This window comes from Protopterus annectens, chromosome 2.part0 (genome assembly GCF_019279795.1).
Source record: "Protopterus annectens isolate FY-2018-M chromosome 2.part0, PAN1.0, whole genome shotgun sequence".
NCBI lineage: Eukaryota > Metazoa > Chordata > Ceratodontiformes > Protopteridae > Protopterus > Protopterus annectens.
The window spans coordinates 1915578436-1915722614 of NC_056728.1; positions in this window are offsets into that span (position 1 = coordinate 1915578436).

Sequence of the window (144179 nt, forward strand, 5' to 3'; positions counted from 1 at the left end):
TACAACCTTGGTAGACCCTGAACACACAGGTATATTGTACATTTGGGTGGGGATGCAGACATACAGAGAGCATTATGTCTTATTGTGTGAATGTTATGTTGCTGGACTTTAATGGTTGCTGTGTACCTGTTAGTATAGCAAGGCAGGTAGTCTGTCTGCATAGCTCCCAAATGTGGACCTATCCAGATGGTAGCCAGACGTTAAGCTGTTATTCTCTGTCTGTGCAATGCACAGGTCTTTCCAGCACTGGTACAATGGCATTGTTACAGTCGTTTGCTACCAGTACATGGCTGCATCCTTCGGTATTTCAGTGTTGCACTCCTACATAAGGGTATGCTTGTGGAACTCTTTCCAAAGCTATTTGCAGAGTGTGTAACAGCAGAAAAGCTGATATGCCTGTGTGTTTCTGCCTCTGCCAGGCCTCTCAAACACTCAGGTACATATTTGAACAGACTCAGGGAAAAGTAGGTAAGAGTGAGGTACACCTTTAAAATATTAGAGACATTAAGTTGAGACTTTGAGAGAACCAGAGCATATGGATTAATACACCTTTTCTGAAGTACAAACAAGTCTAACTCTTACTTATTGTCATTATTCATTAAGTGTATTTCTCCACCTTTCTGCCTAACATCAGTACATTTCAGAGGGATTCAGAGGGACACAGCTAAAACTTGTCTCAAAATTAGTGACATGCCTGAAAATTAGTCACAGTTGGGAAGTATGGCCTCTGCCCTATTCAGATATGCTAGTGTCTGTCCTGCCATGATACTGTGTGGGGGTTGTAAAGTGCTGCTGTAACATTATTTCCTGCTAGAATGGCTGGTTCTCTTTTCACAGTCATGTAATGCAATTCCACAAGAACTGCTGGTAAAGATCCACAGAACAAGATTTGTGTTATGGCATTCCTATTTTTCCTTTACATTCCTCATTCTGATACATGATATATTTATTTCAGCACCAATTTGTTGTATGTCTACCATGGCTTAGTGGTACTTCATGCAGTCTAGTGTGTACAAGGTCTGGGGTTCGAGTCTGACAGAGGTGTTTTATTTTGCTGCTGAGCAGAACAGGGGCCCTGACATACAGGGTGACTAAGGCACTTTTAAGCAGTTGTAAGCAGGTTGGCATGGGTTTGCATGATGCTTAGCTAAGCGCACACAGGCGCACACTGGCACAAACCTGCTAACTACTGCTTAAAAGTGCTTACTCCCGCTAACCCCCGTGCTCATTTCTTTGAAAGAAAAGAAAATGGGGAGATAGGAAAGTGGTGAAAAAGGGGCACAAAGAGGGAAAGACAGTAGGGAAAACAGCTCAGGATGTGCAGGATAGGTGTAGGGAAGGCCCATAGCTGCCCATTTCTTTAACAGCAACAGCTGTGCATATGCAATCAATTTGGAGGGGAATTTTAAACCTTCTACCCCTGTGAGAGGGGTGAGGACAACCAAGTATGTTGTACTGCAAATTAAATATCAGTTTATGTGTCCAGCGGACATGTGTGCAAAATGGGCAGCTATGTATGGGGCGTATTTTTTTTTTTTGAGCAGATTGCCCTTGTTTTTCTTTTTTTTCAGGTGAGAGTGGAATGTAGGGTAGGGGAAGTAGGTATATTTGGGGAGGTAGCTTATGGAGGTAAACAGACAAGACAAACAAGATGCATCCAGGGGTGGAATATGACACATGTGGTGGGTGAACACCATTGACGGGGAAGGATGTTTGGAAATCGCAAGCCCATGAGCCCACAGATGGCAACAGTGGAACTGAGATCCCCACCCATGGGCAGTCACCAATGCACCTTCACAGCCCAGAGGATGGCTGTGCTGAGGGCTGCGTAGGAGGGGCAGGCTCACCCGTGAGTTTTGCCACTCATGCCTCAAGCTGGCATAGAGGATCAGTGACAGAATGCTCGATCTCCCTATGCACCACAGCCCGGACCGTTCGGAGGGTGATAGAGGGCCCGCCTCTGCCCACACTTGCACCGGAGGGATGAGCCCCATCCCCTGCAGTGCTTCCACCTGAAGGTGGCACATGGCCAATGGAGGAGGAGGTCTCAGGCTGGGCACAGGACCTGCTGGTGCCAGGTGCCATCGCCAGCTGGGGTGGGACAGGTGGGTCCGCTGGGACCGGCCTTCCCATACATTCTATGTTTGTGAGAATTTAATGGAAATATGGGTTAGTAACAGTCAACAGCATTCCCAATTAGTTATAACAGCATGCAGAAGTATTCCCATTAACCCAACACACCAGAGTTCCAACAGTTGAACAGCAAGCATGACGCATGCATATATGGAACAACAGTGGACATTACAACAGCATACAGGTTTAATTGATGGCAACAGGCCACCAATATTGTGGTATTTGAACAGAGCACATGCATCAAAATAAATGCAGATATTTATAAACCAATAGGACATATGTCCCAACAAATGTTTTGAGATTAGACATACCCATTGAGGTGTGGAACTGCATTTTTATGCACATACAGTAGGGTGGAAAATGATAGCTTCATTAACAACTTATATATCCTTCTAGTTTACACAACATTCCTATTAACTGCAGTTATATGTCCCCTACATGTATTATTACACTACCCAATTGTCCTTAAATCGTGAAATGGGTTTTGCTAGATCTTTATATTCATGGGCTGTATCTGACATGCAAACTGTCCGGGATGCAGATGTTACTGCTACATATTTTGTGAGTTGCTCAGACACACTACTGCTGAGATGGTACACTGACAGCTCTAATTTCCTATACTTATCTAGATATGTTTAGGTGGAATTATCAGTTATATGTTAATAGCTGCCTACATTTCTGGCAGCACAATGACATTTCTGGGGAACACGATACCAAACTACTCATGTGCCAGATTAACCTGTATATGCTGGGCATGAACCAACAGTTGAGGACTGTAACTATATTTAAAAGCTACTGGCACTCCCTTCATCCACTTTATATGGGCCTACCCAACTGTGTGTTAACAGTGCTTAATACAACAGTACTATTTATATAATGCAAGCATACAACAACATATCAAAGAAAATGACACAGACACACTCCAGGAATTATACCTTTATTAAACACTTAAAACACTTTTCTAGAGGCTCTCTCATTTATTTTATATAACAGTACACACAGAATAATTATTAGAGACTTATTATACCTTTACTTATTGTGTTCAAACACTTTTTTCAGGCTTTCTCATTTATTTTACATAACAGTACAAGCAGAATAATTACTAACCAGTGTGGTGGCACAGCCTTAGCAGCCTATCTGCATAGGCTTGCTGATTCACAGTATGGACACCTGCAGCTGTGAAGTAGATGAAGTGATATTGAGACATACCTCTCCATAGTATACACTAGAATAGCAATTCTTACATACTTAATTCCATGGCTACTTACTCAGTAGTGGGGCATTTGCCATCTCACGGGCCTCCTGGATCCACTGGTCCAGTTGATCTGCCTTGTGTCTCTTCAGGTCTGCATGGTGTTGTCTGACCTGCTCACCAGTCCGGGGGACACCTGTGGCACTGGTGAGTTCATAAGCTAGACTGTCCCAGGCTTCAGCTTTGTATTGGTTGCCCTGGTACTGGCCCCGCAGGAGTCTATCCTCATGATTATGGACAAGGAGCTAAACCATTACTTTTGACTCCTCAATGCCCCAACGTTGCGCTCAAAAACGAGAACCCTCTCCAGCACCGGCCATTTATGCCTGCAGATGGGAGCTACAACCAGTTATGGCAAGTATTCCCCCCTATGGAGCTTAAATATGCATCATTTCCCGCACGTATTTGTGATTGGCCAGTTTTGAAAGAACACAGCTGAGGGTACACCTGCTTATCAATGGGTAAACTTCCATTGATATGTATGTGTGTGCTGAAAGTGCATACTTATGAAAAGCTGTCATGGCTTAGTGGTTCAGTACTGTGATTATGGTGCACAGTATCCCGGGTTCGAGGCCAGTCATTGCTTTTTATTTCACTACTGGCCAGACTGGCAAGGAGGTGTGGCTATGTTTTACCAACTTTGCTCTACGTTGCCCGATGTTGCTCTACGTTGCTCTACATTGCCCGATGTTGCTCGATGTTGCGCTACATTGCCCGATGTTGCTTGACGTTGCTCTATGTTGCTCTACGTTGCCCAACATTGCCCGACGTGCTGGTTAGCGCGGTGCGCAGCTACGCGCAAAATGTTCTGTTTGCGCTAGTTGGCGCGACACGCAGCTCTGCGCAAAGCTATTGCACTAGTTAAAGCAGTGCTATGCTATGAGCAATTGTACTGAAATGTGCTTAATACTGGTAAACTTTGCTTAGTGCTTCACATTGCTTAGGATACATTACTTATGCATTCATCAGTATGCAGAACCATTTCACTTTCTTATATATATATATATATATATATATATATATATATATATATATATATATATATATATATAAAATATGTTCACTACTACACAGGCCATTTCAATGCTTTTTACTATAATTTCAATGGTAAATCTCAGGGAATCTTTTCATATACAGATTTCCCAACAGAAAATAAAAAGGGGAGTGGTGGGACTCGAAACGGGAATGCCTCCTCTTTGTGCAAAGGTTCTACCACTACACTATTGCTGTTTTGCTTAATTTGCATATAGGTTTCTTATTATCCTCTTCGATGTCTTGAAACACGCGTAAACACGTGCAAATACGGGCAGCTATATCAGGAATAAAAAAAATATTAAATGTTTTACATTTTATAAATTGTACTGGGATTTATAATGTGTGGGAGTGTGGTGTTGGGTATGTACACATTTGAACGGACTCGCTCATGTCAGTTGACATTTCCCAGTTGACAGACTTGCAGGGGCGTGGATTTTTTGACTGCTCGGCAGTCCGACACGCCCCCTGCACTCGTGCATGCTCCATGTTAGCCTTTGAGTTGAGACAGTTTGCCCTCATTAATATGCATGGCATGCTGCCATCTAACTCTTACACTGGCATTTCCGTGTAAGACTACTCTAGTCTTGCACAGAGGATTCGTGAATCCTGGAGTACATCTTTGCTGTATATTTATTGAAAAAACTACAGATTTTATTCCGCTTTTCACACAGTGCAGATTCTCTCTCTCTCTCTCTCTCTCTCTCTCTCTCTCTCACTTATTTTTTTTATTTATAGAGTAGTTTATTTACTGCCTCATGATGACTTCTATCTACTATATTCTTCATTGCTTCTATTAGTCTTACAGAAGAGAAATAGGGTATCTAGATGTTTTTTTTTTTTTTTTGCTTTACATAGCAGAAAACTTTACAGTGCCTGTGACATTTGATTGCTTTGCTCCAAAAGTGACAATCAGTTTTACAGGTCATATAGCAATTTGCTTCACAAATAAGACGCATGATACTGACATTTGTTTACTCTCCATACACTGAAAAAGCTGAAGAGTTCCAGAATCTTATCTTATGGTCCCTTAAAGCTAACTATACTTCCTTTTAAGACACAGTTCTGCATTAGTTTATAAAATATATCCAAAGAGCCAGCATACTTCAGAGTTTGCTGCATCTGACAAAAATATTCACATTGGCCATTGCAATACGTGTCTTAATGAAGACATAACTGTATGTCACAGTAATAAGACACATACTGTAGATCCTCAGTTTGAAACTGCACATTTTTATATGTAGCAAGAAATAATATCCATAAGACCATCCACTGTCAACTTATTATTTATGCTTTATTTATATTTTATTTTAATGGTGCTGGAGGGGGTAGACCTTGATCATCTTCCATTGTGTTGACAAAATATATCACCCACTTTTCATCAGAATTAAATAACAGCAAGTAAAATTCTTAACAGTTATGATCAGGCCCATCACCAAAACACACCAGTATTTTTGAACTGGGCAGTATTTCAGCCATGCAAGAAAACCATAGCTAATTCAGATGAGGATTAACACTTTTCATGGATTTTGTATACGGATACTTATTGCAGTCACTTCTCCAGGAAATGTACAGAGGGAACTGCCGATGTATTATAATTTTCACTTATAATATTACACCATTCCCTGTTACCCTACTACATTAATAAACCGTTTGACTTTCCCAATGAATTTAGTTAGGTGTAAAGGAATAAAATTATATTCAGTTTCTTTGAAAATCTTCAAGAAGCTGCAGCTACTCACCACCACTTCTCATTTTTCATTTCATACTTTATTCAAAGTAAATCTCTTTGTTCAGAAACATTACATACCCTTAGATACTGTCCTTTGAAAATGCTTAAACATGCTTAGTCAAACTTCAAAAACATCTACAGTAGATGTTAATTTGGCATAAAGCCCAAGAAAACATAAGAAAAGATAGACTTTTTACACAGGCTGATCACGCCACTGTGAAACCTGTTAGTCTCACCCTGTTTCTGTTCATAAGCTATGACAACGAATCCATACTCTTTGACAGCTATTTTGTCAAAACATGGAGATTAAAAAAATAAATAAATAAAAACTGATACTAACACTATTGCCAAGCAATGTGTAAATAAAATCTTTACTATTTATTTGTTCCTACCTTCTATGCTTGCACAAGGCAAACCATCATAACATAACTATTCCCACAAATCCATTAATACCACAGTTTCAAGTAAAGAGATACAGCTTGGGCATAACATGTATTACCACAGAAAAGCACTGCATTGTATTCTGTTTCAGAATGTCACAGTTCCAGGCCAGAATGAAAATGACTACAGTGCCAAATAACAATTATCCAGATTTTTAAATACCGAGTGTTACTAGTCTGTTGTTTATGCCTGAAGGAGAGTGGTTCTTAAACATTCTGAATTACAGAGCTACATAAGTATATTTTCTGGGCTTTTAACTGTTCAGTGCTTCTTATCAGCACTGCACTGGGTGTATTTATTTGGTTATCAGTACTGCATTGTTTTTTATTTATTTGTGTAACAGTTCTGCACTAGTTTACTGCACTGTTTTTATTTATTTGTTTGACTGAATTATTTACTTTTCTGTGTCTCCATTTATATATTTGCTGACCTCTGGTTGAATTTTTGTTTTCTCCCACCCAACTGCTGTTGTGTTCTTATAGTTTGTGGCTTTTGCTGTTGCCTGCCTCTACTGTAAATTTGATAAGGGACACTCCCCCAGTCCCATCTCATTGGCTCATTCTAACTAATACAGAGATCATTTGGGAAGGTTATACCCCTTCGTTCCTTAACCTTGAATTATCTTCTGTTCCTCATCTCTCCCTTTCCACTTTACTAACAAAAAAAACTTTATTAAGCTTCTTTTACTGTATTTGTGTTTCCTCCTCCAGCTCCATTACATCATCTTGCTTTTCCTGCTACTTGCTGCGGTTTGTTCTCTAAAGTGTCCAATTGCATCTGTTCTGTTGCATTTGTTATTGCATGTTTATAGCCTGTTTAAATTATAAGTGTTTTAGTCTTAGTTTTGGTTTAAGCACTTTGGCTTTAGGCTTACCGCTTAGGGTACCCCTGGCCTTCTCTCTCAGATTCTGAAAAATATGGATGGACAATTACTTATAGTTTCTCCTGCCAGTCTGGTTGATATGGCCATCCTGAGGCAGTGTAGCACCTGCCTTATGTACACAGACAACCACCTACCACTACCACCTAGGAACACAATTTGTGACAGATGCAATTACATTAAGAACCTAGAGTCCATGCTCTTTCCCTCAAAAGCCCATATATCTGGCACTGAGAAGGCTGTCAACACAATCACTACACCTCAAACACTACCCATATCTACACAACACACACCCACATATGTAGAGGTTCTCAACAAAAAACATACCCAAATAAAGGAGACCTCTGAGATAAAAACTTCCGAGGCAAAAAAACAGGAGATCTCCACAGCGCTCCACACCACATAGTTCACACACTTGTGTCTCACAGCCACTGAGGCTTAATCATAAACACAACATATTAGTCATAGGAGACTCCATTGTGAGACACATAGATGTGCCTCTCACCAGGCTGGATAAGGAGAAAGTCAGGTTTACTTGTCTGTCATGGGCTGGAATCCGCCATATCACACACACAGTCAAGTGTCTCAAAAACAGGTACTGTTATGACTCTGTCATAGTCCATGTTGGTGTGAATGACCTACCTCCCTTGACTATTTGAAGAGAGACATGATTCAACTCACTGAATATGTGTCCCAGGCAGGCATGTCCCTAACCTTAAGCAGCATTCTACCATCACCCAGAATGATTCCTCAATATGAACAGAAAATGATTGACTTTATCAATTGGCTTAGTTTCTGGTATCATTCCAGGGGGATCCAGTACTTGACAGCCTGGGAAGATATGATCAACAGACCACGATGCTTTGCCAGAGATGGCCTGCATCTGTCTCACTTGGGCTTCAGGCTTCTGGCAAAGGTACTTGCCTCCCCCAGAGTGCCTTTTTTAGAAAAAGTGATGAGGTTAAAACTACCAACATATTAATTTCAATAAAACCCAAATTAAAGGTCATGCTGCTGAACACTAGGAGTCTAAACATGAAACTGCACTCATTGCAAGCATTCTTAACCCTGGAAAATGCTGACACCTGTGCAGTCACAGAAACCTGGTTCAAAGCTGGCGAGAGCACCCCAGCCATACCTGGTTACTCATCCTATCATACATTCAGACCCCAGACTGTGGGTAGTAAAGCCGAAGTAGGTGGAGTTTCAATATACATTAAAGACATACACACCTCCAGGCTGGTCAAACAGTTTGACACACAGGAGAAACTCCAGATGCAATTACCCATTGACAAGGCCCTATACAAATCATAGCTAGCTGCCAGCCACCAAATCTGACTCAAGATGCCAAAACTGCCTATCTAGACCTCTTCGAATCTATCAAGATTCAACCCTTTACTGTGATCCTGGGTCACTTTAACTACCCAAAAGACTGGAAGAACTACTCATGCCAGAACACAAGTGCCCAGAGATTCCTCAATTTTGTCAGTGCAAATGCTTTGGAAGAACTAGTCAATACCCCCACAAGAGGTGATAATATCTTGGACTTGGTATTAACCAATATGAGTAACCACTAATGTATCCCTACAGTATCATCCTCCCTTGTAAGATCCGACCATAAAGCTGTCATGTTTGAAATCACCATCTCCACTGAGCCCCCTCTAACTAGGGTCAAACAAAAAAACTTCTCCAAAGCTGAGTACAGCCTCCTGAGGGATGGTATAAACAGCTTCACAGCCCCCTCCCCCTCTCTAGGAACAAGCACCACTATCCAAAACTATACCAAATTACTATGCAAACATTTATATAGATGCATGGAATCAGGAATACCTGACAGGATTAAATCATCCTCTGCAAGGAAGAGTACTCCTGTCTGGTGGACATCTGCAATAAATAAACTCTATAACAATAGAAAAAAAAATTGTTGTCCAGGACCAAGAAGGAGCAGGTGCCCAATTGGAAGCAATCTCTCCTTAGCCTAAACAAGAAAATAAGAGCACTAGTGAAATTCCCCAAAGCAAACTTTGAGTCTAAATTGGCCACATCCTCTAGAGGCAATCATAAGGCCTTCTTCACATATATCCATACCGTCAAAGGTAGCACCCAGATCTGTTCAGAACTGGTGGCCAAGGAGACCACATATACAAATGCTGTAGATATAGCAAACTTGCTGGCTGACAGATTCAGTGAATATTTCACCCCTCTGTCCCCCCATCAGTAAGGACATTCCCAGTACCTGCTCCTTCCTCTTATATCTAGGGATCAGGTCATCACTGCTCTCTCAAAGGCAAAATATACAGCCTCCATGGGTCCCGATCACATTCCAGGCTGCATCCTGCATGAACTCAGGCAGGAACTTGCAGCACCATTAGGCACCCTATTCAACTAAAGCCTGAATGCTGACTTTGTTCTAGCTGCATGGAGGACAGCCACTGTCATCCCTTTACACAAAGGTGGAGCATCCACCAATCCAGGAAATTATAGACTATCAGCCTAACTAACCTAATCTGCAAGGCCACAGAATGGATTTTCATGGACATCATTAACAAGGACATTGGCAACCTCCAAACCCTTGATCCTACACAGTTTGGCTTTCTCAAGGGGAGGTCATGTATGTTAAATTTGATTGACTTTTTTAGGTTTATAGGTTCATAGGTGTGTACTAGGCTAATGGCCCTGGAGCCTTTACAAGCCTAGCCCATAGAAGTGCCCTAGCATTGTGCCACCCGATGTTAGTTCCCAGTGCCTCTATCAAGTAGAGTCACTGGAGGGATTCCTGGGGTGAACTTTCTATTACCCATCCACTCATCAAGATTTCTGTTGAAGAGGGACAGCGAGGTGCTCTGCTTGACATGTATGGGCAGTCTATTCCAGAGCATGGGCAGTCTCTGGGTGAGGAACCTGTCCCTCCAGCAAGTTCTGTTTATTGTGGTAATGAGGTTGAGGTCTTAGGAGTGTGTGGTGCAGAGTGACTGGGATTTCTTTAGATGTAGCATTTTTAACAGAGCTGGGTCAGACATGGATTTGTAAGTCAAACAGAGATTGCCTGTAAGTAGGCAATATGATTCAGAGAATATCTGGAGTCTTGTGAGTCTGTCCATGAAGGACATGTGTTTAATCCCTAGGATCCTCTTCGTGAGGTACTTTTGTGGCCTTTCCAGCTGTTGCAGGTGTCTAGTGAGGTACATGCCAAATGGGGCATTATACTCAATGACTGGTCTAATGAGGGAAGAATAGAGAGAGATGATGACTTCTTTCTTCCTGGATGCAAAATCCTTGTTAATGAGATGTGCCACATAGAAGGACTTTCTGACCACAGTGGCAATGCAGTGGTTGAAGGAGAGGTTGCTGTCAACCTGCATCCCCAGATCTCTTATAACACCTTCAGTGTTCAGTGGGCTCCCATCAATGTGGTAATTAGTGGGAACTGAGTTTTTACCAAATGGGATGATGACGCATATTTTGGCGTTAAGCTTAAGTCCATGGTTTCGACACCAGTCACTGGTCTCAGTGAGGCCTTTCTGTAGGGTGTCTGCATCACTTGGGGAATTAATAATAGCTCCTAGCTTGCAGTTGTCTGCGAACTTAGTCAGAGTCCCTTTGTGTTAGCCTGGACTTCTGGGAAGTAGATGCCAAACAGGAGAGGACGCAAGACCGATTCCTGTGGGACTCCACTCATGACTGGTTGGTAGTCTGACTTAGAGTCCATTACTTTAACACTGTGTATTCTATCTGTGAGCCAATTTGCAACCCATCTAGTGATATAGGGGTTGATGCCTAGCTTGTTGAATTTATCAATAATTCCTGAGTAAGGAATGGTATCAAAGGCCTTGGCCAGATCGAGATAGGCTGTATGCACTGCCTTACCTTCATCCACAACCCTGGTGACTGACTCATGGAAGTCAACCAGGCTGAGCAGGCATGATCTCGCTTTCACAAAGCCAAATTGCATGGGTTCTAGAGTTTGGAGATTTCCTATAGCTTGATTAATCAGGTCCATAATGATGCGCACCATAGCTTTACATATTAGACTCATCAGGCTAATGGGGTGATAATTCCCAGGGTCTGTAATCATTCCCCCTTTATGGAGAGGGATGAATGTAGCAGTGAGCCATTCAGTGGACAAAGCCTGAGGTGAGGCTGGGACTGAACAGGGCACACAGATGTGGTGCCAGTTCACTTTGTAGTTTATGTAGAACACAGCCAGGGATATTATTGGGTCCCATGGAAGCTGTATTCTTGGCCTTGGACAATGCAGCTTTAACCTGTGCTGCAGTGATGCTGGGTGTCTGGCATTCCTGTGGTATTGTGATTGGTCCATTGGGGGGGGGGGTAAAGTTGGCACTGAATCTGTTGGCCAGTATGTTGGCAATATTTGTCAGCAAAGTATAAGAGGTACCATTCTGCAGTAACTCAGAGCAAATCTGGGTATTGCTGTGGAGGTTCTTGATATAAATATAGAAGGGTTTGTGATTGTTTTTAGTGTCTGCTGCAATTCTGCCTTCATAGCTGACTTTAGAGGATTTGATGAGGGATCTCAACTTTTTGTTGAGGCTAATAAGGGAGTTTTTTCAGTCTTTGGACTTCACCTTTTTCTGCAACAGTTTCTTCCTTCTGTTGTAGAGTTTATTAATGGCAGGGGACCACCAGATTGGCTTTCTTTTTTTGGAGGAGAGCGTCTTGATTCTATTGGGTATGGCTAGTTCCATGCATTAATCTATATGTTCGTACAGTCCATTGGTGTATGATTCGGTGGTCATGCAGCTATTTTCCATTGGCATGGGTGCTGTGAAGTTAGTTACCTCTGTTTTTAGGAGTCCAAAGTCAGCTTTGGAGAAGTTTTTCAAGGTGGTTACCTTTGCAGAGGGGAAGGGGGGGGGTGAGATGTGGAATTTCCATAGCGATTAGTTTATGGTCGGATCTTACCAGGGAGGGACTGACTATTGGTGTAGAGCAACAGTCACCTATGTTAGTAATAACCAGGTCAAGGATGTTGCTTCCTCTAGTGGAGGTCAGAATGAGCTTGTCCAGGATATTGGAACTGATGTATTCCAGGAAGTATTGAGCCAGTGTATTGGTGCTTGAGTGGTTTTCCCAGTTGATGGAAGGGTAGTTGAAGTCTCCTAGTATGAAAGTGTTGGGTTGGACCTTGATAGATTCTAGGGTGCTTAAATGGAGTGAGAGTTTAGGGACATGGTTGGGGACCTATAGCAGGCTCTGACCTGGATCGCCGTCTTACTCAATGTTAGTTGTACCTGAAGTATCTCAGATGCATTATGCTAGACTACTAGTTTGGAGTTGTGCATATCCTTTATGAATATGGAGACACCACTGCCTTTGGAGCTTCAGTCCATGTATTGGGGCTGGAAGGAGTGGAATGAGTTATAGCCTGGTAGTGCAGGGGTGCTTTCTGCCGCTTTAAACCAGGTCTGTGCTACAGCACAAATGTTGATGCTCTCCATTTTGAGGAGTGCTTTGAGTGAGTGCATCTTGAGATTTAGACTTCTAGTGTTGAGCAGCATAACCCTCAGATTGCATTTATTTATAGCAATAAATTTAAGCATAAAACTTAATGCATTTCATCCACCAGGCTTGAATGATAACTGCAATATTTCCTGTTTATTAAAACTCAAGAGTTACCTAAGATAGCCACAATATTCATTGCGGTTTCCTTTCTTATTACACAATATACATCACTGGTCACAACTAGGACTTGTTATTCACTCACCCTTCCTCTTGACTTGCACTTCAGACCCCTTTAATAATGGGTAGATACTACCCCAGTATATACATACTACATATCTGGTACTCCCTTCAGCAAGTACAGCTCTGGGCTTTATAACTGCTACTTTAGATGGGACAATTTCACAGTTCCAACTTGGCACGGTAGATCACTTTATGCTCTAGCATAGCCCACACTTTCTACTTGCCAGGACTGCCTGCCACATACTGGCTGCACATACACCCCCAATATAACACCTAGTAGACCCTCTCTAGACTTCAGAGACGGAGCTCCACTCCGTAGTAGCACATCACCCTATTTTTACAAGTTCCAGTAGGGGATCCGTCTTTTTTTGGTGGGTTCACACATTTTTATACTTTTATATCTTTTTTCAGGGCTGTGCTTACTTGAAGCTTCTTACACAAGGAACACATCATAATTTGCCTTTATAAGGCTGCCTAATATAAACACTAGTGTTCAATCTAACATACGGGTGACAAGTGGATCACTCCACCAGAAGTCAGAGACTACCAGACTAGTATACTGACCTCTGGGGAGAGAGCATAGCTATGTTGTTATACACAAAAAACAAATACAATTTACATACTTGTGACTTTTTTAAGTATGCCCTTTCAGGCTAACGACACAGTGTAGAATAAGCTAAAAAGCACAGACTAGCTCCCTTTAGGAGGATTGGAATTACTATTGTACTTCTGGACTTGCCATCTTCACTAGTACGTTCTTAGTACTGTGCTTGCTTTGAAAGCACAATGGTACTTTTTATTTCGAAAAAACAGAAGATGTACATAAATATTGCCCGCACTGGTGAGCATTTTAAATGTTATTTTGCAAACCATAGCATGGAATCAACTTTCTGACTGTGTCTAAATGGGAGCAATCATCAGTGCTATTCATAATTAAATGTTACTATACCTTTTAGATAATCAAAGCGCTCTACAACTTGGCGCTTTTTTTATGTTTAAAAGTAAACTGCTCACTGTTTTAGAATGTACTCTGAGGAAGCTACAACAGAGGGTGTAGCGAAAACGTTTCTTGTTTTTTAATAAAAGTTGCGTTAAGAAGACAACAAACATCGTAAAGTGGATTTGTACTTTCCGACCATCCTGTTTTATTTTGTATTACTATTTATTTATAGCTGTTATGGTGGTAATTTGGTCTTTGGAACACCGCCTAAAAAGGCACTATAGGGGTGGCAAGAGCCTTAGCCAGTAGCCGGAAACCCAGAGGTGACAGATGCAGGGCATCTCTGGCGAAGCATCGAGGTTTGTCAATCATGTCATCCCAAGCAGACAGATACTGGATCCTCTTAGAATGACACCAGAAACTTAGCCAATTGTTGAAGTCAATCATTTTTTGTTTGTCCTGTGGTATCATTCTGGGTGACAGAAGGATACTGCTCAGGGCTAGTGTCATACCTGCCTGGGCCACATAATTCGAGAGCTCTACCATGCCTCTTTTCATGTAGCCCAGAGAGGTGCATCTCAGGTCATTCACATCCACATGGACAATGACAGAGTCATACTTGTACTTGTGGAGTGACCTGAGTGTGTGTATTATGTGACGGATTCTAGCACCTGATAGACAACTGACTTTAACCTTCTCCTTATTCAACCTAGTGAGTGAGACATCTGTGTGCCTCACTACTGAGTCACCTATGATTAGTGTATTGGACAAGGTGTTTAGCTATAGGAGCTTAGGTTGAGGGGCACACTGTGGAGGTAAGCTATGTGTCCTGTGGTTTGTGCTGTGTTGTGGTGGTCAGGTGTGTTTCTGTCTTGGAGGTCTCGCTGTTTGGGTAAATTTCAGTTGAGAGCCTCCGTGAAGGTGGCTGTGTGGTTTGTGTTTTTATGTGAGGGCTGTGATAGTGGCTGTTCTGGAGGGCTATGTGTTCCATGTGGTGTGGTGCAGGTGTTGACCTTCTCCTCTTGACCAGCTAGCCCGGTCTTGGCTGGAGAGTGCATAGCTTCCAATAAGGTGATATAAGTGCATCTCACAAGTCTGAGAGTTGGGAGGTAAGAGGAGAGGGTTGTCTGTGCACATGAGGCAGTTGCTACACTGCCTCAGAATGCCCAAGTTCACCAAGTTAATAGGACAAAGCACAGGGAACTGCCCTTTAATCATGCCAGGAGGGGGTGGTCATAACTATTAAGTACTAGAGCTATTTCCATGAAGAACATCTTGTTTTGAGACAGTCACCAAAGCAATGGATGAGGGGAAGACAGTGCACACCACCTACCTTGACCTGGCCAAAGCCTTTGACACTATTCCCCACTCAGGCATAATAGATAAACTCTCTCAACTAGGCATCAATCCATATGTTACCAGATGAGTAGCTAACTGGCTCACTGATAGAACACACCTAGTCAAAATAGAGGAAGCCACCTCAAGCAATAGACCCATATCGAGTGGTGTACCCCAGGGTTCAGTCTTGGGAGCTATGTTATTTGAGATATACTTTTCTGAGGTGCAGGCCAAAACCAGTGGGCTATGGCTGATCAGGTTTGCAGATGACTGCAAGCTAGGCACTGTCATAAATTCCACTAGTGACATGGACATCCTCCAAGAGGGTCTCACTCAAAGAAATGACTGGTGTCAGAAACATGGCCTCAAGCTGAATACAAAAAAATGCATCATCATCCCCTTTGGGGAGAGTGACTTCCCCACAAATTATCACATTAATAACAACATCATAAGCACGTAGTCATTCATGAGGGATTTGGGCACCCAGATTGATAGTAACCTGACTTTTACCACCACGTTGCTTCCATTGTTCAGAAAGCTTTCTACATGGCCCACCTCATAAGTAAGGGCATCTTATCCAGGGACAAAGAGGTCATAACATCCCTGTATTCTTTCCTTATAAGGCCCATTATTGAGTACAATGCCCTATTTGGCATGTACTTCGCAAAGCACATGCAACAGCTGGAGAGACTACAGAGGTTTCTCACCAGGAGAATTCAGGGCCTCAAAAATCTACCATACACAGATAGGCTAAAAGCCCTATCCCTCTACTCTGTTTCATATAGACTTCTCAGAGGTGACCTCTGTCTGGCATACAAGGTGATCTCGGACCCCACCTTGATGGGACTGCTGCATATCCGCAAGTCAATCTCCACTCGAGTAACCCATACATGTGGCCTCAACCTGGTCTGTGACATCAATAGGACTTGTTGGCAAGACAGATTTGTGTCCCAGAGACTCCCCCATCTGTGGAATAGACTCCCTCTCCACATCAAGCAGAGTACTTCTTTACACCTTTTTAAGCACAACCTGGATAACTGGATGGGAAATAGAAAATACATCCCTGGGATTCCAAACATGTCCCTACTGGACAGGGTCATTGGATACTAATTTGTCTATACATGGGCTAAACTCTTGGGTAGACTTATAAGGCCTCAGGACCAATAGCCTAGTAACTTCCTATGATCTTATGATCCTATGATCCTATAATAAACTATATTACAAAATGTTACAGCTCCACTCAAAACCTTGCATCCTTCAGTCACAAAAATAAATGTAAATTACTTACCTTGCATATAGAATTGGTGAACAGGTGCATTTAGGTACTATGTTTATATTAGTACTATTTCAACAATCATTTTGGGGAAAAAAAGATTGCAACATGACCCCACAGAATGACTTTAAGCTACTATACATTTTTTGATAATAAACTCATACCGAATACCAAAAAATAAAACACTGAAATGTTTCTGGGAAGAATTACAAGACTGGCTAACTCTATTCTATTAGCCATGCTAGATATGGAAGGCGATTTGTTCCATGTAGCTTTGCAGTAAAAATGCCCTGGTCTTCTTCTGGCCTAAGCACTTTGTTCTAACCACATATTGGCATGCAGAGTCAAAAGGTTCTAGTACAACTTGTTTAGGTTATTTATCATTGTTGACAGGATTAGGCCTACTTGGATAGTGGCATCTCTTCCGGGTCCTCCAGCACCAAAAGTGAGTGTGCTACCTCTTGCATCATTGACACTTTATTTGATTTAGCCTTTGTTGACCAGGTTAGTCCCAATATGACAGTGGTCTCCTTTCAAGGGCCACCCAGGGTGGTATTTCTACAGCTGGGGACATTTTTCTAGCGCATCAAGGAATTTCCCCTTCTCCTTTCAATAGGTGCTATGCAATCTTTTACATCTACCTGAGCTACTACCAACTCAAGTAGAAGTGACCATGGTTTAGAGGATGATTTAAAATAGCATACAGGATTACTAAGTATGGAAGTTAGTGCAGAGGATTAAGGCTATGAGCTGCTAATGAGCTACTTGTGGTAATAGGTTTGATTCTATTAGTGTCCACTTGCCTACTGTGAGTCTTTGAGCAAATCACTTAGCCAGACAGTGCTTTGAAAAAACTGGAATTTTGGCCTAGTCCCCTTAATGGTCTCCTGGTCTGCATGCATAGTAACTTCCTATGAACCTATAAAAGTACAGCTCAGTATTTCAGTATAACATTTACTATAACACTGTATCTATATGCTGCTAAACTAAATTATTTGTCTGATAAAAGACATAGCAGAATATTAGAGTCCAGTCATAAAATTGCTATACTGCCAAATTTTGCTTTGTGAAAAAAAAATTAACACGCATGCACACATATATACACACACATTTATATATACAGTCACATGGTTACTATTAACTAACAATTTCTAAAATGTATAAAATATGTAATGTAAAATTATGTACAATACTTCACTATAAATAAATATCAGTAAAAAACAAAAACAAATACCCATAGAAAACTACAATAATAAAAAAAAAGCTTCAGGCTCAGAAACAATAATGGATATTCCATGGTTGGAAAGCATTCTATCCAAAACTAAAATATTAGTCAGATACCTTAAATAAAGCATGTATGCCAAGCGCATATTCCACACATTACTGTCTTATTTTTTAATTGATTTGATGGAACAGTTGACTCATTTTCCAATAGAGCTTTAAGACTGGTTCCCCTTTTTCTACATGAATGCAAATGGAAACATTCATATTGTCACTGACAACTTCTCGTTTTCTACAATTACCTTTTGATTGTTGATTATGCCATTATTATTACAAACATTTACACAATAAGACAGACAAATAATTTTCATCCCATTTAGATGTGCCAGCTTATTCTCTAAATAAATGCTAGAGAATTCACATTGATGATATGTCAGTAGACTGGAGTTGTTTGGGACTAACAACGACATATATTTACAAGTATAATATTGAGCAATAACTGTTTTGTAATGTCCTCATACAATCATTTCTCCTTTGCTAAATCAGTGTTGAATTCACTTTTTTGTAGTGGAAAAGATTGAAAACAACCTACTGCATGGTGACATTAACTCCACTCTTCAAAAAAAGGAACAAGATTGGCAAATCATGATAAAAGCATACTGCCCCCAGACTTAATGGTGTTATATGTTCCATCTAAAGCTACTTCTACTAATTATGCCAAACTACAGCATATTGTATTAGAAAATCACACAGGCTGTTAAGGATTCGATTACTTCATGGTAGTAACTGTTTTCACACATGGTTTAAGTTGGACAAGAAAATGCTTGCAAGATTTAAGTGAATTTAAATTCTTTTCACTTCAATAACTGTTTTATTTCATTATTATGTTGTTGTTATATTATGTTTCTATAATTTTAGGCAGTTATTGTAAACATGGTATAGCTGTCTTCATGATTTGACAAAGCCATTTGATGAATCTTCTACAACACAATATATTATGCAAACTGAAAGTGTAATCTTTAAACATTACTTACAGATGTAGGTATTTTACATTTGTCTATAAGCCCTTCATCTTGAAATGGAATTTGAAATACCTTATTAATAGTAGTAAATATGTACTAAAGCAAGTATTCCAATGCCCGTAATGGTACTAAGCAATCTGACTCCACAAGTGTCCCCAAACATCTTAATTATACCTCATTACGACAAACTTTCCACATTTTGATTTTTTAAAAAGTCCTTGTTCTTCACAGTTCCACATTGAGAGGTTCTGTCACATATTTAATTTTACGTTTTTTTAACTGCTATCCATGGCAAATATTACTGAATCATAATTCATCAAAAGAACATTTTATAAGTATAAAGTAACACATTTTAACCATCTTTTAAGCTTCCTAGTTGAAGTTGTTAGCTGTTAATAAATGTTCCACATTTTGCCCATTTGTTCTACATTATGAGAGACAGTTTTCCTCATTTTGGAAATGGAAGGTTAAGAGCTATGGGCTTCCCTATTCCCTGCTTCTAGTATATGTTTGACTCTATAGCAAGATAATCATCAGTGAGTTTAATTATTCAGATTAAGATACACCACAGTACGAATTAACTGTTATTGATGTCTTATTAAATTAGTGGATGCTAATTCCCCTCTACACACACTCTTCCTTAACTCCAATCACAGTAAGCTATTTGAACCACTATTCAATTCATTTATTCAAATTAAGATATAACAGCAGTGCCAATTAACTATTGATGATGTCTTAAAGATTGTTATTCCCTAATTCCTACACATATCCCTCCTTAACTGCAAATGCAATCAACTGTTTTAAATTCAAATTGAACAAGCCAATCACCTTCATTACTACCAATCAACAAGATCTGAAATATCTTTACCTAATTATTCAAGCAATCAACTGTTTTAAATTCAAATTGAACAAGCCAATCACCTTCATTACTACCAATCAACAAGATCTGAAATATCTTTACCTAATTATTCAAGCACATTGTTACAGTATAAATAAAGCTGTTAGCCTGCATAAAGACCTAGACCTGAGTAAGCCCATCTCTTTGTGTGAAAGTGCTTATTTGGGATTGCAAATTTAAACATTTCTGTTCTATGATTTCTGAGTATATAATACTAAAGATTTTACATGGATTTAACAAAAAGGAGCCATCAAGTTGTATTGGATAAAAAGATAACAAAAGTCGCAAATGCTCAATATTGCTCAATATTAGATTTCTATAATAAATGTCATTCTCTAAAGAAAGAAAGGTGTAAAATTGAAATTTTATATATGCATATATACATGGATCTACTTCTGTTCAACAAAAACATGTTTCTTCGAAGAACAGAAGTATGGACCCATTTCAGCAAAAGTGCACTTTCGCGAATTACACTCTAGCGAATACCGGTTCATTGAACTGGCAAGAAAAGAAAACAAAACACTGCACCATCAAATCACAGTACAGTGGGAATAAGGAAATATAGCCTTCTCCCACTGTAGTGTGATTTCGGAGTATATATAAATACCGGAGGTGTGTCTAGCAAAGTAAAACACATTTTTTCCGGGGGGGGGCTTGCCTCCCTGCACCCCCCATGTGGGAGGCTGCACCCCTCCACACCCCCGCAACTTATATATACTAACTCTGAGGTCACACTTCAGTGGGGAAAAGGATATATTTCCTCATCCCTACTGTACCATGATTCAGTTTACTGATATTCGCAAAAGTGCACTTTCGGTTAAGTGCACTTTTAATGAAATGGGTTCATACTACTGTTCTTCAGAGAAATGTGTTTTCATTGAACAATAGTAGACCCATACACACACACACACACATATATATATATATATATATATATATATATATATATATATATATATATATATATATCGTGTGTGTGTGTGTGTGTGTGTGTGTGTGTGTGTGTGTGTGTGTGTGTGTGTGTGTGTGTGTGTTTATGTATAAGTATTGCAAAATGTCATTCTTAAAGTCTCTTATCAATTTCTCTGGATAAGCCCCCATTAAAAATAATTTTTGTAAAATATTATAGTCTAACTAGACATGCATGAGAAACATCAGGCCTTATAACATTCACTGGATAGTCCATTATTTCCCTATAATAACAGCTTGTTGGGCACTATTGCTGACTTAAAATATGAGCTAACCTTTAAAAATTTCATTGAAATTATGTCTACGGGGCCTTTAACCATATATTCAATTTTGTCATGCCTTGGAGTTGCTAACAATTTTGCTTTCTTTTATTTATTTTTTTAAATGTTTTGTGCATTTTTTTCTTCACCACACGTAAAACTGAGATCCAGAAATTAGATGGCCAGACCAGTCTCAATAACATAACAATGGTACAGTTTAAGAGATATGCAGCTTATCACTGGAAATTACAAATGGGTCTATATTAGAACATCGAAGTTTCACAACTTCAAATGTTCTAATATTGACCCCTATTCAGCGAACACTGAAAATAGTGAAGCTGCGGAACACCGAATTTCTTCCTAGGGAAGGAATTCGGTTGGCCATTCCTGTGGCTTTGCTATGTTCAGCACTGTTGTGGAAAGTTACGGGTCAGGATCAGGTAAGTGTGCGATTGTGTGGACGCGAGGGTTAGGGTGCGGGGTAGGTGAGTTAGGGTTAGGGTGCGGGTCAGGTAAGTGTGCGATTGTGTGGACGTGAGGGTTAGGGTGGGGTAGGTGAGTTAGGGTTAGGGTGCGGGTGAGTTGAGCGTGCATTAGTGATGGACCTTAGAGCTAGGGTTTGGGTTAAGGTAAGTGGATAGCTAATGGAGTGTGTACAGTTTAGTATAGGGTTAGATGTAGGATTTTAGGTGTGTGTGTGTGTGGATTGCTGTTTGTTTGGTGTGTTTGTATTGTGTGTATGTGTGTCGGAACAGTGAATTTTTTCCCTTGGAAAAAATTCACTGTTCAGCATGTTCAATGTTGTCAGCGTTCACTGAATAGGGGTCGATATTAGAACATTCGACGTTTTAAAAAGTTGATGTTCTAATACAGACCCACTACAAATCTGCATTTTGATATTTCTATTAATAACATTATGAATGTCTATTATACTTAATTATTTATTATATCAAAATGTTTATGTTATTCAGTTTTGAGTAACCAGACAAAAAAAAAAAAGACTGCAGAGAGACCAGGCTCAACTCCAGGTAATCCAAAATAAACTTTATTAAAAAACATATACACTAAACTAAATCACCATGTTTTTGTTTCACAGACTTCATCAGATGTACCACACTAAACAACTGTGGGGTTTATACACTCCATATCCAATAACCCATCATGTTAATTGACAATTATAAACAACTAAACGTCAATGAATAGTCATAGCAACACAGAATAAATAAATAACTATATCAACAATAAATAGAAAACTAAAAAATATATATTCATCATATACATTATGTTAACAGGTTGTTATGAAAGACTGATATGGTACTAGTCAATTAATCAATTATTTAATATATATTTTTTATTACTGATATGATTATTTACTTATGCAGTTCTGTTATTGTTTTTGGTAAAGATAATAAGCATTACAACTGATCTCATGTTATACATTAGGACATTGAATTTGAACCTTATGTTGCAAAATCATGATTCGCTTAATTAGATACCAACTCTTTCACATGAAGGAAAATCTCATTTAATAATGCCCTTCCTCCATCCATATTATTTTTTGAACATTATTGTGAGAGTGATATCAGAAAGTTGAGTGGTAAAAAAATGTTTTTTTTCTGAATGAATCAAAATTGAGAAGACAGTTACTTTATAATATGACCAGAGAGTGAGTTAGTTTTATAAAACATGATAAAAGGAGCGGGATGGTGCTTATGGATCTTGTAGAATATTCTAGCAAAATCTCATCAGTGTTATTGAATGCTAACACTTAGGAAAACTAAGGAGCACTGCATATTCCAAAACTGCTTTTTGTCAAAATATAATCCATTTATACCAGGAATATTTGTTATTCCAATTCCAATTCATAAGAATGCCAGAAATCTACCTTAATATCCATCTGTAGCTCCTTCAGGATCCAAAACTCCTTTAGCCATTTTTCTTGATAAAACGTTAAAATCAATCGATGATGTTCTTGAACCTATTTTATGAGATTCACATTGGTCAGACCAGTGTAGATACAACTGAATTGCCGCTTTCCCTCTTAGTGATCTGACTCCTTCTTGACACGCTAACAGCTAGCAAAAGCTTTTAGCATTTCATGTGCTCACATCTGGCTTTACAGATATTTGAATAAAAGGCAGGTTCCTAAGAGAAAGTACATATTGTGGAAGGATGCAGCATTATACACTGAGCAAATAGAGCAGTCAAGTGATTCATAGACAACTGCAAAGTACAATTAAAGTGTCACTGTCTCAGCATTTACGCAGACTGGTCTAGAATTATTCAAAATATAGAGATTATTACAAGTATCACAGTGCATTTACAGCAGTAAATGTACAATTCAGAGAATTTTTTTCACAGCCCAGAACTGATAAAAGCAGTGCATTGCACAATCACACAGTCAGCTTTACGGTGCTGGTATATAACAGCTGGCCTCAGCATGCACAGTGCACTGCAGTTGCAGATGTTTTGGCCAATGTGTTAATGCTGCATAGACTGTAAATACAGGCTGTCCAGACTCAATTCCAGACTAGAATGAGTGAAGAGTTGAGTTGACTGGTCCATGTCACTAAACCATGCTTGCTTTCTAGATATGTCCATAGGAATTCTAATGATACCCTTGTTGCATAATTGTGTTACATTAATTTTGTTATTTCTTATACTCCTTTGTGCTGCCCACAGTAAATGTACTATCAGATTGAATCACTGTGATACCTCTAATAATATGACTGAAGACCTTGCTGGTTGTGTTTTCCTTAATAATCCTGCACCACTGCTGAGCAGTACCTCTTGCAGTAGTCCAGTTGTCTGCACAATTCCACTGAGGTCTACCTAGTAAGTCCACTGAGTTGTGGGCAGTTATAGCTGGCCAATCCCACTGATTCAACAATCTATTCATAACGAAGGTATCATCTACATTGCTACTTGTGCTGCAGATAGTATATGCAAATGTAATAACACATATTAACAAATGTTAACAAGACTTTCTGTTAAAGAGCATTCAACCAGACACATTTAAAGAAAACTAAAACAGTATATAAAATGAATGCAATATAACAGATACACTGGCAATCCAGTTGTAAAATACATACAATACAACAGATTCACTAATAATGCAGTTTTACATAAAATTTAGTGCTATGAACAGCTTGATTGAAATAAAAAGCTGTTTGGCAGCTGTAAACAGTAAATCCTCAAGCTATAGAGCTTGTATGACTTATCCATTGTTACATCTACTGTGGATATATGAATCATATATAGATGCATGTTGGACAAATGGTTATGTATAATATGAGCTCCAAATAGAGTACAATGCACAACACAAACACTTGCCCATGGCAAAACTTAAGGAGAAGAACTCTTTCCTTCATCACCAGCCATACTGCACCTTGCTGTAGAGATGCTACATTCCATGAATTATAGATGAGTAAGAGTAAGCATGCTTACTGATAATTTTGGCTCAAATGCCCGCATAAACAATGAACTAGAGTTATACCATGTGTGCATAGGATCTCTGTAATTAGTGAAATAATTTCTCTTTGTTTCTTTGTTTGTTTACTGGGACAGTACACTGATCACAATGAAGCAGCTTCACATACAACCTAGATGCATAGCATTACAGCTGAACTGATGGCCAGCAACAATGCAAGGGTAAAGGAGGAGTACTATAGTTCAATAAATCCAAAGAAATGACAAGTATTAGTATGTATGTTATTTACAATAATGTCTTAAAAGTATGTGCATGAGAAGGGAAACGTAGGAGAAAGGAAAGGGGAAGGGATATAACTGAGTGGTTAGCTGATACGGCCCATCTGAAATCAGCTGCAGTACTGAGTATGATTGAGAAGGTGTTATTTCAGATGACGTCAACATCTTATTTGTGATGGTTTGAAGGAGAGAAGTGACTTTTAGATACGGCAACAAAACTGTAGACACCATATTCTAGTAAAAATAAGAGAATGCCTTTACCTTTGACAGCCCTTAATGGTGCTGTTAGTCAGAAAAGATTTTCCTGGCCCAGAAGAGAAAATAGTTAACTTTGTTTTGGGATTTTCTATATGTAGATGGAGCTAAAATATTTGGACTATTCAAATCCCAAGATATATGAAGGATGTAGTTGTTCTTATTTTGGAGTTGCTTAAGTCTTTAATGTAGAGGTACCTTGGGGAATAGGATATTGTTTTTGCTTTGGATGGTTTAAAATTAATTTTCGGTGGATTAGGCACTGGTGAAGGGAGTCTAAGTCAGTTTGAAATTGGAATTGAATGTGAGCATGAGAGTTGAAATGGCTATACTTGTAGATGACCATGTTATCTGTATATAATATCAGTGGTAGATATGGGAGGTCACAGGAGAATGTGTTAATAAATTTAGGAAAGAGCAGGAGGACAAAGAAAGAGCCCTGTGGCAGATCTTAGTGCAGTGGAGTTTCTTTAGAAGTGAGTATGTCTTTTTTTTTACTCTAAAGTGCTTGTTTATATGGAAATATCCATCCAAGCTGAAGTATATTGTACTTCTTCCATTTTTTTTGTCAGTTTTGTTGAGGTGTAAGGTGTGATTGATGAGGTCAAATGCCATAGTGAGGCGTATAATGATTGCTCCAGTAAGGATAGCTTTGTCTTTGTTTTGAAAGAGGTTAATAGATTAAGCCAAGTGTGATTTACAGAAGTTTTAATGCTATATTGCATCTTATGCATGTGCAGGTCATAGAATTAATATCAAGTAAACAGTGGTATGTTGACGTATTCGCCTACACCATTACTAGCACACATAATAAGTGGACACTGACCATACTATTTAGGTTTTAAAACTAGAGAAAATTAGATAAAATGAACATGCAAAGAACCATAATGTCTATTAAAAATTATACCTATTGTACAGTATCATACAGAGTAAATACATATTAGGTCATATAACATAAATCAGAAGAAAACTATATTCATTTAGTCACCATGTTTGTAAAGTACAATAGGCAGAGTCACGTTAGGCAATTGTTTATAGCAAGAATTTAGCAACATCAATAGAAAACGTGACTTGAATCTTATTTCATACAATAGCCAAATTAAAAATGAAAGAAAGGCAAAGTAAATAATATGAATAAAAATAATAAAACATAAATATTGCAATAGAAAATTACCTGTTCTAGTGATATAGCTGAATTCAATTTGTTCTTGCTATCAGCTTGATTCACATCTTATCAGTAACAGCAAATGATTTACTGATATACAATTTCAAAAAGTGGGTGAAATTATGAGTAATGGTATGTAAATGGAATACAGTGAGTCTGAAAAGATAAAATACTAAGGATAACATACACAAAAAAGAAATACAACTTTACATCCATATAACTAGAGGCAGAATCAGGTCCGGAATAAGTTGTGGAAGAGAGTGTAAACCTAGATCCTGAGTGGCAAAGGACTATACATTTTGTTTACTCTCATTTTATTTTTAGCAGGTAGACAGACAGGATGACATAATCCCTTTTTAGTGCCAGCTCGTTACAACAGAATCAGCCACAAGATGCATAGAGTAATATGTAAAAGAAAAGGAGAGAGAAAGGCATCACAGTGACCATCTAGATGATGTTGATATAGTGATATGTTGAAAACAATTGTCATCAATTCATTGAAGTGCTTAAAATGCCCATAGTGATTGTCATATTTTTGTAGGTTCTTTTTGCTGAGCACTGAAGAGTGACACTTTTGGCAAATTCTAAGATTAGTAAATGATGGTGATGTCTCCAGTTCTAGCAAACTGAAATTCCATATCTCAAACAGACAAATCAAAGTAGTTAACAAGAGTCCAAGCACAAAATTGAAACAAAACCTAGTTCAGGATTCACATAGGCTGAATACTTTGTTAAAATAATGGCACATCACTAATTATCACATCATAGTTAGCTACAGAATAACCTCAATGTCCCCTAACTGAGCACAATAGCTACCGTAAAACATTAGCTGAAAACTACATTAACCACAATACGTTTCTACTGGGGGATGTCAACTATCCATCAATAAACTGGTTAATCTACACTACGCATGCCCAGTGCTTCCCTGACATTATAAATGCTAACTGTCTTTTGCAAGTAGTTAACCATCCTACTAGGGGCCTGTATATCCTTAATATAGTCTTTATATATATATATATATATATATATATATATATATATATATATATATATATATATATATATATCCATTTCTTGCACATCCCCATATGTATCATCCTGATTTGTTAAATCAGACCATAAACAAGTGAACTTTTCCTTTAAAAATGGTGGTATATCCCCTCTAAATTCCTATTGTTTGCAGACTTTTCAAGAATTATTTCATTACTTGATGACTTAAATTCCACTGTATTCATGTTCTAATAGATCCCATTGCTAAAGCCATGCCTTTGACTTTTATTCTCACTCATGTTGTTGTATTACTTATTATATTTATTTATTCCAGTTTGGTGACCGGGGATGTCCACTGGGCTCAGGAGCCCATTTTCAGTGAAGGCCCGGGGATTAAAGCTCCACAATACAAAGTTACATCACATAATGAATTACAAAGAAAAAATATTTGCATTACAGTCAGTAGGTAGTATTACAACAAACAGCAGGTAGAATTGCAGTCGAATAGGTATCATTCACTAAAGCAATTAAGATATTAAAGAAATTATCCAGGAGGATGAGGGGCATAGAGCAAAAGGCTGGATGTAGATATTAGTTACATTTACAATCTAGGTCTATGAGAAAAATTAGAGAGGTATGAAAGTTGGCCGGGAGAGAAGGAAGAGGGGAGCTTGGGAGGTATGGGATGAAGAGTGCAGTTACATTTTCGGTGAAGAAATAGGTATGAATGAAGTTGTGTTTTGAAGGTGTGTAGGTTGTCACAGGTCCTCAATGTAGAGGGCAGGGCATTCCATTTTTTTAGCTAGGGAAAAGGAGAGTAGAAGCTGACCAGCTGGGCACTTGGGTTTGTGGACAGAAATAAGGTTTTGGTGAGTAGATCTAAGGAGTCTGAGGGGGGTATATGGTTAAAGAATATTAGATAGTGTGTGGCAATTGGTGAGTTGAAATAATAATTTGTGGGCTGAGACAATTTGGAGGAAGTCTAGTTGATTGGGGAGTTCAAGCCAATTTTAAGTTTGTAAGGAGGTGCAGTGATGAGAGAATGGAATTTGCCTTGGTGGCAAATATGGAGATTTTATTGTAGCATACTTCAAGTTTGGAGGTAAGGGTGGAAGATAGATTAGTAAGCAGAGGAGCGCCATATAGAAGAGATGGGAGGATATATGTGGTGGCCAAGGTATGTCTAGTAGAGGGAGAGAGGAAGTGATTATTTCTGTAAAGTAGGCCGAGTTTTATGTGGGTTTTCTTGATGTTAAGTTGGATGTGGGTATTGAATTTTAAGTGTTCATCGATGGTGACCCCCAGAAGTTTGGCGGAGGGAACGACGTCAATCATGGAGTTGTTAAGGCTGGTAATTTGAAATGAGTTTTTATCAGTGGGAGTGGATTTAGAGGGAGAGAATAGAAGAACCTTAGTTTTGTTAGCGTTAAGTGAGAGATGGTTTTGGTGCATCCATTTTTCAGTGGTTGAGAAGGCAGTTTGAGTTAGAGACTGGAGTTCTGTTAGGTTGGAGGCATAGCAGATCAAAGTTGAATCATCTGCGTACTGCACAACATTGGTATTAGGAATGGCTTTATGGAAATCATTAATGAAGATGTTAAATAGCAGAGGGCCAAGTATGGAACCTTGGGGAACTCCTGTGGGGGTGGGAAGGAAAGTGGAGGAGGCTTGGCCCCATTTCACAGCTTGGGACCTGTCTGAAAGATAGCTGGAGAACCAGGAAGGAGTATTTGGGGAGATGTTGAGGTTAGATAGATGGTTTAGTAGATGGGTGTGGGAGATGGTATCAAAAGCTTTAGATAAATCTAATAGAGCAGACGGAACTAAGTTACCAGAATCTTGAGCTGAATTGACAGAGTGTAAAAAGGAGAGAAGGGCTGTGTTGGTATTGTGTCCAGGGAGGAAGCCATGTTGGGTAGGAGAGAGCAGCTGGTGTTCGGTCAGGAATGGCATGAGCTGTAAGTGTATGCATTTTTAAGAAGTTTAGAGATGGGTGAGAGGATAGCTATAGGACAGAAGCTGGAGAAGCTACAGTTTTTGCCACCCTTGTAGAGTGGAAGAATAAAAGCAGAACGCCATAGTTTGGGTACATAGGGCTCGAGTAGTGATCTATTTATCAGATGCTGATAGGGAGAGCAATACTGTTAGAGGCAATTTTTAAGAAGGAGGAGGGGATGTTGTCAGGGACATTGGTACAAGGTTTTAGTTTGGAGAGAAGTTTTTTTTATTAGGTAGGTGGATATAGGTTTAAGTTCAAAAGTAGTGGGTGTGGGAGGAGAGGAGGAGGAAGCTTGGGCAGAGGGGAGTAGGGGGATGTTGTTGGGGAAGGTTTTGGTTAGCTCAGCAATAGAAGAAGTGAAGAAGGTGTTGAATAATTTGGCAATTTCTTGGTCAAATTTGCTAGTATCAGGACAAGGGCTGTTTATTGTACCAGGCTTGAGAAGGGAGTTAATAGAGTTCCAGAATTGTTTGGGTTTTTTTGCATGATTTATTTGTAAATGGTTATAGTAGGATTTTTATCTATAATGACTTATTTTTTGGCTAGGTTTTGCAGTTGTTTGTATTTAAGTAAGAATACAGGCTGTTTATGATGGAGATAGCTTTTCCATGATTTGTCTCTTTGTTGCATAATTTTCTTGGTTTCTTTTGTAAGCCAAGGGGCAGTCTTGGCTTTAACTCTTTTAGTTTGTATTGGAGCTAGGGAGTTTAGGACAGTAAGGAATGTAGAGTTGAAGAAGTCAACAGCTTTGTCTAGAGGTAGGGTTTTTAGTGGGTTCCAGTTAGTGAGCTTAAAGGAGTCAGAGAAGGTAGAGGGATTAAAGTTAGTTAGATTACGAGTGTGTAAGAGTTGGTGGGAGTATGAGGAAGAGGGTGTAGCTCTATGGGAGAAGGCAGGGAGGTGGTCTACTAATGGGTCGGGAGTGACACCAAATGTTGTGGTTCTGTTAGAGTGATACACCAGGATCCAGTCTAGGATGGAGCCTGGATGGTTGGTTTTGTTGGGCCAGGTAATAGAGTTAATGAGTTGTGTAAAGCTGAAGAGATTTATTGATATGGTGGGATTAGGGTCAATGATTTTTTGCCAGTCAATATTTACATCTCCCATTACGTAGGTTTTATGGTTAATATTTGAGGAGGTCCAAGAGAGGATGTCTTCCAAGGTATTGGTGTTGTTACCAGGAGGAATGTAAATGGAGATGATGCAAATACTTTTATGGTCATTTAATTTTAGAATGCCAGTTACTAGTTCAGCATTATTAAAAGAAGGGATAGGATTTGGGAAGGGAGTGATGGATAAGTGATTGGTAGTGCTACACCATCACCACCTCTTTTTTTTAGGCGGTCAGATTGGAGAGATTGAAATCTGGGGGGAAGGAATTCTGAGTCGGTTATGTGTGGTTTTAACCAGGTTTCAGAGATGGCTACTATGTCAGGTGAATTATTGTTGAGCCAGGCATGAAAGAGGGTCATTTTATTAGCTAAGCTTTGGGCGTTGATGGTGAGGAATTTGAGGTGTTTACTGATTGGTTTATTGTTGGAGCTAAGGTTTTTTGTTTGAGAAATGTTTGGTCCAGGGTTGGGAAGAATGCTGCCTGCTAAGCAGAGGTAAGAGAGAAGATGAATAAGTCTGTGAGGATTGTCTTTGGTTGGGAATGGATGGTAGGGGGTGGGTTTAGGTTTGCAGAATTTAGTGGGGATTTAGAAGAGTTTTAATGTTAATAGAAAGGTGGGATGAAAGGGAGTTAAAGTGGCAGAGATGTTGTGGAAGTGACTTGAAGGGTAGGGGTGTGGAGGTAGAAGTGGTGGGTGTAGGTGGAGGTTGGTATAAGATGTGGCATGGTACAGAGGAAGTAGAATGAGGAGTAGGAGTAATGCAGGGGAAAGGATTGTAGTAGGAAAAGAGAGCATCGTAGATGTAGTTTGATATGAAGTAAAATGACATGTAGTGTAGAAAGAGTTAGGTTAAGGCTGGTGGGTGGGGAGGAGGAGTGCTGAATAAGGTGCGGTTGGTGGAGGGGGAGGTAGTTTTAGGGGAATGGGAGGAGCAATGTTGTGAGGGGATTGGGTGATGTAAGAGGGAGGAAGTATGGGATGGCAATAAATGTAGGAGCACTGGGGGCGGGTGGTAATTGGGGGCAGGGTAGGGGAGCAGAGTGAGCCCGCAGGGCAAATTGAGCAGGTAGAGCAACAGGGCAGAAGAGTCCAGCTGAAAAAGTATCAGGCACTGCAGGTTAGAGCTGAGGTAAGTAGGTAAAAGTACAGTAAGACTGGGTGGAAATAAATAGAGTTTGAGCAACACAGGGGAAAAGAAAAATATAAGGTAGGGAAAGTAGAGTAAAGTTAGCGGAGGGTTGGCTTTAGAAGTATTTAGAGCTAAAGTTGGATTAAAAAGATTAATAGAATAATAGCAGACAAGAGGTGGAATGGTGCTGCTACTTAGTGGAGAAAAGAGAAATGGCAGGCAGAGAAGGATAGGGAGTAAAATAGAGCAAATGGGCAAGTCTTCAGGTAAAGAAAATAAGAGGATAAGTCTCCAATGGGATACAATAAATGGGATAGGAGACTGGAGATCAACAATTACCAGTGAGAGGGGAATTTTTGCGGTAGGCTGCTGAGTCACACACACTGAGGGACAGGCTAACAAATAAGGATGTTTAGAAAATTGAGTTTGGTGTAAGGCTACATACATTTACTGAGAAAAATAGGTAAGGGATTCAACACTGAGGTTCTTTTCAGGTAAGCCCAGACTAGTGAGCAGGAAAAAGTCCAGGTAAGGCAACTGAGCTTTTGCAGGATGTAGTCTGTATATTCAGGAGGTAGAGAGGGACCTTCAGGAGTGAAGTACTGTAAAGAGAGAGAGGGGAAAAACAAACAAAATGTAAGTATTAGGGAGAAGAGAGGAAGAGGAGGAATGTATGTAATAGATAGTATAGAAGTTTGTGTAGATATGGAGGGATATATGAAAGAAGGTGAGGACAGATCTAGATGAAGGGTATATTTGAGGGGGAGTTAGAATTGAAGGTAAACATAGAGAAAACAGCTGTTGAAGGAGAATGCAAGAGAAAGGCAGAGAGAGAATGTAGCATAGAAAGTCTTATTTTTTACCACTACCATCTAGTACAATCAAAAGTCAAATACAGTTATACAATTCACATATTTTGCAAAGGGAGTAGAGAAATGCAGTAATACAATATCAATTACAGGCAAACTGATACATTTGAAACAAGTTATAAATGCCTTGTACCTCTACAAATATTTAAAAGGATGGCTAGGCAATTTCATATACGTGAGGTGTATTAATACTGTCAAAGCAAAGATATACCATAATCTGAGAGTATGAGCAAACATTAATTTAGGCAGACAAAGAGAGAAAAATCCCTAGCAACCTGTCAGACTTGTAGAATAAAAAAGGCTAGGCAGTTATATAATTTACAGCTGTTCAATAAGTGGCTAGGCAATATATAACTATTAGCTAAAATAAAGAGACTAGGCACTGTATAATTATTACCCAAGTAATAAAATACTAGCTGTTAGTTAAAATAAAATGATAAGGCTCCATAAAAAATGCCTCTAGTGGAGAAATGTATCAAGAACTGCAGGAGAAAGACATCAGTAGCGTTCTATGTTTCAATGTAACTAGAGCTGCGTTAAATGGGAGCATTAGCTATGAAAGCGTTACTCAGAGCGCCTGAGGGGGCGATTCTTGATAAAAGAGAATCAAAAAAGCAGGCTTTGGAGTAGTTACATACGACGCCATATGGGATGGCATTCTAAGTTAAAATGAATAAATGACATCAGGCCATTTTGGATGGCGTTCTAAGTTAAAAGTACTAAAAGAATATCAACAGGCAATTAAAGGTGTTCCAAAATGTGCTTGGGGAGCCGTTCTTGGCGTCAGAAGGAAAAGAGATAATAAAGTGCACTTTGGTGGAAGGCATTCCAATTTCAGAAATATAAATCAACAAGCTTAGAAGTTAGTTACTGTGAAGCCTTAGAAGGCGGTCACAGTAGAATGAGGAATAAATGTAGGCTGCAGTATGTGCTATGGAAAGCTCCTTTAGGAAGACTATACCTAAAAGGCGGAAATTGGAGTCTGTGGCAAAATAAAATAAGAAGCTCCTGCAGCACTCGCAGAGCTCGCTGACCCCTTAGGCACTGATATGTAAGAAGAATGGTCGCTGATTAGATAGTTATCTTAGGCACTAACACAAATGAAAATACAGTCGCTACTAAGCACAGAGGGGTGGGTAATGATCCCAGAACTGCTACAATGTAAACGTAAGCCAAGGGGAGTTAAAAACAGTGCCCATTTATCCCAGTTGAGCTGATACTAACACATAAAAGTATTTAAACAAGCAATTGGCAAACTAGCAGTTAAAACCCTTTTCTAAAAACATCAGAGCATTAGTTCAAATAAACGCATTTAAACAAGCAATTGGCCGACTGTTTTCTAAAAAACATCAGAGCATTTGTTCAAATAAACGCATTTAAACAAGCATTAGGCAGATTGGCAGTTAAATTCATCTCTACAAACATCAGAGCAGTAAAATTAATAGTTTCTTTCTACAAAAACATACCAGGGGTGAGCGAAGCAGCACTGTCATGTAACCAGCCCAGTAGGGGAGAGCGAGGTGGTGTATCCTAACCAGGAGATTCAAAAAATGGCACCAAAGAGTTAGTGGCATCTAGAAGTAAACTCTGGGGAGGTGGTAAGTAGAGTGGGGGGATAAAAGAGGTAGAAAGAGTGTGCTGGGAGTTTGCTAGGGAAGAGAGGTGGGAGGGAAGGATTGAGGAGGAGTAGAGCAACAGGGCAGAACAGTCCAGTTGAAAAAGTATCAGCCACTGCAGGTTAGAGCTGAGGTAAGTAGGTTCATAGGTTCATAGGTTCATAGGTTTATACTAGGCTATCTGCCCTAAGGCATTTATAAGCCTAGCCAAGAGTTTTTGTGGCTTACGCCACCCCTTATGTTAAAAAATCCTGTGCCCATTAGTTTGTTGTGCCTCTGTCCAGCAGTGACACAGAGATGATTCCCAGGGTAAACCTACGATCTCCCATCCACCGGTCAAGATTTCTCTTGAACAGAGCCAGCGAGGTGCTCTGCCTCACCTGGACCGGGATTTTATTCCACAACATAGGGAATCTCTGTGTGACAAATCTATCCCTCCAGCATGTCCTATTTATATCCGTGCTAAGGTTTAAGTCGCTTGCTCTAGTGGATCTGGTAGATTTGGATTTTTTGAGGTGGAGCATGTCCATTAAATCCGGGTTGGACATGGCCTTGTATGTCAGGCACAGGTCACCTCTGAGCAGACGGTATACGACTGAATAGAGCTGGAGTTTCTTCAGTCTGGCAGCATATGACAGATTTTGGAGTCCCTTTATCCTTTTGGTGAGGAACTTTTGGGGTCTCTCCAATTGCTGCAGGTGTCAGGTGAGATACATCCCGAATGGGGCATTGTACTCGATCATTGGTCTGATAAGTGAAGAGTACAGGGGAACAATGACCTCACTTGATCTGGATGTGAATCCCTTCATGATCATGTGGGCAATGTAGAAGGTTTTTCTAACCACTTTAGCAATGTGACTGTCAAAAGAAAGGCCACTGTCAAGCTGGGTCCCCAGGTCCGTGATAACCTCTTCTGTGCTTAGTGAATTGCCACCTATATGGTAGCTTGGGGTTACCTTGTTTTTCCCGAAGGGTATGACTATACATTTTTTGGCATTTAACTTCAGGCCATGGCTCTGGCACCAGCTATCAGTTTCCGTGAGACCCCTCTGAAGGATATCTGTGTCTGATGTACTTTCCACTATGGCTCCCAGTTTGCAGTCATCTGCAAACTTTGTCAGTCATAGTCCTCCTATGTTAGCCTGTACTTCTGAGAAGTAGATGCCGAACAACAGGGGGCCAAGGACTGAGCCCTGTGGGACACCACTTGTGACCAACTTGGAGTCTGACATGGCGCCAGCTACTCTAACCCTGTGGGTTCTGTCCTTTAGCCAGTTTGCAACCCATCTTGTGACATATGGGTTTACATTTAAGCTGGTAAGTTTCTCTATAATACTCGAGTGGGGTATTGTGTCGAAAGCTTTTGCAAGGTCAAGGTAGGCTGTATGGACTGCCTTTCCCTCATCAATGGCCTTGGTGACTGTTTCGAAGAAGTCGACCAAGTTCAAAAGGCATGATCTGCCCTTGACAAAGCCAAACTGGGTCGGGTCCAATGTCTGCAAGTCCCCTATGTCTTTGTTTATGAGTTCCATTATGATCCTCTCCATAGCTTTGCAGACCAGGCTTGTTAAGCTTATGGGGCGGTAATTACCAGGGTCTGTAGAGGCACCGCCTTTGTGGAGTGGGACCACAGTTGCTGTACGCCACTCCTTGGGCACGTATCCTGTGGTAAGGCTAAGATTAAACAGCTGCCTTGTAATGCGGGTTTAGTTCCTCATTGAGTTCTGTAGCACACAGCCGGGGACACCATCCGGTCCCATTGATGCTGTGTGTTTAGCTTTAGAGAGCAGCTTCCACCTGCGCATTGGAGGTGTCGGGGAGGCTGCACTCGCTGGGATAGTTATCTCTCCTTTTGGGGGAGAGGGGTGAAGTTTGCACTGAACCTGTCTGCCAGTATGTTGGCAATGTCTGTGGGTTCAGTGATTTTTGTATCATTTTGGACTAATTCTGAGCATATCTGGGAGTTTCCACCCAGGTTCCTAACATAGCTGAAAAAGGCCTTATGATTGTCCTTTGAATCCATGGCAATTTTTCTCTCAAAGTTGGCCTTGGATGATTTTATGAGTGCTCGTATTTTTTTACTAATAATGATCAAAGGTGTCTTCTCTTTTATGGATTTTGCTCTATCATGTAACAGCTTTCTCCTCTTATTGTAAAGTTTGTTTATGGCTGGGGTCCACCAGACTGGACGTTTGCCCTTGGTGGAAAGAGTCTTGGTTTTATTAGGGATTGCCTGATCCATGCAGTCCTGGAGGTGTTCGTAGAAGGCATTTGTAAGGGCATCTGCAGCTTGGGTTGTGGTTTCCACTGGCTTGGGGGCCTTGAAGGATACACCAGTCTTGAGTAGTGTGAAGTTTGCTTTAGAGAAGTTCTTCACTGTGGTCTTTTTTGTTTGGGGTGGGGGCGGGATGTGGATATCCAGTGAGATTAGTTTATGATCTGATCTCACCAATGAGGATATACTTCCGGTGTGGAGCATTTTGTCCCCATGTTTGTGATGATGAGATCTAGTATATTTTCTCCTCTTGTGGGAACGGTGACTAGTTGTTCCATGGCATTTGAATTTATGAACTCCAGGAACCTTTGGGCTAGAAAGTTTGGGCTTGAGTAACGTTCCCAGTCTATATTCGGGTAGTTGAAGTCACCCAATATAATGGTGTTTGGAGATACTTTTATACCCTCCAGTGTCTTCAGGAAGGCTGTGTGGGGTTCCTGAGTTTGAGAGGGTGGCCTGTAGCATGCTACAAATTGTAGAGCAGTTTTGCCTGAGGTTAATTGCACCTGGATGGTTTCTGATGCTTCGTGCGTTGCCACCAACCTGGAGGTGTGGGTATTCTTGATGAATATGGATACACCCCCTCCTTTTGTGGTGTGGTCCGGGTTTTGGGGCCGGAACGCATGATAAGAGGTAAAACCTGATAGTGCCGGGGTGCTCTCAGGAGCCTTGAACCAGGTTTCAGTCACAGCACAGACATCGATGTTCTCCATACTGAGAAGGGCCTCGAGTGCATGCATTTTGAGATTTAGACTTCTGGCATTGAGCAGCATTACCCTTAGTTTCTTCCCATTTTTGTTTTCTAGGGTGGTAGGTTTAGAATTTGAGCCTTGCCTAAAAAAGGCACTATGTGGGTGGCAAGAGCCTTAGCCAATATCCGGAATCCCAGGTAAAAGTACAGTAAGACTGGGTGGAAATAAATAGAGTTTGAGCAACACAGGGGAAAAGAAAAATATAAGGTAGGGAAAGTAGAGTAAAGTTAGGGGAGGGTTGGCCTTAGAGGTATTTATAGGTAAAGTTGGATTAAAAAGATTAATAGAATAATAGCAGGCAAGAGGTGGAATCGTGCTGCCACCTAGTGGAGAAAGGAGAAATGGCAGGCAGAGAAGGATAGGAAGTAAAATAGAGCAAATGGGCAAGTCTCCAGTTAAAGAAAGATAGAAGTAAAAAAAAAAATAAGAGGATAAGTCTCCAATGGGATACAATAAATGGGATAGGAGGCTGGAGGTCAGCAAGTACTAGTGAGAGGGGAGTTTTTGCGGTATGCGGTAGGCTGCTGAGTCACACACACTGAAGGAAAGGCTAACAAATAAGGATGTTTAGAAAATTGAGTTTGGTGTAAGGCTACATACATTTACTGAGAAAAATAGGTAAGGGATTCAACACTGAGGTTCTTTTCATGTAAGCCCAGACTAGTGAGCAGGAAAAAGTCCAGGTAAGCCAACTGAGCTTTTGCAGGATGTAGTCTGTATATTCAGGAGGTAGAGAGGGACCTTCAGGAGTGGAGTACTGCAATCTTACTGTGCACCACTCCAGTGGCTGGAACATCCACCGCAGCAGACTCCTTCCCCTGTCGGGCACACTTCCTTCAAGCCACTGACTGACGCAAACTCTCTGCCTCCCTATCTGCACCACAGTATCTACTGGTCATCATGAATGTCATACTTGTAGTAGCAAGTTCATGCCTAAATGTATTGATAAGGGAATCACTATTTAAACCATATAAGAAAAACTAAGAAAAAAACAAAAGGTGGAATACCCAGATAATGATATAACAAGAGAAAGAATATGATTAATGCTTATAAGAGGTTTCATTCTATCTACCTTAACAGCACACTTAAGCAAGCTAGTACAGAGTGTAAGGGAACCTTTATGAGACTCAAACATGAGTATGAACTTAGAATAGCTAATAAAACCAATGATAATTTGAAATCTTTCTTTAGCTATTTCAGGAAGTTGAGAATTCACAAAACAATGTTCAAAGATAGAACACAGTAATAAAGCACACTCTGACCAAAAGGCTACAGCTAATGTCATAGTTACCAAGTTTAGTCCAAATACTGCTCTACCCACAGATTCCACAATACCAGCCAGCCCCTTTAATTAGAATATAACAAGTTATCTCAGCCATCTTAAAAGCTAAGACCATCTCATCCACAGGCTATGATTATATAGAGGTTGCCTGATTATCAGTGCCAAATACAGCCTATCTGAATCTTTACTTAACCTCTTTACTATAAACCTCTCCACTGGTTATATACCTGAAGCCTAGAAAGCAACCATTGTAATGTTGTTACACAAGGGTGTCCCAACCATGAACCCTGGTAACTATAGACTCATTAGTCATGATAGCCTTATATGTAAAGATATGTGAACAAATGCAGCATATTATCTCAGACATCATTAACATGGACATTGGATATCTTTTAACCCTGGGCCATCAACATTCTGATTTTTGAAAAGAAGGTCCTATCTCTTTAACCTCGTTAATTTTTTGAAAAAGTAACTTAGACAATGATAGTGTTTATACACTCCATAAAACATATTTGAATCTGGCCAAGGCTTTTGACATTATTTCCCTCTCAGGTATTATTGACAGAAATCCATATCTAAATATAAATCTCTATGTGGCCAGGTGGATAGCTAACTTGCTGCCTGATAAAACCTATGGAGTTAGAGTAGCAGGTGCCAGTTCTGAAGGCAAAAAAAAAAAGGTTACCAGTGAGGTATGACATAGTTCGGTCTTGTGCCCTCTCCTATTTGATATCTATTTCTTTCACCTTCATGCCAACACTCCTGACTTATGGTTATTTAAGTTTGCACAATTGCTCCAACATGTGTTAGCCCATGTTAACCATTCATGAAACTCAATTGTTTCAAATTAAATGTAAGAAAATGTAGCATAGGTTATTTTAGTAAGTAAAGCATTCTCATGTACCATATCCGTGATGCATCCCTCCAATCAGACACTGTTATAAGGAATATAGGCACTCTTGTTGATAATTCATTATTAATTGACCACCATGTCTCTGCAGTACTGTGGAAATCCTTCTATCTGGCTCATCTAATTCTCAAAGGCATCTCCTCTAGCTCCAAATAATACCTAATTCCCCTTTTCTCACGTCTCATTGGATCAATTATTGATTATAATGCACCTTTTGGCATGCTTTTGTTTAAACATGTCACTCAAGTTGAGAGACCTCAGAGATTCATACGATAAAAGGACCACTCAGTAGCCTCAAAAATCCTAGCTATCAGGACAAATAGACAGCCCCCCTCTCTGTCCTCAGTCTCTTATGGACTTCTACATTGAGATTTATGTCTACCCTTTGGAGCCTGAATGATTAATCCCTCTTTGGCTTCCTATTCCTTCACAAAAGAAATGGTACCTGGAGTACCTGGTTAAAAGGCTTAACTTCCATCACCAGATAAATAAGACACATTGGCGTGATAGATCCATGTCTCTGCAATATCTCTCACCACTGCAAAAATGTCCACTACATGCCAAGCAGAGTAACAACCCTGACACATTCAAAGTAAACCTAGATATTTAATGGGCAGCCTCAAATTCTCCTGTGGTGTATCTTGTTTTGCCCTCCCTGAGTTTTTGCTTAGCCTTGTAATTGTCTGATGACATTGCCTAGATATGAACCTATGAACTATGGACCATTATTGCTGACATCATTTAAGCCCCACACCCCCTTTTACACCAGCTCATATACATATGTGGTAAATCATCTAGGAGCAGGCGATAAACAGATATCAGCTTATACTGTTCAGAATGCAGAGTCATGAAATCCAGAAAATGCTGTCTGTAAGTAAGAAAAAAAGTCACCAGAAAAGGTAGGGAAGCAATGATGCTCTGCAATAAAATAGTCCAGATTCAACTATGATACCATATTGACAAGTTTTCAGTCATCTGCCTCAGTAATGGATAGTTTACTTAATACAACATCTCAAGAACCAGTCATATTACTGAGATGGAATGACACAGCTCTCACATAACAGCATCAACATTTTTTTTTGTTATTTTTTATTCTTTTTCCTTCCCAGAATATTGTGAATATGAATAGAGTACTATCTACAAAATGTATTTCTTTCTTTCAACAAGAAAAGATCATCAGAACGATGTGCAATAAAATTAACAGTATCTGTTACATTTCTGTTCTTCATACAAAGGCTCTTAACTAAGCAGCATGCAGGCAGTACAGTACAGTATAGTGCTACTGCAGCCTGTTAAACCCTGGGCCTAAGCTTCAGATGTGATAGTGGGACAGCTGCAACTACATTATTTTATTAAATGCCTTACACTAGTAGCAATTCCCTGGCGATGACTGGGACGGAACCAGTTACACATCACACAGAACTTTTTTCCAGTAGACTTACATAGATTATTGTTTGCAAGCTGACTTATACCTAGGGAAAACAGTGTCACTATCATTATACAAAATACCATATAGTATTCAGAACTGGCTTCAATGGATTGGGGACTAGTATGTCTATGGGAATAGAGCAGGGATCTATCATCTGCTGCTTGCAGTTTGCTAATAGCTGGACAGTGCTTTTCTTTTACTTTATCTATTACCTGCATAATAAATAATCAGAAAAGTAATTGGTCAATACTTTTAAAAGGTTACTTGGCTCAGTGAGAAAGGAATACTGATTTTATTTCCATTTTATTAAGCTCTTTTTGTCATTCTTCTTCGTCTTCTTGTTACTATCATTTTAATGGAAGTAAAATTCCCCCTAGTCGGTATGAACACCACCTCAAATCTGCCCTGAAGAGAAGCTATTCGCCTAGTGGGAATAACCTAGTCAACAAAGCGTAAATAAAATAAATATGTAACAGGATCTAAAAATGGCTGTAAAATATGCTGCTACCCCCGGAAGAGGATGCACATAACGCAGAGTACATATGAGAGATCGTCATGTAGATTTTGAAAACAAATAGTGTGTTTCATGCTACTTCAGGAACTGCAAGTTCAAAGGTTAGTTTACCTTGCAAATTTGCTGCATTACAGGCCTTTAAAAAAGTTAGTGGGTTCAGCTTGTACACCTGCAACAATTACTTTTTTTACTTCTGCTTAAACGCAGTAGGACATACACAAGGGCACATAGCAACACTCATGTTCCCCACAGAGGCGAGATGATGCAGTTTCTCGAGCCTTTAAGACTATGGAAGAAAGTGAACTGAAAGGAGGCATGCTTCTAAACTGGGCATAACTTTGCAAAACTCAGTTTCCTTGCAAAAAGTTATCTCATAAAATATCAACACTGAAGCTATGTAGAAAATTAGATAAGAGTCAGACAACTAGTTCAACCCCTCTGAGTTTGCTTTTAACAGTAGCATTAGTCTTTATCATCAATCATGAAAATGAAACTTCAAACCAGTAATCCAAGCTGAAACTGGCAAGAATGTTTTATAGATTCTGGGTATAGAAAGCATACCAGGCATCTTAGAAACTATTGTTTTCCACTAAACTATATATATGCCATATAGTATAATAACAATATTATATTATATTATATTATATTATATTATATTATATTATATTATATTATACTATACATAATTAATCATATGATCAATGATAAATTAGGAAAAGCATTGAGTACAGCTCCTTCTTTCACTATTTACCACGGAAGACATATCAAATGACCAGAGAATCCCCAGAGGTCTGGGGCCTAATATTCACTGACAAAGTGGTACATACAGTCCAGTGGTAGGTATTGTCAATGTATTAAAGATTGTCAGACTAAATTAGAAAACAAAAAAGAAAGCACAAAATGGTCAGCCAATATGTCATTTATCAATTATATCTTTTTATTCATATAAGGCTTCACTGGAGCACTAACACATTCAAGAGAAGCGAAATATAAATGACTGAAACACAGACATGTGACATAATGTGATCAATACAACATTTATGCCTTTTCAAATAATAGTTAATATTTATCCTGTCATTCAACCCTGGGGAACATCCATGCAAGTCCTTACTTAACATTCATGAGTCTAAATTGCCTTATAACACCTATAAATCTTTTTAAGCCTATGAATCTCCCTGAACGTATTCCTCTTGAGTTTTAGATAAAAAAATTCAACTTCATAACTAATTACCCACAACCCCACTGCTCTAAACACCATTATTTTTTTACCCCACTGAGAGAAGAGATCATCTCCTGCCCTTACTGGTATTCAGACACTTTGCAACAATGATATTTACACAGTCATAATCTGGAAAAAAAAAAACATGCATAGATTTCTTACACAAATTACCAAGTATATACAGCAAGGAATGTCCTGCACCTCTTGCATAAAGAAAGGTTTAGATTCGTGGAGTCCATGCCAATGATAATGTTTTGATTTGACATGAAGACCAGTGAAGTGGGAGAAAGGTCATACTATAAAGCACAGTATCATAACTTCACAACATTATTTCTTATACGGGGACATCTAATGACTGGAAGGCAGCAAAGCATAACACATTTAATTGTATGAAACCACTGTACTAAGAAGTGATCCACAGCACATGACACCCGTAGCACAGCTAACCAAAATGGAGATTGTTATACATCCAATGTGATTTTTTCCAGCTCAGTATATGTCTGCCATCTCCAGGAACTTCAAAGTTCTTTTAAAAGTAGAGAAGACAGTTTTCCCATCAACGATCTGAGAATAAAGATTGGATGCTGGGTCCAGCTTCTACTGTGTTGCGGAGTAATACCAAAAATGATCTTGATCTAGATAACAAAAACCTTATACTTGTATAAATAATGCTTGTGTTTACTATAAAAGAAGGAGGTTGAATTACTTCATATCACATTAGGCACAATAACAGTTTACAGCTCATAATGCATATAATATAATGCCTAAATAAAATTGGTAGAGTAGCTGGGAATCTTTAAATATTCAAAGATTATAAATATGGCTGACAAGACAAAGATAAAGCACAATTATTTCTTCATCTGACTAGACATACCTGTGCTTAACTGTTTTCTGAAGTACATGAAGAAAGTTGCCACTTACAACTACTATCAATACATAATTAAGATGGTTGAGAAGGTGGATGACATCTATGCATAGTGAACACAGATTTCATCTGTCCATAGCATACACTGAGATTCAGCTTTTGTAGAAATATCTTCAAAGTATGTTACTGCAAATACCTAAGAAAAAGAACATAAAACTGTGTCAGGTTTGCTGTGCCACCGCCTTGTGTGACAACAAATCTTATACTGTATATACATTCTACACATCATTTTATTATTAGTACCTAAAAGTATACATCAAAAGTTCCCTAAAAACATTTACAGATTGTGTGGCAGCCTATGTAAAATAAGAATACTCTTAATAAAGCAATAGTAGTTAAGTTTTGGTTTTCTGAATGCATTTAATTTCAACTGCCAGCATAATTCTTTTTTCTCCAACACACCAAATCCCCTTCAAGGTCATCCATCTTCACACAGTCCAGAATGGTAAATTTAAAACCAGAATGTCTGGGGTGTTCTAATAAGTGTTTGAATAAGGCGCTCCTCTGGCATTTATGTCTGATGTCAGAAAGATGACCTGAAATCCTCCTTTTCAGTTTATTGATAGCCTTATCCTATCCACATAAAATGCAGTACACTCATTACACATAGCCCTGTATACAACTTTTTCAGTATTACAGTTACCATCTGCTGAAGATTTCACCATCTTTTTAAGATATGGGCTGTGATGATGTGAGGTAGTGCCAGCTATGCCAGGAGGAGTAGAGCAGTGGATGTATAACACATGCCAGCATAGCTAGATAGAGTTTTGTAAAGAATTATATGTAATTTGTATACCAAACTGATTTGCATGGGTGCTTGTGTTGAAAATGTATTTGTAAAGTTGCTTGTATTAAAAAGATGTACCAACATTGGGTCCTGCTGGACAGAAAAGAAATACAGCTGTATGTCAGTCTGTATTGTAACTATTGAAATGAATATGCAACAGAGGATACTAGAAGAGAACAGGTTAATCTCAGTCCATCTAACGTTGAAAAGTAACCTTAAATTAAGTTGCTTGGTATAAGCCATAAAGAGTGTATCTCACAAGTCTGAATGTAGCCAGAGATGCAATGTCTGTGAAAACAAGGACTAGGAACCCTGTTGCATTGTCCTTAGTGGTGAACTAATTGCTACTCTGGAAGGGTGGAAGTGTTGAAATGGTTTTATAGCTTCCAGATGCTGTAACACATCTTAGCAAAGCTCTATGTATGTGTATTGTGACACATATGTGCAAGATCCTGGCTCAGAATCTAGTGGAAAGGGTAGTGTGAGAACCACAGAGTCAGGTAACCAGATGTGATGTCATTCTGTAATCCAGCACTGAAATAATGTTATAATACTAGATGAGACAGAAGTCTCAGTGCTGTCTATTTGTGAAACCTGACAAGAAAGACCGCTCACCCACATCACATTGCCTTGCTCTATTAAGTAAGTAGGAAAGAGTAATTCTTTAGATCAATCAGGAAAATATAATGAGATTAGTTAAGTATTATTTTTCTGTATTTGTGTTATTTTTAATATTTCCTGTGATTGATACTCTTGTGTTTATTGTAAATAGATATTCAATATTTCATGTTCTTTCATTATTTATTATTAAATATATTTAAACTTTTCATTGTAGCAAGTCTTTTTAGGAAATATTTAACCTTTCAGAGTACTTATATTTATGTATTGATGCTGAGAAATCATGCTCCTGAAAGTCTTGCTCTTCAGTCAGCATTACCACTGGCATTAGTATTAATTTCACTCAGTATAATTGAATACTCTGTTAAGAGCCTTAGAGTAGCTGGCTGATGGCATTGGAACTACTTTATAGTCTTGGCAGAGGTGGTAGACTGGGTAATCTATGCCAACCTTTCGCAGGTGTGTGTGTGTGTGTGTGTGTGTGTGTGTGTGTGTGTGTGTGTGTGTGTGTGTGTATATGTGTAAAAATCAAATCTCAAAGATTGTGTGTGTCAAGAATTTCCAACAGGGACACAGAGATCCTTAATGGTCTGTATGGAGTCTTATTTGGGACCTGGAGAGAGAGGTCAACCCCAGGACTGGAGAGTGTTCCCTATGTGCTTTTAAGGGAAATTGTGTTTGGTGCAGAGAGCTGCATCTGAAAATATGGTGTGCATGTCTATTTCTCTAAAAGTGAACATTTCCTCATGGTGTCCATGGTGAGGATTGGCTCCTTGACCAGTGGCCCAGAGAAGGGACATCACAGGGGCACTCAAATGAGTAGCACTCCATCAAGTATTCATAGAAAGTACAGTTAGGTGGCCCACAGAGTTTAGTGTTTATGCCATCCTGGTATTCCTTATTTTTTCTTTACCACACAGCTGCATATGCTTCTGGTCTTTTTATATACAAAAGTAGTGTGATCTCATAAAACCCTTACAAGCTGCTGATTGTCAGTGAGGCTGGCCCAGTTCTCCTTAATAATAGCTTCAATTGTACTGAAATCCCAGGTGCAATGTAGAATGCAACTGCCCTTACTTTTCTCTTCTTTTGGGTTAGGGTGCCCTCGTTGCATAATTCTACCAAAAGGCCTATTCCACATAGGGTCATTGTTAATTTTAGAATCTCTAATGGGATCCAGGATCACATGTAACATGTTTGATTCATATCCTCTGGTTAATAAATCATTTTTAAGATCATTCATATTTTGAGAAAAGGGGCCATATCTGTGGTAATGTATGCTAATCTGTAGCCTTGCGATTGTATTACATTGTGCTTAGTTTTTACTAGATGCATACTATCTCTATGAAATAAGTAGTTCACTCTTGTTGGTTTCCTGTATAAGTTACTAATTAAGTTCCCTCTGTCTTTATCAATACTGACAGTAATATCAAGGAACTGCACTGACTCTGAGCTGATGGCATTGGTAAATTTCAGGTAGGAGGTGTAGTTATTGATGTAATGGATAAACTCAGTGAGTTTAGATTTCTCACCTTGCCAGACTATGAATACATTGGCAATAAAGTGAAGGTAGCTGCTCATAAAACTATGGCATTCACTTTTCAGTACAAATTAACATTATATTGGCCAGCCTGGAGGCCATATCCACACCTATGGTTATTCCCCTCATCTGTTTGTAAGCCTGGCTATTAAAACTGAAAAAAAAATTGTAACTCAACACCAAGGTTATTAGCTTTCCCAAACATTCAGTTTGCCCTTGTGTAGCATTGATATTTCTGCTATAAGCCTGTGTAGCTGCTTCAATACAGTACATGTGTGATAACACAGTGTATAGGGCTTCATCGTTAATAGTTACTAAAATGTTTTCTTTATTCACATATTTATTTTTCTTAAAAATTAAGATAATCTAAAATAAAAGTTGAGTTATTTTCAGCAAGAGACTGATGAATAAAATCTAAGTATATGGCAGTGGCCTCTGATATGGAATCTCCAGTTGCAATAACAGGTCTGTAAGGTGAATATTCCCTATTCTTATAGGGTTTGGGAATCCTGAAAAAAGTCATTGACATTCAGAATTGCCATTTAGCTGAAATACCTGATATCCTTAAAGGATAATTTATATATATCCCATTTTGCCTCTGCTTCAAGAGGTTTAAAGTATCACACAGTGGAAATTCTAGCTTTGCTAGATTTTTGTTTTTGTGTTTTTAACCAATTTGTATTCTTGTGTGACCTTTTTAAACATTGTTTTAGTTTGTTAGTCGGGATATTTTGTAGACACCCTTAGGTTTATGGATATCAGTTGGGTATGACTACCCTGTGTTTCCAAAAGCCAAACATTTTTCTTATGCTGTGCTAATGATGTCTTTTTTTTTTTTTAATATTTTTATTCATTTCCAAAAACAAGAAAACATGAATGCAGGTTATTTATGACAATGAAGTATTTACAAATTATTTAAAAAGGTAGGCTAAAACCTCTAAACAGATATCAAACATTAAAACCAAAATAAAGTATTTACAAGGGTGTCTATTGTTGACATAATTGACTTTCTATACAATTGTTTCCTGATTATAATCTGCTGCAGTCATTATTCTCCAGTATTTCAGTTACTTTTTGCCATGCTACGTATAATGATGTAGTTCTTTCAGTTCCTCCTTTAATAGTGTTCATTTCCAATTGCGATACTGCTGACACCATATTCATGAATTGCTTAAAAGTTGGAGAAGCTTTGGATTTCCAGTTTGATGTAATGTTCTTCCTTGCAATAGCTAGGAGAGTCCATAAGATTACATATTTTGTTCTTGGCACACAGTCGGGTACAGGTGCATTAAACAAAATAATAGATTTGGAAATCTGGAATTTATCATTGAATACCATTTGCAGAAAATAATTTATTTTATCCCAATATGGTTTAATCAAATGGCATTCATAGAACATATGTTGCCAGTCTGCTTTTATTGATAAATCACATCTCCAGCAGCCAATATTTTTCTTAAACATAAGTTCCATTTTATGAGGGGTTACATAAGATATGTGTATGAATTGTCATGTAAAAAGTCTCCAATGTAATGAAAGTGATGTCTGCTTTGGAGAGAGAAGAATTAGTTTTTTATCTCTGTCATTTGGCACATGTCCATTAACTGATCTATAATAATTCCATATTTTGTCATTGTTATGCATTTTTATTTTTTTGTTTGTTTTATAAATAGATGATAAGTATTCCTTTCCAGTAATGGGTTGATTCGTTAGTAATATTATATGTTCTATAAGGTTAGGAACATTTTGTCTTATTGATGGTTGCATTGTTTCTTGTTTGCTTAATATATACTGTCTTAATTCTTGTACATGTAACCACAAACTATCTTCCATATTTAATTTCTGTTTAATCTGGTCTATTGTCAGAGGTTTTCCAGAGTTTAGCAAATGATGCCAATATATTAATCCCTTTTCTTTAAGCATGTTGACTACTTCCATATTAAATGTTATTATATTACCTTGTGTGTATGCTACTGGATATAAAAGAAATGACCATGCTTTAATATCAGGATTGCTATTAATAAGATTTTGGACAATTTTTAATGTATAAGTAATGTATTTGGAACTTATATTTTTATTCTTATGTATCATCATATATTCCTTCATCAGCCATAGAAAATCATTTGGAATGAAATCTGTATACTTATTTGCTACTACAAATCCTGATTTTAACCAGATTCTCTCATGAACTAGCTTCCATTTTGATGTATATTTTGTATTTAGTCATAATGATATTGTTTTAATAATGGATGAATGCAAATATATTTCTATGTCTGGTAAACCTATGCCACCTATATCCCAATCATCTAGATGATACTTCATAGCTATCCTTGGTTTTTTTGGATACCATAGGAATCTTACCATTAAATCATTTAATTGTTTTAGGTGCGATTTAGCTGGTGGCAAAGAACAAGCTTGTATGACATAAAGAATTTTTGGAAATATGATCATTTTAATTATATAAAACCTTTCTTCCATTGAAAAGAAGAATTTATTCCATCTTTGTATTAGATTTTTAATATTATTTAAGGTCTCTTTATAATTTGTTTCAATTGTAGTATCTAGGTTGTTAGTTATTATAATTCCCAAGTATTTAATTATATTATCGGTAGAGATATATTTATGGCATTTTTTATTTAGATCTTTTTTATTAGTATTTGTAACCAATACATTTGTTTTGTTCTCATTAAATTTAAGACTTGAAAAGTTTTGAAAGTTTTGAATTGAGTCCCATAATGCTTTTAAACTGCTATTATTATTTTTTAAGGTAATTTAAAATATCATCAGCAAAAAGTTGAATTTTAAGCTCTAGGCTGTTATCTAGTTGTATTCCTTCAATATTTTTATCCCTACGTATATTATTTGCTAAGGGTTCAATGACTAGCGCAAACAATAACGGAGAAAGAGGGCAGCCTTGTTTTGTGCCCTTCGTTATTTTAATAGATTTAGACAGACAAGATCCCAATTTTATATAAGCCAATGATTTTTCATATAATAATTTTATTAACAAAGTGAAGTTTTTGAGAAGCCATATTCTTCTAAAACTAACCACAGATAATCCCAGTTCACTGAATCAAATGTGCTATTTATGTCTAAGCTAATAACATTCATTTTGTTTTTTGTGACATTTATATAATCAATTAAGGAAAGAATTCTTTTAATGTTGTCATAAGTGTTCCTATCTTTTATAAAACCTGTTTGATCCTCCTCTATCAAAAGTGGTAGTAATTGTTTTATTCGAGCAGCATGTATTGCCATAAAAATGTTATAATCTATATTAAGAAGTGAAATGGGTCTGTATGATGAACATTCACTGGGATCTTTATTTTGTTTCAGAATTGGTGATATTAATGTGTACTTCCAAGAAGGAGGAATGTCTTTACCATTTTAACTGATGTAAAGACATTCAATAACAACAGCAAAGTCTCATTTGATAGTAATTTAAACATTTCTGGGGTGATATTATCTATACCTGGAGCTTTGTTTAATTTTAGCTTATTTACTTCAGTTTTAAGTTCTGTCATTGTTATTTGTTTATCTATTAGTTGTACCTGCTCCTCTAATAACCTAACTTTAACATTGTTTTTGAGAAAAGCTTTCAATACTGAATGTGTTTCTGTTTTTTCATTTTGATTATTAAGTTTATGAAAAAATAGCCTAAAAGCTTCTAGTATTCCTTCTAAATCAGATACTTTCTTTTTGGTTTCTATATTATGTATTTCCTTGATTTGATTTGTTTTAATAATCTTTTTAGTCCTATTTGATATTCTTTGTTGGTTTTTAGGGTTTATTGAATAGTAACATAGTTTAATTTTTTTCTAAGTTGATCATTGTTTTGTGGTGTAGCGTCTCTGAGTATTTTTTATTAGTATCTTCTAGTTCTTTTATTAAGTTGGTGTTTCCATGTTGAATATCAAGCTTTAAATGATCTACTTTTGACTGAAATTCCATTAATTCCTTATTCCACTGTTTTTGTTTATTTTTATACCATCCCACCGCTCTTCCATATAGGTATGCTTTCAATGCATCCCATATATATATTTCAGATACATCTTTTGTAAGATTGATATCTAGGAATGTTTGTGTCTCTTTAATATAAAATTCCTTAAAATCTTTGAGATTTGTTATGCAAGATGGTATTTTTGTTACTGATATCCTTCTCTTGAAACATAAGTCTATCTCAAACGTTATGGTGTTATGGTCCGAAAATGGACATGAAATTGTCTTGACTTTATTTAATTTAGAGGTTAAATCCTTTGTTATGTACACTCTATCTATTCTAGAGTATGTATTATGTCTATGGGAAAAATGTGTAAAGAATAGTGAATCTGGGATTGCATACCCATTTATGTCAACTATATTAAAAGTTTCAACAAACTCAGATAACAACTTTGTAAAAGGTGATATCTTACATGTAGTTTTAGTATTTGTGTCAGTTTCTTTTATAATGCAATTGAAATCACCAGCTATGATTAAATTGCCTTTGGTATATTGTACAATGTCTTCTAAGTGTTGTTTGGCCACTCTAACACCTAGTCCTGGTATCCAATAAATATTCACTAATGTATATATCATTTCATTGATAGATATTGTCACTAGACAAAACATTCCTGAGTTGTCATGGAACGTGTTTATGATTTTAGGCATTAAAGTAGTGTTTTTCCACAAAATTGCTACTCCCCTTCGCTTCTGATTATAGGTGGAACTTACTAGTATTGTATAATTTTTATTGTTTATTTTATTTATGTCTTCCTGTGTAAGGTGTGTTTCCTGTGAAAATACTAGTTGCGCTTCACATAGCTTTAAATATCTATAAAGACTTCCCCTTTTGCAGCTATTATTTAAACCATTTACATTAAGAGATATACATTTTGCAATTGGATTTATATTAGCTTTGCTTTTATCCATATTCATATACTCGTAACAATGTGTAGATGTGTGTACATGAAGAGAATGACTTGTTCTTTCTTCTTCCAACAGTATTGCAATAGATTATAGACACCCAATAAAAGTAAATTACAAGATCATAACTGAGAACAATATAAGATAAACAACCACCAAACCCCTCCGTGAGAAAAAACATCTCATCCTTGAATGATCTAATCATTCAAGCAATCTCTCTAAGTCTGCATTTCAGCATCCTCCCCCGGCCCCACCATATGGTAGTTTTATAATGAAAAGTATCTTATATATCTTTTAAGTATACATGTATCTGTCTTTACAGATTACTTAAATACAGTCTTTATCTATTTTTAATATTTTATAAAACACTAAGGCAACACAACTATAAACAGATTTAATACTTAACTATTTGGTTTTGTTTAAATTGTAAAGGAAAATCTTTTATTTTAATATATCTTTTGTGTAGCAATAACGGTTATGCATCTTAAAAATAATATGCTTGCTGTCTATCTCCCTTATAGTGTGAGTGGCATTCATAGGTATCAAATTTATTGTAATGGTCTACATATATATATATATATATATATATATATATATATATATATATATATATACACATACATATACACATATATACATATACATGCATACACATACACACACACATATATATATATATATATACACACATACATACATACACACATATATGCATACATACATAAAAAAAAATGTTAAGCAATATATGCATCAGTTAACCATGCCACAAGTTGATTAAATCAGAAAGTATCCGTAACAATGAATATAACATTACATTTGTATTGTCATTTATCAGTAATCTTATAGTTTTCTTTTAATTCAAAAAGTCATATTTTAGTGGTATGAATGCTACTAATTTGTTTTTGGCATTGGTATTATATAGTGTAAGACTATATTTCTTAGCAATTCCTATATATTTATTAGTGCCACTGGCATATTTCATCGCTAGTGTACCACATATGTCATATGTCAAATAGCAACTCATACTCCTTATGATATTACAGGATTTATCTGCAGCGTTATAACTGTAAGGTTGGAAAATATGAGAAGCAAAGTAGGCTTTAAATATGCTATAACACAATTGTTTGGTACTTATTACTGTCAACTCTTCTACATACACAGGAAAAGATAACCTTATATGACCATCAACCATTTTCCTTCATTTTCTCTTCATCCTTCTATTCTCCATTTTTAATAAATATTTGTTTCTATTGTGGCTTCTTTGAATTTAGTGAGGGTACTCCATATCATATTATAGATAATATACAATGTTCAAACAGAGAACATGCCTAATATAGAGACATATTCTCAACTCAAGTGGTCCACACCATATATTTATAACACTGCAGTCAGAAATATACTAATGAATATGTAATAACTAGCAGCTTTGCAGCATGTGTGTGTCTCTAACAAGTACATACCTATAGGATATTAAAAAGAATAGATAGCACGCTCTTGTTTCATAATTAACAAATGCACACAGCCTGGTATTTACTTTCATAGACAGAAATTAGACCTGTTACTTATATGCATATCAGGTACCAACAGCAATATGTTAGTAAATGCCTATGCTATTCAAATCATATTTTAATGCTGATTGATATGAGATGTAGCTGACAATGGCTTTAGCGTTTGTGATGTTATATAATATATATTCAGTATTATAAGTAAAAGTATGTTGCATGTCTATTTGCAATCTAAGGTTCAAGGCTGATCAATTTAGACATACAAGACAATCTATTTAGCCTTGGTTATATAATGGGAGTTACTGTGTCTCTACACAACCATTCATTTTCAGTGAGGATGTTCAATATTAATATAACTTGCCTTTAATAAAAGCATACTTATAATTCAGCAGTTCTTTCCTATATATATATATATATATATATATATATATATATATATATATATATAAAACAATATAATAAGAAAGTCTGAGATTTTTTCTTGCTCATTACTGCTTAATGATTGTGCTACCTGAACAATTTAATATTTACAGAGTATCTTGATAATTAAACAGCAACTCCTTTTTACCCTTAAAATGCCTAATAACACATAGCTACATTCATGAACCTTAACTGACTTACTATCCTTAAGGTTGAGTACACTAGCTGCAGTGTGTTTACAAATATGTTATATAGTTCCAGTCAAGGACTTAAATATATTAAATTTTTATAAAAATTAAGTTAAATTATAGTAATTTACGTGGGTGATCTTATCAGAAAAGATTACAGTAAAGTCTGTATGTGTTAACTATTCATACAGTTTCTTCCAAGTGATATACTTCTTTTTAAGCTTTGTGTGCTGTTTATGTGTACAATTCAAAATGAATAAAAAATATTACAATATAATAAAATGTCATGTATGTGTTGATACCTTCTAAATTCATTAGGTACTTCAGTGTACTTTTAATATTTGTTAAAACTGTAAAAGCACTTTGCCATCTCATAAATAGTGTTCTGGTTACTTTAAGTAGCTTAGGAGCTGACACCACACCCATGCTGTCTTGTTTTAGTGCTGACATCACTCATGACTGTTTACTTTCATTTTGTGTTGTTAGAAGGTTTAACACACTATAATGGATTCTAACTGAAGAACCTTCATTCAGGGGTGGTAAAATAAGAGTTCCCAGCTTGTGACCATGGTGGGAAGACAAAAACAAAGTAAGTGAAGTTTTTAGGGCTTTTTTTAAACTGAACACCAGCTCATTAAACTTCTATTAGTTTTCTTAACATTAAGGGCAGATATACAAGCCAAACAGTTGTTTGTTAGTCAAAAAGGCACTTTTAGCATCAAAGAATAGATAATTACTTTTCAAGGCACTTTTTGACAGTTATTACTATCAGTTTTTATATATTATTATGTGTATTAAATACATCAGTTTAGATATTTCATGCAGCTTAGTGTAAATAATATAAAAAGGAATCATGCTCATTTAAATACACCACATTAATATGTCAGTGTAAATACATCATATTCTATACTAGCAGTAAAAGGCAGGTAATTTATAAATGAACTATCTAAACATCATTTAGAGTTACAAAAATCATGACTGTAAGTATTTACACTGTAATAAAGAAAGATATGTTACCTTGCTTTCTTTAGGGTTGTTTCCTTTAGTTATAAAATGTCCTGCTTATCTTGTATTTATATTGATTCAAAGACTGACACATGTGTAAAGCATGAATGCTTTCAAAGAACTTTTTTGCCTTACAGAGCAAATAGAAGACAATAATGTTTGTGTTTTTCATATGTCTTTTATTGTTTCTTCTTCTTGTCAGCAGTGCTCCATTCATTTTTTTCTAAGTGACGCTTAACCCCAAATTGGGAGAAATCCATTTCTTCCACATTATCCAAGGTTTTATTAGCTGAAAGATAAGAAACTGTTGTTTGCAGAGTGTCAAAAGTTTTAGGACCTTCAGTAAAAAATATTTTTATTCTTGCAGGGAACAGCAAGTGGACTTTAAGTTGTCTTTTTTTCAATTCCTTTATCAGAGGGAGACATTTTTTTCTTGCAGTTATAACTCCAGCAGAATAATCATTATCAAATCTGATTATGTTGTCTTTGTATTTAACTGGAGAAGTTGACCATGCTGTTTTTAAAATAAGTTCCTTGTCCTGTGATGAAAAAAACTTTACTATTATTGATCTCGGGTGATTTTTTGACTTGATGGTTGATGAAGCAGCTCTTAAGGATCTGTGGGCTCTTTCAATTCCATAAGAAAGAGCTTCAGGCAATTTGAAAACTTCTGGTAACCAGGTAGTAAGGAAAGTCACCATGTTATCTCCCTCTGTTTTCTCTGGTGGCCCATAGATGCAAAGGTTATTTCATCTGGACCTGTTCTCTAGATCCTCTATTTTATTTTGTAATGAAGCATTTTGTTGTGATAAAAAATGTAGCTGAAGATCTTGTTCAGAGAGTCTGCCCTCAGTATCATTTAAGGATCTCTCTATGTCAGCTATTTGAGACTTCGGTTGCGTCATTATTTCTTGTAGTTGCTGTATTTGTTTTGTAGATCTCTCCTCAAAAGTGTCCAGTTTGGTATTCATTTTGTCAAATTTCACTGACAAGTCTTGTATAGCATTTAATAAAGACTGTATCTCCTTTTTCATCGTCTGGTCCTGTGTGGTATGCTTAGAAAAGCTCATTTTCAGTAGATTCAGATACCTTCCTTCTTGTTTTTGACAGGAAAAATAATGTTTAAAGCCAAATTTTTTGCACTGTAGACTTGTAGTGATATTAGTATAAGTAATTCAACAAAATAGGTTTGTCTACAATATCTAGTTTTTAAAAATTCCTGTCAGAAATATCTTTTGAGTGCAGAGCTGAGAAAAGATGCTGCCAACCAGTCTACATCCTAGCCACACCCCCGCTAATGATGTCTTAAGAAGGCAGAAACATGCATGTCCATAGCAAGAGTGGTTTGGCTTTATTGGCTTGAAATTGTCCATAAAAAGACTTAAAAGCAAAACAAAAAAGTCATTAACATTCAGAATTGCCATTTAGCTGAACCACCTGATATCCTTAAATGGTAATTTACATATATCCCATGTTGCCTCTGTTTCAAGAGGTTTAAGGTATCACACAATGGAAATTCTAGCTTTGCTAGATTTTTATTTTTGTGTTTTCCTGAAAAAATAAAGTAACAGGGTGAGGAGTGTTCAACTATTCAAAAAAGTTTTCACTAATAAGTTCTTCATTAAGCATTGTGATTAGCTTATCTTTACATTCTATATATGCAGTTTTAACCTCCTCAAAGGAATCTGTAGAATAAAACTCAGGTGTTCTCAGCATGTTCTCTATTTTCATTATTTAACTGACAGTATCTGTAACCAGTATGCCTTCCCCGGCAGCCTTCCTAACACATCTAATTCTATCATTGCTCAAATTCTTAAGTCCTAATGTCAAATCCTTTGAAATATTATAAAACTTACATTTTGGTGGTTTTTTGAGAGTTTTGGTGTTATGTTGAGCTTGCATTTTGTCTTGAATGATATAAGTGTGGGATACTACCTGCATTTCATGATTTTTGGAAATTATTGGATGACACAGTGGTGCAGTGGTTAAAGTTGTCACCTCACAGCAAGAGGTTCTGCGATTCGATTCTCAGCTGGGGTGCCTTCAGTGTGGAGTCGGCATGTCCTCCCTGCAATCTTGTGGGTTTCCTCTGCGTTCTCCGGTTTCCTCTCATGTTACAAAGACATGTTTCTGGAGTGTTTCTCCCTGGGCCTCCACTGAAAGTTGGCTCATTCCAAGTCTGACTGCATATGCTCACATAAATCATCCCTAAAAATGACTTTTTTTCTCAATGGAAGAAAAATTCAAAATTAAAGAATAAAATCTTAAATTAAAATATTAACTTCCCTTAGACAATAAAAATATTACTGGTAAAAATGCAACCAATGCTAACTACCTAAATAAACTAAGAAACTAATACCTAGCTAAACTAATGCCTAACTAAACAAACTATTATGTAAATAAGCATTCACTCACTACTCAGGTAAAATACCTCAAAAATGAATTGACACTACAAAAACAGATTAATATTTACCTCAACTGCTATAGTAGATATGTACAAGATAAACCTATACAAGCTATCTAAAGCTCTGTCCGCTATGAAATCAATGGGGAAAATGCACTAACACCACATAGAAAATGATTTTATTTCTTTCTTTGTGTATTTATTTATTGTTTTTGTTTACTGGCAAAGTCCAACTGAGTGCATGACCCCTATTCATTGGAGGCTTGGTCAGAAAAGCTCCAAAGAAGGTGGAGTAGTAACAATCATTAAAATACAAGAAGTTACATGAATCAGTGGCTGTGACTGATTTTTACAATAGATTGTATGAAAAATTGTGCAGCAGTTTGTAAGATAGGTTTTGCATACAAACTAATTATAATAGTTGGCCTATCCGTACATGCAATAGCTGGTATAACAAATTTGACAATATTAAGTTCTGTTTACAATATTTACAGTGCTTGGTATGTCAGTTCTTCCATTTTTATTTAGATTGTGGGGAGACAGATGATACTTTTAATGGGAGTCAGATGATAGTATTAATAGCAGAAGCAGAATGGGAGTTAAAAAGGAATGAGTTCAATTAAGAACAATATATCAGGGAAGTAGATATTGGTAAAAAAGGGCAGTTACTGGGATGTGAGCAGAGGGAAAGGGCTGTGGTAGAATTGGGAAGCTAAGATTTTATGATAGAGTCACTGGAGAGTGATTACATTATGTGAGGCAGATGTAAAGAAAAAGAGGTAAGATGAGAAAGGAAAACTAGTAGAGAATGCTACAAAGGGTAGAAGAAGAAAAAAGGAGGCAATCAGATGGTGAGGACAGAGGTTAGTCAAAGTAATCAGAAAAGAAGAAAAGTGTAGTTATTAGTCATGGAGGAGAAGGTAAGTTTCAAGACATGAAGAATAGGAGAAGTTACACGATAGAGTTTGGGCATTAGTAATCTAGCATTAAAGCCTACAGGATCATATGATCATGGGAAATTCAAGGCAGCTGATTTTTGAGAACATTTACAGTTTTTCTATGTCTTAAGCTGGATTTTATAAATCATAACAAACACAATGAATGTTAGTATTGTAATATTCTGTAACCAGTTTATTGTATTTCAGTAACTAATCAAGCTACATCGATACAGTCAGATTTTATTTTGTTTGTCCATCTGTAAATTTTTATATGACACTATGCAGCTCTTCCTGGGTTACTTGTTTATTGACGTATTTAGAAAATAATGCACTCTATCCAAGGGGGTGGCATATTCATTTTCATAACCCAATTATTCAAAATTAGGGTTATAGAAACAAATTATGGGCGTGAGGTACCCCCCCAACCACCTTATTATAAGCACAGCAAACTACAATTTTATAACTTACTCCACCCCTTCCATGTCATTTCAAGAACATGACCACTTCCCTGTTAAAGTTACATCCCACCCCATAATAAAAAATAATTTTCTACTTTGTAAGATAAATTATCCTTCCACTGATTGGGAGCAGTCTGCTTCAACCAATAACCAGACGCAAAAATACTGCACTTCATATGCAGAAGTATAGGAATGACAACATAAGGGAAACATATTAGATTATATCTTGTCAAATATCTTTGCCAGCTATGCTAAAATAAATGCAGCCTCACTCTCTTTCTCTGACTAACAACGCAATGATGACGCTCATACATACAACACCAACACCTAACTATTTTTAAGGAGTCATTCAATTGACAACTCTGGTGCCATGAACAATGACTTGCAGCAGCCATCTGGAACTGCCTATTAGGCTTACCCACACAATGTAGTAGTGAATCATGGATGTCTAAAGTACTTTTAATAACTTCATTGATAAATGCATCCTTCTGAGACAATAAACCTAAACAGTGGACTTGCTAAAATCAACATTTTATTAAAACAACAGAAAAGAGCATACAAAAATCTTTAAAGTTTACCCTACACAAACAAAAGACTAAGATCAATGCCCTCTAAACAGAAACATTAAATAATCAAAATAAGTGAAGCATGTCTTAAGGTAAAACTTGCCATTAAAATAATTGACTGTTATCAGGTCTTGTGCAATGACAGTGAAAAATAAAAATAAAGGGAAGGAAATAAGAATGTATTGTGATCAAATAAAATTTTAAGATTATAACACTGCCAACATCATCATCATCATCCTCTTTCGGCTTTTCCCATTAGGGGTCACCACAGCGGATCATCTCTTTCCATTTCTTCCTATCCTCTGCATCTTGCTCTGTAACACCAACCGCCTGCATGTCCTCTCTCACCACATCCATAAACCTTATCTTAAGCCTTCCTCTTTTCCTCTTACCTGGCAGCTCCATCCTTAGCATCTTTTTCCCAATATACCCATCATCCCTCCTCAGCACATGTCCAAACCAACGCAATCTCATCTCTCTTGCTTTGTCTCCAAACTGTCCAACATGAGCTGACCCTCTAATATACTGATTCCTAATCCTATCCATCCTAGTCACACCGAGTGCAAATCTTAACATCTTTAACTCTGCCACATCCAGCTCTGACTCCTGCCTTTTTGTCAATGCCACTGTCTCCAACCCATATAACATAGCTGGTCTCACTACCATCTTGTAGACCTTCCCTTTCACTCTTACTGGTACTCGTCTGTCACAAATCACTCCTGACACTCTTCTCCACCCATTCCACCCTGCCTGTACTCTCTTCTTCACCTCTCTTCCACATTCACCATTACTCTGAACTGTTGATCCCAAGTACTTAAACTCGTCCACCTTTACCAACTCTACTCCCTGCATACTCATCATTCCTCTACCCTCCCTCTTATTTACACACATATATTCTGTCTTAGCCCTGCTGACCTTCATTCTTCTGCTCTCTAGAGCATATCTCCACCTCTCCAGCGTCTCCTCAACCTGATTCCTACTCTCACTACAGATCACAATGTCATCTGCAAACATCATAGTCCATGGGGCCTCCTGTCTGATCTCATCTGTCAATCTGTCCATCACCACTGCAAATAAGAAAGGACTCAGAGCTGATCCTTGATGTAATCCCACCTCCACCTTAAACGGATTTGTCACTCCCACTGCAGTCTTCACCACTGTCACACTACCCTCGTACATATCCTGTACCACTCTTACATACTTCTCTGCCACTCCCAACTTCCTCATACAATACCACAACTCTTCTCTAGGCACCCTGTCATATGCTTTCTCCAAGTCTACAAAAACACAATGCAACTCCTTCTGACCTTCTCTGTATTTCTCCAATAACACTCTCAGAGCAAACATTGCATCTGTAGTGCTCTTTCCTGGCATGAAACCATACTGCTGATCACTAATCATCACCTCCCTTCTTAACCTAGCTTCTACTACTCTTTCCCATAACTTCAAGCTGTGACTGATCAGTTTTATCCCTCTGTAGTTACTGCAGCTCTGCACATCACCCTTATTCTTAAAGATAGGTACCAAAACACTTTTTCTCCACTCTTCAGGCATCCTCTGAGTTTCCAAAATTTCATTAAACAATCTAGTTAGAAATTCCACTGCCATTTCTCCTAAGCACCTCCATGCTTCCATTGGTATGTCATCTGGGCCAACAGCCTTTTCATTCTTCATCCTCTTCATAGCTGCCCTTACTTCCTCCTTGCTAATCTGTTTCACTTCCTGATTCACTATCCCCACATCATCCAACCTTCTCTCTCTCTCATTCTCTTCATTCATCAGCCTCTCAAAATATTTTTTCCATCTACTCAACACACTCTCCTCTCTTGTGAGTACCTTTCCCTCACTATCCTTTATCACCCTTACTTGCTGCACATCTTTCCCAGCTCTGTCCCTCTGTGTAGCTAATCATTACAGGTCCTTTTCTCCCTCTTTAGTGTCCAATCTCTCATACAACTCTCCATATGCCTTATCCTTAGCTTTCGCCACCTCTCTCTTTGCCATGCGCCTCATCTCCTTATACTCATGTCTATTTTCTTCATCTCTTTGACAATCCCACTTCTTCACCAGCCTCTTCCTCTGTATACTCTCCTGTACTTCCTCATTCCACCACCAGGTCTCCTTGTCCTTCCTCTGTCCAGATGTCACACCAAGCACCTTTCTAGCAGTCACCCTTACTAGTTCTGCTGTAGTTACCCAGCTATTCGGCAACTCTCCACTGCCTCCCAGTGCCTGTCTTAACTCTTCCCTAAACTCCACTTCACAATCACCCTTTTTTAACTTCCACCATTTAATCCTTGGCACAGCTTTCACACTCCTCCTCCTCTTCTTGATCACCAACATCATTCGACAGACCACCATTCTATGCTGCTTAACTACACTTTCCCCTGCCACCACTTTACAGTCTCCAATCTCCTTCAGACTGGCCCTCCTACATAGGATATAATCCATCTGTGTGCATCTTCCTCCACTCTTGTACGTCAGCCTATGCTCCTCCCTCTTCTTAAAATACGTATTCACCACAGCCACGTCCATCCTTTTCGCAAAATCCACAATCATCTGATCTTCTGCATTCCTCTCCTTAACACCATACCTACCCATCACTTCCTCATCCCCTCTGTTCACTTCACCAACATGCCCATTAAAGTCCGCTCCAATCACTAGTCTCTCACCCTTGGGTACACTCACCACAACATCATCCAACTCACTCCAAAATTTTTCTTTCTCATCCATTGCACACCCAACTTGTGGAGCATATGCACTAACAACATTCATCATTATACCATCAATTTCGAGCTTCATAAACATCACTCTGTCAGACACTCTCTTCACGTCTAAAACACTCTTGGTATATTGTTCCTTTAGTATAACCCCTACCCCATTTCACCTGCCATCCACACCATGATAAAACAATTTGAACCCATTTCCTAAACACCTGGCCTTACTTCCCTTCCATCTGGTCTCTTGCACACAAAATATATCAACCTTCATTCTCTCCATCATATCAGCTAGCTCTCTTCCTATACCAGTCATACTGCCAACATTCAAAGTTCCTACCCTCACTACTACACTTCTAACCTTACTCCTCTCTTCCTGCCTTCGGGCATGCCTTCGCCCTCCTCTTCTCCTTTGGCCAACAGTAGCCCAATTTCCACCAGCACCCTGTTGGTTAACAGTACTGGTGGCGGTCGTTGTTAACCAGGGCCTCGACCGATCCGGTATGCAATTATGAAAAGTTCTCCACATCAGTAATTTTTGGCAGAAGTTTTACACCGGATGCCCTTCCTGACGCAACCCTCCCCATTTATCCAGGCTTGGGACCGGCACAAAGAAATAACACTGCCAACAAATAAAGCTTATAGAGAACTGTTCAGTATTGGAGTAAATTTGAGGCCATAATTTAGAACCTCATTCACTCTTCCTCTATGCAAAACAATACCCATCCAAAATAGTGTGCAAAATGGTCACTTCTGACATTAGTAAGGTCAGATACACCAGTTTCATTGGACCAGATAAAATGACAGGAAAATTAACTGGTGCAAGAAAAAGATACATCATTTTACCTTATGCAGACATCTTAATTAAACATTAAAAATGGCTATGTGATATTAAAGTATGAAGAGTTAATGTATTGTCTGTAGTCTGTCTCCCATCTACAAATGCCTGTTCTTCTGTCACAGTCTATTATTTTTTTAACTGCTAGCCAATTAGATGTCATGACAAACATATGCACAGAGATGGACAGAATCATCATGGATTTTGGGAACTATTTAGGCTTTCAATAACAGAATTGTTCTCCATTTTGTAGAATAATTTTATCAAAATTATATATTGTAGGCTTAGCATCACATTTTGTTTTTTGATAGAATGACCACTGCCTAAATGAAGGTCTATTTGATAGTGCAACTAGTACTGATCTACCTAAAATATTAAAAACTGTATCAGGGATGGAATCATATATAAGCTGAAGGATCTGAAAGCAGATGTACATGAAAGTAAATATAACTGTAATAACTTAGGCCTATAACTGGCTGAATGCTTGTATACAACATGTAAAAACATAAAGATCCCTATCTTCACCATCCACAGTCGATAGTAGTGTCACTCAAGGCTCTGTTTTGGGGTTGCTCTTTTATAGCATCTTTTTCTCAGACTTCAAAACTTACACCAGAGTTTGGTTCACCATATGTGCAGATGACTGCAAACTTGGGATCAGTGCTTTTACCCCTCTGATACTACTTCCATGCAGATAGCAGGTAACATTACATATGAATAGTGCTTGCATTCAATGGCAAAATGTAGCATTCTCGCATTTGACAACCACCCCACTAAATGTATACACACTGAATGGCAACAGCTATAACTTTTATTTATTTTATTTATTTATTGACATTTGTTAACCGGGATAGTACAACTGGGCTAATAGCCCATTTTCAGTGGAGACCCGAGGAGTAAAGCTCCAGGTTACAAAAAAAAATAATGCAGTAAACATGAATCTCAAACAAGAATATTAAAAATGACTGTAGAATTAAAATATTTGTACTTCAGTATAGTAGAGGGTAGAGTATACTAAAGGGAGTAAAGTAAGCTTGAAATTTAACACTGAATGCAAAGTGCCTAACTTATTAAACTATCCAAAGTCAGGTAGAAATCATTTGGAACATTTTAACATATAGTGGAGATAGGAGTGGTTATTAACCTAGGTTGAGTCATGGCAGGGGCAAGTCTTAGTGTTGAGAAGATACTGTTTAAGTTCTTTTTTAAAGTATAGAGAGTGGGAAATGGAGTGGATATGTATAGGGAGTTTGTTCCAGGCTTGGACAACAGATCATTTATAGAGAAGTTTCCCAACATTTCTTTTTGGATGGTAAGGATCTAAAAGTTGCTGGTTAGAGCTATGTAGGGTCCTGGAAGGGGAGTAGTGAGATATCAGGGTGGATAGAGCAGGGCAAGAAGATGGTTTGTATATAATAGTGTGTAATATTTGGAATTGTAGTAGTAGGAGTTTTTGGGGGATTTCAAGCCATTGAAGGGCATTTAGGGCTAGGCAGTGTGTGAGACCTGTAGGAGAGTCTCTACAAAACGAGCTAATCTTGTGGTATGTCTGTTGTAGTTTGAGAATAGTAGTAGATTGGATGTTACTTAGAATAAGGCTGCATAAAACAAGGGAGAGGTAGTAGGGGGAGCCAGGAGGGGAGGAGTCTAGCTTACATTAAGGAACTTTTATTGCTATATAGTAGTCTTAGTTTCTGGTGTTTTTTTTTTTTTTTTTTTTTGAAGTATGTGAGGTTAACTAAGTTCATCATCAATGATGACTGATGGAGCTTTGTTTGGGGTTTTTGTTTTATAATAGTGTTTTTATAATGTGTGATGTTGGTAATGTAATGGGTGAAGTGGACTTGGGGGAGGAGGGAGAGCAGAGGGAGAAGGGCATTTGGATTAAGAATGAGTAAGTGATCAGATAGACATTTTTCAGTAGATGCAAAGATATCTTGGGTTAATGTGAGAAGTTCAGAGACATTGCTAGATGTGGAGATGAGAGTGGAGTCATCAGTGTATTTGATGAGGGGAGGCTTGTTGACGTGATTTGTATAGTTCGTTAGTAAATACATTAAATAGGAGGGGACCCAAGATGGAGCCCTGTGGGACACCAAATGGGACTGGAATATAAGGAGAGCAAGAAGACAGCCATTTTACTAATTGCTGGCTGTGAGAGAGATAGCTGGAGAACCAGGATAGAGAGGTAGTTGAAAGGTTGAGATTAGCCAGTTTAGTTAGCAGCAACGGGTGAGATATTGTATCGAAAGCTTTGGATAGATCAAGGAAGGGACAGGATATGAGTTTGTTGTTGTCACGGGCTTCAGCAATAGTATGAGTAAATGACAGGAGAGCAGTAGTTGTGCTATCGTTAGGGAGAAAACCATGCTGAGTGGGAGTAAATAGGTTATGCTGGAGGAGAGAGTTGAGAAGTTGTGAATGAATGCATTTCTCAAGTATTTTAGAGAGTGGGACAGGATGGCGATGGGTCAGAAGTTAGATGGATCTGATGAGTTTCCACCTTTATGGAGAGGAATTGTGAAAAAGTATTTCCAAATGAGAGGTACAATGGCTTCTTGGATTTATCTGTTGATAAGAATAGATATAGGATGTGCTATTGACTCAGCTGCTAGTTTGAAGAAGTTAGAGGGGAGGTTGTCAGTAGAGGGAGAGCAGGGTTTTAGTTTCAGAAGAAAAGTTTTGATATAGGAAGTGGAAACAGCTTGAAAGGAGAAGAGGTTGTTATTAAGTTGGTGGGAGGGAGAGGGGATGGCAGTAAACTTAGAGGTGGAGGGAGTGAGTTTTTGGATAGTTTCAATGAAGTGTCTATTGAGGAGGGTAGCAGTCTCAAGAGGAGATCTGTTAGGGTAGGGGGAGGGTTTGGAGGGCTGGCCAGGAGAAAGAATCATGTTTAGACTTGACCAGAACTTACGTGGGTTGGACTTGTCCTTAAATTTGGCTGAGTTGTAATAATTTCTTTTGTCTTTATTGGTTTGATTTTTGACAAGATTACGTAGATATTTGTAGTTTTGTAGTAGGGGTGGTTCTTTTCTCTTAAGCCAGGCTTTCCAGGCATTGTCTCTTTTGCACATAAGGTTTCTAGTGTCTTTGGTAAGCCAGGGAACATAATTAGATTTGATTCTAATTTTTCTTGAAGGGGCTAGAGAGTTGAGGGTGTCTAAAAAATGTTATTGAATTTACTGACTGCATTGTCTAGAGGAAGATGCCTAAGGAAGGACCAGTTGATGTTGGATAGAATAGAATTAAATTGAGTGGAATTGAAGTTAGTAAGTTTTGACAGTGTCTGTAGAGGTGTGGTTTGAATGTTTGGCTTGAGTGCCTTAGAATGGAAATGGGGAGGTGATCACTAAGGGAGTCTGGAGAGGTATCTGGGCTACAGTAGAGGTTGGGGACGTTAGTGAGTATCCAGTCTATAGTGGAGCTGGAGGAAGAGGTTTTGCTGTAGTGGGTGGTGGATATTAGTTGCTGAAATCCATGGAGGTTTATACTAAGTTGAGGGGAGTCAGTTATAAATTTGGACCAGTCTGTGTTGACATCTCCAAGAATTAGGCTTTCATATTGTATGTTGAGGGAAAACCAGGATAGATTGTTTTCAAGGATGAGGGTATTGTTACCAGGGGGGAATATAAATAGAAGCGATAACAAATTTCTTATGTTCGTTAAGGTGACAATTGATGAGTAATTCAGCTGGATGGAAGTTTGGGATGGGGATGTCAATAGGTGAGAGACTGAAGCTGTTAAAGTAGAGGATGACAACCCAACCCCCTTTTTAGGGGAATCTATTGGAGCGATAAATATTATAACCATGAGGGAGAATTTCATTATTTGTAATGTGTGGTTTGAGCCATGTTTCGGATATTAAAAGAATGTGAAGGGATGTATGGGCAATCCATGTGTGCAGTTCAGTGATTTTGTTAGTGAGACTTTTTATATTTAGTGAAAAGATACTTAAGGTTTTGTGTGAGGAGGGGCAAGGACTTGAGGGAAGGGAGTGGCTGGAAGTTTGTGAAGTGAAAGTGGAAGAGGGAGTGTTGTGAGGTATGTGGGAGAGAGAGGAGGTGGTTGGACCTGGGTTGGGATGAATGTCTCCAGAGAGAAGAATGCTCGTTGTAAAAAGTATGTGTGGTGAGAAAAATAAATGATAGTTATAGAGTCTGAGTTTAGATTTGCATGTGGGTGAAGGGTTTAGATGAATTATTCATTTGTGTAGACAGTTTAATGAAAAGTTGAAAAGTGAAGGTGATATGGTAAAGGAGCAGGTAGAAGAAGGATCTTTAGAGAGGCTTAAAGTAGGGGAGTGAATATGGGGGTTGGGTAGGAAGCAATGATATGAGGTTAGTTTAGAAAGAAGTATGAGAAGTGGAGTGATAAAGAAATGAGGATACATGGTAGGGTATGAGATTATTGGAGGTTTGGAGGATGTATGGATAGAAATTGATGTGATTATAGATGTGGGTGGAGAGAGGATGTGTGGGAACTGAAGGCAGGAAGTGAATCCTGACAGGTGGTGGAGACAGGAAGGGGAGGGACTGGATAGTATAAATATAATTGACTGGGGGATGGGTGGGAATGGGGTAGGGGAGCAAATTGAGCCCGAATGCAGTGACGACAAATGGAGTGGGGTAAACACCTAGAAGAAACAATCAGTAAGCAGGTAACTATGTCAGTAGAGAGGACAAGAGAGGTGGCAAGGTTGGGGCAGGCAAGTAAGATGGTCTGAGAAAGATCTGAAGGAAAGGGAGAAGAACAGTAGTATAGAGCTGAACTAGGAAATGACAAGAAGGAAAAGTAGAAGTGCTGGAGGGACAATTCAGAGTAGGAGAGATGAGTGAGGGAGCAGGCAGAGGTTTATAGGCAAGCTAATAGATGTAATAGGCAAGAACAGGTAATTGCAAGGAGGAAGGAGTACTGGTGAAAGCAGGGTAGAAGAAGAAACAGGATGCAGCCCAGGGGTGTGCAAAAGAGTAGCCTACACAGGAGCAGCAATACAGGTATAATTGTGTAGCGCACTTAGCAGAACATACTTTAGCAGCCTTCTGTATAATTATGGCAGGAGGCACCAATGGGAGAACTTGACTCAAGGTTTGTCCCAGCAAGGTAAGTCTGAGGGCTTTGCAGTAGGTAGTGCTAACTTTAGCAGTCTTCTGTATAATTATGGCAGGAGGCACCAATGGGAGGACTTGACTCAAGGTTTGTCCCAGCAGGGTAAGTCTGAGGGCTTTGCAGTAGGTAATGCTAACTTTAGCAGTCTTCTGTATAATTATGGCAGGAGGCACCAATGGGAGGACTTGACTCAAGGTTTGTCCCAGCAGGGTAAGTCTGAGGGCTTTGCAGTAGGTAGTGCTAACTTTAGCAGTCTTCTGTATAATTATGGCAGGAGGCACCAATGGGAGGACTTGACTCAAGGTTTGTCCCTGAAGGGTAAATCTGAGGGCTTTGCAGTAGGTAGTGCTAACATTAGCAGTCTTTTGTATAATTATGGCAAATAACTTGACAAAATATAATTGAGCCTGTAGTCTGTATAGATGATGACCTTTCATTTAATATCCATACAGCAACTATTACTCACAAAGCATATAATATTGCCCATTTGATCCTCTGTGAGGTTGTGAGCTATGCCAGAAGGGCAATTGCCTCACCTTTTGCAGGACTTATAAGACCAAATGTAGGTAACATACCCTGTTCTGTGTTCTAGTTACATGTAATTTTTTCACATGTAGAAGGTGCATGTGAAACAAATGAGGTATAATTCCTTACAAACAGAATCAAAGGGCTTTGAGGCTTGTCACAAAATGAAAGATTACATCTCTCTGTCCTTTGAATCTTAACAATTTCTAAAGAATATCTTTGACTGACACACAAAACATTAAAGGACAGTTATTGTCTGAAACCCTTTCATTATAATACTTGGCTAGTTAGAAGTGATGCAAAGGTGTGACAGCAGGGGCAGCCACCAGGAGCATAAGATGCTGGGGGGTGGGGGAGATGGGAAACGCAGTCCTTGCATCCTTGCATTTTTTTTTCTGTGCTGGCATTTCTGGATGTGTGTGGCTGTAGCAAGTCATTTGCTACAGTTCAAAAGTAGCAGTCCTTTCAACTGAAGAGCTGTGGATGGGGTACAGAGGAGGACTGCATTTTGAAGTGGAGTACCAAAGTAAAGAAGTGGCATTTTCTTTTTTTCTGGTTTCAACTGAAGAGCTGAGGAGGTGGAACACCATGGATACCGACACCAAATGCTTGTTGAGCCAGATTCAGTAATGCATTTGGTAATGTAAACAAAAGCGGACACTCTATCTCATTAAAAATTGATATCATAGGTTCATAAGTTCATAGGTACTTACTAGGCTAATGATCAGTGAGGATCCTCAGAAGGCTATCCATGCATGCATTCTCCACTAAGTTTCTAGTCCTAATATTTTAAGCATAATTAACCCAGAGCCTTTCATATTATTAGTATTAATAACCCAGGGGTGAGCAGAAATTTACATGTTACATCTGTTCATAATAGACAAGGTTGCAAATCCAGGGGTGAACGTGCAGTTTCTTATCCACCCATCTAGATTACAGTTGAATAAAGTAAGAGACATACTTTGCTTTCCATGTAGAGAAAGATAATTTCAGATAAGTGGTATTCTCTGTGAGACATATCTGTCACCAGTTGTAGAACAGATTTAGATTTCTTGCCAACATTTGACTTGTGAATGTGTAGTAGATCTGAAGGAGGGAGCCAGTAGAGACTCATTAAATGAGGTGGATATCATCTTGTAAGATACCATAAAAAGGTACAGGCCTTTGAGATAATCAGTGTTGCTTTTGTGATTTAAGTCCTTCATTTTCTTAGTGAGAAAACATTGTGGTCACCTGAGTTGTGTCAGGTATTTGGACCAGTATATACCAAATGGGACATGTATACTTACTGACTGGACTAATAAATGCAAAATACAGACAAAATGGTCACCTACCTGGATCTGGATGCCATACCCTTACTAATCAGCTGCACAATGATAAAGGACTTCCTAACAACAGTGGATACATGGTGATCTAATGACAGCATAATTTCCACATGCATTCAAAGGACCCTCACTAATGGGTCAATTTTCAGGATGTATTGTCAATGTGATAGATGAAGGGGACACCATGCTAGTGAAAGGATAAAATGATGCATTTTTTGGAGTTTCATTTTAAGCTGTGACATGGAAACCAGCTAATTGTTTGGGAAAGGTCTAACCAAAAGATTTTTGTATCTTATTGAGAGTTTATAATGACACCATGTTTATAGTCATCTGCAAACTTGGTCAGCAATAAGCCATTAAAACAAGCTTGGATCTCTGAGATGTAAATGCTAAATTGGGGGAGGGGGGCCAAGGATTGAAACCTGAAGTACACATTGTCGTGACATATCTTTTGGAGGTGGTAGGTCCACCCACCTTAATTTCCTGACATACATTTGTGAACAAATTTGCTATCCAAAGGGTTACAGAAAGATTTACATTTAACAGAATGAGTTTACCAACCATGCCTAGGTAGGGAATGGTGCCAAACACCTTTGTGAGGTCTAGATATATGGTGTTTACAGATTTTCTTTATGCATTGCTTTGGTAAACTTTTCAAAGAAGTCAGCCAAATTGTGTATGCAGGATCTGAGGTTGGCAAAACTGAAATGGCTGAGGTAAAGAGTTTGTAGACTGCCTATATCATTATTTTTTATTTCCACAATGGCCCTTTCCATAGCCTTAGAGATGAGGCAGGTCAGGCTTATAGGTCAATAGTTGCCTTGGTCAACTGACATTGTTTCTGAGGTTTCTAACACAGCAAAAGGCCTGTGATTATCTTTTGCCTGGGTAGCAATGTTTGCCTCATGTCTGGCCATGGTTGATTTGATTAGGAATCTCATAAGTGAATACTAGGCTAACTGGGCTGAAGAGCCATTTTAAGCCTAGCCAATAACCCAGGGTGAGAATCAAGCCCTGCACCTTTTGCTTATGAGGCAAAGACTTTACCCATTATGCTCACCCTCCCACTCAGTTCCCTGTTAAGTCTGACAAGATCATTTTTTGGCATTTGGAGGGTTATGTTTATTTTATGTGCAATTCATTTTTTCATTTATTATAGAGCCAGCTTATATTTGAGTTACACCACAGGGGTTAATTCTTTTTAAATTTGGCTTTGTATTTAATTCGGGGGGGGGGGGTGCCTCTATGCAGCTATTTGTATGGGTATAGAATTTGGCAATGAAAGATTTTGCATTTTACAGGGGTCATCACTGTAGAAAGTAATGCTGACTTTCACCCTGTCATCAATCAGTATTAATAGATTAGATTTAGCACAGTCTCTCAATATTGAGTTACTGGAAGATGCTTCCAGCTTGCATCTTATGATGAATATGACTGCTTTATAGTCCAATTTGACTAGGGAGAATGATACAACTGGTAGGGAACAAAGCTGTCCTATAGTGTTGAAAAACCAAGTCCAAGACTAGCTGGTTCATGGAGTTTGTATTTATGGCTTCTAAAAATATCTGGGTTTTAATTTTTTGGGGATGTATAAGTTTCAAAGTTGATGAAAGGGTAGTTGAAGTCCCTAGGAAAATGGTGTTTGGATGAAAATTGTCCATTAGGAGGTATAGCCCAAATGGGACATACAGTGGGTCCCATAATTTACTAAAGTTTGATATCTTTTTTTTTTAATGTAAGTTGGACCTGTAAGAATTCCAGGTTGTTATCATGGCTAACAAGTGTGGAGGTGATTTTTCTTTATTTTACATATATATAGAGACTCCACTGCCTTTTGTGACTTCATTGAGTGCAGTGGGTCTGAATCTGTGGTAGGCACTGAAACTCTGCACTTATGGAGTGCTATCTTTATTCTTGAACCAAATCTCTATTATGATGCATATATTGATGCATTCTATGGTCAAGAGTACCTGTTAGGTGTGCAGTTTTTTGCTAAGACTCCTATCATTGAACAGCAATACACTCATGCTATATATTTTTGTTTTGTTAAGTTGGAAGATTTTTGAAGACTGACATTGCCTTAAAAAGGCATTATGGTGTTTTTTGCCAATATAGGAGATAGTTGGTGGACAGATGCATGCCATGCCTGGCAAAGTAGTTTGGGCCGTGTGCCATGTCCTTCCAGGCAGATCTTTTGTGTCTTCTTTGAATGACACCAGAATATAAGTGAATTGTTAATGTCAACTATCTTTTGTTTATATTGTGGCATCATTCTAGGTGAAGGGAAATGCTGCTCAAGACTAGGGACATGCCTGCTTCAGACACACATTCTGAAAGCTCCATCATGTCTCTCTTTCTATAATCCAGGGAAGTCCACCTCAGGTCTTTACTCTCACATGCACTATGAATGAGCTGTGTGTGTACTTGTGGTACAATGAATGAGTGTCTGCATTATGTGATAGATCCTAGACCCTGACAGGCAACTGACCATATTGCTCAGCCTGCTGAGTGGTGGTGCATCAGTGTGTCTTAAGATAGGGTTACCTATGATGATGATGTTAGGTTGTGTGGAGGTTTGACTTACAGGCTTTTGACCTGAGACACTGTGAGTTATAAGTGCATGTTTTGGGGTGATGAAGTTTGAGTTGAGTGTTTATGAGGTTGTTGAGGGTACTTGTTGCTAAAGTTAGGGAGGCCTTTGAGGTTAAGGTAGCTTAGGCTTAAGGTCCTCAACACATGAGAGACATTTGTGTTTGGTCTGTAATATGTATGATAGGTAAAGTGTGGTGTTGAGCATTTCTAGCAACCTGTTTGTTTTTTGTAGTGTCTGTACATGACAGGCTTGCATCCCATGAGATTGTATAACTACATCTCCCACAAACTGCTTTAGATTTCCTAAGAATTAGATGGTTGTCAGTAAACATGACACAATAGCTACATTGCCTCAGGATGCCAATTTTCACCAAACTGGCTGCAGATATTCTAAGAAAGTGCAAATCCATGATTCTAAATGTGTGTTTCATTGGCTTCAAGGGGAGTGGCACCTGAAAGGTTTACAAGTGATTTGCATGTTGTCTGGATAAAAACCGCTATCGAAATCTGACCTAGTGGATCAATGCTCCTGTGCATGCAAGTCAGGGGCTTACCGTGCAACTAAGTACTCAAGAAATTTCAGGGACTGTTTTTTATAGGGAAAATAAATATTCAAAGTACCTGCACCGGTACAGAGTATAGCTAACTACCTCTGATGCAGGGAACAACTAACCACTGCTGCTCAATGAGCAGCATAACACAAATGTGGCGTTTTATACAAACAAAGACATTTGAAACATGTCAAACAGACCTCTGGTCAATCACAAAACCGCACTCTCTTAGGTTCTTTTAGTAATACCAAGTACATAAATGGTTCAGCTCCCCTCTTGTGCCAGTAGAGTGCAAAGCAAAGCAAAGATTTCTAACAGATAACAAATAATAGACAAATAAAATGCAGATCAAGACAAAATAAACTATAACCAATAATCTATGCAGAACTAGCAGATAAGCACCTAACAATGCATAAGAGCAAATGTAAAACAACATAAAAGTACTTCCTGACCTTGTAAGGACAATAATAGTGAACTAATTTGCAGTATTTCCAGTGGAATGGTCACCAAGTATCAAAATACTCTGAGAAAAATGAGCTGACCATCAGGGAAAAGTGGAGACTTTATATTAGCAAATTAAAAAAAAAATCAAACTGCTCTCTGGCCAATTACAAAATGGCACTTTCTTTGGTTCTTTAAGTAAGCCCAAGCACAGAAATGACTCATTTCCCCTCTAGTGCTACTAGAGTGCAAACCGAATCTTTAAAACTTAGATTGCAAAAAAATAGCCAAAAAAGTGCAAATCAAGACAAAATATCAGTTAGTAATGCAGAATCTGAGCAAAGACCAATTAATACAAGAAATCAAATGTAAAGTAGCAAAAAAGTACTTATCAGACCTATAATACGACTGGTAGTGAACCAAAGCACAGTATTTCCAGTGGCATAGCCACCAAGCATTGTAAACCTCTAGTAAAATGAGTCGAGCAATTCACAAATGCAACAACTTTATACAAACAAAGAAATTAAAAAAAAAACATGCAAACAGCCCACTCTATAATCACAAAACACACAAAACAGCACTCAGGTTCTTTAAATAAACCCATGCACTGAAATGTTTTGGTAATCCTCTGCTGCCATTAGATTGCAAACCAAAACGTTCTAAATTACATGACAAATAACCAAATAAAGTCCAGATCAAAACAAAAGAAAACACTCAGTAATGCCAACTGAGCAGAATGAGCAAATAAGTGCTTAATGATGCATAAATCAAGGGAAAAACACCAAAAAGTGGACTTATAACGAGGGTGGTGGTGACGATGTACCAAGGCACAATGTTTCCAGTTGTGTGGTTGACAAATGTGAAGATCTGTGGAAATAAGGCAAACATTGTTCAAATGCAATGATTTTATAGAGGCAAAGAAATTTAAAAAAATCAAACAGCTCTCTGGCCAATTACAAAACATTACTCTCTTAGGCTCTTTAAATAATCCCAAGCACAGGCACAATGACTTAGTGCCCCTTTACTGTACTAGAGTACAAACCAAAGCTTTCTAACTTACATCAGAAAAAAAAGTCAAATAACATGCAGATCAAGGCAAAATAAGTAATAATAAAGAATATGAGCAGAACTGGGAGATACAAATTTAGCAATGCAGAAAGTCAAGTGCAGAACATCAAAAAATACTTTGTCATACATGTAACGGGAGTGGCATTGGATATTTCTAGTGGCTGTAAATTGGAACATGACAGCTTTGTTATCTTAACAACATGCTTTCACAAGAAACTGTCTCAATTAAAGACAGTGCATTACTTCATGTCTTTTAGAAGAAATTGAATGACTACAGGGCCATCTAAAAGTTCAGACATAGGATCCAGGCACTCAAGTTCTTCAATGGCTGGTAGACCTTAAGCTTGTTCACTAAACCCATGAACTTATAATCCTCACCTTTTGATGCTTATTTGCATTCTGGCCATGGCTACTATATGCACTATGGCATGGGCCAATAGTTTTCTGTCTCTGGATTGCCGAACACCCCATTGCCAAATTAAGCTTCACATTCAACTATAGCACATAGTAGGCATGACAGTACTCAGTGTATGTGATAATATTATTCAAGAGTACAGCAAATTAAGCTAGCATTTGTATCCTGAATGCAGGGTCTATTAAAACATACCGCTTATTTATTCTAATTCCTTTCCTGCACTTGTTTTACTCTCTACAGACATCACCAAACTCATTTAATTACAGTGAATATGCAGAAAGGAGCACCACCACACAACAGCAGCATGTAAACAGCTGCACAAATGCAGTTGTACCCTGTATGCACAAGTGCTGGGCAAACCCCAGAAACAAACACACATTTTTGGAACCATAATATCAACAAGTATAACAATAAAAAAGAAAATTATTTTGACTGAAAGTAAGATTAATTCCCAGAATGATAAAGCCCTCATCCATGAAATCAAAAAGCAACTGAGGAGCTTAATAAAATGCACCAAAGCCAAGTGTAAGTCTAAAATAGCTTCCCAAGCCAAAGACATTCACAGGGACATTTTAAGTTATGTTCATAATCTGAGAAGCCCAACACAGCAATGAGCTAAGTTGATTGTGAAGAATTTTACCTACACTGAGACTGATGATGTAGTGAACCTACTAGCGAATAAATTCAGCTCTAATTTTACCCCACTCTCCTCTGCATCTGTCCCTCAAGATATACCTGCAACTGTCTTGCCTCCAGCTGTCACACAAGACCAAGTCCTAAAAGTTCTATCAAATGTTAAAAATACTACATCAATGGGTTTAGACAATATCTCTGGATGCATCTAAAATAGCATGAAGCATGATTTAGACACCCTCCTAACAACACTTTTTAACAACAGCTTCCATACAGGTTTTTTGTAACACCTTTATTGAATTCTCTCTTGTGACATAGGCAAATTTACATCCATATAAAATGTAATTAACTATATTAACATAACAAACATCATACTTCAGATATATTGCTATGTATCATATAACCTAAGCAATATTGCATACATTATTCAATTCCATACAGAGGGTGGCCACGGTGGTGCAGCGGTTAGCGTTGCTGCCTCACAGCAAGAGGTTCACCAGTTCGATCCTCAGCTGGGGTGTCTTCTGTGCGGAGTCTGCATGTCCTCCCTGTGGTTGCGTGGCTTTCCTCTGGGTGCTCCAGTTTCCTCCCACATCCCAAAGACATGCTGTAGGTGGATTGGACACACTAAATTGGCCCTAGGTGTGAGTGTGTGCATGTGTGTGCCTTCTGTGGAAGGTTGGGTGCCGGGCTGGCAATTCAACACTGTAAAAACTCCACTGCCAATCATGAGCAGACAGTGATCTGCTGTGGCGACCCCTAACCGGGAAAAGCTGAAAGAAAAAGAAGAAAATTCAATTCCATACAGGCTTTGTATGAAGTGAATAGAAAACAGTTATAGTCATTCCTCTGCATACAGGGGGACCTTCCACAGATGCAGGCATTTATAGGCCCATATGTCTGACCAGCCTCATAAGCAAAGCCAAGGAAAGATTAATCATGGAACTAATCGATAAGGACATAATAAACCTCTACACACTTGACCTGTCTCAATTTGGATTTAAGGGAGGCCATTCTTACTCAACCTGGAGAACTTTTTTGAAAAGGTCACCAAAGCAATGGAGGATGATAAAATAGTAAACACCATATATTTCTACTTTGCCAAAAGGTTTATGACACAGTGCTCTACTTGGTCTTGCTAGAAAAGCTAAATAACCCCTTATATACCTCTCAAACTCTTACAGCAAGAAATTTGGACAAAGCCATAAATTAAAGTGGGTAAAAGGCCCAAAAATAGGGACATTTTTAAATATTGCTCTTACAAACTTAGAAAGTTGATAGAATAACATGTTGTACATTCGCATGAATTTTCTGAAGGGTATGAAGCCTGAAACCCAAATGTCTGTCATTATTTTCTAACTTCAATCTTTAATGATTTACCACTAATTTACCAGAAAACCACAATTTTAAGGGAAGTGGACCAAAATATAAGGCAAAAATCTGGAGATTCTGTGAAAATCTGTAACAGCTGAGAGGTATGACCCCCTATGTCACCTTCCTGATTGCCAGCTGGCTGAAATATAGGATGCAGGAAATCAAATTAATGAAGTTATCTCCACAAAGGGACTGGTCACCAGTGAAATCCCCCAGGGTTTTGTGTTGGGACCTCTCTTGTTTGGAATCTACTTCTCAGAAGTAAAAGATAATACCAAAGGACTCTGGCTTGCCAACCTTGCTGATGACTGTAAGCTAGAAACAGTAATTGAATCCCCAAATGGCTTAACTTTCATGCAGGACGTTTTGTCCAAAATAAATAAATTGGTGCTAAAATTATGGACTCAAACTAAATGCTAAAAACTGCATTATCATATCATTTGGGAAGTGATCTACCCCAGGGAAATACTGTATTGATAATGCATCCTTAAGAGTTGAGACAGTTGTTCAGGATTTGGGAACCTATGTGGACAGTGACCTAACTTTCGACCAATATGTGTCCATTGTCATAAGAAAGTTACTCGATATTGCACATCTTATAAATTAAGAGACTGCATCTAGATCTATGAATGTCACTTTTCTCTTTTACTCATCCCTCATTAGGCCAGTCATTGAATATAATACCCCATATGGCATGTATCCATCCAGACACATGCAACAACTGGAATGCTCACAGAGATACCTTACTTAGAGGATACAAGGCATAAAGAGTATAGGTCCATAGGTTGTTATTAAACTAATAACCCCCAGGGCCCTTATAAGCCTAAGTCCTCAAATATTATGGCCATGTATATGGGGGACCATGGTAGCAGGAAGGTAACTAATGATTTGTGGGGATGGGGCTCTTAGTTAGGATAAAATTTTCTTCCTGTCATTCTCTGTCCATAAGGGACATGGGGCCAGATCTGAGGTAAAGTTACAATTTCCCATCGAGTTGTTAAGGTTTTGTTTGGATAGGATTAGGGATGAACTCTGTTTTACATGGATGGGGAGCCTATCACATAGTGTGGAGATGCTTTGGGATACATATCTGTCCCTCCAGCACCTTCTGTTTATGTCACAAATGAAGTTCAGATTCCTGGATCTAGTCTTTCTGGTGCTGTTTGTCTGCACATGTGCAACAGATCCATCAGGGCTGGGTCTGAGCTCTACATGGACTGACTCAAAGCCCTGTCAATATACTTTGTATTCTACAGACTGCTAAATCAGTGTGTCGGGTATACAAGGCATCGTCTGACTCAGAACTGATGGATTTACTGCATATCGTCAAGAGTCAAATGGCTTAAGAAATACTCTGTCTGTGGATCTAAAGCTCTTTTGCAACATCAACAGAATGATTTGGAGGGATGGATACATCTCACAGGAAATACCATTGCTCTGAAACTGATTTCCCATTTATGTAAAACAAAGAAAAACCCTGCCCATATTCAGTCACAACTTGGATCTATGGATGGGAAACTGAAAATTTAACCCAGGACTGCCCCCTGTACTACTAATGGACAGAGACAGCTCTTAAACATTTTATTTCATGCATGCCTCCCCTCAAATTGTCTACGGTATGATCCCAGTTATTCTCACTAGGGTAATGTAGGATGTTAGGATTATAGATAAGGTCAGTCTAACACCAAAAGGAATAGGTTAATTCAAGAACCAAAAGGGAAAGTGGCTAAGATTAAAATGGTCCACAAAGGCAACTAGCCTAATACTTACCTATGAACCTATTAACCTATAACTTTGACTCTGCTTAGAGATGCTAAACTGGTACATGCTAATGTAAGAAATCCCTGGAAAATTATGTATTTATTGTAAAACTATTTCTGTCTTCATCTTCCTGACACCATGGCATTATTAGAAACTTGGACCATGCAAGATAATTCCAAAATGAGACATAAAGGATATGGCAGATTTGTTCTAGCTTCATTTTCTTCATATCTCACATTCATCCCCTGACTGTGTTTACAGCAAATATTTTGTTATTCAAACAAAATTCAGATTACTCTCTGCTGCCTGTATCCATGCTTCCTCTAACTCCCATGATTCAGTTGTTCAAGAGGCTCTGCACTGGGTCATTGTATTAAAAAATCTGAGCACTCACAGGTTCATAGGTGCAAACTAGACTGCTGATGAGGTAGATCATTTGTAGCCTAGTCTCAAGAACTGACTTCATCAGTACCCTATGACATCAACAACTACTAGCTAATTTTGCTCCATTCTAATGAGAGTTTGAGGGACCAGACCAGTGGTGAATTTGTAGCTTTCCATCCTTTCATCTGACTTGTGTTTGCAGAGGGTCAAATAGTTACTTTGCTTTTCAAATATAGTATATTCCATAAAAGAGGGATTCTATGTGAGAGAGATATCTGTCACCAGTATGTCTTATTTATGCTGCCTTGGAAGTTTAGCTCCTTTGAGCAGGTGTTTAGGGTGTTGGTTGTTTCCATATATGTAGGCATCACAGATGAATGGATCCTTTGTGGTTGTGTCGGTGAGTAGAGGTTCACCTCAAGAGTCTATGAAAAATAGAGAACAGAAAAGTGAGGAAGTGCTTTAAGGCAATCTGTGTAACACAAGGAAGACATACCCTTAATTATCGTAGTGAGGAAGGATTTAGATAAGTATATACCAACCTGGGTACTTTATTTTTTATGGGTGAGAGGAGGGAGGAATAAAGAGGAATAATAACTTCCCTTGATCTAGAAGATACACTTGTGTTAATTAGTCTGGTTATATAAAAGGACTGCTTAATGACAGTGTATACATAGTGGTCAATGGAAAATTCATTGTAAATGAGAGTGCCTAGGTCCCTAATATCTGTGCCAATTTTCAAAGTGGTATTATGTCATTTACGCAGTAGTTGCACATGTCCATGTTTACTAAAGGACGCAATACTACATTTACTTCATTTCTTGGCATTTATCATAAGACCATGATCAAGGCACTACCTTTTGAATGTTAGGCCCTCCTGTAGAATATGGAAGTCATCTGGAGTTTGTCACAGTTCCAGTTTTTCAGTCATCCAGAAACTTGGCCAGCCATAGGCCCTGATGTTGGCTTTGGTATTGGAGATGTTAATATCAAAGAAAAGGACTGATGCTTGAGGGACACCAATAGTAATTAACCTTTCTGATGGCAGCACCCCCCCTACATTAACAGCTTGGTTTCTGTCAGAAAGCCAGTTTGTTATGCAATCAGTAATATGGGGGCCTACTTTTAGTTTAATTAATTTGCTCATAATCCTAGAATGCAGGATGGTATCAAAGGCCTTTCCAAGGTCACATTAAGCAGTGTAAAATTATGTGCCTAAATCGATTGCCTCAGTGGCTTGTTCAAAGAAGCCAACCAAATTTAGGAGGCAGGATCTGCTTTTGGCTATTGGTTTGTAGACTGTCGATGTCTTTGTTAATAAGTTCCATAATGATGCATTCCATTACTTTACTGATAAAGCTGAGAAGGCTATAGATCTATAGTTTCCAGCGACAGTGGCAGGCTCTCCCTTGTGGAGTTGGCTAATTACAGCAGTTCTCCATACCTTTGGCTCAAATCCAGTAGTAGATGAGATTCAGTAGGTTTAGTAATGGGTCATTAGGGCTGTGCTGAGAAGAAGGCAGCCTGGTACATGGTCTGAACCCATGGAGATAGTGTTTTTGGCCTAGGGCAGAGCTCTCAGGACTTGCTCAGAAGTGATTTGAAGTGAGAAGGTGGGCATTCCATTGTGTGGGAGAAGATTAAACAGAAATAATGGTTCATAGATTCATAGGTTCATAGGTGTGTACTAGGCTAATGGCCCTGGAGCCTTTACAAGCCTAGTCCATAGGATTACCCTGGTATCATGCCCTCCGACCTTAGTTCCCAGTGCCTCTGTCGAGTAGAGCCACTGGATTGATCCCTGGGATGAATTTTATATTTCTGATCCACTCATCAATATTTATCTTAAAGAGGGCCAGTGGGGTGCTCTGCTTGACATGTATGGGAAGTCTAGTCCATAGCATGGGTAGTCTCTGGGTTATGAACCTGTCCCTCCAGCATGTTCTGGTCATTGTGGTAATGAGGTTGAGGTCTTTGGAGCATGTGGTGTGGAGGGATTGGGATTTTGTTAGATGTAGCATTTCTAACAGAGCTGGGTCAGACATGGCTTTATAAGTCAAGCAGAGATCACCTCTGAGTAGACGATATGAGACAGACAATAACTGGAGTTTTTTTGAGTCTGTCCATATAGGACAATGTTTAAGGCCTAGGATCCTCTTTGTGAGGTACTTTTGCAGTCTCTCCAGTTGTTGCAAGTGTTTAGTGAGATACATGCCAAACGGGGCATTGTACTCAATGATTGGCCTAATGAGGGAAGAGTAGAGGGAGACAATGACCTCTTTCTTCCTGGATGCAAAACCCTTAGTAATGAGATGTGCCACACAGAAAGACTTTCTAACCACAGTGGCAATGTGGTGGTCAAAAGAGAGGTTGCTGTCAACCTGTGTTCCCAGATCCCTTATAATGCCTTCTGTGTTCAGTGGACTACCATCAATGTGGTAATTCATGGGACCCTGTTTTTTTCCAAAGGGGATAACAACACATTTTTTGGCATTGAGCTTATTGCCTTGGTTCTGACATCAGTCGTTGGTCTCAGTGAGGCCTTTCTGTAGTATGTCAACATCACTTGGGGAGTTAATAATAGCTCCCAACTTGCAATCATCTGTGAACTTTGTCAGCCAGAGTCCCCTCGTGTTGGCCTGGACTTCAGAGAAGGGGATACCAAACAGGAGAGGACCCAGGACCGAACCCTATGGGACTCCACTCGTGACTGGTTGCCAGTCTGACTTGGAGTCATCTACTTTCACACTGTGGGTTCTACCTGTGAGCCAGTTTGCAACCCACCTAGTGATATAGGCATTGATGCCTCACTTAGTGAATTTGTCTATGATTCCTGAGTGGGGAATGGTGTCAAAGGCCTTGGCGAGATCAAGGTCGGCTGTATAAACCACCTTGCCTTCATCCACAGAGCTGGTGACTGACTCAAAGAAGTTGACCAAGTTGAGCAGGTATGATCTACCCTTCACAAAACCAAACTGTGTTTGGATCCAGAGTTTGGAGATTCCCTATACCCTTGTTTATTAGGTCCATGATGATATGTTCAATAGCTTTGCATATCAGACTCATCAGGCTAATGGGGCGATAGTTCCCAGGGTCTCTAGTCACTCCTGCTTTGTGGAGAGGGATGACTGTAACAGTGTGCCATTCAGTAGGGACAAAGCCTGAGGTGAGGCTGTGATTTAACAGCACACACACAGGGGATGTGCCAATTCACTCTGTAGTTCATGTAGAACACAGACAAGGATATTGCCAGGTCTCATAGAAGCTGTATTCTTGGCCTTGGACAGTGCTGTTTTAACCTGTGCAGCAGTAATACTGGGTACCTGACAATCTACTAGTATTGTGACTGGTCATTTGGGGGGGGTAAAGTTGGCACTGAAAGTGTCGGCCAGTATATTGGCAATATCTGTTGGCTCGGTATAGGAGGTACCATTGTGCAGTAGCTCAGAGCCAATCTGGTTATTGCTGTGGAGATTCTTTACATGACTATAGAAGCCCTTGTGGTTGTCTTTACTATCTTCTGCAAGTTACTTGACTACAGTCCCTGTGAACGGGTTTTCTGTCAGTCCCTCACTTGCTGAATCCTTGGCCATTGGCCACATCTGCAGTGAAGAAACCAGCCACAAGGACTCAAGGACTTTAAAAAGAAAATAGGTTACTGTAGGTATCTAGCTACATTTCCCTCTTAGCCTGCTACTGTAGAAACTACCTGGTCTAAAGCAGAAATAACTGACTCTACCCATGGCTAGGGACAGCAGCTGCTCCCCCACCCCCATCAGCTGTAAAAACATTACCCAATTAACTTTTTCCTTTTAGTTATCAGTAAACCAAGATAAAGCTCTAGGCAAAAAAAAGTAACCCAGTAGATGCACTGGAATTGCCCACTTGTAAAATAGAGGCAAAAAGGTACTTAAACTGCCACTTTTTGTCTGCTTCAAACTAGGTATATACCCAGAAAGGACACAGTTGAAATCAGGTATATAGATTATTTTTCCATACTAGATTCTAATAACTTCTAACAATTTGGCTATTTAGACACTTAGCCTGCAATCTTTAGCCTGGGGGGGGGGGGGTTCTAGCCTGCACTGTTCACTATGCTCACTTTGCTTTCCTCCCTGCCCCCTATTCCCACCCTCCCCCTACTAGTTTCTAATAACTCCTAACAATTCGGCTATTTAGACACTTACTCTGCAATCTTTAGCCTCAGGAGGTTCTATGAACTCAGGTCTATAGATTGCTTTTTGCATCATTTGCTGCTTAAATTCTCCTGAGTCTGATTTTCTACAAGAACTAACTACTTCACTTTACCTGTGACCACTCCCACTCCCCCTCCTCCAATATTGTCCCGGCAAACGTTTTTTTAAACCTCTGGAGCCATCTTGGTTTACTCACAGCAGCTGCCATTTCCCTTAAGCTCGTGGTGTATCTCATTATAAGTGTTTGAACTTTTTTTTTTTATTGCAGCTAAGGTCTCTACAAACTCAATTGTTCTATTGCTTTGTTACTGTCAGCATTGCTACTGCTGCAGAACTGGTCTCCTATTTATACAAGTTGTAGAAAAAGTGTTACAATTTATCTTTTTCCTGTCTGATTTGGTGCTTAGTGTGCTTCATGCTGCTAGCACAGATGCTACAGTATCAAACCGGGTTGTTACTCCTCATCACTTTTGTTTACTATATACTTTTTAGTTAATATAGATGCTAAGCAGTGTGACTGAGTGTTCTGTGATTCAGTTTGAAGGAAAGCAATAAGTTAAATACAAAACACCATATTATGGGTATAAGTCCTATTTTGCTGCCAAGTCAGAGTGATCCTTACTTATTTTAACTTCTGTACCATGAGAAATATTATAGCAATGTACATATGTAAATGTCTGTGTTGCGATATTTAAATCCTGTTATATACAATTGCTGTGATAGTTTACTACTGCTATGTCTGTGATAGAACTGTCTCTTTAACTTCATGGGCTACCTAAATTATCTGGTACATAACACTAAGTAAGGTGTTGTTTATGTCAAGGGCTTCATATGAGAATGCATAACAGTTGCCTGAGCCTTTTGTACTACACACTATGTACCTGTGTAAATAATGTAATGCGCTGCTACTCTTAAACCAAATACCCTCCCTGCCTGGGTGATAATTTATTATTTCAGTTACTTTTTACAGCATTTCTCTCTCATTCCCCTTTCAGAGACCTTAACGTAATAATTATTTTTGTCTCCATCTTTTCATTTAGTGACCATGGTCCCTGTGAACGGGTTCTCTCTCAGTCCACCACTTGCTGATTCCTTGGCCATTGGCTGCATCTGCAGTGAAGAAACCAGCCACAAGGACTCAAGGGCTTTAAAAAGAAAATGTTACTGTAGGTGTATAGCTATGTTTCCCTCTTAGCCTGCTACTGTATAAACTACCTGATCTAAAGCAGAAATAACTGGCTCTACCCATGGCTAGGGACAGCAGCTGCTCCCCACCCCCATCAGCTGTAAATACATTCCCCAGTTAACTTTTTCTTTTTAGTTATCAGTAAACCAAGATAAAGCTGCCACTTTTTGTCTGCTTCATACTAGGTATCTACCCAGAAAGGACACAGCTGAAATCAGGTCTATGGATTGTTTTTCCCTACTAGATTCTAATAACTCCTAACAATTTGGCTATTTAGACACTTACCCTGCAATCTTTAGCCTGGGGGGTTCTAGCCCTCTCCGTTCGCTATGCTCACTTTGCTCCTCTCCCTGCCCCTATTCCCACCCACCCCTACTAGATTGTAATAATTCCTAACAATTTGGATATTTAGACACTTACCCTGCAATCTTTAGCATGGGGGGTTCTAGCCCACTACATTCGCTATGCTCACTTTGCTCCCCTCCCTGCCCCCTATTCCCACCCGCCCCAGTACATCTACATTAATTCTTAGCGTTAACCCCAACCCTAATTACCACCAATTAGTCTACACCACTAGTCACCCCCCCTACATCCAACACATTCATGCTACTACCTAATATAATAACAATCCTAACCTGTGTAGTTCTAGCTCAACTTACATCCTACCAAGGCTCCACAGTCACATGCCCCAACAACTTCCACTGTACTCTCTCAACACCCTCCTTCAAACATTTACACTATAACTACACAACCCCTGCCACCAAAACATCCTCCCAATACACACACTCCATTACCAAACACCTAACACACTCAAAAAATAAAATATCCCTAAGATAACATAAGCAATTTACTATGTATATAAAACATATCCTAAACACCCTCTATAAATTAGCCCTCACTGGAGACATCCATCTAAACCCCGGTCCTCCCAAATCCAACCCTTCCACAAAGCTTAGTCCAAGCAACCCCCCCCCCCCACAACTCAACTCCTAGCCAACAAAAAAACAACAGACCTACTTATAATGTCCCTAAACATCAGAAGCATATGCAATAAAATCCAAGAAATAAATGCCGGCATAAGCATATATTCCCCAGATATTCTCTTCCTAACTGAAACCTGTCTCAAACCTCACATCAAAAGTGAGGAAATACTTCCACCTGAATACAACATTCTTCACATAGACAGATTGTCCAAAAAAAGGAGGTGGTGTAGTATTGATATTTAAACACCACCTCAATATTCAACTCCTGAACTCATCTGCCCCTCACCATAACAATGAAGAAATCCTTTATGCCAATCTCAAACTAAACCCAAACAAAACAATCAATATCATAGGATGCTATTTCCCACCAGGGTAAAATATGACACCCCTAGAAAATCTCCTGAGCTGGGCTACTCTATCTCTATCCCAGGAAACCATCATTCTCAGCAACTTTAACATCAACTGGCTATCCTGTAATAACAATCTCCCATCCATTCACCTTAATCTCCATGGGTTCACTCAACTCATCCAATCCTCTACTTGAATCAACAAAAACCCTAACAATCATACCTTACTTGACTGGATCCTAGTCAACAAAGCCCCTCACTCTTACCTAGCAGACTGCCTACCTGACAGTCTTAGTGACCATTCCCCCACTGTCCTAATTCTGCACCACACACACAGTCTCAAGCCCATTATCCACAGGCAAATACGGAACAAGTCCAACTTCAACCCCAACTCCTTCATCTCCTCCCTGCAAAAAATTAACTGGTCACCACTAAAATATCTCAACCTAGATGAGGCTTCAACAGTACCTTCCTCTCCATCCTAAACATCTATGCTCCTATAAGAAATGCCAAAGTTAGATCCAGGTGTGCCCCATGGTTACAAAAGACCACCAGAACCCTAATGAAATCCAGAAACAAAGCCTGTGATCACTGGCAACTAACAAAAAAATAACTCAAACATGGGAATCAATCCTTGAACTGCACAATAAAGCCAAAAAGCATATAAAACTAGACAAATCCCTCTACTATAAATCCACCCTAAACTCTACCAACCACAACCCTAAGCAATTCAGGTCCACTATTAACACTATCCTCCACCCAGGGAAAGTTGATACCCCCCAGCCATCCATTCCCCCCTCCTCCAGCAATATTGCTGAATCCTTCAACAAACACTTCACTGAAACTATAACATCTCTAAACAACCAACACTTCCCTACAACAGCCCCCCAACTCCTAACCTTAAACCCCCCATTCCTCTTTTCTTCACCTCAGTACCTACCTCTAACATAAAAAGACTATTGTCAAAACTTAAACCCACCAAACTCGCAGCTGACAACCTCCACTCTGAATACTTGAAAATTGCAGCTGATGCACTAGCTTACCTAATTTCAATTCTAATCAACCATTCCATAACAGAAGGCTATGTTCCCTTGATATAGAAAATATCCCACAACATTCCCCTCCACAAAGGCACCCCCTCCACCGACCTCTCCAATTACTGCCCCATTGCTATCCTCTCCCCTCTCTCCAAGATACTTGAAAAATGTGTCAACACCTAGGTCTCCAACTATCTCCTAGCTAATAATCTCTTCTCCAAAACCAAATATGGTTTCAGGCCATATCACAGCACTACCTCTGCTCTGCTCTCATTCACCAACACTATACTTCATCACAAAAACAATGGCTTCTTCTCCACTGCCTTATTTCTAGACCTCTCAAAGGCCTTTGACATGGTATCTTATGCGCTACTACTCTCTCCTCTCCCCAACCTCTCCTTCTCACAATCAGCCTGCAACTGGTTCCACAGCTATCTAAATGGATGCCAGCAATTAGTAATCTGTGGTAATAACCTATCACCTCACCTCCCAGTTACTCTCGGAGTTCCCCAAGGGTCTATCCTTGGCCCTCTGCTATTCTCACTTTTCACTAACAACCTACATACTGCCACCACATAAGCATCTCTTATACAGTACACAGATGACTCTACTCTCATCTGCTCTGTCCCCACTCTACCAGAACTGCAACAAATCACACAGGAATCATTCTGTTCTGTAGATAGCTTGCTATCCAATGCTCAGCTCCTACTCAACCCAAGTAAGACAAAACTTCTCCTGTTCCAACCTTCCAAAGCCACCCAAAACACCTCCCACTTCAACATTCTCGCCAAAGACAATACCATCGTCTCTCCATCAGAACACACAAAATTACTCTGTGTGGAAATCGACAACAAACTTAGATTTGACACCCACATATCTCTCACAATGAAAAAAGTTCACAAGAAACTTGGTGCATTATATTGAAGCTGCCAATTCCTAACCAAGGTGGCTAGAATCTCCATAGCCAATTCCCAGCTAATCTCCACCCTAGTCTATGCATCTCCCATACTTACCAACCTTAGACAGACAGACCTACACAACCTAGATGCTTGTTACAACAAAATTGCTAAATTTGCCTCTGGAACCTCCTACCGCAGCCATCATTGTATCTCCCTTAAATATTAAACTGGCTAGAACTCCCACAACTCCTTCACTTTAATCAACTCACCCTCGCTCATAAACTTATTAACCACCCCCTTAACATCCCTTCCCTTCAAAGCCTATCACTCCACAAGGCCCCTAAGATCAAGCAACAAAAATCAACTCACTGTTATCAAACCCAAAAACTCAGCAGGAGAAGCCATAGTTTCATGTACCATATCTAAACTTTGGAACAATCTTTCACCCTCTATAACTACTCTACCTTCCAGCAGCCTTTTCAAGACTGCACTCAAATTGCACTTAAATTTGCACTGGCTTTGTCCTTGTTCTAATCCAGACTAGCACCTCCACCCTTACCCCCCACCTAGACTCTTATCCCAACTATACTACCGCCACTACTAACCACAGTTAGAATTAGCTAGTTGTCTTTACATACTTTAAAATCTTGTCTGACAACTTTGTTACTAATATTATAAATGGCAACACACTATCTTAACTTACAACATTTACTGTATAAAAGCCATGGTGGTGCAGTGGTAGCATTGTCGCCTCACAGCAAGAGGTTCTCCTGCTCGATTCTCAGCTGGAGCACCTTCTGTGTGGAGTCTGCATGTCCTCCCCACGGTCGAGTGGCATTTGAAAGACATGTGTGAATGGGCGTGTCTTCGTTGAAGGTTGAATGTCAAGCTGGTACCATGGCACTGTAAAAATCTACTGCCGATCATTAGTAGACTGGAGTTCCACTGTGGCGACCCCTAACTGGGAAAAACTGAAAGAAGAACAAGAACTGTTGATAATCAATATCTTGTTATTGTATTAAAGCCAACAACCTGTAATGTTGTTTACTATTGCTGCAACTTTGTATCTCTATTTATCATGTACATGATGTGGAGCTTTTCTCCCCAGGCATCTGCTGAAAAAGGACCTGTGTCCAGTCAGAATTTCCTGGTAAACAAATATAAATAAATAAATAAATAAAATAAATTCTGTTTTTATAGCTAGCTTTAGACGATTTGATAAGGGATCTCAACTTTTTGTTGAGGCTGATAAGGGAGTTTTTCCAGTCTTGGGACTTCACCTTCTTCCACATCAGTTTCCTCCTTCTGTTGTAGAGTTTGTTTATGGCAGGGGACTACCAGATTGTCTTCCTTTATTTGGAGGAGAGCGTCTTGGTTCTATCAGGTATGGCAAGATCCATGCATTTGTGTACGTATTCGTACAGTGCATTGGTGTATGATTCGGCAGTCATGCAACTATTCTCCATTTGCATGGGTGCTGTGAAGTTAGCCACATCTGTTTTTAGGAGCCCAAAGTTAGCTTTGGAGAAGTTTTGCATGGTGGTTACCTTTGGGGTGGGGGGCTGGGAGGTATGTGGATTTCCAAGGTGATTAGTTTGTGGTCAGATCTAACCAGGGAAGAGTGGACTATTGGTGTAGAGTAATGGTTGCCAATGTTAGTAATGACCAGGTCATGGATGTTGCTACTTCTAGTGGGGGTAAGAATGGGCTGGTCCAGGGCATTGGAATTAATGAATTTCAGGAAACCTTGGGCAAGTGTATTGGTACGTGATTCGTTTTCCCAGTTAATGGAGGGGTAGTTGAAGTCAGCCAATATGAGTGTATTAGGTTGGATGCTAATATTCTCCAGGGTGCTTAGGAACATGACGTGTGAGTCTTGGGACATGGTTGGGGACCTATAGCAGGCTATGACCTGAATTGCTGTCTTACCTAATGTTAGCTGCACCTGAAGCATCTCAGATGCGTTATGTTGGGCAACCAGTCTGGAGGTGTGCAAATCCTTTATGAATATGGAAACACCACCACCTTTGGAGCTTCAGTCCAAGTTCTGGGTGTAAGTCTGAACCACATTTAACTACTTATATGTGGTGTATGACATCTGCTGATGAGTGCAAGTGGCTGTTATGTATTAGGTTAATTAATTCCTATGTATTGCTTCTAAGGATTCTGACACAGTTAAAATGGGGCTTCTAGTTGTCCTTAACATGTGTGGAAATGTTCAGTCCTTACTTACATTTATAGGATTTGGTTTTGCTTGAGCAGTCTTTATTAATCTTCTGCAGTACACTTTTAGAGTCAGGGTATTAAGTTTGTTCTTACTATTAATGAGTTTTTCCTCCTAATGGATAGTATGTTCATACTAAGGTTCTTCTGTAGAGGTTTATTCATGAACTTGGCATTGTATTTCTATCTGAGGGGAACCACTGCCTCAATGCAAGCTTTTAGGTCAACATAGAAACTGTCTGTGAATGTAGCATGTGTGAAAGGAATTTATCAAGAGGAGAGGTGGTGAGGTTAATCAAAACATCTGCCTTATATTGGTATTTAAAGACAGAATGGTTAGATGACAAATCAGGTTTTATCTTCGTAGTGTATACTACTTAACAGGCATCAAATGCAACCAATGATGGTGCAACCACAAGTGTAGGGCATAGTGAGGTCATAGTGGTGAGGTCTAGATCTATTATTTTTGATACCCTGGTTGTGAATTGATAAGGTTGGTCAAGAGAGCTAGTATTTATGACCTCTAAGAAGCATTGTACATACTTATTTGTAAAACCAAGAACAGAATGTAAGCAGCAGGCACACCAACAGCAGGTTAACGTATTTTAATAGCAACGTTTTCGCTACTGTTAAACAGTAGCTTCCTCAGACAATAAGAAAAAAGCACCAATGCACTTTATAGCAGGTAAAAGAGCACGAAATAACATCATTTCCGGTACAGGTGAATCCAGTATGCTACTTAGTTAAACAGACACTAGGGAAAAGGCACAAGTCATATGCCTAACGTTCCTTGTTTAAAAATGCTGAAACATTTAAATACATAAACATGTAACTGTTGCCGGGCATTTTATGTTGGTAAAACTGACCGTAGATTACGGGACAGGATTTACCAACATAATTATGCTATAAAAAATCAGAAATCTGATAATGCTCTTTCAAAGCATATTATTGAAAATCCTGGGCACAGTTTTGGCTTCATGGGGATTGACCTGGTAACATCAGGTATAAGAGGGGGGCCCCAACCTTTACTATTGGAAATAAAAGAGTTGGAATGGCAACTGCTCCTTAATGCATTCGCCCCACCAGGGTTAAATGAATCCTGTAACATATCTGTTATATTAAAATACAAAAGTTACCTTAGACCTTGAACTTATGGGTTATATTTAAATGTGAAAAATTGGACCTTTGGTACCTTTCTGTGCATTTTGAACTTGGAGGACAAAAATAAGTTTTTCAAATTAAGTATGTTTGTATATGCATTGCAAGTTGAATTTCCTTTGAGGGTTCGGCTTATATTGAAAATTTTAGCTGTTAAAAATTTTTTATATATATTTTTAACAATATTTTTATTATTGTTTTATTCTTACATATAAACTATAATTGTCATTTTATATTCATGCAGTTACAGGCTTTTGCCTGTCTGGGGGTATATTGTTTATGTATTTAAATGTTTCAGCATTTTTAAACAAGGAATGTTAGGCATATGACTTGTGCCTTTTCCCTAGTGTCTGTTTAACTAAGTAGCATACTGGATTCACCTGTACCGGAAATGATGTTATTTCGTGCTCTTTTACCTGCTATAAAGTGCATTGGTGCTTTTTTCTTATTGTCTGAGGAAGCTACTGTTTAACAGTAGCGAAAACGTTGCTATTAAAATACGTTAACCTGCTGTTGGTGTGCCTGCTGCTTACATTCTGTTCTTGGTTTTACTTGTTGGAATACTTCTTTCGTTTACATACTTATTTGTGGTAGTCTAGGTTTTCCAGTTAATTAAAAGGTACTTGAAAACCCACAGAAAAATAGTGTTAATTTCAATAGGGGAGGGACTCACATTTGTTTAGATATGTCTTGTGGGTTGGGGTACAAAAGTTGGTTGTGATGTGGTTCAGACAGTTGTCAGTAAGTAACATATGTAGCAGTTCAAGGTCATTACTGTCCTGCCTGATTTATTGAGATGTGATATGGCTTTTTTGGAAAACAGACACGCATTCTCCAATGCTCCACCACATATACACAACAGTACCTGTCTGTATTAAAAAAAAAAATTACTTGTGATCACATTACTGTACTATACCTATTTTGTGTTACTTGAATCTATTACAGCATTGTATCTCTGCAACTTAACTACAGTATGTAAATAATTCTCTGTCTATGTGTAAAACTTATATTGTAATCTGTCTATAATTGAAACTCTGAATTGCAAGTAACATTTGTAATGTAAATTGTCTACATTCAGAGCTTTTCTCCTTGGGTCTCCACTGAAAATGGGCTACTAGCCCAGTTGGGCTAACCCAGTTAATAAATGTAAAATAAATAAAGTGGGTCTTAAAGAGTGGTAGGAATTTGCCAAAAATACACTACTGTGGAAGAAAATGCTTTGTCTAATTTGCAAACGCTATGCAGAGAGAAGTGCAGGAAATTGCTAGTGATGCAAGTAGGTCATCATCTCACCCCAGGATGACATATACTGGACTCTCCTAGAATGACACCAATGACTAAGCAAATAGTTAAGGTAAATTGTCTTTCATTGTATTGTGGCATCATTCTCACTGATGTTAGGATGCTGCTCAACACTTGTTTCATATCAACTTCAGGTGCATAGTCTGTGTGTTTTATTGTGTCCCTGTTCATATGATCAAAGGAAATGCTTCTCAAATTGCTCACTCCCACATGCACAGTGACTAAGTCGTATGTGAACCTTGGGTTAAGGGACTTTAAGGCTATAGTGACTGTGGATCCTGGGACCTGAGAGATCTTAATGTCACCATCTCCTTGATCAGTCTGGTGAGTGGTGAATCTGTGTGTCTCATTATAGAATCACATCCGACTAAGTCATTATCAAATGTGTTGGCTCACCCTTGCTGCCTTAAGAGCATTACCCTATCAGCTAGGTAAACCACTTTTGCTCTATCACTTCCTGATGTGTCTGTAGATGCTGTTTGCTTCTAAGTGTGATGCTGAGTATCCTATATGCACAGCCTACATCTTGGAGGCCATATATTTCTGGGCAGGAATTTCTAAAGCAATTTAGCTTAAGAAGGCTTATTTGCTGATTTGGGACAATGTGGATATGGTTACATCAGATGGCTGTCAGTACTGGCAACCTATTGAGAACTACTAATCAGTCTGAATGAGAGGTGGGCCCCCAAGTTTAGTAAATGCTTACAGCTTTAACACCAAGATTCATTGAATAGAAAATCTCTTGACTCATAGGGTCTGGTGTGCAAGAACTATACAAATGAGATTTGTTGTAGGGAATCGGGTGTTATATTAGTTAGTATGGAAAGGTGATAAGTTTTTTTTTTTGAAGAAAAATGGTATAATATTGATGAAAGCATTAAAAGTGATTGGGGTAGAAGTGCCTTTTCAAAGAGTTGGTGCAGTCATCCAGGTACTAGATGGTTTTACACAGCTTATTTCTCTTGTTAGAAAATATCTCTGGTCATAAAAGTACACAATACATGATCCTTATTTATAAAATGGGACAAAAATACCAAGCTGCCATTAGTTAATATATTTTTCTAACCATATCCTTATATCATTATAGAATACCAACCCTACCAGCTACCTCCAAATACCTAAGTATAATGCACTATCCTGTTCCCATCAGGTCATCAAATGAAGTTTCAGTAAAGTCAAATAGATCAAGAGCTATTTTCTGAAACTACTTTCAACACCAGTAAAGCTTTCACCTTTCTCCCCTGTTGTGCAATCTTGGAATTGGTATATCTAAGTTTAGGAGTCCTGGGGGAGGGAGTGCAGAAAGGCTTGGCTGCCTGTATAAAAATTATGTGTTTGATGTTTGATGAAAATAGTTTCAGTGAATAGTTCTGTATCAGTTTGCCTTTGCCGAAACTGCTGTCAATCACTTGACACATATCCTATCGTCAGCACTAAGTCAGCAAGCTGAAAATAAAGCTGCCAATCATACTAATTCCTATCACACTGGCAGTTCCTTGTAATCACAAAGATTAATTCAGCACCTTTTTTGCTGTTTGATGAGTAGTGACACAAATGGACATCAGTGGGACATTTCTGAACAGATCAGCTCTGAAAAGGTGACACCCCCCCCTTGTGTGTATACATGCACACATACATACATACAAATAGTTCAAGCAAAAGCATTAACGCCCTTCTAGCCTGCCAATATACCAAGGCAGTTGTTTTCATAATACATGTCCAGGCTGTTTTTAAAAATGTCTAAACTAGTGTTGATTTAATGTACTTTGGGAATCCATTCCATGTATCAGCTACTCTCTCAGAGAACCAATTAGTACACTTCTTATTCCTATATAATCTTCTTCGTAGGTTGTCTGATGATTTTCTACTACTTTTTGATAACCCCAAACATTCCCAGAGGTAGTTCTCTCTAAATGCCCTGTATACCTCAATAAGATCTCCTGTTAAAAATCTGTATGAGACACTGTACAAGTTCAGATATTTTAGTCTTCCATAATAACTTAAATTTTCACATCCATGGATGCCCTTGGTATAGTTTGGCTGTACTCTTTCCAGTTTATTCATGCTTGTTCTCTTATATAAGATTTCTATATTGTTATTCCATACTCAAGTTTGGGTCTAATATAAATAACAAATAATGACGTTATAATTTCTGATTTCCTAGACTTTATAAATCTTTTTATACAATCTATAGTTATATAACTATCATTATACAACAACCCCCCATTAATATTCAAAAGCATGCACGCTGAATGGTCAGCATGCACATTGTAAATCAGAGTTATAGTAATGGAAAAAGGTCCGGTCGCCCGGACTTTTTCAATTACTATAACTCTTTACAGCGGAGAGCAAGATCTCCGTTGCTTCCTATCTCGTTATGTTAAATGAGTTTAACAAAGCGAAACAGCTTTACAAAAAGCAAAGGAGATTCTCCATTGCTTTTTTTTAAAGGTGTCTCGCTATGTGAAGCCCATTTAACATAGCGAGACAGTTTGTAAAAAGCAATGGAGATCTTGCTTTCTCCACTGATTTTTTTCAAAACTGTCTCGCTATGTTAAATGGGTTTAACATAGCGATACAGCTTTAAAAAAAGCAACGGAGATTCTCCATTGCTTTTTTTAAAGTTGTCTTGCTATTTGAAGCCCATTTAACATAGCAAAACAGTTCGTAAAAAGCAACGGAGATCTTGCTTTCTCCGTTGCTTTTGCCTACAGCTCTGATGTACTGCATAGGCATACGCATGCGCAGTACATCAGAACTGCCACAGAATACCAGACAGCTGCAGAAGGGCAGCAAGGAGGCATTATACAATGCCATTATTTAAGAAAAGTAACTATTTTTTTCTTAAATAATGTCATTGTATAATAGCAATAACCCATGCCTGGGTGTGGGTAATGCTGGATTTACCCACTGTTGGCTTTGTTTGGCCACTCGGGCTTCGCCCTCGTGACCAAACCACACCAACATTGGATAAACCCAGCATTACCCACACCCAGGCTTGGGTTAATGCTATATTAACCAATGGATTGATATGATTAGAAAAGCTCAAAGCTGGATCTACCCATGTACCTAGGTCCTTAAATGAATCTCCAGTTTCAATCACTGTGTGCTGTATTAAATAGTCACCTTTCAATTTATGTCTCCCAAATCTCATATGCTTAGTTTTGTATGTATTTATCACCATATTATATTAATCTTCTGTGTATTGCTTTAGATTTCAGTTTGGCAGAATTATATAGCAACAAATTAACCTTGATAACCCCATAATCACTACACATCAATGAAGGAACATTAATTTTTAGGAAAACAGACAATGTCTAGCATGTTCTGTTCCCTTTAGTTTTTTTTTTTTTTTAACAATCTGAAGCAATTGTTCTTGGTTCTTGAAGATAGGTTGTGAATAATTTCCTTACTAATCTTGTTGAATCAATGTTATTCCAATCTCCTTCTGGTAAATTTAAACCACAGTCAGTATTATTCTTCCCTCCTGTAGTGCACCCGCAGGTGTAGCTAAATAGTGTACGGGTTTCTTCCTACCTGACTCTGTTGACACCCTTATTTGCATCCAACACCAAGGTTGCAAATAATAACAGATTTTATTCTAGATGGAAAATCTAGTCTTAACAGGCAACAGCACAATAGCAATATGAGGTATACATACAGTGAAATCACACCTCCCAGAATCAATAAGAGAGGTCTTGTCATTCAAATATGAGCAAAAATGCAATGTCATTAAGCAGTAAAGATTCTTCAATGCAACAATAGCAACAGCAGCTGTAACCTTGGTCAGTTCTGATCAGCCCAGACTGTGAAAACACTCTGTAATACCTTGTTCACTGGCCAGTAACTACTTACAGTCTTAATGCCGGCATGATGGGGCCCGAACTTGGAGCTCATATGAAACCCGGGTATTTGTAATCCACAAAGCATTTAAGGGGAAATCCACACTGAGGGGTGAGTAACATGGGATCCACAAAACAACAGCCAGTACTATTTCAAGATAAAGCTAAACAGTTTCACTTCAGAAAAGGAAAAGAAAGGAAAAGCCTAGGCCCACAGTCCCAGTCAAAGGTATAGCACACTCCTATGAAAGTATAAAATGGCGGCCAAAGCCTCTCACCACTCTGTCAATAATATTCTGTATACCTATAGCCCTGTATAACTGTATTATTTAGTTGAAACAGAAATTGGTGTACACTGATACCTAGATACATTGTCTTGTTAAGCCTCTGCTTCCTCTATTCCCTACTTTTTCTACTCTCCCTGCTTTACTCTGCTACACCCCACTGTGGCTATTTCTTTCTTTCCCCTGCTCTACTAATATTGTTTTGTTCTGCTCTCTTCCCCACAGTTGCTCGTGCTGCATTCAACCCTCTGAGTGCTTCCCATCCCACTCCACTTCATTCAAAGATACCTACTAATTTAGGACATCCAAACCGGGATGCCTGAAGTGCTTGTAATAGTTAGCCTACCTCAGGATTGAAGTGAAGTGTATGTACTGGAATTCCTCACTATGACTGCTTTACAGTGCTTACATTATAGTAGGGTTTGTGCTTCCCTCGTGCTTGCTAAGCAGCCTACAGCGGTCCTTTACTTTAATTCCCCTTACCTCTCATCCTTACCCACGTTTCTGGCCATTCTGCTCCCACCAAGCTGTTATTCATATATTTTGACACTAGGTGGCACTGTATACCCACTTATCGTGTTAAAAATCACATTCTACTGAACAGACCCTTCCTCTCATAAGATACTTACCTTACTAGCCCTTCGCCACAGCCTAGACTCACCTCTGCTGTTCCTTTCCTGTAGTCTCTTCAAGCTTCCACGCTGCAGCTACAGCTCACTGATTAGTTTTCACCTGCCACTTTCTCACCAGCTCTACCCGCTCCTTTCGCCCTTTGGGCTCACTCCGCTCCCCTACTCTGCCCCTAAATCTCACCCGTCCCCACTACTCCTACTTTTATTTCACCTCTAACCCCTCCCCCTCAAATCCTACCTATCAGCTCTTTACTTTATCCCCTCTCCTCTTACCACCACCTGCCAATTCAACCACTCCAACCCCACCCTTCAAAGTTTTTCTTCTCATCTAGCCCTCTCCTTCAATATACCAGTACAAACTCCCAACATCCTACATACTGCTAATTCTAACTTACACCCTTTATCATGCCTTCTCTACTTCCACAAACCCTTCTCATCCCATCCATCACCTTATTATTCCTGATCCCATTATACCATGCTACCTCCTACTCCTATAACCAACTCCCCTCCTCTTTCTTATTTTACACCCCCACTCCAAACTTCCATCCTCATCCTACAAAAACACACTTCCACACCATATTTAGTTCAACCCAACCCACTCCACTACTTCAGAATATAAATTCTACCCCCCTCATTAAGACATCATATTTCCAAACTAATACTCTACTCTACGCAACAATTAAAGACCAAATTAAACCAACCAAAACCATCTTTCATTGACTTCCTCTGCTTAGCAGGGGACATACATCCCAACCCTGGACCCAATACTTCCTCTAATCCCAGTCCCCTAGTCACAAGCAATATGACCAACCATAAATACCTCAAACTACGTACCATCAACGCCCAGAGTCTGAGAAAAAAAGTAGCCCTCTTTCATGCTTGGCTAAACCACAACCTACCTGACATTGTAGCCATTTCGGAAACTTGGCTAAAACCCATCATCTCTGATTCTAAAATCCTACCCCCTGGATTCCAAACCCTCAGACATGACTGCCTAAATAGAAAAGGTGGTAGGGTAGCCTTAATCTATTCTAACCTACTCTCCATTACTCCCTACCCTAATCTGATTCCTCAGTTCAACAATGCAAAACTAGTAATAGGCTTACTAAAAATGAATAACCATAACAGCATTTGTATCATTGCCCTTTACCCACCCCCCCTGGAAACAATACCACAACACTTAAAGATATTCTCCGAATGGCCTCAACCAATATTAAACTTGAGACCTTCATACAAGGTGATGTCAACATAGATTGGAATAAAATGAATAACTTGAATCCCACCATATCCATCAATTTATTCAACTTTACCCAACTAACAAATGCCATTACTAAATCCAATAAAACTAAACCCCCAGGCACCACTCTATACTGCATCTTAGTCACCCATACAAATAAAATCTCTAACTCAGGCATCCTACCCGACTCTCTAGGAGACCACTTGTCAGCTTTCATCCACCTATCAACACACTCCTTTCCTCACCTTCGCCAATATATTCATACACATGACCTCATTAATTTCAACCCCACAACTTTCTCTAACTCGCTAAAACAAACAAATTGGAACTCTTTAAAAACTCTTCCCCTAGACAATGCCATAGAATTTTTCAACTCAACCTTCTTAAATGTGCTCAGCTCCCAACTCCTCCAGGAACAAAAAGAATAAAAACTAATACCACCCCATGGCTATCCAAGACACCAAAAGACTCATGCAACAAAGAGATAAATCCTGGAAACCTTGCCATCTAAATAAGCTCCCAGAAACTCTTCTCAAATACAAAGAACTTCACAACCTTGCTAAAAGACAAAAAATCCTACTATATTAAACTCCAATCCAACCACTCCAAAAACCCCAAAAACTTCTAGAATTCCATCAGCTCACTTCTCAACCCCTGGTGCCATAAACAATCCCTACCCTGACACCTGTAAATCCGATCCTGAAATAGCTTCTTTATTCAACTCCTTCTTCACAAACACTATAGCTGAACTGACCAAGACCTTCCCAAACCACAACCCTTCTCCTCTACTCTCATCATCCTCCCCAGCTACTACACTACCCACTACCCCCAACCCTCTCGCCATATTTGAACTTAAACCCATCTCAACCTCCTACATAAAAAACATACTTTCTAAACTAAAACCATGCTCCAATGCCCCCAACAACATCCCATCTCTCTTCCTAAAAATTGCCGCAGATGGAATCACTCTCCTCATTAGCATCCTGATCAATAGATCTATACAGGAATCTTATGTGCCTAAACTGTGGCATTCAGCCTTTATTCTACCTCACCACAAAGGAGGCAAAAAACAATAGTATCTCTAACTACCACCCCATAGCTATCCCCTCCCCAATTTCAAAAATTATGGAAAAATGCATCCTCCTTCAGCTTATGCCTTTCCTAACCAAACACCAGCTTTCCCTGGAAAAGTGGTTCCAGCCCAGACATTAGTGGTTTATAGGCCATTTTGGGCTAATTTCTATCTCTTTCATTTCCCTGCTGTAAAAACTGCATTTGCATGGTTTTGCACATCCGGGCAGCGCCGGTTAGCTAGAGCTTAATTTATTCCGGCTCCACCAAGTCTCCTCTTCAGTTTTTCCCTTGAAAGTAGTCTAACTCTCAACCTAAGCACTTAAAAAGCATCCTACAGTCCAGCACTTGCTCAGACCTAATAGCAAGCTCTAATGTACCCCAACACTTGATTGCCCAGCAGGGCAAGGCACATTATTCACCCATCACCAACCAAGCAACTAAGCAGCTCACCATACTATTCAGACATGACCAAAGGGCAATTTCAGGTATACTCTCCAGTCCAGTTGGTGAACCTTGGTATCGTGAGGCACTGTTACAACTGCCTCATGTACACAGACAACCCTCTCCTCCTACCACAAAACATTAACATATGTGAGAGATGCAATTATATAGCTAAACTGGAGGCTAAGCTCTCTCCACCCAAGACTGGAACAGGCAGTCATGAGGAGAAGGTTAACACTTGCACCACACCTCCAGCCTCACACAGACATACTGAACCAGCACTGGCAAAAAATACACATAAATACACAAAATCATACTCCGAGGCTCTAAATAAAAACCTGCAAAAGCATCACAGACCTCCAAAGCAGACACTCAAAAAACCTGCACCTCCCATCACAAACCAGACAACACATAAAACACAAAATCAGTGTGCCGCACAATCACAAACCTTAAGGTGAAATAACATACCTAACACACTAGTAATAGGCGACTCTATAGTCAGGCACACTGAGGGTCCACTCACTAGGCTGGACAAGGAGAAGGTTACTGTTAGCTGCCTGTCGGGAGCCAGAATCCGCCACATAACACAAGCACTCAGGTCACTCCAGAGCAAGTACAAATATGACTCTTTCATTGTTCATGTTGGTGTAAATGACCTGAGATGTGTCTCCCTGGACTACATGAAAAGAGACATGGAAGAGCTATCTGATCATGTAGCTCAGGCGGGTATGACCCTGACCCTGAGTAGCATCCTGCCCTCACCAAGAATGATACTGCAGTATAAAGAAAAAAATAATCAATTTCAACAATTGGCTAAGCTTCTGGTGTCATTCTAAGGGGAGCCAGTGTCTGTCGGCCTGGGACAACATGCTCGACAGGCCTCATTGCTTCGTAAGAGATGGCTTGCACCTATCACCCCTAGGCTTTTGAATACTGGCCAAGGCTCTTGCTGTCCCCATATTGCCCTTTTTAGGCAAGGCTCAAAAGTCAAACCCACCTCCATAAACAGCACAAATAAAAAAATGAGGGTTATGCTACTCAACGCCAGGAGTCTAAATCTCAAAATGCATGTGCTCAATGCACTCCTCAGTATGGAGAATGTTGACATCTGTGCAGTAACTGAAACCTGGTTCAAGGCTCCACAGAGCACCCCAGCACTACAACTCATACCACATATTTCAGCCACAGAACATGGACCGAAACACAAAAGGAGGGGGTGTATCCATATTCATCAAGGATACCCACACCTCCAGGTTAGTTGCGCAGCAAGATACCTCCGAGATCATCCATGTGCAACTAACATCATGCAAATCTGCAATGCAAATTGTGGCCTGCTACAGATCACCCTCCATGACCCAGGACCACCACTCTGCCTTTCTGGAGACACTGGAAAACATGAAGGTCCTACCGAACACCCTGATATTGGGTGATTTCAATTACGCTACTGTTAACTGGGAAAACTACTCAAGTACAAACTCCCAGGTCCAGCGCTTCCTGGAATTTATCAACTCAAATGCCCTGGATCAGCTGGTAAACTCTCCTACCAGAGGTGAAAACATATTGGACCTGGTCATCACCAACATGGGCGACAGGTGTTCCACACCAGAGGTCAACCTGTCACTGGTTAGATCAGACCATAAACTAATCACTCCACACCATACCACCACCTCCAACCAAAGAAACCACAGTGAAAAACTTTTCTATAGCAATCTTCACCTTACTTAAGACAGAGGTGGTAAGTTTCACAGCCCCCACGCTAAAGTATAACAGTGTCCAAGATGGAGGAACATTAACAAATGCACTCTAAGAGCATCTACAAGGATGCATGGATCATGCCATCCCTAGCAAAACCAAGACTCACTCCCCTAAGAGAAGGAAACCAGTCTGGTGGACTCCTGCCATAAACATGATATACAATAGAAGGAGGAAACTAGTTCAGAAAAAAAGCAAATCCCAAGAAGGAAAGACATCTGTGATCAGTATCAGTAAGAAACTAAGGTCCCTCATAAAATCCTCTGAGGCTAACTTCGAAAGAAAAATAGCCAAGGATTTGAAAGATAACCACAAAGCCTTCTTTAGCTATGTCAAGAATCTAAGTGGCAACTCACAGATATGCTCTGAACTAGTGCAAAATAGCACAAAATATACTGAACCCAGTGATATTGCCAACATCCTGGCAGATAGATTCAGTGCAAACTTCACCCCCCTCTCACCCCCAAAAGGGCCCACAACAATACCAGAAAAGTGTAGTGTCCCGGAAATCACAGACGCACAGGTGAAAACAGCCCTTTCAAAAGCTAAAAACACAGCGTCAATGGGACCAAATGGTGTCCCAGGCTGCGTCTTGCATGAACTACAGAACAAACTAACCCCCCACCTAAACACACTGTTCAACCTCAGCCTCTCCACAGGCTATGTGCCCATAGAATGGTGCACAGCAACGGTTATTCAGCTCCACAAAGGAGGGGCCACAACTGACCCTGGTAACTATCACCCTATAAGACTGACTAGCCTGTTCTGCAAGGCTATGGAGTGTATCATCATGGAACTCATTAACAAAGACATTGGGAACCTCAAACACTTGACCCAACCCAGTTCTGCTTTGTTAAGGGCAGATCATGCCTACTAAACCTGGTTGACTTCTTCGAGACAGTCATGAAGGCCATAGATGAGGGGAAGGTAGTTCACACAGCCTACCTTGACCTCGCCAAGGCTTTTGACACCATTCCCCACTTGGGAATTATAGAAAAACTCACCAGCCTGAACATAAACCCCTATGTCACAAGATGGGTTGCCAACTGGCTTACAGACAGAACTCACACTGTAAGAATAGCGGGCTCCAGGTCCGACTCTAAACCAGTCACAAGTGGTGTCCCACAAGTCTCGGTCCTGGGACGCCCTACTGTTCAGCATATACTTCTCAGAAGTACAGGCAAACACAGGAGGACTATGGCTAACCAAGTTCCCCGATTACTGCAAACTGGGAGCCATAATTGACTCTCTGGCTGACACGGACATTCTCCAAAAGGGCCTTACTGAGACAGACACCTGGTGTCAAAGTCATGGTCTCAAGCTAAATGCCAAAAAATGCATAGTCATCCCATTTGAGAAAAACAAAACACCCATGAATTACCTCATACGTGGCAGCCTCCTTAATACAGAAGAGGTAATAAGAGATCTGGGGACCCAGGTAGATAGTAATCTCTCCTTTGACAATCATATTGCCAAAGTAGTTAGGAAATCCTTCTATGTAGCCCATCTAATTTACCTGCATTTAGTGTTAGCCAGGTGTTTAGTAGTTCAGAATGGAGGAGGGAGGTTACTAGGCTAGGTGGGGAGAATGCAGTTTATAGGTTCATTGATTCATAGGTAGGTACAAGTTTTGAATCTAGAAATAAAGAGGTTATAGTGCCTTTCTACTCGTCACTCATCAGACCCATCATAGAGTACAGTGCCCCATTTGGGATGTACCTCACAAGACACTTCCAACAGCTGGAAAGACAACAAAAGTACCTCACCAAGAGGATTACTGGTCTCAAATATATGTCCTATGCAGCTTGACTGGAAAAACTCCAGCTGTACTCAGTGGCATATTGCTTACTCGGAGGTGATCTCTGCCTAACTTACAAAGCCATGTCCAACTCAGAATTGATGGACATGCTCCACCTAAAGAAATCCAAGTCACTGCGAGCTACTCGCTCTAGTGAGCTAAACCTCACCACAACAATAAATAGGACATGCAGGAGGGATAGATTCCTGTCACAGAGACTCCCCATGCTTTGGAACAAAATGCCTAACTACATTAGGCAGAGCCCCTCACTAACACTGTTCAAGAGAAACCTTGACGAGTGGATGGGTAACAGAAAATACACCCCTAGGATCACTTCATTGGCTCTTCTTGACAGAGGCTCAGGTAATTAATCAATGGGGCGGCGAAAGCTGACACACTCTGGCTAGGCTTATAAATGCCCTCAGGCAGATAGCCTTGTACCTACCTATGAATCAATGAACCTATAAACTGCATTCTCCCCACCTAGCCTAGTAACCTCCCTCCTCCATTCTGAACTACTAAACACCTGGCTAACACTAAATGCAGGTAAATCTAATGATATTTTCATAAATGTATACATTGTAGATAGCTTATTTCCTCTTTCCGCTCTCTTCCAATGATCTTTTTACTGCCTTCTTAAATATTTAAATGCCATGTATGCATAGAACAATTTCTGTTATCTATCATGAAATGTAATTGTAACTGTAACTGTTTTACTTTATTCTGATTCTAACTGCAACTTAATTTATGTAATGTGGAGCTTTTCTCCCCAGGCCTCCACTGAAAATGGGCTCTTTGAACCCAGTGGACCTCCCCGGTCATCAAACTGGAAATAAATAAATAAATAAATAAATAAATAATTCTGGGTGTCAGACACCACATGTTCCACTGATGAGAAGTGTAGAGATCACCCAACAGCCGTCTGGTAATTGAAACTAGCTTCTTTATAATAGGCCCAACAGTATTCCTGTCCTTGCTGATCAGATGCAGGTGTGGGACTACTGGTTCCAGACTTCTCTCCTGATTCCACAGATCACCATTGACCAGGTTTTCATAGAAGGGAAAAACACGAACTGCAATTTCACTTCCCTGTCCCAGACACTAGAAAAATCCAGTTTTAATGCAAGGCCCCTTATTCCTTCACCCTGTGTTTCAGTTTGACCTCTTTAACTTTCATTTCTCTCTTTTATATCAAATTAAATGAAGCTCTACCTTGTGGTGTATTAGAAAACTACAGTCTGTTAGCCATACAGTGAAATATAGTGGGAGCTACACTCAACCCCCCGCTTGAAAACTTGGGTCTTCCCAAATCAAAGGTAGATTAGCAGCAACATATATGCAAACACTAATGTACCATCAACTGAACAGTACTTCTGTATTCAAAAGGTACATCCCACCAAGGCTGATCAACATTATGCTTAGCTTGGGAATTGGGGTGTCACCAGTTGAGCAGGAGGCATAGGGATCATGGGCGTAGACTCTCTGATGAGCAGTGGTCACGGGCTCCTATGTACTATGTCCCAAACTGTCATATGTAAGCCTCTGTGGGGGCTGAATCAGTCTCTGAGGCTTTGGTTCAAAAGAGACAACTGGGAAACTCTGCACTGAGGGTTGGTCACTCACATCACACTCAATGTCCAGTTCCTCAGTAGGCATATTGTATACTTCTAAGATTTCCTTTCGTATAACTTCACTTTCTTTCTTCATAACTGTACAACTGTCCTCAGCACCATTATCCAACGTTTACATAGCAGGACCTTCATCAGCAACCAGTTCTGCAAGAGGGACAGAAACATCACTTAGTCCATTGTTGGTGCTGGACTGTTCAAAGTGACAAGGGACAACTTCTGGTGCATTTACATTGAGATTGCTGTCCATGGAGTCTCGAACATCATCATAGAAAAGTCCACTGAAACCTCAGTCATCATCACTGTCCTCCTCTCCTTCAGCAGGAGGAATCAGAGGCTCTTGAACATTTGGGAGGATATTTTCTCTCTGCCTTGGTCTTCTGTATCACCTTGAGTTAGGTTTTCGCTGAGCCATTTGGGTTCCGGATTCATAAGTTTCACTGATTTCACCAAAGGCATTAAAGTTGTTGTGGTGCCAGGTTTTGATTTGTCCTTCTTTCCCCTCAAGGCAGACTTGGTAGACAGGGATGTTATGTAGCTGAGAAAAAAATATGTAAATCTCAGAACCCCAATGGTCAGCTAGTGTGTGCTTTCCTTACAGGCCCAAGTTTCTCAAAAGAACTCTGTCCCCATGTATCTTCACTTTCTTGTCATAGTGAGCCTTGGTTCACTGATGTCCTTATCCTGTTGATTGTCCAGCTAACTCATAAGCATGTCTGAGGTGCTTCTTGAATCTCTCCACATAACTGCCATGAGATCACACCAGTGTATCATCAGCTGTGACTCCAAAGATTAAATCAATAGGAAGATGAGCGTCTCTTCTAAACGTTAGGAAGTAAGGCGAGAATCCTGTAGCATCATTTTTAGTACTGTTGTATGCATGCACCACTGTGGCTACATGTCTACTCCATTGACTCTTCTTCTCAGCAGGTAGTGTTCTCAACATGTCTAGTAAAGTTATGTAGAAATGCTCAGGCTGAGGATGATAGGGAGTGGTGCGACTTTTCTGAATTCCCAAAAGAGCGAGTAGCTCATGGACAAGATTGCTCTCAAAGTCACACACTTGACCAGAGTGCATCCTTTTTGCCAGGCAGTAGTGTACAAAGAACTTCTTAACAAGTAGTTTTGCCACTCTTTCTGATTGCGAGTTGGAAATGCTTGAGCATATCTGGTATAGTGGTCTGTCATCACCAGCACATTATTGATCCCACCTTCTTCTGGTTCAGTGCAAAGGAAATCTATACAGACCAGTTCCATGGGCTCACTACTCTCCATTTGACCCAAAGAGGCAGCTCTGGTGGGCAGAGTCTTTCTCTGAATGCAGCGAAGACATGTACGACAATAATCTTCAACATCTTGTTTCATGCATGGCCAGAAGAATCTGTCTCCCAAGTCCCACAGTTCAGTCATAACCAAGATGACCATGTTCATCGTGCAATGACCGAAGTACTACTTACTACTTCTCGATACTTTTGAGGAAGCAACAATTGCCATTTTTCACTGCCAAGTACACTAGGAGATCTCCTATACACTAATACATTTCATATCTGGAGTCTGTCCCATTCTTTAGACAAAAGTCTTGCCAGTGGATGAATATCTGTGCAAAGCATATCAAGTTGTTTTTTCTCTAAAGCAGCTACCACCAACTGACCTAAGGGGTCTTCACTTTTATCTCTCCTGAGGTCACTGTTACTCAAAGCTGGTAGCGATGAAGCCTGTAAAGTGACCAGATTACAGTAAGCTTGGGGTATGCTTTTCACAAACAGACCCAACCTCTGGGCCCAACATTCAGTTTGTTGGTAGCAGGTTGCAATAAGGCACATAGCTCTCATGCCTGGTACTGGAATTTCCACCCATTCATCATCGGGGTGTAAATCCCCATGAGGTCTTCTGGACAGACCATCAGCATCTCCATTTTTGTGTCCTGGGTGATATTTTAAGCTGAAGTTGTAGTTGGATAAAGCTACCATCCATCTGTGGCCAGTAACATCTAGATTTGCAGTGGTCTGGATGGATGTCAGAGGATTGTTGTCAGTCTGAACTTTGAATTAAGCCCCATAGAGGTAGTCATGCAGCTTGTCTACTACAGCCCACTTTAAAGCAAGGAATTCCAACTTGTGTGCAGGATAGTTCCTTTCTGTTGGAGATAAATTTTGAATGATGAACGCCACAGGTCTCATTTCATTGTCATGCTCCTGGTAAAGGACTCCCCCTAAACCATCTCTGCTAGCATCCACATGTAATGTATATTGCTTGGTTGAGTCAACATATGCCAGCACTGAGGCATGTGTTAGATGGTATACATGCATTTGATCGGTCGGTGGATGGTCGATCAGAATATGGTCGAAAGCAATGTGGCAAAACCTCAAAAAAGCGAATGCAATTGTTGCGATTTTCAAAATATCCCTCCATTTTTGACCCATAGTAGTGCTTGTTTAGGTGGTAGAGCAGTCAGAAATGTTGCATTCGGTGTTTTGTATGACATTCCGACTGTTCGACAATGAAAAATTTGATAATAACACTCGATGTTATACCTAATCAAGCAATGTTAGCTTAATCAAATTAATGTATTCAGTGTGAGACAATACTTAAGCTGCTCAAACGCCTCTTCGGACTCAGAAGTCCAATGACTCTTGATGAATGTTGTACAGCCTTTTGGTCCCTTTGGCTTCTTCAAAAGGATGTCTTCATCTGTTTCATCTGCTTCCTCATCATTTTAGAGCAATTAGTTGAGTGGTCTTGCTATGTTTGAAAATCCTTCCACAAACCTTCTAAAGTAACTGCAGAACCCAATGAAAGATCGCAGCTCTGTGATGGTTCTGGGTCTGGGCCAAGATGTCGCAGCTTCAGCTTTGCTGGGATGTGTGGATATTCCATTTGCAGGCACTGCATCTCCCACATAGGTCACTGAAGGTTGGAAAAATTTGCATTTGTCCAGTGACAACTTGAGTCCTTCTTTCTCAATTCTATCCAATACTTTCATCAGTCTTTCTTTTTGCTCCTCTAGGGTCTTCCCAAAGACAGTGATGTCATCAAGGTAGACTAAGACTTCCAGGAGATGCATGTCTCCAACTGTTCTTTCCATGATTCTCTGGAAAGCTACCAGTGCACTCGATAAACCTTGAGGTAGGTGATCAAACTCGAAAAATCCAAAAACAGTGATGAAGGCAGTCTTCTCTTTATCTTCTGGGTGCATATGGATTTGATAGTATCCACTCCTTAAGTCTAGCACACTGAACCAGTTACTGCTCACTAGGCAATTTACAGCATCTGCAATCCGGGGTGTTGTGTACCTTTTCTGGAATGGTTCACTGATTCAGAGTACGATATTCAACACACATGTGAATTGACCAATTCTTCTTCCTGACATTGACAATGGGAGAGGCATATGGACTTCTTGACTCTCGAATTATCCCTGTGGCTTTAAGTTCTTCCAGTTGTTTTCTCAAGTCCTCCATATTTCCTGGGGCTACCCTTATGGAACCTTCTCTGAAAGGCCGGTCTTCTTTTAATCTTATTTGGTGTTTTGTACTTCTCGCACAGCCCACATCCAGCTCACTTGTAGAAAAACAATTTTTTCCTTCTTCACCGACAGCTCCTTAGCTCTGGTTACCCACTCAGGGGACAGAAGACCCACCTCCTAAATCGATATCTTCCAACTTCAGCTCGTTGACACTGCTCTCGTTTCTTGTCAAAACAGAAGCCGGTAAGGGAGTGGCAGCATAAACATTTCCCTAACACACTTGTGAATGCAGAACAATGGGGGTACTTCCCTTATTCTTCAACCCCACAGGCAAAGTATCATAAAGATGCTTCAGCTTGCCAGCAAGCCAAATTTTGGAGACAAATTCCAGACCCCATCGCAAGTCTATTTCTGGATCCATTTCCATCATGAGAGGAGAGGAAGCTGTTGGTCTACACATCCTTACTTTGGCCTTCAAGCAGGTGACCTGACCAGGATGAATTATATGTTCTTTTCCAGAAAGGGTCCATAAATGACCAATTTCATCTTTCTTACTATCCTTCTCCTTCTGAAGGGCACAAAAGGCTGGTCTCAGGAGTGGATGTAATGTTGGGTGTTCCTGGGTAAACTGAGGTGTCAGCAGTCTTCTGACTAGGTCAGCATTTGTCCCCATTAAAAGAGATGCTGAATCCTTTCCTTTTGACCTGGGGCACACAACAGCAAGAGTTTCAAAAACTTCTGTTGACCCAACAACTAAGGTGGAAAATTCTAGCTTGAGCGAGACATAACCATCATAGGGAAACTTCGTGTCACTTTGCCCCCAGATCTCCAAGTCTATTAACTTTCCATGTGGCAAATGCTTTAAGTATTTCTGGTAGAAGTCTCTGAAAAGAATGGTGATTTGTGCACCACTATCCAACAATACTTTACTGTACACACCCTCGATCATCACTGTCATGATAGGGGATGGTCCCACTAGGCCATCAGGTACTTTCTGTTTCTGATGTTGTTCAGCTGTACAGCAGTCAGCATGTTGTTGAGGTACAGTCAGTTGGCTTCACCATTTTAAAGGATGGAACTCTTTCTTAGTAATCCTTTGTGGTTTTAGATGCTGAGACTTTTGCTGAGATGGCTTTCAAATTTGGTTGTTCACCTCAGATGAGCTCGAAGTGTGCACAGTGGGCAGTTTCTCTCCTCTATTGCAAGGAGTGGTTGAGAAGTGAGATCCAGAGAGACTTCTCCTGATGTTAGATTTCATGGAGCTCTTGGTAACTGGGCACTTAGTCAGCTCCTTCACTGAGGCCCTTTGATGTTTCCCTACATCACACTTGCCAGTAATAGCTTGTTCACTTTTTTCTGAATTTTCTGCTTTTGGACGCTGTCGCTTAACATGCCCTGCAGCTCTACAGTGAGAAAAAAATCCAGTAGGAACTCTGAACATCAGCTTGTTTGTTTCTTCCCTGATCCCCTTCGTGGATGTTCTAGCAGATGCATTCCTCCTTTCAGCTAAAGTTACCACTGGTTTCTGTAATTTTGCAACCGTCTTGGCAACTTGAGCTATGGCATTGGTTAGGGAAGACACCTGTGCATGCAACTGTGACACCTCTACATTGTGGACACTTTGGACCATGACTCCCATTTGAGTAGTAAGCACTGCTGTAGGCTCCTGCTTGTGTTCCCTCACTGCTTTAATTGATGTTGAACACTGAGATTTGGCTTCCAACAGGGCTTCCTCTTTCCTCACTTCTTTAATCAATTGCGAATAGGTTAGAGTCTCTTTCCTATCTCTCATCCTTAGTTTCCACATAATGGGATCCATAGCTTGAGCTCCTTGTAAAATTTGACTGATTCATACTTGGTCAGCTACTTTTGGATCCACCTCCTTCTTTAGGAAGATCTGGTGGAGTATTATATTCAATCGCTTAATGTAGTCAGATAGTTTCTCACCAACTTCTTGGTATGTATGTTCAAACTGATACAATAGGTCAGAAAGTGATGGCATCAATTATTTCTCCAGAGCAATTGGGTTTTATAAAGCAAAGACAACTTTGTGATAATACTCTCACTTGGCATACATTATTAATGTTTCTTGAAAAGGATAGTCATCCAAGATACGCTTTAACATTAGATGCAACTAAGACCTTTGATAATGTGGATCTCAACTTCTTATATGTAACAATGGAATACTTTAATTTTCCAGATATGGTCATTAATACTATTAGGATGATGTATAAAAATGCCTCTACTTCCCTTTATATAAATAAAACATTATCATATCCCATTAAAATTACAAATGGCACTAGACAGGGGTGTCCGCTATCACCCTATCTTTTTAACTTGTATCTTGAACCTTTTCTTATCTGGATCAAACAGATGACCTATCATCATATCCCAAAAATCTATAACATCGAAATAAAGTACTCGGCGTTTGCAGATGACCTTAACATTTACTTTGAGCTTCCTAACACAGACCTCCAGAAAATTTGAAACTCTATTGATCTCTTTTCTAAAGTTGCTAACCATAAGCTTAACCCCACCAAATCATCCTGTTTTCCTTTGAATCCTATGAAGCATTTAGAATACTACTTCCCCCTTTCTGACATACCTTTTAAATATTCAATAAAGTATCTGCATATAAACTTCATGCACTCTCATCAAGAACTCATAAAAACTAATCTTTATAAAGTTTGGGATCAAATAAACAATGATCTAACCAGATGGAAAAATATTAACCTTTCACTGTTATCAAAATCTGCTATTATCAAGATGAATATTCTACCTAGAATTCTTTTCCATTTAAACTCTGTTTTTCTTAATATTCCAAAAAACTTCTTTCATAAAATGGAGACCACAATTTCTAAATTATTATGGTTCCCTAAATCAACCAGAATAGTGTATAGGAAATTAACTATCCCAAAAGCTAAGGGTGGATTAAGTCTTCTACATTTAAGTCTTTATTATCAAATAATTACCGCAAGTCGGTTAATAAAAATAGCCAGTTATGATCCGTATGACGAATCTTGGTCTTCAATATGGGTCAAGATCTGGTATAACTATATACATTCATTCAAAATTAATCCTCAGTCTATCCCCTTTCTCACACCTGTTGGTGAATTTAACATTAAGTTTTTGCGTCTTCTAAAAAACAAAATTCTTATTTTTCATGATATGATGAAATCCCTTAATTTGCAAAATACAATCCCCATTCTTCAACCCATACATCTGAATCCAAATTTAAAAATCAATAATAAAATGATTGACCTATCTAACTTTCATATTATCAAGAAGGCTACAGTCTGGCATTTTTATAGTACAAAAAATGCAGCAGAGGTTAAAACTTTATTTGGTGCTCCTAATAAATATGACCCTATTTTAAGACAACTGAGCTCACTTATAAAACAAAAATTCCTTAAATACAGAGTTATGGAACAAGATTTTCAATTAACACAATCAATCATCAATTCGCCCTGCCTAAAAAACAAAATGATCTCACATACTTAAAAACTTGTGTCGTCCATTATACATAGTCATTCACTTTTATTTTCCAAATACTGGGATTCAATACAGGATGAAATCTCTAGTGAATCTAAGTATGAAGCAATCAGAAATACACTAACTTGACCCCCTTCAAAAATCTAATTTACACACAGCTAATGATAAATAATAACTCTTACTACACCCCAATTTTTTTACAAAAATTTGGATGTAATAAAAACTTAACATGTCCTTTGTGCACTCTCCTTCATGTTGACATAATACACATGTTCTGGAGTTGTAAGACCATCTATAAATTCTGGTGCTCCCTCAGAATTCAATTAGAAAAAATGGGGTATGAGAAAACTATATTTTCTTGACAAACTATTATCCTTAATATTGTTCCTATTCAAATCAAAGATATTCGCCGTCATATTCTTGTCTCAGTTTGTGCTCTCCTTAAATATTTCATTACTAAAAATTGGATCAATCCCTCAGCAATTTCATGGGAAAACTTTAAGGATATGGCAATAAAATATATATCAGCGCACAAAATATGCACGAATAGCAAAAAGAAAAATAATTATTTTAAAAAATATTGGGAAAATCTCTTTGATCTAATCCAGAATAAGTAAAATCCAGCAACATTTTTTCTTATACATTTGCATTCCAAGTTGGATCTATTTTGTACTAGGTACGGTCCAAAATTATTTGATAATGTAAACATTACACTTTACTAACTGTCTTATGTCATTTTATTCGGAGAGGTCCTCTTACATCCATGATGTAAATATATTGTAAATATGGTGTAAATAGGTTTTTAGGACATGTATAGTTTACTTTAGGTGGTGTACCCCCAAAATAGTTAATAGTTTATACTTTATATAATAGTATGTTATCTGATTAATGTCATCCTCCTCTTGGGAGGCCTGATTTCTATTTGTATTATGTTTTTCTGGGGCACCCTAGTGAATGTTTTACCCATTCAGGAGTAAGGTACGTGTTACAATAACTGCTTGTAAATCAAAACTAGTTGTTAAATGTTTCTATTAATTTAGAATGCACTTTACTTTCTTTTTCTTGGTTTGATGTACCTTACAAGTTCCTTTCTTGTATTTATTTTCATTTTTTTTTGTAAAAGTTTTAAAACTAATAAAAATATTTTTGAAAAAAAAAAAAAGAAAGAAAAAGAGCTTCACCTTGTGGTGTATCGGAAAACTACAGTCTGTTAACCATACAGTATTTTTTTAGGAAAACAGTGTCTAGCATGTTCTGTTCCCTTTTTTTTTTTTTTTTTTTTTTTTACAATCTGAACCAATTGTTGTTCTTGGTTCTTGAACATTGGTTGTGAATAATTTCCTTACGAATGTTGTTGAATCAATGTTATTCCATAGGAGGTTACTAGGCTAGTGGCCCTAGAGCCTTTACAAACCTAACCATGTTAATCCTAAGTATCTCCATGTGTTCTTTTTGGGTATTTGCAAAACAAATTTATGAACAGAGCAAGTCTACGATCAACACTGGGTACCCCTGTCCAGGAAAGATATGGGTGCCACCCCAGGGGTAAATGTGCGGTCTCCCATCCAATTATCTGGGTCATGTTTGAATAGGGTCAGTGAGTAGCTCTGTTTTATGTGAATAGGAAGTCTATTTCAGAGAAGCGTCGGTCTCTGGGAGGCATGTCTCTCTCTCCAGCATGTTCTATTAATGTCACAAGCTAGGTTGAGATCTTTTTTTTTTTTTGTGAAGAAGTGAATTTTTTAATGATTGATGTTATTGACTTGTATTTTTCAATACTATAGATGACAGGAATAGAATGGGTTTTATACAGAATGAGATGGTATGGGGCCCTGATTCTGAAGTGAGATTGATGGAGGATCTGTTAGACATATTCTTGAAAAATAACTTTTGTCTTATTTAGCACAGAAATCTTTTTACAAAAAGTGGGCATAGCAATGGGCTCACCATGCGGAGCAAGTTTTGCTAACTTGGTGATGGTCCATTGGGAACATCAGTTCATTTTTAACTGTGGGGAGACTGCTGCAAGGATTGGCCTGTACACTAGATTCCTGGATGACATTTTTTTAATGTTTAAAGGAGATCAAACTGATGCTGAACAACTGTTAAGTACCCTGAACAATACAACTAATTTTTTAAGATTTACTAGTAACTTCCAACAAGACAAGATTGCTTACCAAGATGTGGAGTTGGGAAAAGATATAGAAAACAATATGTAGCAAAAATCTACCAGAAGGAAACATATTCTAATTCCTTACTATATTTCACTAGCTCACACCCAACCCACCAAAAAAGATCGGTTGTAAAAGGCCAGTTAATACGAGCAGCTAGAATGGTGACTGAGGAGAATGCATTTATAACAGAATGTGAGTTGTTGAAAAGTATGTTTTTACATAGAGGTTATCCCAAATCCCTAATTTTTGAACTGTTATATGCAGTACAGCACAAAAAAAGAACAGGGAAATATAAACCTATTTTAAGTATACATTAGTTGGGCAACATGATAGGGTCACAGGTAGGAGCCAGCTATGCCAACATCCCAGACTTGCTGGAGATGGAGCAAGAGGCCCCTAGAGAGAAAAGAGATTATGTGGTGAGTTTTATTACCCCTTTTAGTATAGATTCATTTGGGATCAAGGAAATTTTGTAAGGAATTGGAATCTCTTGCATACTGACAGCGAATTTGTAGAAAAAGTAGGTGTTACACCAACTATGATCTTTAAGAGGGGTAGAAACATGAAAGCCATATTGGAGGGGCATAGACAAAAGGTATCTAAAACCCCAGGAATGTATAAATGTGACTCATGTAACTTTTGTAAGCACATGACCTCATCAACTACCTTTTCAGTGAGAGATAGGACTTGTAAGATTGACAGAAGGTTTAACTGTAATTCAAAATCTGTGGTGTATCTTGCCGAATGCCAAAATTGCCCAGCATTCTATGTTGGGAAAACCAACAGAAAGCTTAAAGAAAAGGTGTACGAACACATATATAGCATCAATAAGAGGAAATTGGAGAATGCCTTAGCCAGACATTGTGCCAATTTCCCTGACCATGCCTTTCTTTTTAGAACTAATGAACAAGTGGTACCTGATATCAGAGGGGGTCCCTTCCAGGTGTTATTAGAAAAACATGAGTTATTATGGCAGCTCCATTTAGACTAAAGCAGACCACCAGCTTTAAATGAGGTCATATCTATGACATGTATTGTAAAATGAAGAAGCTTGTCTAGGCAATGCTAGCCCTAGTTTTGACCTAATGAGTAATGTAGGATATTGAGAAGCAGTAGTTAATATTTTTAATATTTTTAGATTTATATATTAATGTATGTTGGAGTTTTATGTTAATTTTAATCAATATTTATAGTAGCTGATACACCTTCCAGTCACTAGCTACCATATAGGTGGCAATCCACTGAGCACAGAAAAAGTCATCAGAGATCTGGGGACCCAGGTTGACAGTAGCCTTTCGTTTGACACTCATGTTGCTAAAGTAGTTAGGAAAACCTTCTATATCACCCACCTGATCATGAAGGGATTCACATCTAGATCAAGGGAGGTCATCGTCCCCCTGTACTCATCACTTATTAGACCTATGATTGAGTACAATGCCCCGTTCGGAATGTATCTGACCAGACACCTGCTGCAGCTTGAAAGGCCCCAAAAGTTCCTCACCAAAAGGATAAAGGGTCTCAAAAATATGTCTTATGCTGCTCAACTGAAAGAACTCCAGCTCTATTCAGTCTCATACCGCTTGCTCAGAGGTGACCTGTGCCTGACATATAAGGCCATGTCAAACCCAGATTTGATGAATATGCTTCACCTCAAAAATCTAGATCCCTCAGAACCACAAGGGCGGGAGACTTAAACCTTGACACGGTTATAAATAGAACGTGCTGGAGGGACAGATTCATCACCCAGAGACTCCCTATGCTGTGGAACAAAATCCCAGTACATGTGAGGCAGAGCACCTCTCTGGCCTTGTTCAAGAGGAATCTTGACCAATGGATGGGAGATTGCAGATATACCCCAGGGATTACTTCAGTGTCACTGCTTGACAGAGGCACAGCAAAATGATAGGTATAGTTTTTATTCAAACTAAAGGGGTGGCAAAATATATAACTATGGGCTAGGCTTATAAATGCCCTTGGGCAGATAGCCTAGTATGAACCTATGAACCTATGAACCTATGAACTATGTATGCTATTGGTAATAACTGTTGAACAAAGTTATTAGTATTCCTTGTATATTAGAAATATGTAGAATATGTTATATGTATATAATTATTTTGTTAAAATATTTTGTATATGAGAGGTATATGGTTGGTTTGGTATTTTTTTATTGGTTAAAATTAATAAATGGAGGCGTGTACGTTACTATATGTAGAGCTGATTCCATTTGTTTAATTGTCTGATGAAATCTGGCTATTGTGCTGGACGAAAAGCGCTTAACGAACATTTCCACATTTTTTTTGCTGTATTAAAATCTATTACATTTGTGGAGTTTAGTTCCTCATTCCTTTTGGTGGTGTTCCCAGTTTGTCTGTATCCTCACAGGCTGACAGATAACAAAGCAGTGTTCTTTTTAGTATGTATTCTCCTTACTTTACAGGCATTTATCAGTTTCCTATTCTTTCTTGTTATATTTGAGAACTTTTTCTTTCAAGTTTTATTTCTTTTTAAATGCTCTGAATCCTCAGATTGCTGAATACTTGTATCCAGAATTGCATAGTTGTCAGAGGCATTGTTTTGTTTCATACGGATTAAGCAATCTTTATAGACAATAGATACGTCCTTTCCTAAATGTGTTCTATTTGCTCTTTGCCTAACATTATTTATCTCACCAGTCCAGTCATTAATATATGTAACAACAGTTCTCCAAGCTGTGCCAACTACACAAGTGCAATCATCATCTGTAAGTCTAGATTTACTAATAATAATGGTAAGCAAATCATCCAACTTTTGACCTGAGGAGCATAGGTCACCAGACATCATCTACTCATCAAGTACACATCATATTACCTGTAACCCCTCCTATGACATACTGTAACAGTACATGAAAGTTATTTTTTTACTTGCCTTTATTTTCATTGTTTCTTAAAACAAATTACTAGCACTGACTATGACAACAGGCATTATAGGAGAAGGGAATGCTGTTAATAATTTTACAGTTGACAGTATACCTCACATTTGAGGAAAAAACCACCACAGGGTGTTTCGCAGCAATGATGCCAAACCTGCATGAACTAAGTACAGAGCAGACAGAGATATGCAAATTAGATGAAGTCATCTGGAATGCTGTTGAAGCTTTGAATTCAAGCAGTTTCCTAGCAGGAGTGAAAAACAAAAGTAATGTCAAATCTGTCACCTGTAATCACATTTTTTTTCTGAACGCACATCACATGACAAGTATTAACACATGACATTTGTTATCACTTCAAGGTACACCTCACTGGAGCCTGAATGCAGTTGCATAGGGACAGATGAAATAGTAGGAACAAAGTATCATCCATTTCCATAAAGCACTGCAGACATTAGAATTCTTAAACAGAAAACCAGATGTTCACAAATGTGCAGAAAATAATTCTTCCCTTACTTTGTGAACATTGAGAGGTGAGAGTTTCTTAATGTCTGGGAATGCATCATCTTCTGCTGCTTTGTTATTACACATTGCATATTATACATTACAATGCCTGAGGCTTCATTTTTAGCTGAAGTGTTTCCTAAGTGTTGTTTGTATTTTATCCTTGTGGCTCCTGAGTCTTCAGATTAAGTCAACATTCCAAACACATGTTGACATGAGCAGTTATGTTGTTAAAGTGATTTAAGGTACAGATGTATGAGTGTGTGTGTGTGCCCTGTATCTTCTATCAGTTTCACTTGTCATTTATTGGAATTATTCGACACCCCCCCCCAGTTAGTATTGGATAAACTGAATATAGAAAACAGATTGTGCTGAAACTGGTAAAGGAGTGGATGCTGGAAATGAACAAATGATGCATACAGCTTCATAAAAAAACAAAGGAGCACGCATTTTAAAATACAGAAGGAACAGTTATTTTTGAAACTGATTCTTAAAGTAAAGACTAAGAACAGACACACACACACACACACACACACACACACACACACACACACACACACACACACACACACACACACACACACACACACACACACACACACACACACAACACACACACCAGCAAACCACTATATAAGCTAATAGTATGGTCCAGGGGACCACTGAGAGCCTCGCCCAAATTCCTAATTCCCCATAAGCACTACTTGGTTAAATTACTTGCTTAAAAGTCACACAGTAGGCTAACAAGGGCTGACAGAATCAAACCCTGTACCACCAGTCTGTTTTCTTGTTCCACACTGTTAGGCTCATTACAGACAATTAACTTGCCTTTAACTTAACCCCCCCCCCCCATAATTTTTGAAATCTTCAGCTAGGTCCATAAACTAAACTTTGCAAATACTAATCAACCATTTAATTCAACAAGGAAGGGTGACTAGAATTTTGAAAGATATTCTTGTGCAATCTGCATACCCTCTAAATAAAGGAAGCACCTTGACTTGACTCATCAGTTATCACCATAGTGCTGTCTTGTTAGCCCTCCCAAAAATTCAAGAGAAAACATACATGTTCAGTGTCATGTTAAGAGCCTTAATAAATAACAACAAAGACAGTATTTGCATTTTAAGCTCTTATGGCCTAAATCAGAAACTGAAATGTCGGATCTTCTGTGCACAACCCGATATGCTAATCCAGGTAGCCAATTTATTATGATTTAAAGGTGTATACCACAGCTCTAGCACCCCTTTTTTATCACTAAAATTGTATCTGTACCACATATTTATGAAACAGCATATATTATACTGCCTCATCTATGTAAATTAACATTGAACCACTGAACTATGTACGTCAAGGTCTGTGCACATCAAACTCTAACTTTAGTTAAATATTGACAGAAGACATCTGTTTGTTTTCAGTCTTTAATTCTACAACAGTCCATATACTTGTGTTTGTATATGGCTCTGCCATAGCTGGAGCATTTACTAGGACTATTTACACTGGATATCTAATGCTGCTTTTGGGAATGTTCTTCTTGGACTAAAGCTTTTCTTGGGAAATGAAGTTAGGAGAATCACTCTTCATTTCTTAATTATTGCATTTGTTGCATGTGTTTTTCTTGTAACTGGACTGGGAATGAAAATCTGGTTGTTCATTTTCTGGACTTTCAGCTTTGACATGTTTCTGGTATGGAGGATTGTGATTTCCTCACTGCAGCTTACCATCCTCCTTATGAACTATGGAGGGCCTTTGATTAGTGGTATAGGTTTATATCCTGCTTCTGTAACTATGTCATATCACAAAGCATAATAAATGCGAAAGGAGAGGGCACTAGTGTCCTCCTACCTTTCCTGAAGTCTGTACAGCTTCTCTTTACCACATCACAGGTTTATCACGCTGTCTAGTTTATTTGTGTTTAATGGTAAATAGCCCATGTAAAACTCAGTTTCTCCATAACATTTTTATTAATAATCTTATATCTAGTACATAGCATTATTTTAGACCTGGTCATGGCACAGAAACATCCCTGATTGGCACAGTTATCATTGTATGCATCTGAAAAGTATTAAGATTGTCAGATCAGTGTGTTTACACCTTTCTAAGAATCCGATACAGATAATAATGATCACCTGATGGAACTTCTTGTCTTGGCTCATATAATAATTTCATTATCAACTATGAAGACATGAAGTGAACTAGGAGAAGGAATTATGTCATCTTTGAAGAAGGGATGATGTCATCTCTCATTCTCTCTTTCTCTGCAGGTACCCCATCTGTTCCACAGGCCTCAGTGTCTGTCTCCTCACACTTCACTTTATTCACTAATAATATGGAACAGTACTGTGGTAAATACTAGCAGCTCTATCATTCTTCTCATCAGTAATACAGTCTCTTGTCATCAGATCTATTTAGCTAAGCAAATTCAGGTCCATATACAGTTATAGAATCCTGGATAAGTTATTTTGACCTCTACCTCACAGTGAGAACATAACAAAATTAACTTTGAATCGTGTAGGTTCATTAACTGATTGATAACTGCTTGATGTATATTTTCTTTCTAGGGCTGCACTATTTTTAATAATCAAATACAAAGAATATTATATTGTGGTGTTGCATACTTTTCATCAATTTTATGAAATAGTTTTATTTGGAATTATGGCATGTACTTAATGTTGTGTAGTGGAGTTACTCAAAGGACACACCCTTAAAGTGAACTCCCTTAAACTGTGTATGTGTCATAACTCTCAGCTCATAAGTACATGAAATCTGGACAAAAACAAAATAAAGTGGAACAATGCCCATAAATGGGGACAATTTTTAAATATTGCTCTTATAAACTCAGAAAGTTAATATAATAAAAGGTTTTGCATTAACATGCATTTTATGAAGGATATGAAGTCTGAAATTCAAATGGATCATTATTTAATGACATCAGTTCTGAATGATTTGCCAGAAAAATACAAATTTTACAAGGGACAGGCCCAAAATAATAGGCAATAAAATCTGGACATTCTGTGAAAATCTGGGCAGTCAAGATGTATGGTGTGTGTGTGTGTGTGTGTGTGTGTGTGTGTGTGTGTGTGTGTGTGTGTGTGTGTGTGTGTGTGTGTACAACTGTATGTGTACATTTTTAATATTTAAAACTATTAACTATGTGAGTTTATAAAACAGAAAAAAAAAACATCTAAATTAAACAGGATAAATGATTGCAGTTTTCTATGGGTAGGACTGTGCTAAGAATTAATACATTTTCTAGTAAGTCAGAAGTTCATTTACATGTAATCCTTGAATATTATAAAAGACATTATGATAATAAAAAAGCTGTACAATATAATTATCAGTAAGGAAGATGGTGGAAACTGCCTTTCAAAATCAATGCTGAGCAAGAACAGAATGGATTTAATCTTCATTGTATAACACAGGAGACCAGTTTGAGAAACTGTATCTAATATTTGTATCTTTGTAGTAAGAAAATAATCGTCAAGACCATTAGTAAAAAGACGCAACTCTAATTATATACAATATGAAATCCTAAACATCAGCATTCTGTATTAGTAATTAATTCATAAAGAAACCAAGTTTGTCCACATTATGACAACGCTGTCCTCCCAGGTTTTTGTGCTAAGTGGAGACAGTTGGGACACTGGATCTCAATCTGCTACTGTGTTAATAAGAAATGAATGAAATTAGATAAATCTTGAAGGCAGTTATCAGAAAATTCTTGAAATATCAGTCTGATAATTGGATAATTCTCTTGATCTACCACACAGTGTACTTTGAAAATACCACTAAAGACTACAAATGTTAAGAGTTGGTTGGTGTGCATTAGTGGTACTATATCAGCAATCATCTGACAAGTGGCATTCATTCAAGAAATGTTAGCACTGGAGACATCATAAGTAGAGAAATGCCGGCAGTGTGCTGCAGGGATGGACTACAATATAAAAGGTCTTATGAGCCCTGAATTAGGAGACGGCAGGGTAACATGGAACAATAGTCTTCAGTTCCCTTCGTCAAATACCCCTCTTTGTGGGTTGTGCAGAAGTCACTATTTTCTACTAGATGGTTCACAAGCTACCCCAGAGTAATGTGTAGGGCAGTGTGCAGTTCAGAAGGTTTTCATACTTCTGGGGATTATCTTATTAGCTCTGAGAAGGAATTTGTTTACAGATACACAGTTTAACTGTTTAACTGATCTTCCTGCTGAGCAAGAAATTGTGAAATTCCACACTTCTTTATCTACAGTGGCACCTTCACCACACTCAGAGGTACTCATATCCAACTACATTCTGTCCCTGTTTGCAATATTATCACACATCAGGACTGTTTCCCAGCACATTCCACTGTTTTGAATGTCATCTACATTTCTGCAGTTCTGTTACATAAACTGGTGAAGGTACTCAGCCCCATTAATTATTGCATAATGGTGGATGCCCATGGGTAGTAATATTGTAATGCAGTGCTGACATCTTTTCCTATTTCCAGATGTTGTAATTCAGTATAACAAGCATCCCATCCCTGCTGTCCTTTTTCCTAAATAAGCTGCAGTTTTATAGTACTTCATGCCTACTCACAGACATGTTCTTCAGTAACCTTCAAATTATGTAAATAATATGTTTACCACTATCCACTGACATGTCCTTCATACACCCATATATCCTTGCGCCATGTTATAAAGCCCTTCATGATTTAGTATCCACTTTATTTCCAGTCACATGGCACCATACCTAATGACTTAATGTGTATTATACAATGAAAATTAATTTATGCAAAACATGTGCATACTGACTGGGAAAAAAACGTATTTTGTGCATATCATAAATCCAGCCCCATCTACAGGAAACAGTGTGACTAATAGTCACAATAAAAGAGCAAAATATTTTGCAGCAGCAGCTACTAAAAATAAAAGCTACAGCAAGCATATTAATGGTGCCACTAACCAGAGATATAAATGCATGTAAAACAGGATGGAAGACAAGCTGTTACACTCTACAAAGGCATAGAAACATTAAAACCTTAAAATAATCCAAACAAAGTTTATAAACAGCATTTGAAACTCACAACCAGATAATTAACCGCCGGCAAGAGGCGTCACATAAACAGCTATATGTGTGCATTACTCCTGAATCATTAAAGATCAAAACTGTACAGGCTGCATTTGTTACAATGTACTATGCGATAAACAGTATGTACAAACCCTGCACATGCACAGTACTTTAGTAAGCTATTTTCAACCATGAAAGGACAGGAAAATCGGGTCACTTGAAGTTGTGAGAAAGAATGCCATTATTTAAAAATATAAGCACTGTCTTTATTTTAAATAATAGCATTTGATAATAGTAATAACCCATGACTGTATGTGAATAATTCTGGATTATTCATGGCTGACCTACTGGTTTAACTACTTGAGCTTTGCTCTTGAGACCAAATTGTGCCAGCCATGGATAAACCATGGATAAACCAACATCCAGACATCCAGTTGTGGATTATTGCCTAAACATCTTCTAAAGCTTCACAGTCCAGTCACTCACATTGTAAGTGTGATTATATAGTCACTCCTTTTCAGTAGCATGACTTATTAGAGTCATTGAGACTTCTGTATCAATAAAATTCCTTTAAAATATGTGCCCCTTACTTGATTCTTTGCTGTCCAATGTCTCTGCAACTCAAAAAAGCACTATCATTACAAAAGAAAAATGTTGAACTTGCTGTGAGATCACTGTGATCTCAGAATACCCATTCTGTTATGCCATGTTATCCTTCATACATTTTGACAACACGATGAGTTGAAATAAAGCACTGAGTACCTATGATCAGACACACACAGTAAGTGAAAATTAGATATGGAGGATCTAAATCTGAATCTACTGCTCCAGTGACTAATATAGCTATAACAGCACAAAAACTTAAAAACATTAAACTGAAAAAGAACTTTCAGTGACAGTGTAATTGCTGTTTTTCTTTATCGTTAAGACAACATGCATTCATTGTAGAGAATAAAAAAAAAACTTGTTACCTATCATTCCTTGTAAAAGAAAGAAAGAAAAAGTGTAATAAAAATGTATAACACTTATTGTTTAAATTTGAAAAATGCAGCAAATATTATGAGTAGAAGTGATAGGTAAAGTGCTTTCATGAAAAGACCATTGCAAACTCAAAGAGCTCTGTGTCCCCCATATGGGCAACATGATAGAAAATGATGCTATAAAATTCTAAGGACATTTGTTGCTTTTAACTAGTCCATGCAGAGCTATAACTAGGTCATCTGGTATCTGGGTAGTTCCTACACTTGAGTACCAAAAAGCCTTCTGGATTGTGCCCTCAAACTGGTACCCAGGGTAGTTGCCCCTTTTATCCAGCCTTAGTTATATCTGACTGTGACACCATGCAGTCAAAGACATAGCTCTCTATGATAGTTACTGGAATGACACTTCCCTACAAACAATGCATTTATGACAGGAGGCAAAGTCCAAGATATGTTCATTAGCTTCACCTAATAATTCCTTATGTTTATTCACCAAGAACTTAACTCATCCAGTTAAACCACTCAGGATCCAGTACACCAAAAATCCTCCCAACTACTTTTAAATGTACATATATAGGGTTCCTATCAGTTTGTCCAAACCTCAGCAGTTCGAACACCATATGTTTGAACTGTGAAGTTCGAAAACTGATATTTGCGAAGTCGTGGAACACCAAATTCTTTCCCAGGTAAAGAATTTGGTGGGCCGCTTCTGTAGCTTTGCGATTTTCAGCACTGTGGTGGAAAGTTACGGGTCAGGTTCAGGTAAGTGTGCGATTGTGTAGACGTTAGGGTTAGGGCACGAGTTAGGTGAGTTAGGGTTAGGGCGCGGGTGAGGTGGGTGTGCGATAGTAACAGACTTTAGGGTTAGGGCTGGATAGGTGAGTTATGGTTAGGGTGCGGGTCAGGTGAGTATGCGATAGTGACTGACATTAGGGTTAGGGTTTGGGTTAAGGTAAGTGGATAGATAGTAGTGTATGTACAGTTTAGTATAGGGTTAGATGTAGATTTTTAAGTGTATGTGTGTGGATTGCTATGTTTTTTGGTGTGCTTGTGTTGTGTGTGTGTTTCTTGGATCAGCAATTTTTTTACCTGGGAAAAAAACTGCTGTTCTAAGCCTTCGATGGTTTTGCACTTTGAGGTTAGAAGTGCGAACATATGGTGTTCGAACTTCTGCCATTTCGATGAAGTGATATAGACCCCATATATATATATATATATATATATATACACACACACACACACACACACACACACACACACACACACACACATATATATGTGTGTGTGTGTGTGTGTGTGTGTGTGTGTGTATGTATATATTATATATATTAACTTAATGGTTGTAAAAGCATGAAGAGTGGAGAAATCTACCAAAATGGCAGACAGTTTGAAAACCACACCAGCACTGATGTCCTGTTTCCACCTAAAAACCACAAAGTTCAGTACTGAGAGTTTGGGGCTCAGGAAATGATTCCCTGATAAAAATGTTGTCAGTGTGTACAGTGTGTTCACTAAACCATAATCAGATGATTGCAGTAGAGTGCCTAAACAAATGTGTTGCATGTTATAGGAATTCCCATCACATGTCATATGCCAGTTTATCTCATACAACCTGCTACTTGATCTGTTCACCTTTTAGACATCAGCACTCAGAAAAATGGCATGTGCTGTTTAATAAAAATAACGTATTTGATTTCCTCATTTCTTTAGTTTTTGAAACATCAAAGCAGCATTTCCATGTTGTGCTTGAATCTGACTGGCTCATGCGATTGTGTTGGGAAGAAGCTATTCCTCCTAAGCAGAATGCAATCCGAAAAAGTAAAAAAACTGTCTTAGAATGAAAGTGCTTGGAACACAGGTTTAAACAAGTAGGAAAGGAATGGTGTTATACCGAGGCTAATTATGTCACTAATTCATACCTCTCAACTGTGCAGATTTGCGCAGAATGTCCAGATTTTTGCCTCATATTTTTGGTCCATTTTTCATAAAATTGTGTTTTTCTGGCAAGTCATTGACAATTCATTAAAGATTGAAGTCAGAAAATAATGACAGACATTTGAGTTTTAGACTTCATACCCTTCAGAAAATTCATGCCAAAGCAAAACCTATTATTCTACCAACTTTCTCAGTTTGTAGGAGCAATATTTAAAAATTGATCCTATTTTTGGGCCTTTGTCCCCCCATTATTTATGGCTTTATCAAGATTTCTTGTTCGAAGAGTTTGAGAGGTATGCACTGCAGCAGACATCTGACTTTTTCTTATGTGGTAAAGATCCAATGACAGTATATCACAAAGGAACAAGTGACCAAATAATAGTTAATGCAACAGTGCAAGAGACAGTAAACTACTATGTCAAAACAGTATTGTTTCATTCTTTCAGTATTATTGTAATTTAATAAGAGCTGCATATAAGATTAAGCTCCTTAGCATCTTTACTTCAAACAAAGCTAAGTGAAAAAGCTACAGAAACAGCATTAAAAGCCCACGACAGAAGAACACAGAGTTTAAAGGTGGCTAATCAAGGAATACAAGTATTTATGTTTATGTTTCAAAATCCAGCCATGCTGCTTGAAAACTGAAATAAATTTTGGACAACTAAAGCAGTCTGCTCCTCTTCCATGATTTTCTGGCCATTAAAGGCTTTTAATTAATGACAGTAAGCAGATGGTTGTTATTGTACTGTACCTATTTCAAAACAAAGATACTAAATGAAGTAATACTTTGAAGAAAAAGAATGCCTTTGACTAAATTTTATGAAAGGATTAAAAAAAAAACAGACTTTAAAGAACAGCGTCTCTTGTTGAAAGTTATCAACTTGCCTTAAAACAAATTATATTATTGGAAAAAAGAACTGCTCAGCCTGTCTCATTCAGTTTCATCTTTCTGCCTTTATTCTGCAAAAGTAATTAAACTTAGATTCTGAGCTCTGAGTACTAACCTAATCTGCATTATTCCATGGTAAAAAACTTTCCTAACAAATCACTGGATATGTCTGACATTTCCCTTTTATGTAAGAAATGCAGCACATTCATAAGAGGAATTATTTGCAGTCAAAGAATTGTTAAGCTAACAGAAAAAGTTAAATGAAATACCTTACCTCTTTTTCCTCACACATAAATGGATTAAAAAGAGAAAATTAAAAAGAGAAAGAAAATGTATGTGTTAGCGATCTATTTTATGATCAGACAAAAGCAAAACTGTGCAATGCATTGAAGAACAGAACTGAATTATTAATACATGGCCTGATAAAGAACTTTACATATATCACATTTCCATTTTAAAGTATTCAGTGAACTTGGAGGATGTCAGAATATTGAACTGTTTTATTAAGAATCTTAAAGTGTCTGTGGGAGAAAATATTAAGTAATACTGGGCAATTTTACTTGGCCTTCCTATGAAGCTAATAGAACATGTATTCTGTGCTCTGTTATCTCATTTCACATGGATTATATCAGTAGCTAAATATGAGCTTCTTGCACAAATGAAATCTTAACTTCTTCACATGATGTTTATTGTGATGGACAGCCTGCTGCTTTTATTAGAGGGGAAGGGATTTGTTTCACAAAGATTCATATCTTAGGGATTTTTGGGAAGGGGTTATGCTGTGTATCTATCAAGGAATTTTGTGAATTCACACAGCAACTGGGAGATTTCAATAGTAATTCACCATCTTTCTCAAAGGGAATATATTACCTTGAGTGTAAAATGTACATGGAGTTCCTTGACCAGTGAAGGAGTCAAAATAAGAAATGTTGCCTTGCAGTAGACAGCAGACATTGTCAAAAAATAATCAGAAAATAATAGAAAAATAGAACTTTGTGGAGGTACTATGTCCATTGATGGCTTCCATGTGGTATGGGGTTATGCCTCATTTATTCCGCACTCCCTAAAACCTATTTCATATCTCTTCCTATTACTCTTATATAGGTCCATCATATACCTATTGCTCTATTAACTTGCATTTCTTACCACTCATTCCTTGCCTTATCCAGGTGTCATCCATGGCATTGGAGGCAGCATGATGAATGAATTCATATTCATTATGCTAACTGCAACACAACGAATGGGAGTAGTAATACAAAAACACAAAGAAAGGTTATCTTGGTCACCCAAGAATTTGCTGGGAATGATTCTCTGCCTTTAGTGGAAGAGGTATCTGGGGAATGCAAGAACTATTTGCAACCTTTGCTGTTGTCTCATATATTAGAATGTGATACCATGACAATGGTGTATGTAGTCGTGATGGAAGCAGTGGAGGGAGGGAAGGAGGTAGAGGGACATATATGTCTGGCCACAACAGCATTAAACACTCTGCCATCTATAGGTCACTACTGGCTTAATGTATAATAAAGAAATATGCGTGACCATTTGAGAGTATAGTTAGGTAATCAAGCACATCTCTGCAGCTAGCATATTGTATGTTTGTATATTTTATATGCATTATGCCAGAATACCTGTTGACATGCAGATTATGAAGGAGATACAGGCACTGATGCATCATTACTGATGATGTGAGTAACACATTTCAGATTATAGGCATATAAGTAGGGGAGGTGATGGTGGGGTAGAATGGTGGTTGCTGGTTCTTTACTACTCATCAAATGTAGGGTGTTATGTTCCTTTCAGAGGATCAAGGTCCACAGCAACACCTTATATTTTAGCACATCACTATGGCTACATACAACCTGCCCAAAAGCTTTAGTTCCTTGAATGACTGCACCAGTGATGTGAAATTTGTAGGGGTATCATCTCTTCCATCCAAGCTGGAAGCATCCAGCTGATGACCTCCTCTATTAATTCTTACAGAGGAAGATCTTCCTGCACAGGCATGCCTCTGCCCCAAATGTTGATGCCTCAAGGGTAGAACAGACAAGTGCAGACATTGTCCATTCCTTCTGAGAGCAAACCAAGATCCTGTTGTCCCTGCAATGCAGATGTGCAGGGGAAGATGCCTATTAAGGTGTATTCCAACAGGCACTAATAACTGTGAATATGAAGAGTCAAGCAAGGGGGTATCTTAAAATGTTGCGCTACCAGCTGTCCTTCCCTGTTGTGACTGGCAGCCATACATACTCTGTGTGCAGTGCAAAGGAAAGTGGATCAAAAGTACATGCCTTTTTAGTGCAACATTACCAACTGAATGTCTAACAATATGCAGTCCTAGTCCATGCAGCTTGGCAAAGTACAGTGAAACCAGCCATCACTCTGCAGAGTCCTCAGAAAATCATGGATGCTGCCACTAGTGTCTACTTATAGCAGTGAAACTTTGAAGCAGGGTAACATTTGTGTATATGACACCTTCAAATACATGTGTAAAATGTCTTCAATAGCCACAGCAGTGTCAGTCCCACTGGCTCTAGTAGGCATATAGCACTTACAGTACTGCACAGGTCCATTGTTAAATATGGCTACCTTTAGCTATAGGTGTGTGCCCCCCCCCCCCCGAATATCATTCTGCTTTTACTGACATTGTACTTGATAGTCAGGAGGAGATTAAGGGTCTGGGTGTTATTTTAGATAGGGGGCTTTTGTATGGGGATGATATACAAGTGAAACTAGAAAGTGCTACATAATTATAAAGCATATATTATCAAGCATATCTAGTACAGAAGGAAATGCTCTACTACCCATCTACAAGGTTGTGTTAAGACCTATACTTGAATGTGATGCAGTTATGTATGTGTATAATCACTCTCAGTACTGCAGGCTGAAAGGCTCCAACGATAGCTTACTAGACAAGTCACCAGGGTTATGCACCTGGGTTATATTATATTATGCTTGCTCCATTACACAGAGAAACAAAGATACATGTTTTCATTTCTTGATCTGCTTTTAAGTTCATTTTAACAGTCTGTATCTCATTTGGCTAAGGCCGTTAAGCCTATATTAGTAATTCCAGTATATAGTTGCCATGCATTTTTGCTTTTTATGTGGTGTAACTGTTGCTAATAAACCCTATTTTGATTTTTATGTACCAAGTGTATATCAGGCTATTTCAGGACTTGTCTTTGCATTAAGGCATCTCCAAGCCAGTCATCTCAGATTTAAGGGTCTAAAATTTTGATAGTTGCTGTTTGTTGTGATTTGTTAAATTATGGTTGTGATAACTCCATTACACAGAGAAATAAAGATATATGTGTTTCATTTCTTGAGCTGCTTTTAAATTCATTTTAACAGTCTGTATCTGCTTTAGCTAAGGTATTTAAATCTATATTAGTAATTCTATTATATAGTTGAACTGTATTTTTGCTGTTGAAGTGGTCTAACTTTTATTATTAAACCCCTTTTCATTTTTATGTACTGAGAGTATGTCATGCTAGTTCAGGACTAGTGGTTGCATTAAGGCAGTTCCAGGCCAGTCAGCTCAAAGCTAAGGGTCCATTTTCCTTTCTCACCCACCCTAACCCAGTGTACCTGTTGTTACTTGCCTCTCATGATAATTTGACACAATAACTGCATCCCTCTCCCCATTATTTGGGTGCTGACAATAAGCGCATATGTATTATTTTCTCCTTTAACTACTTACCAGGCTAAAATACCTTTGATAAAATTGTTTAATATTGAGTATGCTGATACTGCTTGCACTGATTTTAGTATCAAATTAGTGATTTTTGTTTTACTATAATTAGTTTACTGATTCTTGCTGCTGGCAGAAGTAGGTTTCCAGGTAGGTGTTTTGTATTTAAATTTAAATACTCATTAGCAAGTCCACCCAAACATTATTCTAAAACTAAACTCCAAGCAGTTATAGTTACTCCTGCCCGCAGAGTCATTCCTGTCAATATCATGAACTATCACTTCCCCGCAACTTCTCTAGCCAGCCTTACTGAGATGGTTATCTTGACACAGTGTAAGAATTCTCATGCTGTCTGATGATCATCTGTTACTTAAACAGCATATTACAGTGTTAAAGCTGTACATATATGATATCACTGGGGGCAAAAATCTCACAAACTCAGACGCCAAAATCATCAGTAGTACACCACACATCTCACCTCCCCAAGACCATCATAATATACATAATCCATCATATACTGAGGTTCTAAAAATTAACTTGTCTATATCACAAGGACATCCAAAACACAACATAGGCACAAAGCACACTAAGCAAATTAAGCCTACTTCCTCACATAGTAAAGGGTTCTTAAAGTCACCAATGCCTAGCCGGTGAGGCAGATATTGATCCAACAAAACATTCTTATTTCTTGTTATAAGTAACTCCATTATTAGAAATACAGAGATGCCTCTTAACAGGCTAAGCAAGGAAAGAGTGACAGTTAGTTCCTCATCTGGTGTCAGACTCCATCAGATCACACATACATTCAAGTCCTTAAACAGCAAGCACCAGTATAACTCTGTCATAACTAATGCTGCTGTCAGTGACTTGAGCTGTACCGTCCAGGGCTATGAAGAGTGACATGATGGAGCTCTCTGACTATGTGTCCAAGGCAGGTATGAGCCTAGCCATGGGCAGAATTCTACCTTTGACTTTAATAATTGGTTCAGCTTTTGATGTCATTCAAATGGGGTCCAATATTTGTCAGCCTGGGAAAATATGATCGACAGACCATTCCGCATCTGTCCCCACTAAGGTTTTGTTTATTGTCCACACCCATAGTGTCTTTTTTAGACAATGCCAACCTGATAAACTTGCCAACATAATGAAACACGCAAAGGAAAATATGAAGGTGCTACTGATCAATGCTAGGGCTTAAACAAGAAACTACTTCCTACAAGCCCTTCCCAACTTGCAAGATATTGACATCTGTGTAGTGACTGACAGATGGCTTAAAATAGTGGAGAATGCTCTGACTGTGCAGGGCTATATTGCCTTCCACAAGTTTAAACCAGCTACTGGACAGGAGAGGAAAACAGGTGGAGGTTTATCAGTCTACATTTAGAAGAGACTCACATCAAGGCTGGTAAACCAGCATGATGCACTAGAGCTTCTTCATGTCCAAATAACCATCAGAAAGATTCTGTACCATGTATAAGCTGTCTGTAGAACTCCCTCTATGAAAAAAGAAAGCCACATCACCTATTTACAGGAAATAGGATCACTCAGTATTAAACCCAATACCATTTTCCTAGATGCTCTAAACTATTAAACTATAGACTGGGAAACCTATATCACAAATAAGGAGCAAGCCCGGCGATACCTGGACTTTGTCAATACAAATGCCCCGGAACAATTTGTCAGAGTACCCACTAGGGGAATAGCATCTTGGAGCTTGTCCTTACCAATATGGGAGCGTCTTGCATCATTCCTAGTGTATCTTCATCACTTGTTATTTCTGACCATAAAGTAGTCTCCTTCAAAATAAAATTGAAACCAGATATCCCTTCCACCAAATGTGCCATTAGAAATTTCTTTAAGACAAACTACCTGGTTCTAAGTGATACATTGGCAAGCTTCAAATCCCCACAAATCCTATTTAACTCTACTGAATGTGCAGAAATGTACACCACCACACTATAGCAGCATGTAAACATCTGCATAGATGAAGCTGCACCCCACAGGAACAAGTTCAGGACAAATCCCAGAAACAAACCCATGTGGTAGAACCATAATGTCTTCAGGCTTTATAATAAAATTAAAAAGGATGTTGACAAAAGTATGAAGAATAATTCCCAGAATGTTAGAACCATTGTCACTGAAATTAACAAGTCAGGAGCTTAATAAAATCACTAAAGCCAAGTTTGGGGCAAAAACAGTTATGTTTTTAGTTATGTTCATAATCTCAAAAAAAAAATGCAGCAATGCACTGAGCTGATTCTGAAAACATCGCAAAAGACCAAGTCCTAAACATGTTATCAAAAGCTAAAAATACTACATTGATGGGTTCTGACAATATCCCTGCATGCATCTTAAATAGCATGAAGCACAATTTAGCTACATCCCTGACAACACTGTTAAATCACAGCCTCCATACAGGTTTTGGACCAATAATGGAGAACAACTACAGTCATTCCCCTGCATGAGACAACACCTTCCGGAGTCCCATAAGTCTCACCAGCCTCATATAAAAAGCCATGGAAAGGATTATAATGGAATTAATCAATCAGGACATAGGGAACCTTAAAATGTTGGACCCATTAAGTTTGGATTCTTCATGGACGGGTCATGCTTATTTAACCTGGTGGATTTGATGAAGAAGTTATGAAAGCAAAGAATGAAGGGAAAATAGTACACACTGCATACCTTGACCTGGCCAAAGCTTTTGAAACAATTCCCCACTCAGGCATAGAAGAAAAGTTAAATAAACTGGAAATAAACCCCTATGTCACCTGCTAGATTACCAACTGGCTCACAGATAGAATGCAGATAAAAAAAATAGGGGAAGTTACCTCCACAAAGAGACCAGACCCAGGGTTCTCTGCTGGGACCTTTCCTGTTTGGCATCTACCTTTCTGAAGAAAATCCAATACCAAAGGACTCTGGCTGGCTAAGTTTACAGGCGACTGCAAGCTAGGAGCAGTTATTAAATCCCGAAATGACTCAGCCATCCTGCAGAAAGGAACAAAGAGATAACTGGTGCCAAAATAATGGATTGAAACTAAATGCCAAAAGTGCATTGTATCCTTTGGGAAGTTATCTACCCCAGGGAAGCACCACATTGACAGTATGCCCCTAAGAGTTGGCCCAGTTGTTCAGGATTTGGGAACTTATGTAGACAGTAAACTAACTTTTAACCAACTAGCATCTTCTGTTGTTGTAAGAAGGTTCTTTTATATTGCAAAGCTTTTAACCAAAGGAATTGTGTGTACATCTAAGGATGTCATTGTCCCCCTTTACAAAGTCCTCTTTATGCCAGTCATTGGATATAACAAACCCTCCGGTATGTATCTCCTCTTTATGCCAGTCATTGGATATAACAACCCCTCCGGTATGTATCTCCTCTTTATGCCAGTCATTGGATATAACAACCCCTCCGGTATGTATCTGTACAGACACTTGCAGCATCTGGAATCCCCACAGAAATCTTACTAAAAGTACACAAGTCCTAAATAACATGTCCTACAGTGACCAACCCAAAGCTCTGTCACTATACTCGGTATCCTACAGACTGCTAAGAGGTAACCTGTGCTGGCATACCTAGACGTCTTTCGACCCATTACTAATGGATTTACTGCACATCAGTAAGTCATGATAAATATTCAGTCTAGGGATCTAAACCTCTTCTGCAACATCAACAGAACTGTTTGGAGGGAGAGGTATATCCCGCAGAAGATACTGCTGCTGTGGAACAGACTCCTCAACAACATAAAACAAAGTTCATCCCTACCCATATTCAAATGCAACTTATATCTATGAATGGGAAACTGAAACTTTACCTCAGTATTGCCCCCATACTACTAATGGACAGAAGCAGTTCCTGAATGCTTTATCCTATGCATGGGTCACTTCAGATTATCTATGGTGTGATCACAGTTTTTCTCAATAGGAGTAATATCCAATTATTAATCATGTGAGGGGTAAGGCCTCGCTATAACCAAATGGGAAAGGCTATTTTGACCACAAAAAGTGAAACTGGTTAGACTTAAAATCACCCACAAGGGCTGCTAGCTTATTACTTACCTATGAACCTATGAATTTATTAGAATAGACTAAAAGCAGTGTCATTATATCTAGTTATATATAGACTGGTAAAAGGATATTTAATTCTGATCTATAAGTGTGTGAGTGATGACACCATAGCAGCAACATCAGGAAATTAATTTGAATCTCATGTTATGGAAACCAGAAACAACAGTTTACTCTTGAACTACCTTCCTTATAATAGTACTACAGTACTATAGGGACAAGGATATTTCATGAAAAAATGGTAAATTATGAGATACTTTGCCAATAGATGTTAGAAAAGCTGACTTCTAGAGGCACTTAAGAGTGCACTTGACTAATTGTTTGAAAAAGGTGAATTAAACTACTCTATTATTCTCAAGAAACTTTTCTAAAGTCTCCCAGAAAGCTCAGAGTTTGAATTCATGAACATTGAACACTGAACATTTCTACTGGTCACCACAGTGTGTATACTGCACTCATAGTTCTATACATGTCCCTTATTAAATAGGAATACTTTAAGCTCCAGGGTTTTGTATGCCTTTCCCAGTAGCACTATTCACATTTGTTAGAACATGTACATACTGCAGTCACAGCACTGCACATGCCCTTTGTCACATAGGGATACCTTAACTCATTCTCTTCAATGGAACTGTTGAAGTTTGTACCGTGCTAATGGGTGGAGCCTAAGCTTTTTGATAGAATAAAATTCTGTTGTCACATTTCAAACAAATGTTCATATCTCTGGAACCATAGCGGTTACTAAAAATGTTGTTGCTATTGTTTTTCTTTCGGCTTTTCCCAGTTAGGGGTCGCCACAGCAGAACTCCAATCTGCTAATGATTGGCATTTGATTTTTACGGTGCCGAGGTGCGACAATGCTACCACTGCACCACCGCGGCTTGATTAGTGGTTACTAAAAAAGTGTAAATTTTAAATTATTCAGCACAAACTATTTTTATTGTAGTATTTTTTATGTTCTAGGTCTTAGACAGGATTTTGTAATTCACAGTAAACAGAATAATGATTACATTTGCAATATTTTGTAAACAGCTTACAATGTCTTAGCAACCACTGAAGTTACACACATACAGTCATCAGCATTTTGTTTATCCAAATTAGGGCTTTCATATGAAGCAAATCAATTCTGTTTGTACTGCATGGTTGGTGAGATATTTTAGAAAAACTTGAAATCTATGGCAATATAAATAAATATTATACGAGCAACAGCAGTTTGTTTATCTGCACTAGACAGAAATCGAATATCAATACAGTTGTGTTTGCCATCGTGTAAGCTTTAATGTGAAATTTTTTAGTGCTTTGTATGTGGTATGGTTTTTGGATTACTAATACAAACATGAACAAGCAATATTTGACACCTAGTGGCATCGGTAAGATGCAACTGCACAAGCACCTGGAGGTATCACTCAGCTGTAATGAGTTAAGCTGCAGGTGTGTGTGTACTCATTCAAAACAACATCACTTCTACTGGTTACAGCAGTGTGTATGCTACAGACATAGTTCTGCACATGTCTCTTCTCACAAAGGAATACTTAAAGATGCCAGTTGTTGTGTGCCCCTTTCAACAGCTTCATTCCTGAAGGTTACAGTATTGTACATATAGCAGTCATCACATTGCATGCATCTCTTGCCACATAGGGATAACCTAGCTGCAGCTGTGTGTGTGTCACCCCAACAACCTTAGTCCTACTGGCTAGAGTTACTTCCACCATGCCACAAAAATGTGACACGTTATGGATGGATATCTCCACCTCCGACTGTGTGCACTCCCTCTGCAATATGATTTTTACTGACTACAGGTTAATGTATAGAAACTTCATGTTTCCAGGTGTCATACCTTGCTATTGCTGTACAATGTGACTGTTTAGAGTATCATCTAACGCCAATGCATTAGCACAATCCAGACATTAATATTCTCCACAGTGATCTCTATGTAACAGTGCCCTTTGATCCAAGTTATAATATCTGTGCTGCTCTAAGCAACATAACATCTCCACCCCTCCAACACCAGCCAGAACCCATATGGTTAAACAGTACCTGCCAGCTATCACATTGTTCTGTCAGGACACTGTGGAGTCTAAGTCAACAATACATTTAACTGAGCATATAGCAGATATTAGATGACATCATGATACTATATGTAGGCGAACACTGCTATAACAGTTTCCTACCAGTGGCATGGAATCATCTCCTCCCTCTGCAACAGTACTTTGTACCTGTGCCTACACTGCTCTTCAGTTCTGAAAATGTCAGCCTTGGATAGCTTTTAAATGGTCCTTCATCTTTCAGCAGCAGCTTGTGTGCAAAATCTGTGAGTAAGTAATACACAAATTTAAAGGTCTCGTAGTTTAACATGAGCATGCTCTCCTTTTAAATCTCATAATACTAGATGCACTCTACAGTGCACCTCTGTAATGCTACACATACAAGTGCGAGGCAAGAAAATACTCTCTTACTCGTGTGTAAAACAGCCTTACGTGGCACTCTTTACTAAATCCTTTGTAAGCTGTGCTTTTAGGCATGCAGAGCAGAGCTGAATGATTCAGAACTGAAATCAGCACAGCCACGCTGGATATCTTCAGTTTGCATTGTACAAGGAATAGTTTGGCATTGTGTTGTTCTGTAGCATCGTAATTAAGGAATTCACATTCAATTCAGAAGAGTCTTGTGAAATGCCCCTAGGGAAAATCAGTATAAAATTGCTGGGAGGTTTGCATAATGATAAAGTGTTTATGTTGCAAACACAAAGTGCAGGGTTTGATTCTCGCATAGGCTAACTGGCTATGCTTCAAATGGCCCATAAAGGGCAGTTTGTCTAGTACTAATCTATGAATCTATAAACAGAAAAGGTATTAAGTATCCATGTTGCATTGTTATTCATGCAGCATGCCGGAAGCAAACTGAACAGTATATAACTCTATTTTCTTGCTTTGCTAGCTACTTTACTTTATAGTTTATCCCACTAGAGTATTACTAGATGTCCAATAGAACACAAACCATTTCTGTTCCAATGTTACTCTACCATTGTTTCCATGTGCAAAACATTAATGCCTATATTAGGATTCACATTGCTGCTGGTATCAGTTTTTTACCTGTGCTATTCTCTTACTGAGCCATATTGACTGGTATGTACTGACCAATCATAGCATGAACAGAGTGGCTGCATTCCATTGTATACCAATGTGTTTCATAAAACATATTGTTTTATACCATGCAGTAGGTTTTGTAGGATGGGTGATAATAAGTGGCAGGCATAACCAGTGCCAAATAAAATTCACTAACATAGATACAGTTCTCATGTGGACTCGTATAGAACATGGGCTTACCTTACTGGAAAAGGAGGATGACAACAAGAAAGAGTATGGTCAAATCTGGCAAGTGTTGCCGGGGCAGGTCAGATGACTGACATAGATGGATTCTCTTTCAATGCCACCAAAAGGTGATCAGTGGGACTGACCATGGATACAGTAACATGCAAAGAATATTGCCACTGCAGCCACAGTTTTGGTGCATCCCCTACGAAGCAGCTTAGAAACACTGATATAATTCTTGTAGCCATCTTAAGACCTTATTTCTCTGTAATCATCTTTGGTGGCATTAATGTTAGTGCAACACGTGGACATACGGTCTCAGCTATCCACAGATGATCAACCACATCATTAGCACCAGCTCATTATTTAGTTATTCTGGAGAAGAACATTGATCCTAATGGGTCATTTCCAGTTTCAGCCCAGATGTAAGAATTATACACAATACAGCTGGGGCATGCATAAAGAGATATAAGAATATATACAAAAGGTATTAGAAAAACTGACATATTACATAAGGAGATATTTACACTGGTATGAAAAGGCAGTTTTGAAGCAGGAAAAATGTGTCACCAAAGATGAGACTGATAGCAGTAATAGCATGAAAAAGGTTATGGATCCCAGTCTATTGTCTAGAGTGAGTGATGTGATGTAGCCCTTTTTGAAGCATTTGCACATTATTTGTTTGTTTGTAGAAGTAAGACATAAGTTTGTTAAGGTGGGGAAGAAGAGGTTGTCAGTTATTTGCTCAGGGATGGAGTTCCAGATTTTTGAACCCAAACTGAAAAGGCATATAGCTTACTGTGAGATTTATGGAAATTGGGGGTGATGTAAGAAAGAGATCTAAAACTGTATGTCAGTTGCCTTCTAAAGAGTCTGATGGCGTAGAAAAGGAAGGATTGCATGTTGATAAGTTTAAAGATCATGGACCCTAGCTGGAAAGTTATTCATTGTAGGATGGAAGCAATTCAGATATGGACTTGGTGTCTCGATAGTGTTCTTGGTGGAGAGGGTAATAAATCAAACCATCAAAAATAACATATGCAGGAGTTGTGTTGGGTTCTTTCAGGGAGTAGATGATAATACAAAGAATACATATTCCAGCTGGAAGCAGGACTTCCTTGCCTATAGCTGCCCTACATTAAGGGGATAAGAAGTGTGAGATTTTTCTGTAGCATAAGAGTAGTTTGTTTATTTTTGCTTTTGTCATTTGGTTGTGGTTGTGATAAGTGAGGAAGGATATAACCTCAGTCCTAGGCACTTGTGTGATGTGATGTTTCCAGAAGTATGATGGTCAAAATGAAGAGGAGTTCTTTGAATCTCTGTGGAGTCCTAAGCATCTTTTTTTTTTTTTTACTTTAGGCTAAGAAGAAATTTGTGCTGGACAAGCAAGTTATTAAGAGAGGAGATATTTGTTTGAAGGAGGTTGAGATCAGAGAGTTTGAGGGGGCAGATCAGTAGGTGACCATATTGTCTGTATGAAGGAGAATTGGAGGTCTACTATCAATAATGTCTCGTTTTATCAATACCTAATTACCAAAGCCCAAAACAACTAAAACCATGGGAGGTTTACAGAGATACTCTCAAGGTGGCGCAAACAGTTTTTTTGTGAGGAGGCAAACCTCCTGCACCTAAATATGTGCATATTTGTATGTGCGCACACAGACACACACACACACACACACACACACACACACACATACACACACACACACACACGCACACATATAACACTAAGATTGCAATACCTCAGAGAAGTGAAAGAAGGTGAGGAAATATGCAGCATTCACTTTCTTTTCCAAATGTAACCATTGTGAAAACATCAATATATCAGAGATCTTTCACTGATAACATTTTGAGTGTTGATCAGCTGGCCAGGGACAAGCAGTATGACTTCCCATTTTCAATGCCATGTTTAACAGAAATATTATCTGTCTGCTCTTATGTCTTCTATTTTCAATGTTTCCTTTTTTAGGCAGCTCAGAACTGCAGTATGGGCTGGCAGCTGGCCCAGACAGGGGCACAATTGTGCATCTCTTGCTTTGTTCTTAACCTTGATTACGTGAAGCTTTTTGGAATGGCACATTAGCAGATTATATTACTACTTGTATTCTTTGTCTAGTTCTACTATGGTTTGAGAACTGGCACACCCTTCAACATGTATTAATCTCCTGTTTGAAGTGTCTTATATTAATTGCACCTATGAAATTTCAGGACATAGACTTAATGGGAAAAGCACGCAAAGACAATGGATAGCAGAGGTACTGGCCATACAGATGGCTGTGGAACTGGAGTCCTATGATGATGATGATGATGATGATGATGATGATGCACCGGCAGTGGTAGTATTTCAGCACAATGGTTCCCCAGGACTGGAATGTTCCAGACCAGATATCAGTAATGCACTAGATGCTTCACATTCATCAGCATCCTCAGTCTATTGCTAGGTCTGCCTGCATTGGCATTTTCCAAAAATTATAAAGATTCATGAAAGAATATGAGCAGATGGCATGGAATATCATTTTTATCCAGTCTGCTGCCATGTGCATCATCTAGCAGTTAGCTGTCATGATTCACTTCAAGCATGAAGGAGTTGAGCAGTGCCGTCATAACTGCATGTACTTGATGTATTTCCTGACCATCACAGCCTGTAGTAGCTGCTCAGCAGAATGATGTGACAAAAAAAAAAAGAGCTGCCAGGCTCTCTTTCATTCTCACTAATTGTATTAGGGATTTTGATTAATTTTGAGATGTCAAACTTATCTGCATGACAATTAATTTAAAACCATACTTTCCTGGCTTTCATCATCTGTATAAAGACATTGTATAATTTAGAAATCTGACCATGGGTAGCCTTGCTTAAGGCAGATGCAGAATGTACATCTGTGGAAGCTGGAAAATGTGGCATACTAGCTGCATCTGTGACTAGTGCCCCATGAAGTGGACAGCCTTGTGGCTATGTGTTATCATTCCATACAGTCACACCCTGTTGTTGATGTGGAATGGTATACAGCATGAAAACTATACAACTGTCTGTTTCTCTGCTCTTATTATTGTATCCCAAGTCAGAAGACATTCAGCCGGTGAGGTAATTCGACATTGTGGTGCCTTGCACCAGATCATGTCATAGAATACTTTTTTAAATGGTCCTTTAGAAAGCCATATGAGTCTGTAGAATACAGTATGGGGCTACCCTTTGCATGCTGCATTCATCACCACCAGATATTATCACTTCACCTATGCTAGGAGTTGCCAAATGTTGTATCCATTGTGGACCCTGCCATCATTCACCAACATCCTGGTCATCACTAACACTCTTGTCCCCTAATCAGCGTTGTATTATAACTTGCTGAGATACACCAGGTTCAAAATCCACAATTTAAGTCTGACATCCTACTTTCACTGACTGAAATTGTACAGCATGGCAAACACAATACTTTTTGGGTCACTATGACAAGAGAGTACTGCATTGCCCCTAATAAGATGTCAAGCCATGAGAAGGTGACCTTGAGAAACATAAGTAAACATTGTTCCACTGCACTGGTCTGGTCTGGTCATGGACAATACCATAGCAAAGCTTGTCTTCAGTTTTGGTTCACTATACTAATGTCAATTAGCTATGAATCAAGAGGTTATAAAGAAATATATGCAATACAGGAATTTAGATTTTGCATAGCCTAACTTATACATGAATAGTTTTGTGCATTACTATACAGTGTACTTCCTACACTTAATGAAAGATATCACTCTAAGAAAACTCCCTGTCTGAAGTAGTGGCAAAGTGGACATAGACGACTGATGTTGGTGTTACATTCACTGCCACAAAAACAATGAGGATAATGCCATCTGTAATGCAGACTGCCTGGTTAATTAAGGAATGGTAGCATTCCTAATTATATCCCTATACAAATTTGGAGCAGGAGGGTACCTTAACTCCTACATGTGTGCAATCAGTGGCATCCTGTCCTAGTGGGAGAACAGTGATATCATAAAAGCAGAGCATGGTTTGGGGTTTGTTGTGTGACTCTGAAAAGACATAATTTCCAATCCACATGATGTACTTCAACAATCATGACCTTTTCTTGCCCTCTTGAGTCAGATGACTGGGTTACTCTTAGCATCCCCCCTTTGGTTGTTGAAAAGCCTCTGAGGCTAAGATAGTTAAACCAACACATACCTTGGAATTCAGTGAAAAATAAAAGCATAGAATCCTGGCAAGTTACAAATCATGAGAAATGGATATCAATCAGCAATCCACACTTTTGTGTTCTGTCTAGCAGTTTAAGTACAGTCATCACTCTAGACACTGATGATATAGTATTCTAGTCAGCACAGGCAATTTTATTTCCTGTATACCCTTACGTATATGCATTCAGGTTAAAACGACCATTCCTACTGCAATTGCTGATACCCATTCTCTGTATTCTGATATTTCTAGCATACTATGCCAATTTGCACAAGATTATTAATATAGAGAAGTCTTGTTTTGTGCTGCTTCTAAAGTGCCACAAGTGTGCTTTATCACTTATTTGTATACAATACCTTCAGCTTTGCATGTACACATATTTTTTCATTTCATTCTCCTTGTTACCTGCAGTCCTTCATCTTCTTCCAAATCAGAGTTATCATCCAGGCAGACATCAGGGTTTTCTTTTTTTAGCCCTGACTCTGATTACTATTTAATGGCAGATGTGTGCACTGCTGAAATTGGGCCTGTAATATTTCCTATTGATACACGGATGCTTGCACGTATCTGTCAGTTCTTGCTACAGTGCTCGACATTGTTTGGTAGGACCAATTATATTGTTAGCCTTGTGTTAAGTGCTTGTTCATTGAACTCTGTCAGGCAAAGCACCTCTCTGTGCCTGGTGGGCCAGTACTACAAGCCTGCTCATTAGATGGTCAAGCAGATATTAGCTGCCCACTTCCTCCCCCAGCTGTCCCTTTCAGTGTAGTCTAATATCTGAATCCAGGTGTTCTGGATCATACTCAAGCATGTATCCCTTCATTCCATGGCCTGACTTGTATAAGCTGTTTTGTGTGGTAAGTACCTGATTTTGTCTTGAGCAGACAACATCTAGTGCATTTCCACAAGCAGCACACAAATGCACCTTGCTTACAATGCAGACTGATTCCAAATCCCACAATATTTTTCTTTATGTAATCCATACACAAGCCAATTCTCAGGGATGAAAAAGAGAATAAAAAATGGAGAATGAAAAGGGTCATTTTGAGTGGGGCCTGTGATTTGAATTCCATTGTGCTAATGAAGAGACTGCATCCTCTGGAGAATGGGTATACATTTGGCAGCTTGAGTAACCAAGACAGCTTCAGTGTGTCCTGATTCAAATGCTGTTCTTGGTCACTACATTCAACTACTGATGCTTTATGAAGTCAGTTATTGAAGGAAAATATTATAATATTATTATATGAAGGAAAATATTATTCTGCTTAAATTAAATAGGTGATTTAGAAAAAATATTGTTATCGATAAGAATGGAATATTAATGCATTTCAGTTTATTTAAAGACAGAAGACATACAACTTATGCTCACACATTTGTGTACTGTCATTCTTACTGAGTGTAATACTTCGGTGTTTCAGATTTTCTGTCACTGAGTTCAGCATTGCTGAGAGAGTATTTAGTGATGTAGATGATCCTGTATTTTCCATTCACAAGAGATGAGAAGTGACACTGGCTGAGAAGATACAGCTAAACTTAGGTATATTAATACTGCTAACTTGTGCTAATGATATAATGCAAGCAGACAGAAATGTTTATAAGATGTGATGGTATCATAGGTTAGTACTAAGCTAACTGCCCTTGAAAGCCATTTTAAGCCTAGTCAATTATCCCTTGTGAGGCTCAAACTCTGCAGCTCATGTTTATAAAGCAAATACTTTAACCATTAGGCCACCCTCCTGAATCACACCTAACATCATTTTTATTCAGTGGCAGTTATTTTCTTTATCTTACATTGCACTTATTTCTAATTATTCACTATTTTATTGAAAGCAGCAATTGTTTTAATACATTGCTATTGTTTTGTAAACATACAAAAATGCACTTTTCCAAAACAGGTGGGTCTTTATTTGGTACTAATAAAGCTTCATGTTGCTATATGCTGTTAAATATTAATCCTGTTAATCTGAACCCTTTTGATTAGGGTGCATAATAACAAATAACAAATATAAAGTGCTAAGTAAAAACATTTGGAAAAATCAGTGTGACATAAGGTTCTCATAATTTCCACTACTGTAGTCCCAGAATTTCCTTCCCAGTTGATTATGCTTTTGCCATACTGAAGTGCACTTTAAGGAAACATTTTCACTTGTGATACTCATCACATTTAATGACACTTTGTCTGAGAGCACGGCATGAAAGACTCTCCAGGCAAACACTGGTAACAAACATGTAAAGTTTTCATTTTTCACTGTATAACTATGTAATACCTAAAAATCATAAATATATTGCACTTATAAAAATAAGGATAAAATGCTATGAATTCGTCTCTGATTTTTTAAGGTTTTTGGCTCCCATTGCTTGCTAACCAAAGGTCTTTCTCTCAGCTAACTGACCCATTCATTCACCTTGAACTGGACTGAGAGCCAATAAAGAAGAGCCATCATTTAGGCTGGTCTATGTTTGGTGACCAAAAAATAAAAAACCCGAATGGCGAGATATCGAACAGAAGTCACAGAAACCAGCAATTACCGAAGAACAGCATAATCGGAAAAAAAGTCATTGAATGGTCATAGTCGGCCAACACTGCAAATACAACCGACCAAGGCAGGGGGTTGTGCCCCCCACCACCCCCACTAACTAAAGATATATATATATATATATATATATATATATATATATATATATATATATATATATATAGATATATATATATATACCAACTCCAAAATTGCACTACAGTGGGGAATATGGCAAATTTAAAAGGTTTCCCTTCACTTGCATTATGCATCACATTATGTCCTGGTTATTGACCATCTATGGCCATTCAATGAATTTATTTTTGATGGTGTCATTGTTCAGTAATTTTTGGTTTCTATGTCTTACATTTGATATTTCGCCATTCTGTTTTTTTTTTTTATTTATCAGTAGTTGAACATAGACCCCATTTAGGCAGCTATCAGAGTTTTTTTTTTTCTTAACTCTAACCGCATGATACAGACAACATTCCCAGGGATTTCATGTAATGGGCATCTGTCAGGTCTGCCATTAACTTCAGCAAATGCCTATCCAGACGCCAGCAATCCTGAGTGGTGGCCAGCAGGGACACTGCCATAGGTCTGTGGACCTTCACTCACTCACTCTTCCTGAAGAGGGGTAAGCCAGCAATGCTGTTCCACTCCTCTTTTCTCCCTTCAATTTCCATAGATGTCTGAGCTA